Source organism: Meleagris gallopavo, chromosome 1, assembly GCF_905368555.1.
Source record: "Meleagris gallopavo chromosome 1, MGAL_WU_HG_1.1, whole genome shotgun sequence".
NCBI lineage: Eukaryota > Metazoa > Chordata > Aves > Galliformes > Phasianidae > Meleagris > Meleagris gallopavo.
The window spans coordinates 109,217,941-109,362,119 of record NC_139404.1 but is presented as its reverse complement, the minus strand read 5'-3'; the positions used below and the strand labels follow the sequence as shown (position 1 = coordinate 109,362,119).

The window sequence follows — 144,179 nt, the reverse complement described above, 5'->3', positions numbered from 1 at the left end:
CTCTTTTTTCCCATGATCTGCACCCTCTTTCTTGTGCTGTGCTCATCCAAACAGGAAAACACCACTGGAGATGGGACCAGACGAGTTGACCCAAGCATCTCCTTGCAGCACCAAGGCAGCAAGGCCCACACAGGCTGGAACTGGTGTGAAGGTCACAGTGAAATAAACCTTCTAGTGGCTTCCCTCTGCAACACTCAGCCATACAGGGCCCAGCACAAGCTCAAGTATGAGAGCAAGAGTCCATTTTAGAACAGATTTTTAATTTTTTTTTTTTTTAAGCCAATCAACAAACCATAAATTTACTCTCAAAAAGTGAGTGACTAGCACTGTCCTTGTGGTAGACACTGCAAACCATAACCTCTGCCCCTTCATCAGAACTCAGTCACCACAGCAATACTTGCCCACTGTGCCCATGCAGCTGGAGTGACCACAGTTTTCATACCTGTGTTCCTTGCTTTCCTACAGGCCTCCTTGCTTTAGCTTGCAGGCTTCTCAGCTCTGATGGTTTCCTCCTGATTTATCTTCTTTCTGTATTCAGTCAGCAGCATTGTTCCTTTTCTTCATTGAGAAAAACAAAAACCAGATCCAGTCAACATATATTTTGTTGCCACTTGGAAATCTTCAAGCAACTGTTTGCAGTGAATGCACTGAGGTAAAAACAGTGGTGAGACCTCTCCCAGGGAGTCATTATTGCTCCCAGAATATGAGCAAAAATTATCAGCCTTTTGTCATTGAACACTTTACCGTTATATAATATTTTCACAGTTTCGAGAGACCACAGCGTACTCAGCCTATACGAATCTCCACTGTTTTGAGAACCCCAAGAACCAAGCTCTGCCCTGCCCTGGTGCTCAGAGGCCACGGGAAAAGCATACAATGCTTTGGCCCCCGCAATGTAGCAAGTTCTTACAACCAGCTCCCACCAGCAAATGAAACAAATGAATTTGTTATTTAAAAATATCAGCCCCTCTATGTCAGGTAAGAAATTAATAAATGATTCAGAAAGGGAGCTTTTCCTCTTCTGCCTCTGTAGAGGAGCTGTCTTCCTCCAACGCTGCATTGTTCCAGCACAAAGAAGGCTCCCTTTAATTTAGCTGTTTGAGATAACAAACTCAAATTTCTTAGTCATCCAAAGGCAGAACTATAGCTCTTTGCTGGTGTTATAACTTCATTTTCACTGTAATCTGTGCATGTGGGTCAACAAAACACAGTATCTTTTCCTATATTCAACTTTTTTTGTTTGTTTGTTTGTTTTTGAAATGAGAATCCCTCCAGTATGAAACAGTGAGCGGTGAGAAATAATCAGCTCAAAGATGTTTTAGAAGGGCAAGATGTGAAATTTGACCATTATCGGTATCAATTCTGTGCAGTGCTCACACAACTGTTCACAAAAGGATGCAATTATTACGATAGATAACAAAAAATCTTTATGTCAAGGAGTTCTAGGTTTTGTATGGTTGCTCAAAGGCTTCGTTATGAATACCAAGGGTCTGAAACACCATGCATGTTCGTGTTTCCTCAAAGGAGTTACACAAGTCTCCAGTGCAAGGGCGTGCCTGAAGGTTAGTACCACAGCCAGGAGACAGTTTTCCCAGCAGTGCCCCAAGAGTCAATCCAGAGGGAAATGTGTTTTCAATGTAGTTTTAAATAGTATAAAGTGAACCATTGATGGCATGTTATTCACATCTTTAGTTTTTTATTTTTTAATCTACAATGCACGGCAAATCTTGCCTTCAGAAGCATCAGATAATTGTAAGCTACTGTTAGTATTTCTGACTGAAATAAAAGTCAAAAGAAAAACACTAGCTGAAAGATGCATCTATGTAAAATGCCTACGCTTGAAGCTGGACACCGCTGGCTCTTTACAAGGGCTTCTTTCCAGTTTTTAGTTTTGAGCACAATCAAATGTTTGAGGCATGTAGACAAGTTATCTTGGTAGCAGGGTTTATTTCACACACCTCCCTTAACTGTATCTTTTTAGAGACAATGACAATAACAAGGAAACTAAGCAAAAGAACTTGCCAAAATTAAAACTTCTACTAGAAACAGGGAGTCCCAACATGCTCTAAAAGCCAATAGGGACATATATGTTGTGCATTAGATATTCAGGTGAGTGTACCTTCCTCTATGCCACACTATAGACACAGCTGAATAATAGATATAGTTACCAGAATTCTCTTTCTTTAGGTTGCACTTCCTTAGGCTCAAATAGTAGAAGCATGCTAAATGGCTAAGGAAGCAAACAAAACATCATAAATTTCTATTATTCACTATGACGTGCTCCAGAACAAAAGAGTAAGTGTTTTTCAAATGTTATCCAGAAAGTATTGTTGATTAATGAATGTATTCAAAATAATGAGGTCTTTTGGAAACGCATTAAAAAAAAAAATAGTGATGAAATTAATCAGATTGATTTTTGCTGACAAATTACTAGCCCAGCGTTGTCAGGTAGCAGTCTAGCTAAAAAGTAATGTGTAATCTGCATTCCTTTAATTGTCCTGTTATTATTTCTTGTTTTCCCACCTATGTGGAGCACTTTTTCACTTAATGCAAAGTTCCAAGAATCTTTTTCTATCAAAAAAATTTGGCTTTGAGTTGATTAGTCTGAAGGTGACTAATTTCCACCTACCTCAATTTCTTGATCACAGTGGTCAGTCAAAATTTGGGATCCGGTAGACTGTTTCAAATTAAAAGGATAATAAACCCCATTTATTGATTGATTATATTGTGTTTTGTCAAACTGGTGTAGGGCAGTGTGGGAGGTAGAGCATAAAGACCTGTTTTGTTGAAGTCAACACCAGGAAAGGAGATCCTTGCAGGTGTCCTTCAAAACATTTCTGGCCAGCTGCTGTTCCCAAAACTCTTGATAAGAGCTTCACTACCTTTCCATCCTCATTATCTCCTCTATCATGATCTCCTAAGTGACTCCCAAAATAGTCCATCTATGCATAAATTTCACATTCTTGACAGAGTGTCATAATTGATATATTCATTTCATCCTGAAGAGGTGATACCATACAAAATGTGTCTTGCCATTTCACCAAGAAGTTGGCAGGAGTGGCTTTATGGAGATCTATGAAGTTATTTGTCTGAGATATCAAGAAATATAATGGTGTGGTTAGATGTCAGCTTGAGTAGATTGAATTTGCTCAGATGTACTTTGCCCGAATACACATGCACCAAATTGTGTGTGTACATATACTTATATGCAAACCCATACACAAATGCACAGAACCAATATGTATACATATTTGTATGAGCACATATTTTCCTACAGATGTATTCATATACAGCAAACAGATGAGTTTATTATGTTTTTCTTCACTATTGTACAACCAGACAGAAGTCTTTGGATATTCAAAAATCATCTAACACCATACAAGAAGAAACTAATGGGTGCTGAGCATCAATCTCATAGTTTTCAAGAAAGATGAAGGTCTGTGGGGACGCTGCTGCCATTCATTGTGTTTGCAGAACAAAGAGAGCATACACAGATGTTCCCTATCACAGAGGGATTAACAAAAAACTGAAAGAGAAAATTCTTCTTCCATCTGAATAAGACAACTTCTCATCAATAAATTTTTAACCAAAACTGTCCTCAAGGGAAAGTTCTTCCATTTCTGAGTTTGAGGTCTCCTATTATATCTACAGGATTTTATGACCAGCTAATATGGTCCAGGATGGTAAATGTCTATGTTCCTCACTTTACCACCATTTAATTTCTCTGTCCTAAGGAATCAGATCATGGACAAATCCTATTGATGTAAATGCCGTGGGGTAGAAAGAATGTTTGCCACCAGACCATGCTCTGGAATGACAAGTATGCAAGAATTAGCATCTATAACTCTCTATAAACATTAGGGTTAATCTCCAGGGTTTACAAGACTCTTTAAATGTGTTTTAATAGGACAAAATGCTTTGCTCAGTACTCATCCAACACTTCACATATCAGCAAAGCTTACAAGAAGGTAAACTGAGCTGGAATAATAGTTCAGATTTGCAGCCAGGTCTCTAATGAAAATGCCAAAGTCAAAGTCAAAGTAATAAATGGATTTGCAAATATAATGTCTTCCCAAATGGCCAAAGAACACTCCAGTCTGGCAGAACAGTTGTAAGGGAAGAGCTGCAAGAATTGTATTGTTCTCTCTGAAATCAGAAATCTAAATACATGGATCAAATTATTGCACAGAGAAAATGTAAGAATTTGCATTCTGCCAGTTTCACAGAGTATGGGTAGGACTTCATTCCTGGGGCAGTCTTGTTGAGTGAAACACTGCTGCCCGCTGAGTTTGATGCTGATGAGAATGAGTAAGTGCAGTTTATAAAAGATGAAGATTGTAGAGGCTCAAAGTAGCTCAATGGTGTTTAGATAGTCCTTTATTTAACCAGCTACCCACCAGCATCTTCCAACATTCACTGTCAGTCTTCTGGCAAAATAAACTGGCACTATTAAGAGACTGTGGGAAAAGTATCACCCAGACCCATTTGTCATCCCAAGCTCTGGTCTCACAGTTACAAGTCAAGACAGACTATGCAATAATTGGATTTCCAGTGCTGTGGCACTGTTGTCCACTTAGCATTTTCTACATGCAGATGTTTCTCCAATGGGAGACTTAGGTTTCATTAAGCGATGCCCAAGTCCCTTTTTGGAGTCTCTTGTGTCCTCCTCGCCTTCTGTTGATCTGCTTATAATATCCTCTTGCTTATACAAGCCCTTCATTAAGCTAATAGTGGCTAAAGGATATAGGGATTATGTGAAAATTCTTACCCCAAATGAGAATTCAAATACAATTAAAAAAATAATACAGTAGTATCCTGGCTATCAATGGGATAATATTAGCACATCATGCATAAATCAGACACAGGCTGTTCTATTGTCCTGGTATGGCAGTGAAAAACTCAGACTGGGATGAATTTCTTCCATCCTTTGTGAGATGTCCCAGTCCGAGCTGGTCATCTCAACTCTCTTTATAGCCAAGAAAAGAAAGATGATGCTAGCAAGGCACAGACAGTCTGGATTATCTAAATACATAATTTAGGAAGTTAAGACAAGGGCCTGAAAAAACCTGCTGTTCTCCACTGATAAAAGTAGTCTGCATACATATCAGTTTTGCAGACTTGCATCCTAGCTAGTTTAAGACAGGTGAGACTAACAATGCCCTGGGTTTATGAGAGCCTTTGGTGACCATTTGCTTCAGGTAGTCCTCAACTTGAGCAAGCCACAAGACCCAAATATCTCTTGTTTTTTCTTTGGAGAACTATTTTTTAAGGCGGATGGCCTCAGCCTCACAATTACCCAATAAACACATACAAAAGTCCAAATCAGCCTCTGTTATTAGATGATCATTTTGTTTCTAGTTAACTTGTTCTTCCTATGCTTTTTCAACCAAAACCAACTATCAAAAGAAAATAAAGATGGAAGGCTGAAGAAGTGACATATTTCCATTAAATCAATATGAAAATCAGCCAGACTATCCTAACAAAAGTAATGAATCAATTAGGCATTCAAAAGAAGAATGAGCTCATGTTTCACTACTTTATCCTCATCCTAATAATCACAGAACATTTGCCCAGCCTAGACTCTCCTTCCATGCCTCTATAAAGACCTGAGGGGACTTTTTGGAAGGAGTCCGTCAATATCTTAGCTTCATTGCTATTGTCTGTGTTTATCACTTGGCACAAACTCATCAGGGTATGGGTAGATTGGCAGGAAAAGGAGGATTGCTTCATTATAATAATTCAATCTGCACTGAGACAGACTGTCTCCTGTGCTACGTGAGAAATAGCTAGAAATTTTATTTCATAAGCAAAATTACAACTGGCCATTTACAATGCCAAGAGCAGCTATCATTAGACTGTGGTTCAGCTGGCTCTGCTCTCCAACCCTTCTGACATGCTGGAGCAAAGGGGTGACAAGCAAGAGAAGGTCTGACATCTTTAGCATAGAATCAGAAAGTTCAGGAAAAGTGTGCTTATATACCTAGAGAAGAAATTATGTAATTTCTTGTGTATTGAATTGGGAACAATTTTTTGCTTTAGAAACAAACTTGCCTTGATCATTGCCACTGAAATCTGCTGGGAAGACTCCCATGGCTGGAATGTTTAAATCAATCATGACTCTGTATTTCAGGAGGATCGACTGAGCAAAACACTAAGGACTTGCACTGGTTGTGAAAATTGTTTTGTGTGGCTTCAAAGTTATTAGTAACTCAGGAGTGAATGTTCTCATACTGTCATGAGTTAGCATCCTCTGAAATGATGTCTGAGATTAGCACAATCAGTATCAACACTAAAAGCAGCAGGAAGACTGAATGTACTTCACTGGATTATGAGGTCTAGGGACAAAAAATTGCATGTCATGGGTGCTGTGCAGCATGTGCAGTGCATCTACCTCCCAGTGCATCTACCTCCCAGTGCATCTACCAAAACATTTATGGATTATCTAGACACACAGAAGACATAGCATAGCTTCAATGAATGCAATGTGTAACATGCAGTGCATAACATCTGGTGTGTAATGTAATATCTACTAGATATTTTTATCTACAAGTTACCAGCTGGTTAGACAGTGCAAAGCAGTAGCTGTGTAGATATTAGCCATCACAGATGGATAATGTTTGTTGGGATCATCATCATGTATCCCCAGACAGGACTGGGTGTTTGAAAGGTCTGGCTTCAGAAAGCTGAAAATATCAGAAGGAGGAATTCAAACACGCAAATGCGAATGACTGACAATTTCTTATGACAAAAGATCGGTGATAAGCAGAATTAATGAATTCTGACTTCTGAAGAATGTTTTTCACCACCAAGTGACCCTTTATGTCAAATAAGTTCTGATTTTGGTCAGACTTTAGGACACTGAAGGCTCTCTCTGGGGTCAATCCTGTAATGTATAAAGTGATCCCATACTAAACACTTTCATCCAGATAAGTCATTACTTGAAAAAAAGGAAATTGTTGTTAATGAGAAAGAACTGCAGGCTGGGAATTGTAGTTGTATGGTAAGGAAGTAAAAATCTATAGTCAGCAGGAGTTTTAAAAGTATGGTATCATCATAAAGATACCACATAGATAGTAAATGGACACGATAAGACTGTCAATAATAATCTAAAAGAAGTAGAAAATCCAAGTAAATATTTTGCACTTATATTTAGGAAAAATCCAGATGATGCATGGCATCTTAGGAAAGAAAAAACAACCCTTTCTTTATAATCTCTGCGTGTCACCTCTGTGCTGAGAAAGATCATGGAGCAGATCCTCCTGGAAGCTGTACTTAGGCACACTGAAGAGACAGTATAGGATAACCAGCATGGCATCACCAAGGACAGGTCTTGCCTGACCCACTTTGTCACTTTTTATGATGGTGTAACAGTGTCAGTGAAGAGTCACCGGTGTCATCTATCTGGACTTTCATAAGGCCTTTGACATGGCCCCCCATGATATTCTTCTCTCCAAATTGGAAATACACAGATTTAATTAGTAGACTTTTTGATGGATGAGGAAATGGTTGTGAGATTGTGGACCACCAGAGAGTGGTGGTCAATATCTCAAAGTTCCAGATGGAGATTGGTGGCAAGTGGTGCCCCCCAAGGGGTCAATACTGGGACCAGTGCTCTTTAACATCTTCATCAATGACATTAACAATAGGATCGAGTGCACTCTCAGCAAGTTTTGCAGACGATGCCAAGCTGAGTGGTGCAGCTGCCATATCCAAGTGACAAGATATCATCCAGAAAAAACTTAGACAGGCTCCAGCAATGGGCTCAGGTGAACTTCATCGGATTCAATATATCCAAGTGCAGGGTCTTGCACCTGTGTCGAGGCAACCCTCTCTACCAATACAAGCTGGGGGATGAAAGGATGGGGCACAGCCCCAACAAAAACAGCTTGGGGATAAGGGTGGATGGAAAGCTGAACATGAGCCAGCAATGTGCACTTGCAGCGCAGAAAGCAAACCATATGCTGGGCTGCATCCAAAGAGATGTGGCCAGCAGGGTGAGGGAGGTGATGCTGCCCCTCTGCTCTGCACTGGTGAGATCTCACCTGGAGTACTGCGTCCAGATGGGGAGTCCTCAGTACAGGAGGGACATCGACTGTTCTGTGTCCAGAGGAGGGCCACAAATATGATCCAAGGGATGGAACACCACCCATGTGAAATCAGGTTGAGAGAGCTGCGGCTGTTCATCCTGGCAAAGAGAAGGCTCTGGGAGTCCTGAAAGCAACCTTTGAACTTCTAAAGAGGGTCTGTAAGAAAGAAGGGGACAGATGCTTTAGTAGGATTTGCTCTGGTAGGACAGGGGGAAATGCTTTTAAACTAAAAGACAGGATATTTAGACTGAATATAAGGAAGAAGTTTTTTATACTAAGACTGGTAAGGCACTGGCACATGTTGCACCCAGAGAGGTGATGGATACCCCATCCCTGGAGACATACAAGGTCAGGCTGGATGGGGTTCTGAGCAACTTGATCTTACTGTAGGTGTCCCTGTTCATTGCAGGGGAGTTGGAATATTTGACCTTTTAAAGTTCCTGCTAACTCGAAATATTCTATGATTCTATAACAAGAATTTCTGAAGTTAGAAGATTTAAATTGGAATTTCCTGAATAACTTGTGTCCAACAGGCAAAATTGTTCATTGGACCCCTGCTGCTGATTTTGAATAAGTCTTGGAACACCAGCGATGCTAGAGATGTGAAGGAAAGATACTGTTGTGCCAGCAGAGAGTAACTAGGATGACATGAATTAATATAGCCTGTCAGCCTGACATTAATAGGAACAAAATGATAGAGTTATTATTTGGGGACACTGTTAAGAATTAGTGGGAAACAACAAAATTAAACTGAAATTGAACTTATTTAAATAGACCCTGTCCAAATAATTTTACAGAGTTGGAGCATGTACAAGTTTAGTTGGTAAAGCTAATAATGCTGGTGTAGAGAATACTTCTGATCTAAAGCTTGTGAATTTGAGTCATTTCAAATCCATTTTTAAAAAGTCAGTTATTCAGAACTGAAATAGTCTGTTTTACCAACAGAAATGTCCTCAAATAAGAATGACTTTGGGGAATCTGTCAATCTGATGACTAGTGTTCTTGGCACTTCCGTCTTTAACAACCATTCACTGTGGACGGGTCTGGTGAATGGTGAAGATCTAACAGCTAATCTGAGAGACCAGTCTAGTTTGTTCGGTAACTGTAAGACAACACAAATAAGGGACAGAAAAGGAGGTGAGATATAACAAGTAAGAAGATGAGTGATTTCAAAGAGATTTCCAACTCCTTACAGAAAGTCACTCAAAACTAAGCTCTTTATACTTTTCAGTGACTGAACAGGAAGGAAATAAGAAAGGGAGGAAGGGAGGAAGGGAGGGAGGAAAAATCTGTGAAACACTGAAAGAAGGAAATTTTACTCAGGAAGAAATCCAGGTAGTCCCATTTGCAGTTTTACTGTGAAGACCTGTCAAGAAGACTCTCAGCTATATTCTAACCTTAAAAATCTGAGAAAATTGATAGACAGTGATATCATATACTTTGAGTGAGTCTTTTATCCAGGACACCATCTTATCACTGAGACACCTGGGAAAACCTCTACATAGTAGAGTGTTCAAACATTCCCAAAGTTACTATTTGTTTTTACTAGCTACGTGTTCTTACAAAAAAAAAAAAAAAAAGACATCTTGGCTTGTCCAGTCACCATTTTCAGTCACTCTAAAGCTTTTCTGTTGGTCTTTTAACTGTGTCCTGATAGTATAGGACATTTATAGATCTTCAGATCATTTAATATTAAGGAAACCATAGGCTCAAAATTGTTTATCCCTTTTCTTCATACACTTCTGTTCCTTTTGTTGCATTGTAGAATTTCCTGCAAACTGATTTTACGAAGAAGCTGAGTACATCTCTTACTCTTTATCAGCTGATAAGCTGATCTGATGTACTTCTGTCTGCACCTTTGGTATGCTCAGTGGGAAAGTTTCTATTTGTGGAATCTGTTCCTTTAGTTCACGTGGCCTTGCAGCCATGAGTTTGACCACTTCCAAAGTTTTAAATCAAAATTTAAGCAAAATCACCATGGTTTACTCCCGTTTCCCATCAAAAATGTGTGAAACTACCAATCTTTCCATGGTTCTTGCCAAAAACCACAACTCACTGCAAACTCATTCAAAAGCAATTACAAACTTAACCTAAATTCATAACATTTCCAATTAATATGGCCAAGTTTTTCAGTTCAACAGATTAAAAATTGTCACATTTCATGTCTCTTCGTGAACATTTTGTTCCACTCAAATCACAATCCAGCAACATATTATTTCCGCCAAGTTAAAGTCATAAAAAAATCTACCTTTGCATTTTGAAAACTCTACATTTTGTTGGAGTTCAGATATGCAGCTTAATTTTGTCCTGATGTCCAAAGAGGGGAGGAATCTGCTTCTAGATCCAGAACAGTTTCCAAGTCATAGCCATACGCAGATCGGGATAGTTGGACCCATATGCTTTTGTTTGGATCCATTGCTAATTTTACTTAGAAGGAAGGGTGTGCTCAGATCATCTGCAAATGTTTTAGGCCAATGTTTTTTATGTTACCACTCTTTAGCTGAAAATTATTGCCCCTTGACTGATATGTAATATCTAGCCACAGCAACCCACTGCTTCACTGTGAAACAGGTCCTCTGGCCCACCTTCATGAGGAGAAGCAGATGAGTAGGATGGACACCTAAGAAGGTGCTGGATCAATTGTTTGTCATCACATTAACTACCACCTATGCATTCCAGAGATTATTTTTTTCCCTGCATTCTGCATTCTTTCCCATAGGTAAGATATCTGGAGATAGAAACATGGGCTGATGATGACTGAAACCACAATCCCTTGAACAGGATGGCCCCTTTACTTTCCAGACCAAAGCAATCTCAGGGACCATGCTGAAAAGAAAAAAAAAAAAAGATTTATAGGTTTTAATCTCCCCATGAGGTATGACAGTAAAGTACACTAATATATAGGACAGGAATTAATACTGAATTTATTTAGTATGTTTTTCTTATTTCATCTGTCAGAGGATTACTATTTCAATTATTTATTAAGAAAATTATGTTTTTCAAGGTAAATGCATTACTTTTGTTATCTGCTTTCAATTAGCTGGGAATTCACTATGTTCAGCCAAATGTCCATTCATCAACAAATTCCAGATTCCTGGCAGTCTAAACAAATTCCCAATTTTCTTCTTTTATGGCTAAAATAAGTGAAAATATTCGTGCCTCATGCTAAATCATGGCTGGGCTTAGCCTAGCTGGAGGGAAAAGAAAACAAGTATGGAAGGTCTTCTTGAAATATATTACTAGATGTTTTGATAGCAGTAGAGCTAAAATATTTAATGATCATTTTTTCTCTAAATGCTTTGTTATACTATCTAGGTGCCCTCCTTCACAAGCCATTACTAAACTAAGCACGGCAATCTCCAAAATGTGTGCAACAGGTTGATAGGGGTGTGTCTTAGCTGAGAGCTCTGTCCTCTGCATAGAAGTTCAGGAATAAAAGGGAAGCAGAATACAATTTGCACTGGTGCAAATCTTCCTGCCATGTTCTACCCTTCCACTCAATGAATTCATATGTTTAGGTGCACTGCTATGCAAAGGAGCTTCAGTGGTGTCATATGCCACTTGCTGCGAGATCAAAGTCCTACGCTCCAGTGGGGGAACTGGGCTTCTTGCAGAGAGGCTTTTATCCCAAAAAAGAGTGTAAGTATTAAAGTGGATCATATTCAAAGGCACTTCTGATACCTGTTTGCAATTGACACTTCAGTTGGTACTGAACCAAAGACTTTTACAAGGAATCGCCTGGGTGAGGCAGAGAGAGGCTCAAACCCTGACAGCTGTAAGGATGGAGGACAGCCAGGAATGCCTCTGCAGCCTCTGTGCATGCTCCTACAGCTTGGAACTTGGTTAATCTATAGATACTGTTTTGAATGGTACTTCTTGCGTGCACCGACTGGCTCCAAGCTCCAGGGAGAGCAGAGGAGTCGGGATGAAGAAATCCCACTGTCCTAGATGGCTTTATCAGCCTCCTTCATCTCCACAGGACAGCAGGGTGGGCATCCCAGGAAGTGAGATTCACATTCTAGGCAAACAATGGATCCCAATTGGCCAAGTGGCTACATTTCCATCCCAGAGGGTAAGGAGGTCCCTACAAGAAGTTAGGACCTTGGTGGTATGTTCTGTTGGACCCAGGGGATTTGCTGTGAAACAGACAGAGGCTTAAAATATTAGCAGCATTTAAAGCTTGACTTTTTCCTTCTAAAGTATGGAGGTTTTCAGTAATTTTAGTCATCTGTGCTCTCTCCTCCTTCTTTTGTTATGAAACTACTGTGTCCCCAGGCTGCCTCCAGAGATATTCTCAAAATTCCTTTGTTCTGATTGTCTCCTCTGGATTACACTAAGTCATTTTCTCTTAATGTTGCTCTTCTTTTTCCCAACTAACACATCAAAGGCTCTGATTATATTTGTTTGGTCATCTCTACCTTCCTCCTTGCTTCACACAGCAGCTTGTCTTTTTGTTTTCTCTTTCTTGTGATTTTTGGTTAGTAATGTTTTCATTTTGTGGAAGAAAGAAGAAAGATACTTAATCCTTTCCCATCATAATCGGGTGTTCATGGGTCTCTCCCTCTCCATGCATGCTCTGAGACGAAGATCTCCGGTGTACCATAATTTTTATAGTGTGAGTAAAGAAACAGAGTCATGATTCTGTCTGTCATGTCCAGGCTGTTCAGAAAGCTAAAAACCCTTAGATGGGACTTTTTCAACCAGACCCAGCAGAGGCATGAAGATAAGAATTCTTCCTTATATCATTTGCATACATCTCAGCCATACACCACTCTGGTAAGGTGATCAGGTTGCGATTTTTGGGTAAGCCCAATGTAGTCTTCATTTCTTGGTAACACGGAGCTCTGAGAGCCACCCAGCTCAGTACAATGGGTGCTTCCAACAGATAAAACAATCGCAATCTCCTCAACATCTGTCTAACGTCCTATAGCATAGGCAACTGTGAACTCGTGTGTTTATTTTAGTAGTAGAATACACCTGCAACTTAAATATTGTATGATAAGCAGATGTTCACTTCTATAAATTGAGCAGCACACAAAGATTTACGGACCCCAGAGACTGGGATTTAGCGAGTGAGAGCCAAGGTCACAACTGGACCTTCAGATTCAATAAATCCTGACATTACTGGAGCACTGGGGGAGGGGATGAAGGTGTCATCATAGACATATAACAATTTTTAAAGTATGCCAGCAATGATCTGCAAAGCAGATGTAAGTCAAGATGGTTTTGATACGTCCAGCTGACCCTACCAGGCAAGAGATTAAATAACTCAGTATTTTGTCTGGAGTCACAGATATAACATAGGGGTGGAAATGATGGTAATAAGCAAATTCACATGGTTTTTTTTCTAAAATCAGACCGTAATCAGATGAACTGAAGGAAAAAATATATATATTGAAAGAAATTTTGAGTATAAAACTGCTAATATTGAAGTTTATGCGGTATTGATAACAAATATGATGACATTGAGGAAATTGTTTCTTTGGTGCCATAAGAAGACAACAAAATCTCTTGATTTGTATGAAGCAGTAAAAATTACATTAAAGCAATTTTCTTTAACCTTTGTCAATGTATCTGTTATAGCTACTGATGGTGCTCAGTGATGTTTGGTTAAAAACAAAAAAGAGACTTATAAAATTAATAGATGATTTAACTGCAGCCACAATTCACATTTGATGAAACATCATTGAATTTTACATGAAGAAAATTTACACATGAAAGCTTTAAAAATTAATAAAGTTGTGCAAAAATGTTATCAAAGCTGTGAATTTCATGAAGTTCAAAGGATTGAATCATCACCAGTTCCAGGAGTTCCTTAAAAGTATGGATGCTAATTATGAGGTCATCATTTATTTTTCTTAAGTGAGGTGGCTAAGTTGGGGTAAAATGCTAGAAAGATTTTATGACTCCTGAAATGAAATCAAGTCATTTATGGAATCAAAAGGAAAATTTGTGCCAGAACTTGGAGATAAAAAATGGCTTACAGATTTAGTATTTTTGGTAGATTTGACCACTAAACTTGATTGAGTTAAGCATGTATTTTCAAGGTGAAAATCAACTGATCTCTGTTACGTTTCAAACCATAACAGCATTCAAAATGAAATTTGAATTATGGCAAGTTAAGTTACAGCAAATAATTTGATGCATTTTGATACATCGACTTTCAACAAGGCCAAATGCCACGTCCTGCATTTTGGCCACAACAACTCCAGGCAGCTCTACAGGCTTGGGGCGGAGTGGCTGGAAGACTGTCTAGAGGAAATGGACCTGGGGGTATTGATTGATGCTTGGCTGAACATGAGCCAGCACTGTGCCCAGGTGGCCAAGAAGGCCAATGGCATCCTGACTTGTATCAGAAACGGTGTTGCCAGCAGGAACAGGGAAGTGATTGTTCCCCTGTATTCAGCTCTGGTGAGGCCGCACTTCCAGTACTGTGTCCAGTTTTGGGCCGCTCGCTGCAAGAAAGACATTGAGGTCCTGGAACGTGTTCAAAGAAGGGCAACAAAGCTGGTGAGGGGTCTGGAGCACAGGCCTTATGAGGAGAGGCTGAAGGAGCTGGGATTGTTCAGCCTGGAGAAGAGGAGGCTCAGGGGAGACCTCATTGCTCTCTATAACTTCCTGAAGGGAGGTTGTAGTGAGCTGGGGGTCGGCCTCTTCTCTCGTGTAACCAGTGATAGGACTAGAGGGAATGGCTTCAAGCTGTGCCAGGGGAGATTTAGGCTGGACGTTAGCAAAGACTACTTTTCTGAAAGAGTCAGGCACTGGAATGGGCTGCCCATGGAGGTGGTGGAGTCACTGGTCCTGGAGGTGTTCAAGGAATGTTTGGATTTTGTGTTGAGGGACATGGTTTAGTGAGAACTATTGGTGATAGGTGGATGGTTGGACTGGATGATCTTGTAGATCGTTTCCAACCTTAGTGTTTCTGTGATTACTGTGATTTCCGTGATTTTTGTGATTTTTGTGTTTTCTGTGTCTAATGTAATTTCCATGGAAACAAATGGAAGGCATTACTTTTGGAGTGACCTTTGTATTTTACCTGTGAATTTTCAAATGAAATGTATCGAGTTGCATTCAGACATTCAACTCAAAGAAACCTTCGATCATGCTTCTTTACTAGACCTTCATGAGCCCTCTCTTATCAGAGAGGAATACTCACTTCACAGTCACACCTTCTTCATGTCACTGTTTTTGGCAGTACACACATCTGTGAAGAACTGTTTTCAAGGATGAAGCACAGGAAGGGTGAAATTTCATCAAAGATCTCTGACAAACACCTTGAGAGCTCACTGAGAATTGCAGCTGTTGTCACTGAATCAATTATTTCATCTCTTTCCTTTTGTTTCAATAAAAAATATTAAAAAATAAGTTTTGCTACTTAAACATAATAACTACATTATATATTTTATACACAGCCCTAGAGTTACTTATACACATTAGCTACATTATATACTTCATATGTATTCCAAGACATTTTCACTTCTTTCAGTGTGGCCCAGGCAAGCCAAAAGCTGGACACCCATGCCTTAGACTTTGATCTCTTTCTAGCCCCAGAGCAGGAGCAGAACCCATGCACTCGCAGCTCCATGCCATGCCCATTGGCTCCTACATCAGCATGGTGCCAGCACTAGGCAGGCCTACGTGAACACCCCATCCTTTTGGGCACCAGGCCCTCTCCACACCTGCAGTTTTGCAACTGTCTATGCTGTTTTAAAACAAACAGCTGAAATGGCCCATTGAGCAATTGTCAGTTGCAACAAAAACCCACATGAAGGTTGTGAAGGTTTCCAGCAAGCAATTACATGTTACACTGGTGTTTCAGCCTCTCTGTTTAGACTAACTTGCAGCGGTTTATGGGAATTATCTTCCCAGCAATTTGTAGGGACTTCCAAAACATGTAGTTCAGCCAAAAGCAAAACAGAAATAACCACAACCAGTGAGGAATTCCCCTCTTCCTGAATTATAACAAATAAATACGAATACCCATTATGCGAGAAAATGGAGGCAGATGCAAGCAAGAGAAAAAAACGTGAAAATATCATGCTGATTTTTTTCCCGCTGAGCTAAATACCCACATGAACATCTCCCTCAAACTTGTGCCTGAAAGCACAGCTGCCTGAAACAGGAGCAGTCAGGAAGATGCAGCTTTTGGTGGCTTCTGTGGCATCTGAAATGAGAATCTGGAGCCAAAGTGAAGTTGCTGCTCAATGATGAATACAATCTATGCAAATGGCTGTGCTCCCAAGTAAGACTGTGAGATAGGCACTGGCTGCCAGCTGAATACAGACAAATAATCATATCATTCAAAAAGCACAGCAAGCTACAGCACCAGTTCAAGATTTCCAAGGCATTTGTGCAAGGATGTTCTAGATGTCTGTTCATAGGTATCTGCATTGGCAGGCCAGCCCACCTGCATGGAAGTCCCACAGGCATGAAGCAGGCAGGGCCTGAGCACCATCCTCCCTTGTTCTCATTCCAGCTCCAAGTTTTCACCTCATTGTAACTGTACCAGTCATGAATGGAGCATGAAGGCACTTGTTACTTCAGAGGATGTAGTGAAGTTCATCGTAAGTACTGTAAGATCTGAAAAGGCTGCAGTAACAATTCAATCTGCAGGCAGAAATTTTTCTGCCACCTGCTCTAAGAGCAGCCCCTGCCCTCACCCTGATCACCACATCCCAGTGCTTAGAGATCTTCCTCCACAGCCACAAGCTCTGGGATCACTACAGAAAAGTATTTCCCAGTGGTTTCTCCATGTATAGTGAAAGTCCTACACAATCAAGTGAACTGAGAAAGTGTATATGCTACGTGGCCTTTATTCCAATACCCTTAAACACTGTCTCCAATATATTTCCTATTTCCATACCAGCCAAGCACATTGTAGCTTCTTTACAGATGAGGCACCAATAGAGAATTTCCCTGCCTTGGAAATCAGAAAAGACAGTCCTGATATCATCTGTATGTTTGAAGGGAGCCCCTGGTGTCCTTAAAAAATTTATCATTTAAGGGAAATCGATATTCTGCCTCACTGCCATCGCATGTCAGATCGGGCTACAGGTGAATGTGAGTTTAGTGGTTGCTATTTATTGCCTAGTTGACCACTAATCCCATTTCCCACAGCTGAAATAAGGCGTTAAGAATCAACACACTTTCCCATTGAAAAGAAGACATTCCAAACAGCTGTATCCTTCAAAGGCTTAGGCCTTTTCTTTCCCCTCACTATCTCCCTAGGTAGCCCTCTGAGACACACTGTTATGTGGGATGCCAACTGCTCACTATTCATCATGGTCCCATTCTCTGGGGGGCCACTGATTTTGAATAATTTATCACTCAGTGTTTTGTGTGTTGCTGCAGAAATAAATCAGAACTGGGAGCACCAGATGCTCCCGCATCCCAATGCACTGTGTTAATTTATTAAAGAGGGGTTTTCTCGGCACAGCCTCGGGGTGCAGAAATCTCCTCCACAAGAGTGCTGGAGATGGGTGGGTTTGCTCTGAGCCAAGTGTGAAGAGCGTTGAAAGAGAGAAAGAGAGTTAGAGAGAGACTCCAATGTGGAAGTACACGAGCCTGGAAACTCTCAAAGGGTGAGCAGGCGGTCAGCTTTCCAGGCAGAGCTAGTGGTCACAGAGCTCCAAGAAAAATATATTTAGTCCTTAAGCGCGTAGCTTTTGTTCTGGGCTCACAGTCTCTTTGTTCCTTGGACTAGGTCTCGCACCCGGATATGGCAAGTAAATATCAAGCCATAAATCACAGATGTGAAGCTTGCTTTTCTTTCTTCAAGGTTGTATAATATAATGAAAATGATCAAGCAAATGCAAAGCTATTTTGCACTGCATATGCACGGAGTGCAAAAGCCTTGAGTCTCTTCCAATGAACCCACAAGAATGATGGGCCTCCTGTTAACATGAAGATCTATTTTTCTGAGGCATCCTACAAATCCTCTCATGGATTGAAGGATTTCTCTTGTTGTTTTTCTTTAATGCTCTTGCCATACAGTTAATTGAACGTATAATGACCCTTCATTCAAACCTTCTGCACATGTATATTTCGGTAGTTTCATCACGAGCCTCTGGCAGAACAGGAAACTCAAATTTCCTATGTTCTTTCCCTGAGACTTGAATGTGTGTCAACAGCTTTTTGGTACTTACCACTCATAGTCATTTCTCACTCCCCTATCAGAGATCATGAACCACTGCTGCTAAGACACAATCTTGTATCTGAGGCCACCGCTGGAGCACCAGACTGACTCTCCTGGAGGACAGGAAGCCTCTGGGATGTCTTGTCCTTGAAGTCCAGACCTGCCAAAGCTATGCCTTCTGTTCCAGCATCTCCTAAGTTGGCAGTGCCTGGAGTCCTGCTGCTGGTGTTATTCTGAAAACAGTTCCTCATAGAATATTGAAATGATACAATCATTAAGTGTGGAAAAGACCAACAAGATCATCTAGTCCAACCACCAGCCCATCACACCATGCCCACTGCCCACGTCCCTCAGTGCCATATCCACACAGTTCTTGAACACCTCCAGGGATGGTGACTCCACCATCTCCCTGGGCAGCCTGTGCCACTGCCTCACTGCTCTTTCTGAGAAGAAATGGTTCCTGATATCCAATATGAACCTTCCCTGACACAACTTGAGGCTATTACCTCTCACGCAAGGGGAAGAAAATGCTAGACTGTGTGATTCTTCTACGCCCTCCAGAACAAAGTAACACCTTGTCTAGGGCTATGCCTACACCACAGAATAGGATGTCCAGTACTGCTGGCACTTTAGCAGCCTCTGCTAATCTCTGAGCATGTAAAAATTGGACTTAAGAGCATCGTATATATTAACTGCTGTGGTGACAGCAATAAAAAGCACTTCCTGGACTTTCCTTTCCTTTGCAATGTTTCAAAGCTCCGCCACACCTCCAAAAGGACTTAGCAACCTTCAGCAGAGTTAGCTGGTAGGTGAGTTCAAGTCCCCATTTCTGTCTCCACTGTCTTCTTATCTTCACATTTCCACTTGCATTGATGTTTTCCCAAATTTGTAAGCTAGAGGGAGATACCCTATAAGCACAATTCTAGCCCAAACAGCTGCAGTTTGCCAATGTTATGAGAAAGCATAAGCAACAGCTTCTAATGGGAAGTGTTGGGCAATCCCATCTTTGCTGAAGGTAAATTTTCCCTCTGCCACCACCAAGATTAATTCCAGATTTCCCTGGGTTTATGGTACGCAGAGAGCCCATGCAAGGAGATTCTAAGCATGGCCAAGTCTAATGTGCTCTTGCAAATCTCTCAGCCTCAATATCAAGGGCCTTACTTTAGATTTTTTTTCCTAAAATCTTTGGGAGACAACACTGGGAAATCCTGATTACTCAGTAAGACTTTTGATTATTCTCCTGGTGGAACACAGCTTCCGCTAAATCAGAACTATTCTCTCCTTAAAGATAAGCAAATGCTAGCAAAATTACTGTAAATCATGAGATTACTGGCTAAGGTTGCAGCAAAACATAGTTTGCATCTTTACTGTGCTTTCTCTCATTTACTGCCTTATTCAAATGTCTTCTTTGGCACTGATAACATTTGTCTCAACCTAAAAGTGAACTCTGAAGCTGCGGAGAGTCTGAGCAAAACCCCTACAGCTGTTTAGGAATTATCCAGGAGGAAAAAAATGCACGTTTCCCAGTATAAACACTATCTTAGTTTTATTTTTATTTTTTTTTCTGTTGGTTTTTTTTTTTTTTTTTTTTCCAGTTCAAGGAGAACATTCAGTTTATTTGAAGTTAGATTATTTTATTTTATTTTATTTAGATGTCAGCACAGCACATCTGTAGCTCTCAGTGAGACAGAGGAACACAAGAACAGCTCTCCTAGGTCAGCCCAGAGGTCCATCCAACCCTATATCCTGCCTCTGACAGCGGCCGGTAGCAGATGCTCAGAGAGGGACCAGTGCCAAGAGGCCTCTTCCACTGTGCCAAAAACCCCAAGCTCTGTGGTTCAAGGACTTCCTGAGCTGGAGCTGCAGCTGGACCACAGTGTTTAACAGCCACCAATGGCCCTATCCTCTCTGAATTCATCTAATCCCCTTCAGCGCCTCTCTATCCTTTTGGCCTTCACAGCTCCCGGTGGCAAGGACCTTCACAAGGCAGCTATGCTGTGTGTGAAAGCAATACTTCCTTGGGCTTGGTTTAAAATTGGTAATATTCCTGGCAGGCCCTTATTTTTTGTACTGTGAGGAACACTGAACAGGTTTTCCTTGGTCCCAGACCACTGATAGCATTTGTGCCTTTTTACATGCTCGGTTTCATCACTCCTCTTGCACAAGCCTGGTCGTAGCTCTCATCATTCTTTTCTAATCTCTGTACCTCTGGCTCTCCTGGATCCATATTAGGAGGGGGGAAGCATGGCAGATCATGGATTTATGATTTACGATGACTTCCGTTCCCAGTAGTATTCGCCCAGAGAGGTGGATGCCCCACCCCCAGAGACACTCAAGGTCAGGCTGGATGGGGTTCTGAGCAGCCTCATGTAGCTGTAAGTGTTCCTGTTCACTGTGGGGAAGTTGAACCATATGGTCTTGAAGGGTCTCTTCCAACTCAAACCATTCTATGATTCCATGATCTGCCTTTTTTTTTTTTTTTTCTTTTTTTTCTCCATTACTGAGTACCAGGGACAGTATTTTAAGAGAATTTTCTACTGCTATTCCAAATTTCTTCCTAAAACACAGTACCTTGCCAAGAGCCAGTTGTTGGGTAAGCACTGATAGATTTGCTACTTTGTCTTTGTTTTATCACTTTGGTCTTACTGGTACTGAATTTCTCCTGATGTTTTTTCTCCCAACCACTCAGTTGCACGAGATGCTCCTGTGACTGTTTGATATCAGCTCTTTTGAATAATTCCGTATCATCTGCGGATCATCATTCAGCTAACTCACTCTTTACTCCCTCTTCCAGATCTTTGGTGAATGCACTGGATTATACAAATTACATTTTTACAATTTTCTAGACTAGAGGAGCTCTGCAAAAGGAATTGGGCCTTTTTCTCTGCACATCTTGTCTTTCCAGTGAGTGAAGTACCATTTTTGGAAAGCTGGATCCACTTAATGGGTGACGCCTTGGTTAGTCATGCACTTAATGACTTCTGCAAAGGCTGCCAAAAGATTTGCAAAGCAAGACTCCCCTACAGAAGCAACATTTCTCTCCTACTATCTTATGCTTATGGGATCGATCCATATCTGTCAATTCCAGTTCGTGAAATAATACTCAGTACTTTGCCTGGTATGGAAGACCAGCACACTAGTTTGTAGTTCTTGGATTCATTCTTTAATTATTTCTACCTATAGTTCATATGTCTGGAATAAAATGTTCATATATGAGGTTTAACTACTAATTAGAGGGACAAAAAATATCTCCGAAAGACAAGTTTAGCTACCCATCTGGTTATCATGTTAAAAACATTAACTAATTCAAAAAGTCCAAAGTATGCCCACAACTAAAACATTTTGAATGTGATTTTCCAGGTTGCTCTGGTTCCTTTAATAAAGTTCTGATTCAGTTTTTACATGGCAAAACGCATTGGCAGAATCTTTCCCCATGAACTCTTTTTTTTTTTTTTTTTTTTCAAAATTTTGTTTCTATAGTCTCCTGTGGGTCAAAGATAATACAGTGCATCAACTAAAGATCCAGAAGTCATCATATAGTTGGCATGTGAAATGCTGCAATCTGTGTTCACAATTAATTAAAGCTTTTCTACAGTGAGAAATGCATTGGTATGATTTTGCCTTATGAATTTCAGTCCTAATGTTACATCTTTATCTCTGCAGACTATTTCTTGGAATAATTGCACATCTTTGTTCTTATTTTAGCTTTTATTCCTTCAGAATGATTACCTCCAGTTTTGCGAAGCAGAAACATGCATACCAATCCCTTTTAAAATGTCATTAAATGTATAGCATAAAGCCGTGTCATTCAATATTTGGCTTACCTATCTTCTACATCTGTGTGTATGTGCATAGCACTATATGCATTAGAGAAGGTAAATGCATGAACCAAGGTATGTGTATGGGAACTGTATTTTAGTTCCAAGCTAAATTAGAACCCAAAAGAGATAGAAGTTACCTATAGCAATGAAAGTAACCCATCACATATTTGATCATGAACATAATGGCAAGCATAAAAAGGACTGTCTATGAAATCAATGCAACCTATCAGGTGCTTTGTAAATACGTTTGCACTTGAATATTTTGCCCACTCATGGTTTCTCTGTGCATCATCATGGTACCACCTAGGTAAATCAATGCAGATTGATGGATGGAGGGTGGGTGCTTTCACCTCCCTCCCACAAAATTAGCAGCATCACTGCCACATGCCTTCCCACATGGCAATACATCAGGACTGTGCAGCCGTGCCTCCACCCTCAAGTCAGACCAGGGCTGCGTTTGCCTCTGGGTAATGTTAAATTTAGGGTTTTCATTTCAGGGCTACTCATCTTCACCTTGCAGACCTCTCAGCTGCAGTACATCATTCGCAGGCCAACACCCTCAGCACACATGGGGGTATCCCTCATGGCACACACTACTTTATAAATGAGACTGATAACTGAATGCGTCGCATTTCAGTGAAGGAAAACAAACCTTATGGACTCTTTAAAGGCTGTGATAAATTAGAATGTGCACGGTACAAATATTTATCTTGCACCCTTATTACAAGTATTTCCTTTTCACTGGTTAATTTAATTAAGAGGTGTCCCACTGGAGTAAAACTTTGTAAGATGGATATATTTCTCTCCAAAACATAATTCATTTTGAGTGAAAGGGGAAAACTCATAGCTCCTGAACTTATTAATAACGATCTGAATTAAAATACATTCCTGGCTTACTTGAACACTTACGTATGTTAAGGGATAGCTGGGAGGGGAGACAACAGGGATTATTTTTGTTTTCATGAGAAGGACCTGATCCCAGAAACACTGTCAAACACATATGATGAGGAGTTAGTCACAATGATTTCTTTGGCAAGGCAAAAAGAAGCAGGAACAAAAACAACATAACCCAGCTTTCTGTCAGGGGTGGGGGGCCATCAAGGGAGCCAGTATGGGATCATTCTTCTTCTGTCTTGAGACCCAGGATCCCACCTCACTCCAAGAAAAGCCTCACCACACTTGGCAAGCTCTGCCTCTAAAGGAGACCAAGGACACAAGCAGGAGAAGTGGTGAAGCATGCCTGGGACATCCTACAGCTCAGAGGTGGTCACTCTCATGCATAGCCCCAAGCTCTCCGTATGATCCCCAAGCAGGACCTTCCTCGTCTCCGTATGATCCAAGGCAGGGCACCGGGCAACACACTGACCTTCCACAAAGGCAAACCCTGCAGAGGACACCATCCTTGTCCAAGCTCACACTTTCTGGGCAAAGACAGCCCACTCTCCAAAGAAGTTACATGTGCTGCAGACCCAAAAATTATAATGAGAAAAGGAAAAGATAAAGCCAACTGGAAAAGGTGCTATTTGGTGTTTAGGAAAGGCAGGATTTTGCTTTGACTCTGCTGTACTAGTTTCAGATATGTCACTCCATTTCACTTCCCAATTTTTATCTGATCTATTTCAAGGGCAATATCTGTGGGTCATGAATGGTCTGTTATGTTTCTGCAACAAGACCACAAAGCTTCTCTCAAAACCTTGCTAAAATACAAGCACTACATAGGGACAATGACAAAATAGCAACTGTCTTTCCAAAATATCTGCTTTGCTTCTGCTCACAGAATAATTATTAGAATTTCCATTAGAAAGTTTGTCCTCAGTTCAGTCCCCAGAGAGAGGTGAGTGATTTTGTGCCTGATTGCTTCTTCAGGGGAGCAGTTAGGCATACAAATACGTGAGAGATGCACCTATTCCAAGATGCCTCTTCTTCCACACAGGTTAATATCTACAACATCTCTTCTTGCCTGTTTGGCATGCTAACAGGGATGATTTCAATGACTCTCAAGGCTGAAAAACACCCAAACATTTATCATTTCCTTTTTAGAGGAGTTTGTTCTGTTTTTTCTTTAATCAGTTTTGAGTATTGTGTCAATACTTCTATCATTTTGTTTCATTATAGAGACTACCAATGTACTACTAGCAGATACATTAAAAACAAACAAACAAAGAAGGGGTACCTCTGCCAGCAGAAAAGAGCATTAAATCATTGCTAGAAGTTTAAGCAAAGAGGTTTCTTTGAACATCATTTCAATCCATATTGATGCTGTTTCAATTTTGCAGCACCAGCACCTGCAGAAACCTCTCTGCTACTTTAAAACCATTGGTAAGATTTGAGTCAGAGTGTTTGGTCAGTGCCAGTTCTTACATCAGTGACTGGCATCCCTTCATGGTTCACACATCCCACTTTTAAGAGAACAATTACAGCTGTGCTGTGACTTGAATGACAAAGCTCAAAGGAAAATGAACTTGAAGATGTCTCTGTAGCAACTACAGGCAAGTTTTACCGTCAGTTCAACTTACAGCAACAGGCTTTGAATCAAAAGTTTAAAAACACACACTGTAATCTTTACAGTTGAATGGTGAGTGCTTCCTGGCAGAAGCACAACTAGCTCCTTGCTAACAACATGAGCATTCACCTTGTGTGGATGACCACTGATGTCACTCTGGGTAAGGAACAGCAATGGCTGCCCTTACTGAGAGAGTATCAACATCAAGAGATAGCCCCCAAAATAAAATCCAAATAAGTTTAATTTCATGATTGTTAAAAGAAAATCAGTGCTGACCATCCATTTGTCCCCATCTTTCTGGTCTTGCTCAGTACAGAGCTGGTACAATTTTAGCATTTGCTGTTCAATGAGTTTCCTTCAGCCATCTGACATGCACAGTCTGTCTTGAAACAGAAGCTGTGAGCTCTCAGTGGGTAAATGCAGGTTTACTCGCTGAAGTAAGTGTAATGATCTCAATGTAGTGAGTCTTTCCTAGTCGTTCTTATCCTTCCTAAAACAGCCCCACTCTCAGAAGCACTGTGCCCTGGTGCAGCCCACATTCGCTCTTGGCAGGACTCCAAGGCAGACTTTTCTCTTTTACGTACTACAGTAAGCAGTTACAGTGAGTGATGTTAACAGGATGGAGAAGAAGTGACAGTCCCATTACTAACTTAATAAATCCGTTTACCACCATTGTTTTAACCAGCGTATTCCAGTCTACTGCACAAAGCCAACAATTTTTCCTGAAACCTGCATTGTTATCTGCCAGAAGGGCAGTAACAATTTCCCTCAAAGATGCATCTCACACTCTGATTTACAGTTTACCTCCTGCAATATGAGAGGCCTTTGGCACACTGAGGCAGAGATACCTCAAATGCCAAAAGGGATATTTTTATGAAAAGAATGCGGAGGAGGGAAGCATCCCTCAGCAGTCACACATTGGCAGTGTAGCTCTTGCTCCACTGGTTGGGTGCTAATACTCATTCCTTCAATAGCTCTCCAGGTGCCACCAATAATAAAAGTTCAGGCAGGGCTTTGCAGAGCAGGGCTGAGAGGATGCCATTTGCAATACATGCAAAACCTCCTCTATTCCAGGATGGAACAGGCATCACAATCAAGATCATTCCTTCCAGACTGTATGGGGCTTTCCTTCAGCCTCTTCCCTTGCTGAGAGCCAGGGCACTGCTCCTCCTGGCAGGAGCTGATCCAGTTTAAGGGCTCGGCTGCTGCAGCTGTGGCACATGGAGAACTGAGGATTTTGATGCAACGGTAGAAAAGCAGACAAACAATTTCCCTTTCCCTTAAAGTATAACTAAACCCTGCTCCCACAGAAGCGAGTGGTAAAGCTGCTGCAACCACAGCAATGCTGGTTCAGTTGCTTTGTGGTCATTTGCCTCTTAAAAGGAGTTTTCTTCATTAAGATGTCAAGCTTTTCATTTCCTTCAGGTGTTGAGTTGTCTTCAGAATGTGGTTGCTATTAGGCACTAAAAGGGGCATCCCCAAACCTATGGGGAGGCCATGGAACTCTGCTAAGCATTACATGTGAGCACAGAACGAATGCACAGGCATGTTCTTGAGGAATGCACTCCTCTGCGACACTGCTGATATTGAAACTCCAAACTACAGGGTGAAGTGGGAAGGCTTGTGAAATGCAATCAGCCTGAAGCTCAGCGTTGACCATTGCTCATACTGATCACAGTTTTGCAGAAAAACAAAGAAAAGAGATTTCCTGGGATCCCAAATGCCAAGTCCTTTGTAGGCATGAGGGTTATGGAGCCAACCACCAAGAGAGGAAAGGCATGAATCTCAACAGCCACCTGAGTTGTTTCCTCTGGAAATAGGCTCCCATACAAGTGGCAAAACAGAAGAAATAATGCAACAGTGAAGCAAATGCAAACGTTTTTCATCCTCATGGTAGAATTACAGAACTGCTCAGGTTGGAAAAGACCTTCAAGATCGTCAAGTCCAACCACAACCTAACCATACTACCCTATCTCTAACAACCCTCCATTAAATCATGTCCCTGAGCACCACACCCAAACGGTTTTTAAACACATCCAGGGATGGTGACTCAACCACCTCCCTGGGGAGCCTATTCCAGTGCTTAACAACCCTTTCTGTAAAGAAGTTCTTCCTCATATGCAACCTAAGTCTCCCCTGGAGCAACTTGAGGCCATTTCCCCTCGTCCTGTCACCTGTCACCAGTGAGAAGAGACCAACCTCACTCTAGCTGTAATCACCTTTCAGGTATTTGAAGAGAGCAATAATGTCTCCCAATGATGCATTATTGAATGCAAGGCCGGTTGGTGTACTGCATAGCTCTGGCATTTCATGTCCACTAGAACATGCTTGAGAGGGCAAAAGCTTTATTTTGATGCATTCAGACAATATGATTTCAATAACACAGGAAGAAATGTCCTCCAGCAGGAAAATTAGTGAACAGATAAAGGTGGTTCATTGTGTAACTGTTTGCCAAGCAGAACGGCACCTTACCACGCTGCAAAATAAAGCTCTTTTAGACAAAGGGAATTATTGTTTTTTGTTGCAAATGGCTTAATTAATTATTTTCCTCAGCTAAAGAAGAAAAGAGCCTTGAGCTACAATAGCTCTGCTTGTACTAACCTCCAGGCACAAAGCCGTCCTCTCCCAGAATTCATTTAGCTGTCAAAATGGGGGAAAATAATGCCAGAAGAGAAGTTCAAAAATGCTGAGTCCAGACACTTTAACAGTGCTTTTCCTTTAAAAACAAAATAATAATGCCAATATAAAAGTACAGTGAAAGCTAACTCCACAGAAGATATCTCCAAAAGGGAGAGACAGGGTGAGGATATCACCAGTGCTTTTATGCACAATCCTTTCATGTAAATTATTTCCAATGGGAGCTCTTTCTCTTGCCTGCAGACAAATGCAGAATGCATCACTCTTGCCAGACCACCTGGGACATGGAGAGGATAGGAAATTTCCAGATGGGTTTTAAGACAATTCAGTTATATTTATACAGCCAGAATAAATGTTTTTTTTCTGAGATAGCACTTCCCTTTGCTCTATCTAGACCACCAAGAGAAGAGGGAGGCACAGAAATTCTACTGCATTAATAGTCTTGGTGTTTACAGTTTTGATTTTTATTAACTTGTGGGAGCTGTTTATTGAGTCATAAACTCTACTAATGGGGATATTATCTCTAAATTATATAAGTACTATAGCATTTAGGTTAGTTAAAAGAAAGGTTTAAAACAGTTACGTACTTACAGTTTATCTCAATCACCAACATGATCCCATAATGGGAATTTAATTGCTAATTGCTAGCTTATATTGCAAAAGAACTACAATAACAACAGACAATATATAGCCTGCATAAACATGTCCAGACAATTCTATATTGCCTCCTTTCACTGCTACCTTCTCATCTGGTGGAGATTTTTTTATTACAGTGATTTAATTCCTAACTGCCTCAAATGAGGAAACTCTCTTTGTCAGTAAGCATTCCCACCAGTGCTTCATTTGACTGATTTTAGCAAGCCTTCTGCACACACTTCAATAGCTTTATACAAAAGGGACAGACTTACACATACACTTAGATACTTTGCTAAAGTAGATTCTCAGAGAGCTCTAATAGGAGAAATTGAGGTTCCATTTACATACAACCAAGGTTTTATGCTTGCATAGCTGGAATTTGCCAAAACCCACCATTCCAAGCCTGAGCCAAGTTGTAGGCAGCCAGATCAAGTGAGGCATGGCCATCAGTCTAAAATCCAGAACAGCCCAAGGGATGGATCACATGCATATTAAGGATATGGGTTCATGGCCTGCCCAGCTCATGCCCTGGACCATCCTCAGCCCTCCCACACATACCACCATCACTGCATTGCGGCCATGTAGTGTCACCATGCTGCATGGCAGCATTCCTCTAACAGTGTTGATGTACCCAAGAAAGGAATTAATCTCACCCAACAGCAATGCAACCATTTGCACCTAGCTGTCAGTGCAGGAAGAAGGGGCTGTTTAGATAAAATGCTTCCAGTGGACACCCCTGTGGGCAAGTCACTCCCAGAAATGCCTCCTACCCTTCCACTGGCAAGTAAGGAATCAAGGGAGCTAGAAAACACCTTGGCACTGGAGACATCAGAAGAGAAAGAAGGTAAGCTCCACACTAATACAGAAGAGGCTGCATCCCATCCGCTGTAGCCACTCTGCAAAAGGTCTTTCTTTTGACTTTCAGGACCATGACTTTCTTCCAACCGATTCATCTTTGAAAGTGGGAGCTCTCTCAAGCACTATTAAGCTATGAAATTAATTTATACTGTTACAAATCATCCTCCCATGCTGCCTGTCTGGGATCAGCATCAGATAAGTTGAATCAACTCCTTCACTTCTCTTTGACTGTAGGTCTTAATATGAAACTAGTCTGTTGGAGGAAGAGAGCAAAGAGGATAGATGGCCTGTCAGAAGGGCAGACCAGGACAGCTAGCTTATTTATGCACAATACATGCCAGGAAAAACTTCCAGATGATTCAGAAATACTCAAATGTGCAGAGAAAGAGTTTATATAAAAAATTTGTATCTTTAATATACTGTGCCTGTATTAACTTCCTCTTCTTGATTATACTCCCTCACTGGATTTAAACTTTACATTGGAAATTGGTAGGGACAGGTATGTGCCTCCACAGCCCTTTCTAGGTTGTCTGGTCATTGACTAGAAAAAGAGTGCTGCTTCCACCTGGGTCTTAGTAACCAACTGATACAAAAAAAAACATTAAGAAAATAATTCAGAGAAAATGGCAATTTAAGGAAGTGTTCGATTTTTTTTTTTTTTCCAAGATAGTTCTCTCTAAAATATTATCTATTCTGACCTCCAAAACCTAAAAATGATTTTTAAAATCAAACTGAGCTCAAAGTGTAGTATTTGCTTCCTCCTGGTAATTGTAACTTCTTTTTAAACATGTTATTGCTTTTTCTTTCTCATTGCACTTGGGCTTTCTATACTTGTGCCTGAGCCAGAAGAGAAGAGAAGAGCTAAGCCGCCTCAAGAGGAAGAAATGTGTATACAATGGATAGACTACTGTGGAGGGTACAGGACATTATTGCTTAAAGAACTAATGCATCTCTCCACATCACTGAATAACCTATGTCTTGTATAAGAGTATAAGATGTTGAAACACAGGTCATTTTTTTCTAATTGTTAATTGCTGGTCTCAAACCATGGGGACATGCAGAAGGGTCCAGCAAGAAAGAGGCAACAAATTATTATTAGCAGTATACAGATTTCTGTTCTCTGAATGCTGCCAAATGACTGAAAGCTTCTGTTATTTATTTTCTTTTTTTTTTGTGGAATTAAGATCCCTGCAGTTTGCCCATGGAAAACGAGCACAGTATCTTGTGCTAAGGCATAGAGAGTGGACTTGGGATTCAACAGAGCCTAATATTTTTTCTGTGAAGAGCTTTCCTACTGTGAAGTAGGATTAATTCCCATCAACAAGAAACAAATGCAGAAGGAAGCTTTCAACATCTTCTCATTATGTAAATGAAAAAGACCTGATCTGTCTGACACTGGTACAAATGGCTCTACCTAGGAAAATACAGCAAAGGCAGGATGTAGAAAAATATCTCAGCAGTAAGTTCAATTGTCTGTGACTGCCTGGGCCTACCATGTCTGTGGGAATCCACCTGCAGGTGAGCAGAGCAGGTACTTAACTGGACACAAGAAAAAATGGATCAAAGTTGCAAGCTAAGCGGTGCACCATCCTCACACAAGGACAGGTCCTCACTGCTGTTCTTGCTGCAGCAGCTATTGCAGACAACTTTAAGCCTTTTATTCTCAAATACCAAGTTCAGGAAATGAAAATTAACACTGAATGCACAGCAGACCCCAGTAGGGAGATGGGGAGGCAGTCCCGTAATGTGAATCTCTTCGATCCTGCCATGGAAGGCGCTGATACTTGTGGAAAGAAGATATCTTTGGCTCCCCTACAGAGATAGAGAGCTGAGATTAATGGCAACTGTGAGGGCTGCTTTCTCTTTATGCAGTGCATGCTTTAGAGCTGTGGCCTCCTACCATCTTGAAACACTATCTTGTGGTATTGTCTTCATTCAGGCCCCCTATCAGCAATGTGAAAAGAGAGAAGCTGGTAGCAGGATTAGAGGAGAGATTGAAATATCCTGGGCAGCATATGCTGCAAGTCACAGTATACAAAGAGTATTCTTGGACTGCTCATTGGCTGGAGCTTTTCCTTCTGGAAGCGCTGCTGCGTGTAAAAAAGAAAACCTTTTGAAATGTGTTTACCACACATCAGACCACAGCATATGACACACTGTGAGCACAGTGACAAGCACTGAAAATATTTTTCAGTCCCTGTCTGCTCTGCTACTAGGAGATCCTTTTTGTGCTCAATGGAGTTATGAAAAATACATAGGAAAAAAGGAGAAAAAGAAGTGGGAAGGAAAATTCAGAATGGTGTGAACAAAATATGCAGAGTATCAATAGGAAATACTGAAACATCAGAAATCAGATAATTCCATATTACTTTTAAAAGAAAAAAAATCCTCATTCCATGGGCTCTGCAGAGGGGGAATCATTCAGTACCAGATATGGTCCTCAGTATCACAGGTAATATATCCTAAAATTACATTTATCGGATGATCCATCTTTAGTGTTAAAATTAACTATACTCTTTATTCTTGAAAGCCTGTTAGGGACCCTCATTCATTCAGAAGGTTGGAAACCCTCTTTTACTCTCCAGTTTAAATTTATGGCTAACCATACCTACTTCTTCTTAGACTACCTATGTTCTGAACTAAAAGATTATTTCCCTTGCTTGTATTACATACCCATAACAAATTCACTAATGGCAGCCAGATTCTCCTTGAGCCTTCATTTTGTTTCCTTAAATAAGCCACACTTCTTTTGTCTTCTTTATTTCTGTTCTCTTGGCCACTTTTCTAGTTCTTCTCTGCACAGGATCCAGTTTGCAGTCACCATTCTCAACCATGACCAGATCAGATCATGATTGATCAGACCTATACAAATGGGATTCTACACAAAATGGTATGACAATTTGTTATGCCTTTTTTTTTTTTTTTTTTTTTTTTAACCTTTGTCCTATTCACATGAAGTTTCCTGTCTCTAAAAGCTACTTGGAAAGTTTTAAGTGTTCAGATTCAATCTTCGGAAACTCTCTTCCTTCAAAACTGTCATCTGTACAAGATCTCAACAGCTAAAAGATATCTTGATGAAGTCTGGGCACATTAAAAAGTTATGAGGGCAACTGTATTCATTTAAAGCATCAAAACCAGTTTTGCTGCCATGTTTAAAAAGTCTTCAGCTTTCATCAAACAAGTTCCAAATGCAAGCTGTTATTGTTTTGGCTCCTGACACTATCCCCACAATCAGATAATTTTCTTGTCATGTAAGAAACTATTTTCCTCTTTTGGAATAAAACGTAGTACATAGTCTTGTCTACAATTTGGAGTACTTCAATAAGTTTCAAAAAACTCAAATTATTCTTTGAACTACTGCTTTTCTCTCAGTCTGGGGATTTAAAAATGCTTAATTCTCATCCTTTTACATCAAGCTTTCACATCAAATTGCAATTTTGGATTACAGAATGCATGGGGTTCTCAGTCTACTGACTGTGTGAGCTTCTCAGCAGCAGGCTCACACCAAATCCCTTCACCATGGAGTCACTATGGACGAGCAGCTCCTCCCTTCACCACAGCTCTTGCATCCTTTAAATAGAAGTAATTCCTTTTCTCACAAGCTCATACAGTAAATTGAGATCTAATTTGAGCTGACACAAGCTTAAAAAATACAAAAATGCTAACAGGAACTCCACTTAGTTATCATCATTTTGAGCAAAGAGAAAGGTATCAATTTTCAAAGGACAAGTTCAGTGCCACAATAAGAAAGAAGTTCACTAAGATGGAACTAGAATACCTTTTCTTCATTCATGGCTCACCTGAGTAAAACTGAGCAGTTACCAATCTGAGTTGCATCTAAAACAAAAACCAACAGTTGATAGCTTTTGTACATGGACTGCAGGAAATTTACTTCTATGTTACTAGGTTATAATTATCTCTGATACCAGAACAACCTGACATTGTTTTAAAATCTTGCAACTACTTCCTCTGTAAAATAACAAACTTAGACATACGTAGCACTTAAGTATTACTGTATGGGTATAGCAAAAAATAGAAGATAAAAAGCAACAGAGGAAGTGTGAAGAGAATTATCTTACTGTGCCAATTCTATCTGACTTAATATTACAAGAGGTTATCCAACAACCTCCTCTGTTAGCAGAACAAAGTGAGATCAGTCAGATTTTGTTGTATTTGACTCAAGTAATTGCTGCTGCTTGTACATTCTCCATCTGACCATCTGATTATAGTTTTAATTGTGCTTGCATAAGCATTAAAGAGTACTGTTGATTTAGGAGTTAAAAAAACACAAAGTACATATATATGCTTAAGTAAGAAATGTAATAAAACTTGCATCTGTCTTGTTTTTGTTTAACCTGAAATGTCTTCAATATCAAAGTAAGTGTTGGAGCAGAAACACTAATCCAAAAACAGTGACTTTCACAGTTTGGATCATTCTTCTTTGCCAAACAGGTCATCCAGGAGAGGCAAGTATTTGATTCTTTTCACAGGAAGGAATGGTGGCTGTCTGTTCCAGTCATCTTCATTCTGAAATTAGTAACACAGAGTATCTTAGAATATAATTTTGGAAACAGCAATAACTAAAAGCTGGCCAACTAAGATTGTATGTGCTGGTTCACTTCCTCATACAAATGTTCTGTGAACGTGTGGATCTTTACATAGCACACCCTCTTAAAACATTATTACATGAACATCGTTAACAATCTTGCAGAATATTTTATTAAATGTATGTTTTCTGTCATTCAGCCTTTTGCAGATATTTCAAATTAAGTAATGCTGTATGTTCTTCATTAAGACACTTATACTTGAAAACCTTACAAGTCATTTATGATTCAATACTAAAAACCACACCAAAGAAAAATGATGAAAAAGACCATAATTATTCTGTGAAAACAAAATATACCCACTGAATACAACCTACTCCATAGGAGGCACAGGATTGCTATATAAAACATGTGGAAGGACTTTGATTTTATCTCTACAAGAAAGAAAAATACTTCCCAACCAGAAAGTGAAAAATAGACTACTATGGAAAGCAGAGTAAAGCAGCATCACAAGGCCCTGGTTAAACAACAAAGAGTTTGAGATGCTATAGAAAAAAGAGCTTGTAAGCCAAGGAAGAGAGAGAAGTCAAGTTAATAGCATAGTACTTGAGGAACACTGATTTAAAATATGTCACTGTTGAACTGAAATTTAAGGGAATGCTGTGTTACTAAGTGGTCTGAATAAAATCAAACACATTCTGTACAAGAGTAGCAACACATGGGCTAGGCCAGAATAGAAAAACTACGTCTTGGCAGAAGGGCTTCATATTTATCTGTTACAAGATTATTTTTTTTTTAAATAAGTATAATTACCTTATGTACCATCTATTTTAAAATGTTCCATTCAGCACAAGATGGCAAGATCAGATTAATTTCTGCAGTTTGTTGATGCCATATTTTTATTTACCCTAAGTAGCAGGCTGGTGGAGATATATAAGTTGATTCTTCAATACTGATTCTGCCTATGCCTACCAGCGATGTGCTGTTGTATACAAGTTTCCATGGAGTTATAAAAAAAAAAATATATAGCTATTTTCTGTGGTGACAGTGGAGTTTAAAGAATTTCCTGGCTATCCCAGAAAGCAAACAGAGCATTTGACATGTGGCAAGAATACTTGTGGGTGGGAGTGGTATTCACATCCATTGTTCGAGGACAAATACACTTGTTTCCCTCCCCCTCCCCCCCATTTTTTTTTCTTCCAGAAAAATGTCACAGAGATGTGGGCAAGATGTGTTACAGGCTTTGTCTTTCCTGTGTAACTCCTTTTGGTTAAATCTAAACCTCCTGGAAAGAAAAATATATTATATGAAGGCACAAAAATGAAAACAGGCCCAAATGTGAAGAGTTGAAAATTGTTGTAGTCTTTGTTGGATGAGGTACTTATGTTACACTTGCCCAAATTATACAAGTGTCTCATGTGCTAAGTTTTAACTTTTCTTTTGCTCAAATATAGTGGTTTTACCTGAGGAGTAAGCTTTATTGTCTGGAAAGCAGGGATTTGATTCTCTCTCCAATTCACTGCATCCACAAACTTTTTATATTCCACTTGCTTAAGGTCATCTTCAAACCTAAGTAGGATAACCATAAGATGCCTCATGATTAAATGAAAATTTTAACAAGCATATAATGTTATCTACATCATACTAATGCACTACTTTCTGGATAATTGCTTTTCAGTCCTTTACAACCAAACACTAGTAAGAGTACAGAAAAATGCTGCATAACTGCTATATCACACATTACATTCCATATACTTAGTGCACATCAATGTCTCTCATACAATTTTTTTAAGGTTCATTAGATTCCAAGTAATTTCATTTTACTTTTTAACCATTGCTCAACTTCTTCCAACACAATTGGTGATAAATAGATTTGGGATGGTCAGTGTATAATTTTTTTGTAGAGAAAAGAAACAGCTAGAAAGATACATTGGAAAACATGTCCAATAGGAGTGGATATTGGAAAATACAGACTGGGTGAAGAATGGTTTGAAAGCAGCCCTGAAGAGAAGGATTTGGGGGTGTCTGTTGATAAAGACTCAAGATGAGTTGGCACTGTGTGCTTGCAGTCCAGAAGGCCAACTGTAACCTGGGTTGCATCAAGAGAAGTATGATCAGCAGGCCAAGGGAGGTGATTCTGCCGCTCTGCTCTGTTCCTGTGAGACCCCAGCTTTAAACTGGAAGAGGGCAGACTTAGACTAGATATTAGGAAGAAATTTACTGTGAGGATGGTGAGACACTTGCACAGGTTGCCCAGTGAGGCTGTAGATGCCCACTCCCTGGAAGCACTCAAGCCCAGGCTGGATGGGGCTCTGAGCAACCTGATCTAATGGGAGGTGTCCCTGCCTATAGCAGGGGGTTGGAACTGGATGATTTTAAAGGTCCCTTCCAACCCAAAACATTCTATTACTCTTTGACACAAGAGAGTTGTGCTATAACACAATTGACCTGATTTATACAGTTTCTCAGTCATTTCCTGAAAACAAGCAATCCCTTAAAAATGCTTTTTGCATAAACCTTGGAATCAATTTCCAGCTAACAAACATGCAACTCTCCAGCCTACCATTTAATAAACAGATTTTAAAATTTCAACTCATTTAATTTGGTAGATAATTTATTTCCATGAAGTAAATATTTGTAATATTTAGCATCTGTTACATGGAGATATAAACCCTACCAGTTAAGTTCTACAGTTACTACTGCATGTTAACATAAACTCACTAGGAGCAGATCTGTAAGCCATGCCGTTAATTTGTATGAAGTGGCTTCAGAAAAAAAGAAAAAAAAAGTACTCGATTTGGCAAAACACTTAGGTACTTAAGGCATAGAGAAATCCAATTGTTTCAGTGGGTTCAGTCAAATGTTTGAAAGGTAGTGCAGGCTGAAGCTTATTGCAGAATTGATGCTACAAATGCAGATTGCTTTTGAAATCATAGAATGGACTGGGTTGAAAAGGACCAAAATGATCAAGTTTCAACCCTCCTGCTATGTGCAGGGTCGCCAACCACCAGACCAGGCTGCCCAGAGCCACATCCAGCCTGGCCTTGAATGCCTACAGGGATGAGGCAGAAATGAAGTTAACTGCTCTACTATACATACTATACATACTACATTAGGATGTGAATAGCATCTGTCTTATCTAGCACTACTTCTATGTAAAAGGGATCTGGTTTAGGCAGACTAAGCACATCCTGAAAGCATCTGTGCTTTGCTAGTGTCCATGGAGAAATACATATGACTAGTTAGACTCAATAAGCTACTTTTGGTGGGAAACATCAGGTTAAACAATTCTACCATGTACCATGGTGAGACAAATATTATTGCATGTGCAGGAGCAAGATGACACACTGTCATCTCCAGGAAACAATTTCTTTAGACAACCATTTTATTTTGTTCTTAAAGAAATAGCATTGCACAAAACGTGGGCCTCAAAACCCTTTAATTCTCCAAATCACTGAAAGGGCCCTGGTAAAAATCAAGAATGAAGTTACTTGAGGGATGACTTTACAACATAAGCTGGGAAAACAATACTGGAGGAGAAATAAATCTAATGACAAAAATAAACTGCAACTCATCCTCTTCCTCTCCTCCCCCTATGTCTTTCATTTAACAGTCAGCAGATAATACAAAATATACTGAAAGCCATGAATAGAGATTCTAGTGATAAACAGAAATGTTAAGTACAGTATGTTACACTGAAGATGAAAGCAAAGTCAGAGAAGAATGCTACTGTTATTGACATTAAAGATGAACCTGAAACATTGCCAGGAGAAACCCTCCCATTATAGCTTTGGTTTGGTTTAGGTTGGGTTTTTTTTTTGCAGGTGGTAACTGGGGAAAAAAAAAAAGAGTTTTGTATTGGGAGTAACAAGACAAAAGAGCTCTTGGAAATTAAACTGTGGCAAACAGATTCTGAATCTCAGAACAACCATTACTTTTTTTTTTTTTTTTTTTTTTTTTTTACTATCATATGTACTAGCATATGTGTATTAAGCTTTTTCTATTTCTGAAAATTCAAAATATAAGGTTACTATCAAGATGCAGAGCTGCATAAGCAGGAGTTTTAAGTGAAGATTAAGAGAGGGGGTGTCATTTCTTCAGCATCAATTTTATGTTGATGCAATGAAATTAAGGAAAAACATTGGTTCTGCTTTCAGCAAGCATTACAAAGGAGAAAACTCCTTTGAACTGACAGCATGAGCAAGCTGAGGCAGAACCACATACATGAAGTTAACTACAGTTTTAAGGTGAGCATGAGAAATGGGACTCAGTCCCATGTTTTAAAAGCTGCAGAAAGCAGCTTCAAATATCACTCTAGACTAATCCAGAGGAAATAATCTACTTCTTACATCTTTTTACTACTGTGACTTATTGCACCAATCTACTAAATGCACATACTTGTAATTCAGTACAGAACATCCAGATGGAATGAAGAGATGTTATCAAGTTCTGCATTATTAGGACAGAGATGCCATACATTTCAGAGCCTGGAATTAATGACTGAAACTGACAGTGCTCTTCAGTGAGGAAATTAGATTTGTCTTATCAAGAAGATACAACAAAGATCTCTTGAATCTGTTTGTCTCTGGTTTTTCCCTATGACTTAAACAATCCATGTGATTTTAGATTGTGTAAGTCACTTCCCCAACCCCAACAGTGTCGGCAGAGTTTTTTTTTTCCCTAGAAAACAATCATAGAACAGAATCGTAGAATCATTATGGTTGGAAAAGACCTTTAAGATCATCTAGTCCAACAGTCCATCTATGACCAGCACTGACCACTAAACTATGTCTCTCAGGGCCATATCAACGTGGTACTTGAACACCTCCCTAATCAGCCTGTTCCAATGCCTCATTACTTCTTTGGAAAAGTTTTTTCAAATATGCAACCTGAGCCTCCCCTCGCACAACATGAGGCCATTCCTTCTTGTCCTACTGCTAGCTACTGTCTTTCACATCACAGAAATAATCACGTATTTCTGCTTATAAAAGTATATTTATAATGAAAAACTCCAGCTATGTTAAAAATCTAGTTAAATTATATGATGGTTACTTCTAAAGGTGCTTTTGTGAGTAAAGGTTATTAATGAATATATTTTCCTTCCCATCAAGAAATCTGCAATCAAAAATTCATAATAAATGCTAATGTACATGTAAAGATTTTGTATGCTTTTATTTCTAATAGCATTTATTAAGTAGTTTTATCTGATATTAGCAGAGAAGAGGCATTATGCTCTTTTAAGCTTTAAAAAAAAAAAAAAAAGCTGGGATTCTTCAGCTGCTTGACAATCCCTGTGTAACACAATATACACCTAAATTTTCAAAAATAGCTTATACAAAAAGATTTAAGGTAGTAAGCACAGATGCAGCTGATCAGTATTAGCTAAACTAATTGTAGTCTTGAACTACAATAAATTGAACCATCAGTTCTTCATGATAATAAATAACAGAAATAATTTCTCTTAAGAGATCCATATATTCATGCTGGAGTCTTTTCGTAATAAACAGCCAACTGAGTTTTAGGCATTAAAGGTAACAAGCAGAAACAGAGTGCAGGAGAATGATTTCATGACCATTTTCAATCATGCTGCTGCCACCAGGACACTTCTCACAGCAAGAAAAGAGAGTTGGTTAGCTTTCTGAGAGAAACAGGTCAAGTGTAAACAAACTATGAGAGGTAGGTGATTATGTTAAAGAAAAAGATACTGTACAAACCAGGGAAATGTCAGGCAGACAGAAGAGGCCTGGCCTATTAGTGACATGAGAATGGGATGATGATAATCTAGGAGGCCCATTGTAAGTAGCATCAAGTAGCACTGCTACCTGAGGCACTAAAGATTAATTTACCTATTGAAAAAAAAAAAAAAGAAAAAAAAAAAAAACATTGTTTCACTTCTGTCCCACTGCTTGTGCTTCCACAGCTTAAAATCCACAAATGTTCCTCCAGAGTCCAATAGACTCAGTCTAGTACTGTGGAGAGAAGAACTATGCAGCCAATTTTAAGCAAAATTAAAAGATATTTTAAAAATAGGGACATACGCTTAACTAAACTAATACAAGATCATTGACAAGTAAATGTGTCCATTTCTTTTTCCCGCCATTTTTTCTTTTGTTATCTGGCACCCATTTATATACCTTCTGGGGAAGAACTGCATCATTCTAAGTCCTTGTTAGCTTACATTTAACATTGCAGCAAAATAAAATATTAGGGAAAACAATCTGAATTCATTCCTTCAGCGCAACAGCAACATTTATTCATTAAACAAATGATAATTGTTAATTATGCTTGCACAAACCTAAAGAAGTGCTTATAATAAACAAAGGGTTTACTGGCAGAAACAAAAGTATAGCTTCTGCATTGCTTAATGAATTGTGATTAAAAAAATTGTATAGTCATGTAATTGAAGACCTAAATGAAACAAGGCTGATGGAGAAAGGAAATATTTAATAAGCTACAAGTTGCTGAGAGGCTGTGGAGTCTCCTTCTATGGAGATATTCAAGATCTGGTCGTCTGCCTGTACAACCTATCGTAGGTTTAGCAGGGAGTTGAACTAGATCTCTTGAGGTCCTTTCCAACCTCTGAAACTCTGTGATTTTGTGAATTAGAGAAATTAGCTGGGTACCCAAACCCTACTATTTCACCATCCCACAGCAATTGAAAATATAAATTTACTTCAGACAGACAATTTAAAAGTGTCTTTTGAATCCTCATAGTTTTTGTGCTAATTCTCTCTGCCCTTTGTGGAAACTGAATGTTCTTCAGGTACAGTATACAAAGTTTTGGGTTGTCTGGAGATGATAATAAAATTAGACGACAATTTCTAGTTCCATCTCTTGATTTTAATAAGTGATAGATCATTGTGGTGTAATTGACAAATGTAAAGAGTAATTTTTTTTAGGGTATTACCTTTTAAAATGAAAAAAAAAAAAATGGAACCATTAAGTCCTACAGGAAGTCTTTTCCACCCAATCTCAGAGAGAAAAGCTGAATAAACATACAGCTTCAGTCTTCGACAATTATCTGATCACACTGTCTAGGTTCATTTAATAGCTGAATAGGGTCCAGATAGTGCATTAGCTATATATACTGATTTTATGGGAATCAGTCCAACGAGTTTTATTGTACCATTTTCTTCTTTCATAAATTCGGATATACACATTAGGGACACTACTGCTTCAGTATCAAAGAGAACTAGAAAAAGCAAGGTAAAAAGAAAACATTAAATCTTATTCAGCTGACTCTACTTTTCAATTTCCAAGTAACTGAAAATTAAATTCTATGCAATACAGTTCACAAAATCTTTCCCTGACTCTGCACTCTCCTGAAACAATACAGAAACAAAACACTTATCAGGCAGTGTCAACTGCACACAATATTAAGAATCCAACATTCTTCCTTATCAGCAGTGTAGTTACCACAAAAATTGACATTTTTCAGAATTGCTACTATTGTAATTTAGAATCAGCACTGTTCATTGCAATGTCATATGGAATACTACTTCGATAGTTTTCTGAGGCCCAGCTTCACACTATGTAACTTTCTCATACAGAAATCTGGCGTACTAGCTGGCCATGGCCCCTTTCATGGGAAAATGGGTGGTAGTTTAGAAATCCAGCTCTAACACAGGCTGAAATGACTCCTTCTCCTATATCCCCTACAGAAAGAACCTACAGTGGCTGAGACCCAGTTCAGCTGTCACGAATACCTGCCTAGACTTGGGTGAAATCCAGGCTTTCTCCTTGTCTTTTAAGCTTATCTCTTATTTTTATTGTAATGTACTGGGCTTTTTCTTCTTATCTGCCTACATTAAGACTCTTTAAGAGAAGAGATGCATCTCACAAAAGCTTTTCCTAGTATAAATTCACAAACAATAAACACGTCTCTGGAGCCTGTGACGTAGTAGTCTGTCTGTTTTTCATCAGTGTTGAATTAGTACATAAAGGAAAATCTCCAGTCCCTTGTTTCCATATCTATTCAATTGCAGCCTTTATAAAGTGAATCTATGAGAACTCATTCTTTAGCAGAGGATGCCAACTGTCCTCCAACACCTTTTGTGTTGGGAAGCTTAGTGGGAATTCCAAAACAGAGTTTTAGATTAGTGCTAAAATTCAGGCATGCTTCTGATGTCTAAGGCTTGTAATTCAATTGTCAGAAGTGATGAACAGCCAATCAAAGATGTTTACCTGGCTATTGAAGGGAACTATTCTAAAATTTTTTGGTCTAGGGGGAAAAGGGCTTTATAGAAAATAACCCCTTAGTCTTCTTAAAGAAAACTTGTTGGTACTGATTGAAGTGGGAAGTCTTGGTTGCAGTGAGTAAATGTAATAAAATGGATTCCAACTTTCTGCTTGACAAGAGTGTATTCATTATTTCATAAGTCTAGATGTTAGGTTTGAAATTACTCCTGAAATCAAGAAACACATCTACCTGAAAACATCTAAATGTAAGAAGACCTGTTTCTGCATTTTACATACTGTGAAGGCACAGACAAAATATTCAGCGGTTTCCCATGAGGGAATGAAAAGACCAGTGAGCATATATTTTACCTGTTTCCAGTAAAGCTGCAAAAATCAATGGAAACCAAACTCACCATGACATAAGCATTCAGAACACCACGGGTTACTCTGAACTCTAGCCTTTAAACAACTGCAATGAACACTAGTTCTTTTCATTTCTATTCCCATGAATACAGATACTCAAGCAATTTGTTTCAAAATAGTTAAATATGCTATGGAAAAATACCCAAATCCAACAATACTCCTTTTTAACAATTACACTAAAATAAATTTTTCAGATGAGATTAAAAAGAGAAACACAAAGAACTTTTATTTACTACTGCTGATGACTACTTGATTCATTGACACAGAATCAGTGAAAATCAACATCCTTGATTCAAGGACATTGTATTCATTTCTATTCATTTAGTTTCCTTGTATTTTTCTTAAAACTCACATAATGTACTTATATGAGATTATTGTTTTTACCTGACATATATGAAAAAGGCACAAATGCAAAATAAAGTCTTATTGATAATGGTAAGTACCAGTAGTTGACTAACAGAATACTAATTTCACAGAATTCTGGCAGAATCCAGATGATCTACCATGCCAGATAAAAACAAGATGTTTTTAGATGGTTACATTGTAGTTCATTATAAGCATTCTGCAAATACGAAAGTCTACACATATATGGAGCGGGGGAAAAAGAATCAGCATAATGTAATGATTAAGATTACTGAAATGACAATCTCATAAGAAAGTATTAAGTAGATATTTGAGATTTATTTGTACCCATGGAGATCATACTATCTGCTTTTAACTTACATTGTCAGTATAGTTTGTAGAAGATCATCAGACAGTGGCAACTTGAAGGATTTGCAAATAGTCCTGCAGGTCTCATAGGGTAACACTCCGCATCTATACAAACAGAAATAGATAGGGAGAGTTGTGCTAGGTTTATTTCAAGTTAATGTCAATGTGAACAGAGAAATGTGTAGGAATATGGAGACAGAGACAATAAAAATGTCTCTGTCTAACAAATAAAATTTTTTTATGAAATTTCACTGTTACACAGCTGATAAACTTGAAATGCTGTAGTAGCTTATATTCCCTCCCTGAGGTTCTCAGTGATTCTCTGTTATTCTTTATCTGTGATATGACAGAACAAAAAGAGCAAGTGATCCACATAAGGGATTGACTACGTCTTTTTTTGTTGTTGTTGTTAAATCCCTATTTTCTTCTTTGATTTAATACACTGCTTTGCCTGTGAACAGGCATCTGATTAGGTCACTTAATACTCAGCGTAGCAGATATAGCAAAAAGTCAATGAACAAAATAAAAAGCAAACAAAAAAGGCTATCCTTTCCTTGTTTGCTGTCAAGTGTTGAAAAAGGCTTTACATTAGAAAAAGTATTCTTCAACTGCAACCTATCATTTGCTTAGCAACAAACAGAAAGTAGGTAGGTTTTCAAGCAGAGGTTTCCAAATAACAGCCAAGGATATTAGAGGAAACTTACTTTTCATGGTCATTGTACCCAAGTACTATAGACAGTTGTTCAAAATTCTCAAAGCTATTTTTCTTTAGTTGTTCTTGAGCCTTTGCAAGGAGGAAGTAGTGGTCCATTTCATATTCTTCTTTCTCTCTGTAATGGCGTCCAAGGGTCATAATCTCATGCTCTGAAAATGCTCCATCTGTGATACTGATTATCAAATTTCTGTTTACAAAAACAGCAGCCTACATTAGTTTAAGTATAGTAGTTAAAAAGTTAATAATCACTAAATTCCCATGGAAACAACTATTATAGGGCACTCATTATAAAATGCTGTATTTATTTAAAATCTTTAAATTTGAAATCCAGGCCTGTTCAAGACAGCTTAATGGGAAGTACTTGACACTTAACTTGGAAGATGTCTGTGCTTCCTTTGTTGTTGGCCACACGTGAAAAAACACTTTATAAACCTGACTGAAGCCTTTTACCTGACAATGCTGTACTAGCATAGAACATTAGCAGAGATTATCTTTGTCACTGCATTTATTCAAAAATGTAGTAAATTATGCAAGGTACTATTTTGTTTCTAATTGTATTCTGCATACTGCAGTATATGATCAATTATCTGTAAATTATCTGTAAGCATGTATAATGAGAGTTGCACAAAACAGAATTAATAACAGCAGAAAAAAAGTGAGGGAGAAGGCACCAACAAAGAACAGAACGTTATTCAAGTGTTAAGTCACTTCCTACAAAGCACTGATGAAAGTTGATCCCATTGGGTAGCGTTCATGGGAAAGCTAAGGGAACGGGAAATGAAACTGGCCATGGAGAAAAAGTAGAAGATTACAGCCAATTTGTAATCACAATCTCCTGGTAAGAAAGGAACACAAGAGGCAGTAGCAAGACCAGCTGATGATCAGACACTGCCAGAGCCCATAGGGATAATTTGAAGTGTCCTCTCACAGGGATGCTTGTGCTGCTCAGAAAAATCAGCCCAATCCAAGGAAGAAGTGTTTCTGAGATCCATCTGATAGGTCAGTGCTGGCACTGAATGACTGGCACAGTAATTCCTGTTGATACCATAGATTTGTTGCTGATAATAGCATGGGAGTGATATGGGGGTAAAGCACTTATCAGCAAATGAGCACAAAATTTGGGACTAAGTTTAGTTATACATAGAAGTTCTATACACATTGGAATATATTTTTGTAGATATAGATTTATCTATAAAGCCTTCTAGTTTATGTTGTTGGGGGAGGGGTGGAGAAGGACTGCTTTTGATGATGATGAAAGCCTTGCAGCTGGGACTGTGCTGCCTTCAGTGATTATAGAGTTTTTCATATGTCCTACATGTTGACTCATCTTGAAGGAAGAAAAACACCAGTAGCAAGAAAATCCAGGGGACTTCTCATTTTCCAGAGAAAACTGGACTGCAGTTTACCTCTGTAGTTAAAAGGCTTCTTGTCCCACAAACCTGGATTTGTGTACCTATCCGTTGGTAGTACAATTCCAAATGTCTGTCTCTAGTGAACTCACATTCAGTCGGATTTTCTTAAGAGCAAGCAGCAAGAAAGACTTATGTATTTCAGTCAGAATTAATTACCTATTAATGTTGTTTCTGCAAAAAACTGCACTGGGACTAAACTTTATCATAATGGCTGACGCAACTAGAACTGTATCTTGTGGCACTCCTGTGGGAATTGAATCACTGTGATTATATACCAGTCATTGAAATGGAAGAAATTACTAGAGATGGACAAAGATCTGACATGAGATTCAAACTACTGGCTGAGGAACAGTTAAATTCCTTGCTGATTCTGATAATGATTCTCTTAACATCTGTATCTGAACTGAAAGCACAGAAATTCAGTACTCTTCAAAACTACAAAATTTTGTTAATAAATGTAATTTTTCAGGCTTTTGCAGTACTGTTCAAATGATGATACCTCTTCATAGAACATGCACAGTTGTTCAAAAAAGGATGCTAATCACCATATAGCATCTATGTCAACTGCTGCTTTTTCATACTTTAATCAGTAACTTTTTTTATTTGCAATGGGAGGAGATAAATATAAGGAAAAGACAAATCTCATTTGGGAATTAAGGAATTTTCTTGTGATTGCTAATGCATGAGACCCAATATTCACAAACAGAATTACATCTAAACTCTTCCTCTCAAAAAGAAAGAACCTGCAAGAATTGTTCCCACAGCTTCATTGTTTTTTCTTTCACTACTTTTTGTTCTAGAAGAGTAGGAAAGATTGCAAAACTAAATTTGGTAGAGAAAGAAGGGAGCTTAAGGGAGCTGTTTCTCAAGCTGAATTAAAGATAGACATCTTTGTTAAACTCACACATGGATCTCTGTTGCTGACAATAAGCTGTCTTGCCAGTAGCTTCTGAGAAAAAGCAGTCTGTTTAGGACAGTGTGGTACACAGGCTTCCAAGTTTTAGTTATTTTCTGTTCCTCTCACTCTAATAGAGCTTTTTATATTTCTAACATCAACTTAGGCAATAGCTTCAGTATGTGACGTATTTATCTCCTTGTGTGCCATAGGTTTGGTTACTGAGAATAAAGTAAATTGTATAATTACAATTCTGCTTCATTACATCACCGTTTTAAATGTGTAGTTTTAAATGGAGCTTGCATAAACTCATATAGGTAGAAATCTGAACAATAAAATGTCATGCACAGCAATGCTTTAGCTGTATTTAAAATAAGGGGATTATTATGCTGGTTGAAGTTGTCATCCAAATAATTGCTTGTATTAAAAATAATCATTTGTAGTTAGTTTTTGTCCTGAAATGCCATGATAGATTTAAAATAACCAGTGATGCAAACAAGAAAACAGAAAATTGAAAGAGAAATGCATATTCTTTTCACAGAAAAATATCTATAACTTGTCATAGATGCAAAAAAAAAAAGCTCTCTCTTGCCTTTGTCATTAAAAAAGGTTTCTTTCCTAAAACAGATTTAAAATAAAAACTACTACATAATAGGATATCTATATCCATATATATACACTATACATTACTATAAGGCACATAAGTCAAATGCTCTTTAGAGGCAAATCCTTCCTCTGGCAGTGTGATCTGCCAGATCTGCCATCTGTCTGGGATCCTTAGCACCGTAGCAGGAGGAATGCAGACCATTGGCAGGTGCTCAGACTCCCCTGTATGAGCAGTGAGGTTAAAGGAACACTATATGGATTCCCATTTTTTCCTCTTGCTCATGGTGAAGGATATTGCACTTCTATTGCTGAAACCAAGTGCCTCAGTACAATGTAATTTGACTTGCTCAGAACAGCACCAACTTAAATACAACATCTGGGCTGTAATTATATTTACTTATCTGCTTGATAAAATAAAAGTAATTCCCTGCTGTTTAAAAGCAAAATCATCCCTTCCAAATCTGTTCTCCACCAATCTTGTCACGAAAATGTTCTGAAAGTTTGACCTGTTCATAGCGCATGTAAGACAGTTTTGCAAATAATTATTTCATAATTTGAATTACAACAAATTTTTATTTAAAAGTTACTGACTATATAAATTAAAATCTTTTTTCATGTGCCATAAAGTTCATCCAGATGCACATTAACTTTCAATTTTCTCTCTTTCTTACTAGTAATAACATTTTCGTTCTAAATCCAGTTAGCAATTTAAAATCTTGCCTCTGTTGAGTAAAATATCTTGGAGTCTAGAAATATTTTGACAAAAAACTACCTATAGCTCTGGATTCCCCTAGTTTGAATCCTGCTTTTAATCACTCAGTTTTGGATTTCCAAATATCAGTTTGTTAACATTTGTCATTGCTTTCACTTCAAATTACTGGAAGAAACTTCTCCATCTCTAAATGTTTTCTGACTTATTTCACAAGAAATTTTCAGCCTCAGTTACCATTTCTATAGTGATGCACGTGCAATATTCTCACAGTTTAGTTATTATGATCATTCCTAAATATATATCATCACTGTGAAAACCAAAATGCTTCTAGGTAAGATCTCCTTCTTTGTTCCACACCGCTAACTTTACCAGTATGCAACACAGTTCATGAGCTCAAGTGTTATAAGGGATGAACTGAAATCAGCTTGCTTTTGAACATTATTTCCCCTTCAAAGTAACTATATGCTTGTTCATTGCTGCATCCTGATCATTACCAGAGTCCAAATTTCCACTCACTCTGATACTGCAGAAATTACTATGCAAGCGTTAAGCATTGCTCTCACAACTGCTTTCCAGTGTTTGAAAGATGCTTTTCAGTGATTCAGTAACTTTAGAACACTTTGGTTCTGTGTAGACTATCCTCTTTATCAATAATTTAAAACCTTAATAACACCATTTTCAGAAGACATAAATTACTGAATTTATGAACTACTAATTCATTTGTTTGACTATTTCAGGTTGGATTTATCTTTCAGTAAATATTCTATTTTATAATAATTACTGCTTTCTTGCTCTTCATCATAATAGCCAGATCCATAAAAAGCAGACAGAATTTAGTGGTGTTTTTCAGCTTACTTGAAGCTATCTCATTTCTCTTTTTCCAAGGCATGGATTCACTATCTTTTTTCCCCACAAACTCCTGAAGTAAATGTGAAGAAACATACACCATTTATCAGCTAACATGTGCAGAAAGCGTTAAGAAATAGTAATGCCCTATATACGTGGGGGGAATTCATTAAATATTAAAAATCAAAACCCATTGTCTCACCTGAAAGGGTCATACTCTATCACCTTGGTATGCTGAGGGTCAGCAGCTGCAAACACCTGCCTGATTTCTCGGGAACGAGGTTCAGCTATGTCTTTCAGTTTCTTGAAGATGAAAGCAGTATCAGCCACAGCGAACTTAACAAAGGAAAGCAAGACATACATTAGAGAGAAAGGCACTATGCAACTCATGTACCTGCAAGAGCTGTGAAGATGCAGAACAATTGTGAGCTGCTACTTTCTTCATTGCTTCATTTCAAATGTGTAAATCTGCAAAGCTTATTCCAGATGAAAGGACATCCACTTTTGCTTCAAGCATTAGGTTGTTAAAATAGAAGCAGAAACATTCGAAGTACAGCTCTAATCTCTTTGTCCTCATTTTCTGCTGGTGCATTTCACTTAATTTTCTATTAATGAACTTCACCAATCCAAAGCTAAGTCATTGGCTACGATGTACTGTTCCAACAGATATTCTCATTCATATTAGACTGACTATGCTTTACATACTCAGAATTACCAGACTGGAAATTGATTAGGAAACAGTTTTTCCTGTCACGTAACAAGAATGCTTATTTCTTCCTAAATAAGTGATTAAAATAAAACTGAATTCAGATAAACAGCACTGGAGCATTTAGGATTCTACCCTATATTCAGACTGCTGTGTTAGAGCTCTACCAAAGATTTATTTGCTATGCTCATTTTTACTATTGATGTCTATGTATTTAGTCACTAATCCGGGGCAGAGCCAATTGAATTAATCAGTAGAGTATTTAAAGATGGGTAAAGTTTCCTGTCTGCTTAAAAAGTGCCATATCTACAGAGAAAGCAGTTGTTTTTACAACTTCTTCCTAAATATATATTGCAAACACCTATGTATAAACATCTAGCATGTGAGCAGCCTGGTACTCTTTACCCACTATCCCAACTTCTCATGCAATTGCTGACCTTCTGATGTCACAACATCATTTTGTTTCGTTGTCTTGCTAATGCCCAAGTCAGAGTTTATTATGTTGAATTCAATGGAAGCAAAATCAATCTTCATGTCTGTGCTACCGAAGACTATGAAATTAAAACAATTGAGACTGTTCAGAGTAGATGAATAAATTTCTAAGACAAAACAGCAATGTCTTGCCTGAAAGAATCCTCTTCAAATGTGGATAATACCAGTCAATGATTGAGCAATACACAAATACTTAATTCTCTAAATACATCTTTCTTTCTCAAATTGGAAAACAACTAGATGTATTAAAATATTTTGAAAATTAGATTCTTCAAGTTACTATCATTACTGGCTACTATCACAATGAAAAGATTCATTGATTTTTTTTCACCCTTTCCTTTAAATACAATAGATTTTGAAACAGAAAATCAGTGGCATTTTTCAGAAGACAAACATTCCATTTATTTTCACTAATTTTCAGAAAAGATTCCAAAGTGTTGTGCTGAAAAGAAACTTCTCTCTATAAAGAAGGAAAAAGGTTTTCTAATTTTAGAAACAATTGAGAAATATTAATCTTAAAAATGTTCCCCCTACTTCTAATCATCTTCTATCTCCTCTTTAACAACTGTTCAAAGCCTTGTGGTTTGAATATATAGTTCCTTCATCAACTGAGGTAAGTGTATCCTTACTTCTGGATCTCTTGCCAAAGGAGCTGAATAAAACATCTATCCTTGGAGAATAAACCTTTCTTTTTTCCTATCAGTAAGAAATCTTCACCTTGCAAAGAACATTTTAAAATTCACTTCAAAGTCGTACTTTTCATACTGTTTCTTCCCATTTAGTAGATTTTATTTTGATGATATAAAATCATTCAGTCTGGAAAACTAAGATTGCATTTATTTGTTTCAAGATAATTGATGCAAACAGCAGTTCCAAAGAACATTTACAACCTAATGATGCATGATGCATTGTGGAGAATAGCTTTGATTTTTATTCTACTAAGAGAACAAACAGTCCAGCAGTAAGAAAACACAATGTATATAGCTTTGTATTTTATTGCTTAAAGCATTTAGTAGTCATAACATTTTATATCAACAAGCATTTGCAGACATTCCTCATTACTCTAGGGAAGGCAGGTGGTGCTAATTCCGCATTGCGAAGAAACCACACCGTTCTGCCATTTTCAATCAAGAAGAACAGCACACGTGGCCCAAAGGCAGTACAGGGTCAGATTGCATCTATCTCTACCTCAACAGCAGAAGGATATCAGGGCTGAAATTCTCAGTCCCCAAGACTAGGCTAGGGCTATTGACAGCTTGAGAGCCTTGCAGGTTCACTCAACTGTGGTGAGCCGGCAGACAGGGAACAACTGAACTCTGCACTGAGAGCCCTCTCCCACTCCCGCTCAGAAAAGGTCTGGACTAAAAGGCAGAGAATGGTGGTGTCTCGTAGCTTGATAAGCACCCCTGGATATTCTCCCCAGTCATGCTCTCAACAAGACTAAGCAACGGGTAGTTCTGGAAGCTTGCTGTAGGCACTGTTCACACTGTGACCCCACCATCACTCATGAAGCATAGACACACCCCCAAGGCCTCACAACATATTGTCCAAAGGGCAATACTCAAGATTACATAGTGATCCATAGTGATGGAAAAACGGAGTTGAGGATGCAGAAATGTCTTGCCTTCTGAACTCATGCATTGTTAAGATTGTCTGGTTTAGAACTGCTCACAATAGGAATTCCCAAGTAAATCATAGTTGTCTTTTTTTTCCCCTAAGTATTTTAGCACAAAGTTCATCATTATTTATTTTTTTTCAACCAGATGAAAATAAAACTCCACAAAACTCACTGTGGCTCTTCTTTCTTGCGGTTTTCCACCCCTGTATCCTTTCATTTTTTTTACCTTAGAGACAATTGCTAGAGGACAGTCCATTTTTCTTCCTACTGGATACATTTTTGGCTTTTCTTTACCAGTCATTTGTGTAACCAGTCATATGTGGTAGCATAAAATATACATAAACAGAAGCACTCCAGTTCACTACTTATTACTGCTGTCCCCTCAGAAGGCAACATCAAAAGGTTGTGACATTCAGTACAAACTGTAAGCCCCAAATCCTTACTAATTTTAAAAGCGATGTATTTTGTGAGATAAATATGTATGAACACAAATAAATCCAATCAGGCAATAAAATAGCCTCACCAGTCAGATTCTAAACTGGATATGGCTGCATCTTGAGTGCTGTGTACAGTTCCACTCTCTACATCTCACAGTTGCCTGGCAAGGGCACACTAAAAGCAATGGAAACCTTATTTGGATGAGACTCTTATTCGGACAGAAATAGGTTTAGTAGAAAGAAAGTCTTAGATTTACAACAACATGAGGTGGTACATAAGGGGAAGGGAATCTTCACCAAACCCCAAAACACTAGAACTTGTATTGAATGTAGTAGTGGGTTAGTTTATAACAAATAAAAGATGCTTATTCCTTTTAACAGGCATTTATTTACACAAAAGTCAATGAACCTTTTAACTTACTGCCACACAAAGCTGTGGAAGCAAATAATATCTGTAGATTCAAAAGGAGCTACACCAACTCAAAGGCAATAGGTTGATAAATAGTATCTAGAATAAATATACAGGGATACTGTATTAAGGGTGGTTTTAAAGTGTAAGCATGGGTGGTGAAAACGTAGAAGGGGAATGGACAGTAGATAGTATCCAGGTTTGCATGCTGCCCCTAGCTAACATCTCCTAAATTCAATGGTAGAAACAGAGCACTGAGCTCTGAACTTTAGGTGAAGAAATTAGGCATAACTTGTTCTGAAAAATATAATGTAGATAAGATACAGCCAACAGAGAATAACAAGAGCCTGCTTCACCTCATTTGCATGCTTCTCCATATAGTTGATAGTGTACTCATCAGCATCCACCAAAAGAAAATTGTGGCCATGGAAACAAACTCTGGCTCCAATAAACAGATCCTGAGCCTTGAAGTATTCAGATGGTTCACTCTTAAAGAGCTCCTGCCCAGGCTTTTTAATGCGACTTCTTTCCAAGAACTTCCCACCAAGTATCCCTATGGAAATAAAATTGTAAATAATTAATTGTGACTTTGATTTGGAGGAAAAAAATAAACATGATTACAAAAACCAAAAACACAAAAAGGAACTGAAAAACCTCTCCAAGTCAGACACTTTGTATTTAAATATTAGTTTTCATCCCCGAGTTTCTTGTCTCAAATTATGCTCTCCCTCCTCCCTCTCATTTCTAAAGGAAAGATCTCTGCTGGTGTCCACAGCAACAGTTACATTGTTCATACTCTGTGATATGTCCCATCTGAATGCCTGCTTTTTCCTTTTTCCTAAATTGAGAGAGAAATTTGCCTCTTCAGATGGTTCCCATAACCCTGTTGCCAGCCTTGGGACTGACCGTGAGAAATGTCAGATGCGAAATGTAAGATGCAGGCCATTATCCTTGAATTGTTAAAGTGAAAAAGAAAAAAATTAAAAAAAGAAAAATCCATGACTTGGGATAAAGCAGTCCTACTGAGATCACAGAGTTTGTTCCATTGCAATTCTAACTTTTTTTTCTGAGTTTGAAAAAAAGCAGAAATGAAGTGATAATCTTCCACATACTGTCCTGACAATGCAACTTAACTCCTTTCTGAGCTGGGTATGTCACATTATTTCTTTTCACATTAGAATGATTTTATTCTCGCCAGTGGGCACTGCCTATGTTGCCCAAGGGTATGTAAGGTATTGAAAGGAATATTTTTCTTTCTATTAATACCCTCAAGTGCACTACAAGATTACATCACATTTACCAATCTTTCTAGAAAACAGTCTGTCACATTTAGTTTCATCAGGATTTGTGCCCTACAACCATCCTGCAGTGGCTCAGGTTTGCTTCCTGTTTATATCTCAGCTTTTAAGCCAAAAGACAAAAAGCATACTTCAGTAACATTTAATGATGCTTTATATATTAGGTAGTGATGCAAGTTCAATAAAAGGCTGATGAACAGTGTAATAAAATGCCATTCACAGTCAAAATTATAAATGAATGTGAAATTCAAACTACTTACTAAATCAGAGTTCAGATCAGATGTCTTACTTAATTTCTTAACTCGTACCATTAAAGCAAAAGACAAAAAAATGCACTAAGGTAATGTTCAGATCTAGTTTAAATTAAAAACAAAAAAACAGATTCAAATTACTAATGTAACTCTAATCTTAACACGTTTCTTTTCATCTAGCTATTAAAACAAATATGAAATGTTATGTTATATAATCCTGGCAACCATTGATAATATTCAAACAAAACTGATGACTGTAAGAATGAAATTTTACTCTTGCCTTTGTATTTCTACCTAATTGTGCATCTAGACTGGACACTTACCTCAATACCTCTGTCTGTTTTTTAAATGTTATGGGTTAGTACATTTCAAATGATGTAAAGAAAAATAACTAAAAATAGTTAATTAGGCTAGAGATTTTACACTGAAGCTTGATGAGAAAATTTGATGGAACTCTACAAGAATCAGGTTCAGAGCACAAAATAAACACCACAACCAAAGATCCTCTTCCATTAAGATCAGATCAGGCTTTATAGGTGTTTGTACAGCTGCTAGCTTGGTCTAGAGCAAAAAAAGGGGTTACGATCTCCTGCACGGGGAGCCAAAGTTTTTATGTTTTGACCCCCATCTCAAAAAGTGCTTCAAGATGTCCAGCCCTGTGTATTTCAAATACAGATTCACAGTGTTACTAAACAGCATAAAGTACTTCTCTGCAACCTTCAGATCACTGAACTTAGAAAAGTAACTTTAATACTTCGGTCTTAGGATTGAGGTTTGAAACATTTTTGTTTGCCAATTTATACTAATCCATGCAAATAAAACAGGAAAATATGCCCTTTGAACCTATGCACAGGGGACGTGGTTAAGCTGTTATTCTGGGAACCATTTACCATCTTAACTCCTCCTCTCTCTAAGATGTGCTCAGCCTTACTCTACTCACACCCCATTCACTTCAACAACACTATTCCTCCTCACACAAGAATGTTCATCTCGCTCCTTATTTGCATGCCTTACCCTTTTTCCTTGCATCTCTTAACTGACCTCTGCAAAGCCTTCTCATTCTTAACCTCAAGGAAACCTGGTCTCTTTTCCTTCAGATATGACTAAAATGAGGGAGGGACAGAGGGAGAGACAGAGGGAGAGAAGAGAAAGGTAGAAAGAATAAAGGAAGAAAGTGGGAACAAAGAAAATTCTGCAGTCCCAGCCTTCTTTTCAACTTCTGCTGTCGCCTTAATCTTCTTATCTCTTTCTCACCAAACTCTCCAGTGGTCAGATCTTGGCCACATCCTCCCACTTCATCTTTCTACTGTCTCTTTAAAAAGCCTATTTGATTGATACTGATACTTGTCTTCTATAGGTACCTTAAAGGATTTGTTTCTGTTGGTATGAAAATTTGTTCATTTATTTCACACTCCATTTGACTAGTAATATTTAATGGCTGTAAACCTACCATATCTGAAGGAGTGTGGGGCTGTGTTGCGGCCCCAACAAAGCAGTATCTTACAGCATAAAATCATTTGTAGGGCAGAAAGCCTAAGAAGGTTTTTGGAGTATGTAAAACCTCCTGGAAAAGTGTTAGATGACTGTTAAGGAAAGAGAAACCATACCTGACTCAGCCTTGTTCTTAATGCCTTCAAGGAGGATTTTCTGGGGTTAAGCATCCTCCAGAAGGGGCCCTGAGCTCTCTGGGGACACATCTAGTTAGAATAGTTCAAAGGAGAACCAGGCAATACAGATGATTGGGATCAAAGATTCAATCTCTTTCCCAGACTTCTTTAGTTTAATGTGCAGCTATAAACTTATCATTCTTTGTGTCTCCAGACATAAGCAAGCCAATCAGACTCCAGTCATTCTCCAGTACAGAACTGAGCTGCTCAAGCTTCACAGCAGCATTACATAACAAATGCACATATGTGTGTATACTCAGCTGTATAAAAGAAGCTGCATACATTACAAGCCACTGGATGGCAGAAAACTAGTAAAGTAATACTGACAAGACACTGCTGCCATAAAGATCTTTATACTGCACTTATGCAGGTCTACCTGAGAAAGATCATTGAAGACAAGGCAGGTGCTCTCCATATTTTCAAAACATTCCTCAGAAAAAAAATGCTTGCATTCAAGTGGAGGATGGAGCCTCTATGTTTATGCATTCGTAATACAGTTTGATATAGGCACAGGTGCCATTAGAAGTTCTTTACATTGACGTCTTCCCTAAGTCATGTGGAGTGCCCTACTCAGATGAAAGGCACTCTAAATGACTTAGTAGCACCACTGCCACAGAAAGAATTCTCTAGGAATATAGAATGATTTAGATATTCACATCTTCATTTTTCATGGATGTGATGTTCATCACAATTCTGTTATGAATTAATATAAAAAATAATTTTCTCTGAAGGCTTACAAGGTTGCAAGAATGAGCAGTCCTCCCTGGGAAAGCCTTTGCTGTAGACAGGTAGCTTTACCACTCACGGTACCAAGTAGGTCAGTACTGAGTGAGATGGTCATCACTGCAGAGTGTACCTGGGATACTGTATTAAGGCTCTTTGTGTCAAAAAGCTTGTATAGGACAATCAAACAGTATCAAAAGAGGTAGGGTTCTATAAGAGCCTTACAAGATAACTAAGAAAAACTTCTGTAACTATTTTACTCTCTTCTTTGAGACAACGTGACCTTCTGACTTTTTTTCTCCCAAATGTTTTCATTAGAGGCTGACAGCAGGTTTTTTAGAATAAGTCCTTCAACCGCACATCTTGAGAGGTGCCAGGGTACTCCAGGATATTAACAAACATGCACACATGTGCTAGTAGCACAGGAAAACCTTCACTCTTTGGATGTTCAACATGACATGATTAATAATAATGTATATTAAAAGTTGTCACAAGTTCTTCTGCCTTCATTAGCTGTTTTTGATACAAAGGATATTATGTAGGTATAACAACACTGTAACTCCTTGCAAAATGAAGAATTTACTCTTTCATTCTCAGTGTCTTAATTTTTCTGCACCCTTTTGCCAGCAATTACAGTTCAATTCCTGTATGTTATTTACAACAAAAGCATACGCTTAAAGGCCAAATTTGCAAATTAAAATGTAATAAAAGTTCAAATGCATTAAACTTCCCCAGTTTCCAGAGGATATTGTGAAGTGCTGCCATACAATGAACAGCATTATTCTGAATGATGAAAATTATAAATTATTATGACATACAACTATGTAACATAATACAGTAGATCTGCTGATGTAATTCCCACTGTACTTAAAATGCCCCATCCCTGCTTCTGCTAGTGCTGAGTCTGGCCACAACGTTTACTGTAACCTGAAATCAAATGAGCAGAGTGACTGGGACTGATTGCAAAACATTGCTATATCTTACCTGTGTTCCGCTGTGTATGTTCAAAAACAGAAATTGTATCATCACTCAGGAAGTAACAAATGATGAATTTCCGATCCTTGTCAATAGGACTGTCAGTAACAAGTTTTGCAAGAAAGCGCAATGTGTTACTTTCAAGACCACATCTAAAAAAGTTAAAGAAGATGCAAAAAATTAAAAACAGAGTGAGAGAAAAGTCTTAATCACTTAGAGATGCATTCTCCAATGTTTCGTAAAATACATTAATTGTGTTTTTCCTGGATCAAGAAGGGAAAGGTCATAAAGTTCCCTACTTCTCTAAAAATCATTTTCAGCTTAAATTAACTCAACCGACCAGACTCAGTCAGATAGAAAAGAATTATTTTCAAGGAAAATTACTTCTCCGCCAAAGCTATGAAATGAATTTGTATTCAAATTTAGTTGCAAATGAATTGCTTGCTTCCTTTCCAGATGCAAATGAAACTTTCTTTCCAGAGCATTTATAGACAGAAAATGTATTTAATGTATTTTCAAATCAAATTCGGAATGGTAAGACACACTAACATCATTTCCATGAAATCAGGCCTACCAAATAATCTTTCTAGTCTGATATTTGTTAAGTCATTATGTTTTACATGATTTACAGTACCATTATTATGCACTACCAAGTCTTTTCTAATAGTTTTCTTCTTTTGTGTAGGTTTTACAGGTAGCTACTGGTTCTCTAGCATGCCACCTTGCTTTTCACTAAGGTCTCACCATCCATTGTCTGACAAGGTATTTCATAATGGAAAGTAAAGGATTTATGCTTTAATATTGCAGTAGCAAGCTGTGTGAAAATCAGCAGGCAAAAAAGAAAATGTCCGAAAGTCAAACATAAAAATAAATCAGTGTTGAACTGCTGAAGCATTCAGAATTCTGACTAGTTCCTGATCTATGACTTCCATCACACTGACACTGAACACAGCAGAAGGGAATGAGGGAGAATGAGGGAGGGGCAGAAATTTTGCTGAGTTCAGAGAAAACTGAAGTTCCATGTCAGTAAACCATTTCTCTAAAAGTTGGATAAACTGCATATTTTGCCAAAAAATTACATTCCCATTTACCATCCATTGCCTTCACAAGAGAAATAATAACAAAAAAAGGTTGTAATATTTTCCACCAAAATACCTGTCTTTTTCCATGAATTTCTTGAAATCTTTCTGGGGAGGTTTGAGAAGCAAACTCATGCAGGAGCACAGAGAATCCTCTTCAGAACCAAATCCAGTATATGGTGGAATAGGTTTTTCTGCTTTTGGAGGTGGTGGAGCTTTATATGGAACTGGGGTGAAATCCTCTATAATAAAGACAGCAATATTTATTTGTTCTTGTTCTGATGAAGCCACTCTACTAAGGATTTAAAATTTCAATATGAATACTAATTCGCCTATTTCTGTAACAGAACAGTAATCAAAGTGAAATAGGATCCCTCCTATAGTAGAAGAGTAAAAAAAAGACACCATTGAAGCCAATAGTGAAATTAGGTTTCATCAAGAATGACAGAATTTTGTCTGAGATCCCAAAATGTTTTACAAAAGTCATTAAGATACACAGGCAACAGAAATGACAAATATAGTTTCGAAGTGGAATAGAAAAATAAATATAAAATTGTAAGTCAAAATTTCAGTTTTATCCCGTGAGACCACATTAATACTTGCATACCCACTGTTTATCCCAAGGAGAAAATAAATAAAGAATGAATAAAATTTGTACACATTTTTATATATCATACATAAGAAGAATTTTAAAAGTTTATGTCCATTTTGGTACATTGAAACCAATAGCTTTAGTCTGTATCTCAACTTCATCCGCAGTTTCGGAAAGTTTTTCTCCTTTGCCCCACTTTCAGGGCTGTGTCCAGCTGGGACATGAAACATCTCAGGATGGAGCCTGTGCAACCTGCCTTGCACTCTGCTGACCTCAGGAGGGAAAGTTTTCCCAGTATTCACTCTGATATTCACTTTGACCACTCTGGTTTCCATTTATCCCCACTTGTGCCCTCCTGACACATACTTGTATAGCAGGCTGCTTGGTCTCAGCAGTGGATAGGTGCAACTGTCTGTCTGTGCCCAGCAGCCGTGTGTTCCCTAGCCTGAGCAATCTTGATCCCCTGGCTCATTCTCCATATGCTGACCATTGCCTTGGCCAAACCTTGTCTTTCCTGTACTGGCCAACCCACATGAGAACACACTACCTCAACATGGCCCGAAGCATGCTGAGCGGAGGGAAGACAGTCATTCCCCCTGATGTTCAGGTAGCTGTTTTCATGCCACCCAGTCTGTCATTGGCCACCAGAGCTGTGGCCTCATGCCCAGCTTGCTGCCCAAAGCAACTCAAAGGGCTCTTCCTCTCCCAGCATTAGCAAAATGGGAAAGCTGAAGAGCTTGCTGCAGCCCAGCCAGCTCAGCACAACCCAAGTGGAGTCGTGCCACCTCCACACCTTGGATGGCCAGAGTCACGTCCCAGGGAATCTAGAGCTGGCCAGGCTACCAAGTGTTGGACAAACACGAGGCAGACTGGACAGGAAGATGGATCACAATCCACAGCCAATTTACAGGAAGTGAAGAGTTATGTAAGTGACCAGTGTGTAAGACTTCACCAAACCAAATACAGTCTGTCTCTCCAAAACTTAACTTCTCTACCCAGAACTGAAGAGAGATGAATAATGTACACTTGTAGCTTAGTTTTCAGGACAAATAGAGGGCAACAATAAAACTGGTGTCACCTGAAACATTTTCTGAAGTGGTTTGTTATTAAAATGTTTTAAACAGCAATCCATCAGAAGATCAAAGCAACTTCCCCTCTTAAAGTCTAACTTGCCTAACAACAGCATGGAGTTGAAAAAGACAGAAAGAATTCAGATGCCAGAGTTCTTCTTTACCTTGAAAATATAACACTATTTCCTTTGGCCTTTATCTCTTACAAGAATATGGTCTAACTGAAAGCACCAGTACCTTTCTCTTCTCTCAAAAAGAGAGTTGCAAAACCACGCCAACATTTTTTTTTTCCCATAAAAACTGTGTGTGCCCTTTCCATAGTTCAGAAATACAGAGGCCAAGGCTACATGCAAAAGGAAGTCCACTCAGAAGTTTTGAAAGCTACCTTAAAAGGCAAAGAATAAGTGTATGTGTCAACATGCCTCCAAAATATTATTTTCTAAGTATTACTCGGAATAGAACTGCTTCTCAAGACATTTTCAATGTGCCATGTTATATAGTATAATATCTGCAGCTCCTGTTGCAATAAACACTATGTAGGTAAATTGACATATATTGACACAAAAAGAAAACCCCCATACCCAGAGGTATTGATTCTGTATTCTGAGCTGGTGCATGTTGAGTTACTACGTGTCTACCCCTTTAGTTGCCAACAGAGGAAGAACTGTTGCTTTGCTAATACAGGTTTTCTTCTGCTTTGTGGAGCGGGTACGAAATCCCGAATCCTCGATTGAGATCGTTCCTGCACTCCAACAGTGCCACCTAGTGCGTGTGAGGCAGATGGGACAGAGAGAGCCATGCAATGTCACTCCCTTCTCTGATCGTACGGCATCAAGGCAGCAGCCGCTGCTGAAACTACTGCTGCTAGGCACCACGGCAATTTTAATAAGTTATAATGCAAACAAAAGCCAATGGCTTTCACCTGTGTGTTGAAGAGGAGCTGATCCTTTATCACATCCTATGTCTCATCACACAGTTGCTGCAGGTGGTACAACTTGCTCTCCTGCACAGTCTGTTAGCTAGATTCTTCCAACCAGGGTCATAATATTACTTAGAAATCTTCACAATAATTTTGGTATGCACTGTGCTCAGCTTCGGTACTATTTTCCTCATCAAAGGGAAGATGTTTTTAACAATGCATTTTAGCAGAAAAAAAAAAAAAAAAAAAAGTAAAGGCTTCCTCACTGCACAGCTTTATATAACATCCTTCCTGCCAAAACAGTTTGGAAAGCCAGGACATACAGTTGAAATTGTAAGCTCAAAATACAAACTAATGCATTTACATGCAGGTCATATTATACGTGCATTAACACTGCATAAGGTATCCATCAAGAAATGCTAAGGCATTTCCACTTACATGTATTTTAGCACATACTGGTGAAAGTTTGATTTATAAACTGAAAGGAAAATACACTTAGGAGGAATTAGCATTAGTTTCAGAGAGTATATTAAATATCTCAGGCTCTAGGCAGCCTGTTCTGGTGGTTGGCGACCCTGCACATAGCAGGGGGATTGAAACTAGGTGATCACTGTGGTCCTTTTCAACTCAGGCCATTCTATGATTCTGTGATTTCACAACTCAAGCTTGGGGTTAACTAAGTCCAAAGAGAAATTTGGTGCTTTGTTTCTCATCCTCTCCCCAACGTAAAACGCCTTCCCTTCATTCAGATTCACTAAAGAAAACGCCAACAACCAACCTTCTGGCACCTATAGTTTGCATGATTTTAAAGGATTATGCATTCAGATTCTCTCCTCCCAACAAGGAAATTCATAAAGAATTTTACATAGAGAAACGCCAATTTGCAAGCTAGCTAAAAACTTCTGTCTTCAACCTTTGAGCAGCCTAGTAAGTGCACTGAGCTAACAGCTATGCCTGAGTTCCAAATTGTTTTCATCTTTGCTCTACCATGCACCATTAGGGTAGCAACAGACAATTTGCACTTACATACAGAACACATCCCTATCAAAGTCATCACTTTCTAAAGAAAAATACTTATGCTCATTCTAGAAAAGGAATCAATGTTTTTCTCTTCTACTCAAGTGAATTTACAGTAGGTAGTGAGTAAGCTGAAAGTCATGGGCTACAAATTTCTAGATCCAGAATAAGTAGTAGAAGTATTTTCTTCATGGACAGTCTCACCTCTTTGTAGTACATCAGTTGATACTCAGCAGGAGATGGGCTGCCACTGTGGTGTTTATTTCATCTGGCACATCAAACATTTGCAAAGTACTAGAAAAGTTTTCTCATTACATCAAAACTTAAGAGAGATTGGAACAAGCACTGGGAACAGCAAGAACTAAAAACAAATCCAGCCACTTCTTTAGCATACAAACAATTTGAAGATGACAGAGCCTTCTGAGTCAGAGAAAATAAATTCCTCAAAAGCGATTTGTTGCCAAAGGCAGCATTAAGCTTGCTTGAATGAGAATTTGCCCGCTTTCAGTTTCAAAAGACACAGTGAGACCATGATACACATTCTAAGTCTACCTTCAGCACTCAGCTGATGAAGTGAAGGAAAACTCTCACACATTAAAGATAAAAAGATATTTCAAAGAAAAGTCAAGTGATTTAAACTCTGCATTAGAGCAATAAGCATGTTGAATATCAGTAATTAGCAGGCAGGCAAGAAATTCTACCTTCAGAGGAACAGGACACGCGCCTTTGACCGTAACAGCCCAGAATAAGAGAGAGAAATCCCAATAGCCTTGGACAATGGAGGAGTTGGAGTTAACCTGGAAGGATAATGTTGCCAACATGATGTTCCTTCTATATGAGTTCTACCTTACATATAGCTGAGACTTGGCTGTTGTGAGAGTATTTCACAACTTAAGTGAAAGGTACAATAAGAAAGCAATACCATCATCTTCCTAACTTATATGTGCAGCAATTAAAGCAAATCCAGTCTTCCCAACATCAGCTGTGCAGCTAAAACTCAGCACTGTTTTGATTCCAATAAAATCTGCTTTCAGAGAGTCCTACTTCATGATCATTACAGCTACCTGAGGAAAAAAAAAGGAATCTGCAAATGCATGTAGTCCTTTCTGTGCCTATTTTGTTCCCGCTGCTCAGCCTCAACCACATTTAAAGGAGAGGTTAAAAGCCAGAGAGATTTTGATCTCCAATGAATTCAGTGAAAATTGGCAGTAGGCTTTAATGCCCCCACTGAGGGAGAAGCAAGAAGTCAGCTGTTATCCAACAGCAGCTGCGTGGCCAAAAGCACGCATGTACTGGCCAGCCAACCACACTGCACACTGCTCTGCCCAGGCAGCAGGTCAGAGAGGGAGCCTGAGAAATGAGGGGGTGGGAGGGCGAGGAGAGCCGAGACATGAGAGGGATCACGAAGTGCTGCAAAAGGCATAACAGACAGGCTTGGGAGGTGCTGGGACATTGAATAAAAATCAGGAGGAAACCAGATTTTACTGGTTTAGATCCTTCAGGAACAATCTGTTATTTAAGAAAGGACAATTTATACTGAAATCCACCCTTTATACTCAACTCCGTGCTGAGATACTCTATTTAATTAGAAGAACAAGTATCATCTTCCTACCACTGCACATCAGTATCTTTCACATTTCAGCCCCCTAAATGTTGCTGTAACACATGGTGCAGAATATTTCTGTCCTACTCTGCAGCTTCACGAGCAAACAGAGACAGATAATATCACACTAAGGTTTTTTTCTTGAATTCTCAGCATTGTTACATGGCAGTGATGTCATCAGCTTCCTACTGAAGAGCATTAGCTATTGTTTACCCATGGAAAAGCTCTCCTTCACTTTTCACAAATGGTATGAAGAGCAAAACAGACAGAAGCAACATTGGAAATATATCAGATCTCATAATCACACACTTCTAAGCAAATCTAAACTACCCTTAATTCACCTAAAGGGCAAATTCCATTGGAAAAAACAACTGATGTTGAAACTGCACATTCAAAAACAAATGTCGGCCTCTTTCATGGCTTTAGCAGAAGAGTATAAATACAAGGGGAGTAATGTAAAAACACAATAACAAGCAGCTGGATTGATGCCGTGAGGTGCTGAGAACTGTGCCTTGAAGAAAGAACTCATTTTTCCACTTGTTTACTCTCATTCAGCTAAATGGTCTCCCTGGGTTCAAACTATAATTAAACACATTACAGTGTTTAAATGGATTGGGGCAGAATGCTGGGCATTTTGTGAGACAAAGTCCTTTGAGATTACCTTGTATGTTCACAAAAACAAAATCGATAACACAAAGAATAAAAGATGAGACCTTTCTCCCTCAAAACATAACTGTTTCTAAGCCAAAAAGCTACCCCGAGTCTAATCTTAGCCTCTTATAGCTAAAAAAAAAAATCATACATACACTTTTTCTAACCTTAGAATCACAGAATAACCAAGGTTGGAAAATACATCCAATCTAACCATCCACCTAACAACATTTCACACTAAATTGTGTTCCTCAGTACAACATCTTAACATTTCTTGAACACCTCCAGAGTTCCAAGACCTCAACCAGCCTGTTCCAGTGCCTGACTGCTCTCTTGGAGAAGTATTTCTTAACATCCAAACTGAACCTCCCTTGACTCAACTTGAGGCCATTCCCACCCATCCTATCTCTAGTTACATGGGAGAAGAGGCCAACCCCCATCTAACCACAACCACCCTTCAGGTTCTTGTAGAGAGCGATAAGGTCACCCCTGACCAGGACAGGTCCCAGTACCAATCTCTGGGGAACACCACTTATGATTGGTCGCCAGCTGGATTTAACTCCATTCACCACCCCTCTCTGGCCCCAGCTATCCAACCAGCTCTTTACCCAGCAAAGAGTGTATATATCCAAGCCATAGGCTGGCAACTAATTCAAGAGAATACTGTGGTTGACAGTGTCAAAGGCTTGCTGAAGTCAAGGTAGACTACGTCAACAGTCTTTCCCTCATCAACCAGGTGGGTCAATCATAGAAGGAGATCAGGTTGGTCAAGCAGGACCTGCTTTTAATGAAACACCTGCTGGCTGGGCCTGATCCCTTGGTTGTCCTGCACATACAGTGGGATCTGCTCCTGGCACTGGGATCAGGCTGACAGGCCTGTAGTTCCCCAGATCCTCCTTACGATCCTTTTCATAGAATGGAGCCACAATGGCAAGCCTCCAATCCTCTGGGATCGGTCCAGTTGACCAGGAACACCGGTCATAGATGGTGGAAAGCAGCTTGGCTATCATCTCTGCCAGTTGCCCCAATACCCTTGGGTGGATCCTATCCCACAGCATGGATTCGTGGCAGTCCAGGTGGAACAGTAGGTCTCTAACTGTTTCCACCTGAATTGTTGGAGGTTTCTTCTGCTCCCCATCCAAGAATTCCAGGTCAAGGGGTAGAGTACCTTGAGGATAACTGGTCTGACTTTTAAAGACAGACATAAAGAAGGCATTGGGAAACTCAGTCTTTCCCCTTATCCTCAGTGGTCATGCTCTGCACTGCATCCAGTAAAAGATGGAGATTCTCCTTAGCCCTCCTCTTACTGTTAATATATTTCTAAAAAAGTTTTTTGATCTTTTTTACTCCAGCAGCCAAGTTCAAGCTGGGCTTTTGCCTTTCCAATTTTCTCCCTGCACATCATAACAACTCCTTCGTACTCTCCTTGAGTTGCTCATACTTTCTTCCACAGGAGGAAGACTCCCTTTTTCCCCTGGAGCCTCAGGAAAAGCTCCCTGTTCATCCACATCAGTCTTCTTCCCCAGTGGTTTATCTAGAGGCACAGGGGGACAGCCTGCTCCTGTGCCTTTCAGACTTCCTTCATGAGTAACAATCAGCCTTCCTGGACCCCTTCATCCTTCAGGACTGAATCCCAAGGGACTCTCCCTACCAGCATGCTGAACAGTTCAAAGTCTGCCCTCCAGAAGTCCAAGGTAGCAGGTTTGCTTGGCCCCATGCTGACATCATCAAGGATTGAGAACAAAGGTAAGGCAAAAAAGTTACTCTCAGTTTACACAAACCAGTTTCAGAGAAGCTATTAAACAATATTTCTAACTACGCCTTTACAACAAGATATCTTAAGAGGCAGGTAAATTTCTTCTGAAGGATGTTAGTGAAAGTCTATACAGGCATCAGGCAGTGACAGTCCATGTATACGCACTCAGAACAAAGGGAATGGACTAGATCACCCACAGTTTCAATTTTCTGCAACTTTTCATCTCATCAACTTCTAACTTTATTTAACTTCTAAAGTAAATAACATCCAGAAACATAACCAGCATTATAGGAAGAGACTTTGCTTTTCATAACACTTGGTAGCACTGCTTCGTTGCTTCAGAATGGACAGCTGCATTTCATTCATCTCTCATCTGCGAATAAGAAATCCTCATTCACTGTTCCAAGATATCTTGCTCAGACAGAGAGGACACTGCTGCCAAACAGAGGCAGCAATCTTGGCTGAAAAAATTATGAGGGAAATACCCCGTTTTCCATCTCTGGAGCTAGACTCATTGTTATCATAAATAACAGTGTGGTTATTGAATATGGCTTCCTTACGCACTGGCCAGTATAAGAAAAGATTTATTTTGGCACAGATATTCCAAACTATTATTTTAAAAGCTCTAATGAGGCATGTTTTGCCAACTAAGAAATTTAGCATTGTAGTGGCAGCAGTATATGATTTAATTCCCTCAATGCAGCATACAGGTTTTGATCCAAACACTGCATTCTGATTACAAGTCAAGGTAAAAAAAATAGTCTGCCCAACTATTTTTTTTCTTCATGTGAGAAAGGCCATACTAGGATTCTTTCAATCATATCTGAACAGTCAAGACACTCAGCTGTATTTCTTGAATGAATAAACTGCCAGAAATCAACTAAGTTATTTTTGCTGGATGATAGCTATAATAGAACCACTAGCAAGTCAGACTGAGAGAATTCAGACAGATAAATGAAACACTCTGTTATTATATATGTCCAAAATGCTTTTCCATAATGAGCATAGTTGATAAATGTTTCCAGAATTCAGTAATGAAATCTCACAGGATAAATACTCTAACGATTCACAATACAGAAAACTACACTGAAAAAAACAGTAACGTGATACACTACTGTTGTGTCAGAAAATCTTATTAAATGAGGATTCTGACATCCATAAAAAGTGAAACATAGTGTAGCGAAGAATAATTGAGCCTACTCTACATACTGCATGCCCTTTATTACCTTCTGACTGCAAACATGGCTATTGGAATGGGAGGGAGCACTAGAAATGACAGTCTGTCCATATGACTATTTTGTCATTCTAGTTTAAAAATGAAGGCAGTTAGGCACTGATCATGGGCATTATGTGCTGATTTTCAGTGGAGTAACATACAAAAATGCCCTTGTGGGTCACCTGTAAAGTTACTGCTTTGCTGTTAACAGCAATTGATTGTTATTGCAAAAGGCTTTAATGAACATGTTTTGTCAGTAATAAAATTTGAAGACAGCTCTGTCAAACTGAGAGGTGTAAAAACGCTTGTAAGGAAATGATAATTATCACTACTTACCGATTCCGTATTTTGTCCTGTAATAATCTTTAGTGAATTCATCACAATCACACAGCATTATCTGCCTTCCCCAAACATTAATTACTGCTCCTATTTTCAGGTCGCTGTCTCTGTAAAATTCCTGATGCACTGCTCCTGTCTAATAAAATAGGGAACATTTATATAGTAGCTCTATAAATCTCAGCGTCATACAATCTTTCTTACAAAGTAGGTCATTAAGTATGCTTGACTTAAGACACAATCTTCATACTTCATTTGCAAGTAGTTTTCAGTCCATGTTATGCTACCTCACTTTCACAAACATGGCACAGTAAATTTCAGTATTTTTGATATGAGCTATTCTCCAGCTACAATACAATTTTAGAAATAACTTCTCTCACAGTAGAATATAATCAGAGAAATTACAAAAACTACTATAAGGACATTCAACAGCTGGGGAGTATTCAGTAATATCTGACCTTACGATTGTCCAGCATGTAACGGCCTCTATTTCCTACTAAATTTCCAAATACATTGAGAACAGTGCGACTGGTGATTGTGCCTGGCTGATACAAACCAGTTGGAGCATACTGCAAGAAAAGAGACAGGCTGTTAAGAAATACAGTTAACAAAGAAGAAAGACAACTATTACATTAGAAGTAAAAGCATATTTATTTATTTTTACAGACTGACTGTTATTACAGTGTTGTCTTGGGAGAATTTTTAGTGAATTCTAAGGTAATTTTATGCCACTGAACTGAAAACCCAATGTCTACATCAGAAGAAGCATTCAGAATCTTACTATGCATCCAAGAGTGAAATCTCTTTTTTGTAGAAGCACAGGGAAAGAAAAGATTAGCAGCATATCCTCGTCAACATCTGCTCTAAAAATTATTATTTTGAGTAGTAATAATAAAAAAAAGCATGCAAAAGAACCACTCAGGGCTGGTCCTACTGAGTTGAGCACTGCGCAGAAAGAGGGGATTCAAGTCAGTATGGTTCTATTGAGAGAAATGTTACTTTTGTTTGTACCATAAAATCATAGAATCATTTGAGCTGGAAGGGACCTTTAAAGGTAATCTAGTCTAATTTCTCTGCAATGGAGAGTATTATTGTAAGTTTCAAAGTCATAATAGTAATTAATGCAATTAATATCCCAATAATATCAAACTTAATATGCAAATCAGCAAAATGCTGATGCAGGGTAACTAAAGTACAATATTTTGTCATAGCACCTTCCCTGATATTCCAACTTTTGGCTGCTATTCTTCTCCAAATTGTCACTTAAATTAGAGAAAGAAGCCAGCCTTTAACATTGACACACACTTCAGTAGTAGAAGGGGTCTGCCAGCATAGACTCATTGCTAAATCAGCTCAAATGCAGGATGCTCTAGGTAAGAACAGCAAGTATTTTGCTGTTAGGATTTTACCACAAAAATATCTTGTAAACCTATAGTGCAACAGATAAATTAAAAGTATTAGGACAGGAGGGAAGAGACGCCTCAATGTCTTACTTCATCCGTAGCTTGATTTAGTTCTACCACCAGGATCTGTGACACAGAGGTGTAGCCAGATTGTTAACTTTATCATCATAGTAGGTTACGCAGGACTCAAATCCTTGAAGGTTTATCTGAGATGAATTTCCTCTAATAAACACCTGATTAATGCCTACGTGTTTTCATGGATTCTGATTGATTTTAACTAGCTTTTTATAAGATCTCAAATCTATGAATTCGAACTTAAGAAATCACTCTAGATATGCTATAGAGATATAATATTACTGAGTACCAGAAATGGTACCTTTTTCAAAGGTTCCAAATATAATCCATACGAATCAAATGTGAATTCACCTAAGTGTTAGTTTATCTAGAAATATAAATTAATTTTCTGAATTTTCTTTACTGCACGGATTTATTTATGAATTTATGTTAACACAATAATTTGGGAGAAAGAAAACCATGGGATATCTTTCTACTTAAGTTCTCTCTCCTTTAAACTTAGGTGTGACAAGCTGAAACTTAATTTTCCAATCTCCTGAAGTTGTATGAATCAGTATTCAAAAAACCTAAATACCTAATAATTCTGATTTAGGCTCTGATAATATGTTCTAAATATCATTACAATTGATGCTGTGAAAATCTTGCCTTGCAAAGTCATAGAGGTTAGAAGGGACCTTGAGATTATCTAGTCCACCTTCCCCTCCCCCCCCCAAGCAGATTCCCTGAAGTAGGCTACAAAACAATGCATGTAATATTTCTTTATTAGCAAAAGAATTTCAAATAGAATGAATTTTCCATTCCTCACCTTTGGAAGCTTATCTCTTCTGAGAAAAAGTGGAACTACATCCCGGCCTGAGTTTACTGGTATAACTTCTTTTATATCAATAGTATCATCAGACAAATAATAGTGCAGAACAAGCTCCCGTGGGTCATGAAACAGGGATTCTGGATCATCCCACACACAATAAAAGCGTAAAACATGCCCATCGTGCTCCAGGAATTGTTTCAAAGTGTCAATGCGCTCATAAGGGCGCAGTGGGTTCATGCTATCTAGGATCTGCAAGTGAAGGAGAAATAAAGTGTCTTTTTAATGACTTGCTTTTAAGATAGAATACCAAACTTCATGGTACCACCTAACGTTAGAATATGCTTCTTGGACTTTCAAGTGACACTACACAACTTAAATAAATGAAACACTATTTACAAAAGAAAAGTATTAAGGAAGGAGTGCCTTCAGAAAAAAAAAAAAAAAAAAAGAGCAATTTCAAATTGCTTTTGACCTTTGTTTCTCTTTCAGAAAGGTCCTTGAGATGAAGAAAGCAATAAATTATTTATAGTGCAGAGTATTTGTTGCCTTCAGAGCACTAGGGTGGATTTACCACAGCATGCTACCTATTGTGGGCCAACAGTCCTAAAAAGTCAGGAGAGAAAAATCTGTGCCATCTGTGAAAGACACTGTCATTATTTCCTAATGGAAACAACACTCCCATTACTCTGCCCAGAAAAAAGACCTTAAGACCTGCAAAGAGGAATCCATATAACATTTAAGAGCTAAAAACCTGAAATTTTTGGAGGATGCTACACACACTCTGGAGGGGAAGGGAAAAAAAAAAAAAAAAAAAAAAAGCTTTCAAATAGAAGCTCACAAGTGGTAAAGCTGCAGAGAGGTGGATTCTATGTGGCAGAAGAATTTGCTTTACACATTCAAAAAAAGATCACATCTGAAGAGACCAGTAAAGTGAGTCTGCAGGAAGCCAAAGATGTGCTTGAATTGCAATTCCAACTACATCTTCCTTTAAACACTTTTAAAGTGTTGTCGTTCAGTCAACTCAAGAAAAAATTAAGTATAACATGTAATAGTTTTGTTGTTTGTTTTTTTTTAAAGTTTAATACTGTTTGTACTTCCAGCAGCTGACACTGACAAATGCAGTCAAAAAGGAGCAAACATCTGCTCATTTAAGTTAAATTAGCATCCTAATTTATCCCTTTAGTTCAGGGATAACTGTGCTCGTACCTCCCTGATTTCAAGTGGCTAGAGAGTCCCATTCCCACCCTACACCTTTTAATTATGTAACAAGCTCTCCTGAGGAGTTTGTCCAAAAGAGATCACAGAGTCTGATGTGCTTACAGAAATGACAATTATATGCACAAAAAACATACTACTGCAATTTTTATATTCAATAGACATTGTGAGAATAAGTACTATTACTCCAGTTTAAAGAACAATTCTGTGATGCTTTTTCTTCAATACATAGCATTTATTTTCACCAACCCACCAACCAACATTTACAGAGAAAAATCATTTATCTATACTAGACATCAAGTACGACATGAAAATCCATGACAGTGCTATTCCTAATCAATAATGCTGGTTAAAGTTTGAGGCCATATGAAAAACCAGACAGCAGCATTGATTATGATAAACCCGATTCATGTACATAAGGCTGAAAATATGTTACGTAGATGATAAATTTAACATTGTTTAGCTACTTTGCCCACAAGGAGAATTTTCATTCGACATATTTGGGTGCTTTTCTTTTGCCATGAGAGATAAGTAAAACTACATCAGTTTTATCAAGATAATGCCCACACACACAAAAGGCAAAGATTTTATCATATTTCTTCTTCAAAAGGTATATGAACACATCAGGAGAAATATATGTTAGTACAATGAGCCATATAGTCAAATTTGAAAAAGCAAGTTCTCTCGTGATTCATTATACTGAAATAGGAACATTTTTTGCTCAGAGAAATATTTTATATCATACATATTACTAACAGAAATTGCACTTTGATTAAAATCACGTATTCACTTTTACTGCCTCATCTGACCTTTTGCCGCTCTTTGGTATATGGGTCATCTGGACAATTTCCTGGAGGATTTAATTTAAATCCCATCTTCCTCAGGAAATTTTTTGTGAATTGGTCACAATCTATAATCTTGTATCTTCGAGAATAAAAGATTACTTCAGTGTTGATATTGAAATGATCTATAGTATAGAACTGATCTTCATTAGGAGATGGAAGTGGAATCCGATGACGTCGAACAATAGTTCCTGTAAAAGAATTAAAATAAATTCAAAGAGTGAACATCCTTTGCTTTGGGGATCATTTCAAAGACATGCTAATTTCCTATACCGATACAACCAAAGCAGATGGAACTATATGGGGGGAAAAAAAAAAAAAAAAAAAAATTATCCTTCACTCAGCAAAGGAGCTATCAGATAAGAGGATCTTATTTTAATAACACCACCGCTTCACAATGACCAGCTTCTAGCACTTCAAGTTCAAGCACAAAACTTAGGCTAATACAGAAAGCTACCACCTTTGTAAATAGAAAGGAATTCCCATTCACTCCTCAAATGTAACTGGTCACTACTTTAGCAAAAAGAACAGCAAAACCTTTCAATAAAAGAACCTTCAGTGAAAAGTAGTCTCCTGTACTTATTACAATAACTAGTTTTTCTTCTAAAAAAACACAATCGAGTTGGACCAGATTGTCTTCAGAGATTCCTTCCAGCTTCAACCATTCTGGGATTCTGAAATACCACAAGTATTTAAAAAAATACTTGTAAACAACAGCCTCAGCAGGCTAAGCAAATAAGAAAGACGTACATTAAAGGAAAGTTATGCAGCTGCATGCATGTCAAACTATGATTTATCGTGAGTAAACTTTGAGTTCCAAAAGAACTTCAGATTGGCAAAGCTGGCACTAAACTCTTGTTTTCAACATTACAAGAGAACAAAAAGAATAGCAGTGAAAGTTTTGCCACATCAATACAAAGGTGTCACTGTGTGAAGATAACACGTAGAGAATATAAAGAGGGTCCAGTCCTCAATCTCAGCATCTGTGGTGTGCTTGCCAACCCAGATGTCTCTGTAACAGCTTTATAATGCAGATACCCGCTGCCTAACACCAGATAGAAGCCACCACGCCATATGATTACAACAATTCCTTGCCACCATACCTTCCCAACAACGGTATGACTACAATAATAAAAGGTGTAACTTGAAAACAACAACAGTAAACACACAAAAATTCCAAAGCTAAAGATAGTTCAAGTACTAACTTACTACTACAACAATAGTAGACAATTAGACACAGTTATCTAAAAAGTATCTCATTATCTCTCATTACAGAACTTTTTCCAGGGCCCTTCAGCTGTGCATCTGGTAGTGTTTCCCTTTAAGTTCCTTCTGATGGTTTTCCAGCATTGTTTTTTCAGTCTGGGAGTAGGAGGGAGTGGAGGGAAGATGAAGAGAGACAAAGGAGGTGGGAGAAATATATTGCTGTGTATTTATGTTTAGTGTTTTACTGGCCTTATTTCTGAATTACTCCATGGAAATTCTTCACTGTTTGGTTTATTTCACTAGGGACTAATCTGTATGAAATACCTTCCACGACTACATTATCAAAGTTGTTTGTTAAATTCTAACTCCTATAATGAGTAAATTCTTACAATATAACTCATAATTAGTTCAACTCCCATAAATTTTCAGGGGAATAAAGCAAAAAAGCAACTCTACTTTATATCCACATTAAATAAATTATTTTAGAGCTTTTCAGCATCGTAACATTTCACATGTACCAAATCTGATTGGTTACTAACCTTTGACTATGAAATAAATTTGAAGTCCTATCTGCTTAAACATACATATATTTAGGAGGTATCTTCACAGAAATGTTAGTTAGAAAATATGATAATTAACACATTTTAACATGACGCAAGACCCCATAGCACTACCATTAATAAAAACACATACTTCAAAAACGTTACCTAATTTTGCTTAATCCTTGGGTTGCTCCAACAAAATAATGTGCTAACCAGAACAGACTCCCACATTAATGCAAAAGTTTATTATAATTTTAGTTAAAATATAATTGTTTACAATTTTCTGAAGTTATATTCACCTCAGAACCAGTAAATAAACACGCAGCTATTTTTTCCATGTCTCTTTTCAAAATACAGTACATATACCCATTTTGTTCTGAGGGGATAAGAACCTCTTTCCTAATGGAAAATGTCTCGTACAGATAATATCAAGTCTAGCAAACTTCCATTTTTATTAGATATCACTGTGCCTGATCTACACACGTGGAGAAAATATTTTATATTGTTGAACTTGAAATTTAATAAAATGTGGTGAGCTCGTGTTAGGATAATTTAAAAAATGCTGGGACCTTTCTTCTGGAAAATAATTCTATTTTTACTTCTAGAAACACGTCGGACATTAGATATCATCATAGAAGAATCTGTGCGCATGCAACAATCTCATTGCCAAGTATGGATATCTTCTATCAGTTTATTGAGTAGGCTATCCAACTGCAGGATGCTAAATATTTGCATCTGGTCAGCCTACAGCTCTTCTATACTGTGTTCTTGTAAAGGAAGTTGGTGTGTTGCTTCTCTCAGCCAATAGTGGTGCCATCAAGTTCCCATGTCACAATTTGTAGCAGATTTTTTCTTCTCTCGGGGTTTCTGACTATTTGGCAGCTACCGCAGCAGCTTAAGGAGACCTTAATAGCAGTGAAGGATTTCTGCCTATAAGGCAGCACATGCAGTTGGGCAACACACGATTTGGTCCCTGCTGCTACACTGTTCTGCGGAAAGACAAAAATGGTATCAAGAATTTCCTCAGCACAGCTTACTCCCTCTGCACTACTCAGGAATGTACTAGAGAGGAGTGGAATGGGTAACACTTGGATTTTGCACACTCTGACTGCTTACACAGAAAGAAGCAAGTACCACTATACCTGCAACACAAGGAGTTCATCCCAAGAAACAAGAGAGCTTCATACATTCACTTAGTCACCCATCTCTGAAGATAGCCAGGTCCTGCTTTGGCCACCATTAAAAAGCAAGATCACAATTATTTCAAGGGTTCCAAGGAGTTCTTAAACTTTTAGATAATCAGTTATACTGGAGGAGTTGCCTACAACTTCAGTTTCCTCTTCAGTCAGTCGGCCTTGGGAACCTTGCCAGCAGGCAGCTTCACTTTCTTCTTCAGCTGGCTGACCTTGGGGAAAACCAGCCAGCCCCTCTACTGCGCTCTGGCTCTCGAGGCCTGGATTGCTCTGGAAGCTACACTTAACCCCAGGGGACATAAATAACCTTTTGATAAGATGGTATCAGCCAGCCACAGTCCTTTAAACTGGAAATTAGAACTACAAAATGCTAGCATCATCCCATCTAGACTGGCTCTCTAAGGAAAGAGCATACTTTTATATAGGGAGAGTAATTAGCTTCCTGGCTCTGGAATAACATTGTGGAGTTTGTTATGAGGTAAAATTTACTGTTCTTTGCTTCATTCCTTATCTTTGATCAGTTCTTGAGCATTGTGATTGCCCTGGTATTTTTTGCTTTGATTCTGGTTTCTCAAGTTCAGGTTGGCCTCTGCATTCTTTTGTGTTTTGCACTTTTATAGATCCTGTCTATAGATTTCATCCAGTGTTTCTAAGAATTTCCAAAATATTTTTCAATCTGTAGCAAGGCAGTTTCCAAAATTAAATGTACTTCAGATTTCAGCCATTGAGTAGTAACCTTAATTGTCTAAATTCATGTCCAAGTATAGAAGCCAATTCCACAAAGCACTTTTTAAAGTCACTAGAATGCATTTCCCACAGATTACTTACTCTGTCACTCTGAGATTTTGATCACTGGTAAAAGTACATTCTCTGGCTTTTTTAAAGCCAGTTTGTTTTAATTTTGTAAAATCATAATTAAGTCCAGGAATTCTAACTTATTTACCAAGTGTTCCTTCACAAAATCTTTCTGTAGTCTATATGCCTCTCCAAATTTTTTCCCCCGCAATGCAACAAATACTAACCACAGAAGGGGGAGCACAGAGGGAAATGACTACATTTCCTTAATCCCTCCATGCCCAGATAGACTCATTCAGACCATCAAGCTCTCATTTGTGGGGTATGGCACAAGCACTGGTAATCTAGTGGCCTCACTAACCAGACAAGCAAAGATCTACCTTTGATCTATCCAACCATCAATCTTTGATCTATACCATCACTGCAATAGCTACTCTTCAAGAGGACTCCTAAGAAGAGCTGTCTCTGTTACATCTCTTCCACCTGGGTACGCATGCAAATCAGGATCTCCACTACCTTCTGCATTCTAAAGATGAATTCAAAAGTTCAGCTATTCAGCATCTTTTCCATCAAAGCTTACTTCTTTTCCTCCTTTACACAACCTCTTCCCTGCAATTGCAACTCTGTAACTGTCCACACAGACTAAGCCTATGCTGTTCTTCAAATTCCCCATACGTTTTTCATCATCCACATCCCCACATCTGTGTTCTTTTGTTCAGTACAATTTGCCCTTATTTCAACAAGCCAAGTTCTCCCACAGTTGAACTCTCCCCTACAGAGCCCAGCCGTTCTAATTAACCGAAATATTCGATTTTAGTGTAGGTACAGAGGACAGCATTATGGTCAAGACCCTGAACTTCAGCTCAGTTCAGCTTCTCTTCCTGTTACAACTTTCCTTATATGATCGCGGGCAAGAATTTCATTCTTTGTGCTTCAACCTAACAGCTTCACAATGCAGACAGTTATGCTTCTGTTCCTTTCAGTCTTCTTTTCAATCAGAACAGGGAATAAGAGATAAAAGAGGCAATGGGTTGATTTTTAATTGAAAACTGAGCAAAAGTAATGGTTTAAGCAGATTATAAATATATAATTTATACAAGCACTTTATGGTTAATGCATTTTGTATGCATATTCTTATAAAAATAAACATTTTAAGACTGCTTTTACATGTATTCAGGAACAAACTTATTGTCCCTAAGGTAATAACAGTTTTGTAGCTTTTATTCATCTATAGAGCATCAAGTCAGTGTCCAAGCGCATAGGAGCAAGAATTCTCTGACAAGCATTTCCATCTTTCTTTGTTTTCCCCCCCTCTTCTACATAAGATTAATCTCAAGCTTAAGAAAAATCTTTATGTAAACAGTTATGATAAAGTATACGCCCAAAGTCATCTCATTAGCTGCAAAGCCTAAACGTACACCAACTGCTTTGGGAATCTTTCAATCTACTGCATTTCTCCCTTTCTTGACACAGTCAATAAACTGAGATTCTATACCAGCTCAGGTACCAGCAACAAGTAAATGAAGCGCTCTTTTAAGATACTGGAACATTTCTTTTTAATCCACCTAATTAGCATTTTCTACATACTGATCTCATATAGAGAAGTGCTCTTACAAAGCTGTAGAGGCCTTCAAAACACCCTTGCATAGAAGACTGAGGAAATCCTTGTTCCTGCACAGTAAATTTTAGATCTTGTACCAAAGATAACTTCAACAACCATTAACACAAGATCCAACCAAGGAAATAGGAGGAAAATGTAGTCTTCCTATCAGTTCCAGATCATCATAGGAACATCAGGCCTGAAGAAGCAGACTACATATCTCAAACTGCAGTGGCAACATAAAAGATTCATTCTTACAGCTAGATACAAAGCAATCAGCCTTGAATTTGCTTTCTATAATGATGTATATGATGCTATTATATATATATATATATATATATATATATATATATATATATAATGATGCTATAATATGATGGAAAGTACAGCAGTAACAGCAGAGTGGCACAAATTCTAGGTTACAGCAAATGAGAACAAGTCCCAATGCAGCAGCCATGAACACACAAACACCTGCTTACCTTTAGAAGGCCTCAGGTAGGCAGGGATCTCCAGTGAGATACCCTTGCCTCCACTGCCAACCCTTAAATGAGGTCTGGGAAAGGGTGGATCGTGGCTCCACACCTTCCAGTCACTCACTTGCATTGCACCTGAGCTCCTTTGGGTCAGCCCTGCTTTCCCACCAGGTGCTCAATCACTGTTTTAGGCCATGACTTAGCATTTCTACTACACTTTCTGCTTTAATGAACCTGGTTTCTAGCTTCCCTCTCAGGGACATCACCTCTGCTTCTTAGTTTAACTGTATTTCCTTTGTTGATAGTCATTTGTTCCAAGCCACATAATCTAGAAACATTTGCTCCCACTGCCATGACACACATGTCAAGGAAAACCTTCACCTGAGAATGTTTCCAGCCTCACAGAGATAGCTGGAGAGAGAGTGTCTTATAAATTCCCAGGTGAAAAGATCCAATATGCTTTTCTGCATATGTCATGAAAAATCAATTGCTCTGATAGGAGTAGGATGAGGTCCCTCTGAATTCAAAATCAGTTCCTGCTGAACAGCCAGCAAGATTTCTGGCAAGAACTTTTCAACACAGGGAAAGCAGGGTTCACAGTACCCTATGATAAGATTCTCAGGCAATTTTATCCCAGCTATAACAGAAATGAAACGCTTAACACTTTTAAATGTTATCCTATTCTGTAGACAAATAAATTGATAGCATCTGATCATCTTGGAAAAGAATATCACAGTTAAAGAGTTAATTTAAAAAAAAAAATACTAAATTGCTGTGCAAAGATCCACCAGAACGTATAAACTATCTTCTGGGACTGGGAGGTGCAGTCATCCCAAAATACTCAACCCAAGACATCCTGCTTATCTGGACAACATCTCTTGCAATTTCTTTTTTTTTAATTTTGGCAGTGACCTATAAACATCAAGAAGCAGCAGCTGCACTCCCCTTCTGCAATAGGATGTTGACTGCCAGATCACATTTTCTTAATGTAAACCAAGTTCATTAATACTCCAGTAAATCAGCTTACTAAATCTTTCTCCACAAGTCCTCAGGCTGGCCCAAGTATAGTGATATGACTCTGAGGAAAGGCAGCTTAGAAGTGTCACGGAAAAACTACTCAGCCAAGGGTATTTTAATAATAACCAACAGCCAGAGGCACAAAAGGTGCTCTCCTTCAGTAAATGCAAAGGTATCTACAGCTTCTAATAAACAATAAGAAAGCTTCAGCTAGAGAATTTATTATCATAGGAAGGAACCAAGACCAGGAATGGAAATCCAGAATGCAAATTGCTTTTCCAGAAGTGATACAAAACCAGAAAAAGACCAAGAATCATATTAAAGAAAAAATGTATGTGTGTATGAATGAATTCTGCCTTACTAAATCTACATCTTCAAAAAGTAAGGCAATAGAAAAGTTCACATTGTGATCCATAATAAGAAGATTACAGCTATTCACTCACTGTCCATTTAAGTATTAAGAATTCATGTCATGTATTTCTTAAAATGGACCAAGACTTCGCTGAAAGTATTTACACTTTCAGCAAAAAATAAAAAGCTATTAAAAATACATACCTTGAATTATGCCACTATTTTTCACTTGGGGTTCAATCACTTGAATTGTATCATCTTCAGGGTAGAAATATATTTTACAATGTCTTATTCTATATAGTTCTTGATTTTTATCAGGCACTTCTTCCTCAAAATAGGCATCAAAAGACAATACCTATTAAAAACAATAAATACATATAAAGCAGCAAAGTCTTCAATGCTTTTGCATAATGCATCAATAAAATAGACTTGTGCACATTATAAGCTAATTAAATGTATGGATTTCGGGAGATAGATTTACTTCTCAGAAAGCAAGAATGGAAATCCACATTAAATCACATAAATTTAATATTCTTTGGTTGACATTTTTATTATCATAACATCTAAGCAGAGATGGAACTCCACAGTAAAGAAATAAATCAAGTATAAAACTATCAGCAGGCTGCTTGAAAATTGTTCCAAACAAAGCATTTTTGATGGCACAATGAGCTACCCAAATCATGAAGAAACTTTTAGACTTCTATTAATTGAACTCCTGGAAAATAATGACAGTAATGGCTTTACCATTGAGGTAAGTAAAAAGCAGAGTCCTTTTCAAGCAGGTCTTGCAAGCTCTCTAATGAGTGGTATGGAAGATTATGAGAAAAATTATATTTTTTCACGAGTCACTTAGAGCTGTGCAATACTGTAATTTCAAAACTTACCTGATTCTGCAATTCAGCAAGAAGAGAAATCTCAGAGAGCACACCTATTGGCCTCTCTGTGGTTTCTTGGGAGAGAAATAATGCAAGAAAAAAACCTTCACAGGTGAAGTATTCAGTGGTTTACTCAGTGGTGTTAATGTCAGGAGATCCCAGATCGAACTTTGCAAACCATTTTTATACTTCTTGGTATCATGCATGTTCTTTAAGCACCAAGACCATGTTTAAGGGAATGTTCAAGAAATATCTATTTTGTAGTGTAATATGTACCAGGATGCTTGCTGTGGTAAGAGTGTGCAAGATAGAATTACTAAAAAATAGGTTTCCACCACCAGCACCTCCAACCAAATATGTGGGTCACATCAGTGCTAATTCATAATTCATTTTTGTAATGATTAATAAATTCAACAACTTTCATTCTTGGTTCATTAGACAAAATGACACAGTGGAAAAACAGGAACTTAGTTGTTCCATTTCAGTGAGCATCTGGCAGACCTGGGCTTAAAAATGTTTGAAACCCATATATCTGAGAATCCTGAGGGCTCAGCCAACACAGAGCTGAACTTCACCCCTTGCCCAATTGGTGATAAGCCATGCAACGGCAGGATGCATGGATTCTCTTCTCCCTATTCTGCTAGTCTCACTAGAGTAAGAATGTCTGACAAGCATATTGTTCAATTGTGCTATTTGATTATTAACTGTTTTTAATTCTGTCAGCAGACATTTCTGAGAACAGCCTTCTCACGAGACACCAGCCAGAGGAAAGGGTCTATTTGCATAGATTTTCAAACAGAGTTGAGTATTAAATAGACTGTAACTATTCCTTTCACTAAGCATGTCCTGGTCTACTTCACCAGATGACTTTGTGGAAACTCTTCTGCAACTTTATTCTCTTTATACCTTTCTTTATGAGCATGCTAGTGTACAATCGACACATGCTCAGCAGCCAACTGCAGTTTTGCAGATTGAAACATAATTCAGAAAGGGTGAAGTGGGGAAGGAACATAAAAGAAGATGACTTATGTTACATTTTAAAATAAGCTTACTTTTAGAAATAGTCAAAGTTCAACATTTCGTAACTTATGTGTCATCTGTAGTACACTGCTGTGTGCAGTAGCCCTTTTTTTTAGAAATTAGAAGGTGGGCATGAAAATTGAAAGTAACAAATATTGAACAAACTCTGTGGCATATTGCAAAGTTGGCTGCACCTGTGGTAGTCAAATTATAAACACCTTTTCAAGCCCAGGAAGCCTTGTGTATGTATTTAATCACAGAAGAAATTAAATTTACATCTGCTTCCTATTAGGTATATGAAGTTACAAATACTATTTCTTAACCTACTTAATATGAAGTATTACGCCTGTCCTTTCCCCAACAAACTGGTAGTGCTGAAAGCTGGAAAGAAAAATGGGTAAGAAAGCAGAGTACGTTTAAAAACATAAACACCTCTTCATTTTTCATGGAGTCCACTTGGCTGCATTACAAACTGCAGCACTGGCAGGCATAATGCCATTTCAGGCTCTTACCTGGGGAAGTTAAATTAGTTGGGTAGTACTCTTCAACTGTCTATAATTAAAAAAAAAAAAGACATGAGCCTTCCAGAGTCTAATTCCAAACCCGTGAACTCCTGTCCTGCATTGATTGCCCTCTGTAGGAATACACTGATGAGACAAAGAGACTGGCCAGCTAGGTCATTTCACCAGCAGGTCCCCTTGCCTTCTACTTAACTCATTTGTTTCATAAACTTGGGTCCAAATCCTGCTAACAGGTATGTATGTCCCCAAGAAACCAATGCATACTTTCGTATCAAAAAAGGGGTGCAGACAGAGCACATGCAGGACTGGCCAAGGCCTTAACTCTTAGGCACATTATACCAATTCACATTTGAGCACATTAGTGAAAAGCAAGTGAGCAATACTAGGGACTTCAGAGGCAATGTGTATCTATCTATTCAAGCTTCACATTTTCTTGCAGTAGTTGCACATTTGTCTGCCAAGGAGACAAATGGGCAATTATACTGAAATTATCTCTGTGACTTTTACTTTAAAACAAAAATTATGTCATTCTTCTCAGTGTTTAAATATCCTAATAATTTTGTCATGCAACATTTCTGCAATTTGCTGAATGATTTCTTTTTCTGGATCATTTTCCTTCTCTGATTATAGGCTTATTGCTTTAGAAATAAACCATCACCAAGTAGCATTTAATGTACATTTTAAAAAGGAAAGTAATGACAGTGTGCTTGAAAATACATATCATCCTAGATAACAGTTATTTGATAACTCTCTAGCTTTAAAGGTGTCATTACACTCCTACAAAATAAATAAGTATATATATATATTAATTTTAAATTCCAGCATCTGTAACAGACACTATCTATTTCCCTACATCTGAACAAAGTCAACAGGACTTTGAGCAAACAAACAAGACTAGATAAGGGAATTCTAGTCCTACAGAACTGCACTGTGGTTAGCGGTCATGCAGATTTTCTCCTGGACTGAGGCCTTCCTTACATTCCTTTAACTACACAATTCCTTGTTTGATCATTTGAAAAACAAAGAAATGTAAAAGAAGTACATTGTTGCAAATCAGTTATTTGCTATCACTATTTTAAATAGATATATATTAACTACTCCCTTATTTTTATGATGTCCTCTAGGAGACGTATCCCAGTACAGAAGTATTTATGTATATTGCTGTAAGACATACATTTACCTTCATTATACAACATATCAGTATTATGGAAGAACAGAAATTACCACCCTTTTTGTTTATCTAGGAACTTTTCTCCACACAAAAACTAATCTTCTTAAGTATTTGACTGAATTTCACATCTGTCATATTGTATCTGTTCCTAAAAAAACATATAGATACTGATTTCCACATACCTGTTTGTCAAATGCTATCCAGGCAGGAGCACCACATCCGAGCTCTGCTGGAAACACACTGGTTTTAGGTTTCAGTTTCTGCCCAGGTAATGGTTCACCTCCTATTCCAGGTTTATCTTCTGCAAGCAGCATAGCAACATTATTGCAGTAGCCCCAGTGCTGCGATTTGTGGAACTTTTCTTTCCCTAACTGTCAAAAGTTTGGAAGAAAAGAGAGAAAATGACATTTTAATGTATGGTTTTAAGTTCATAAGAGTTACCTAGCTAGGCAAGGGTGATAAATCACATAGAAGTTTTTCTGTAAGTACCTTTAATACTATCTGAAAACCTCTAACAACTTGAATGCTGCCTGTGAAGTGACATTATTTCAGTAGTCAATTTTCTGTCTTATGGATCAAAATGGAAAGGCATTCTGGTAACATAGCTGAGAAACATAGCTGAGAAATAGGATGATACCAGCTGTTGTCCCCCCATATTCTTCCCTGCAATAAGGACTACGGAATACGGAAGCAAGTCACCCATGAGAACAATGCAAAAGGTAGAGGGGGAAAAGCTTCCTCTATAGAACCCCACAGGTCAAATGGAAACACCTCAGGAGTACCCAGAAAACAGTCTGCTGTCATAACTTATATTGAAGACCTTATTTGCATTTGCATTGCAGAGTGCAAAGTACATAATCCTGAATACATTTCAATTTTGGGAATCTAGAGCTGAATCAAAAGACAGAAAATTTATTCCATCCAGGCTTATTTCAAAAGACAACCTTTGTAGCAATTTTTTTATGTTATTATTGTTTTTCAGGCAGTTACAGATCGAGTCCTTAAAAAACAACCAACTGCAAAGAAAGCCATCCTGCCTGCTCACATTTTTTGACTAGTACTGGAGTCTGCCTTGAAGTGATGCAGAAAAGTCTCCAGCGAGCATCAGTCCTGCCTGTGGGAATGCTCCTTCCTGTGGGCAACCTGCTCTACTCACCTGCTCCCTCACGCACAGGCAGCCACCCCACACAGATCAGACAAACAGGAAGAGCAAACACAGGAGACAGCACCACAAACCCTTCCTCCCATGAGCGGCAGTATTGACTCATTAGCTCCTCTTACTCTGCTCTCTTCCTCGTTCCTTCAAATCCTTGAAATGCTTTGGAACAGCTGAGTTGTGCCCCCAACCCTCAGCCTGGGGCTGAGGGATTATGAGGAAAGCTGAGGCTGAAAGGGGAGGAACTGATGCTGGGGAAGAGCACAGGAATGATCCAAGCAATGGAAAGGCTGGACAGCATAATTCTCCAAGCTCCACTGGAGCAGATATATCAGTAACGCAGCAGAGGGACAAAATTGCCTCTCCCACTGCATTTGGAAGGTTTGGGTTGGATATTAGGAATAATTTTTTCTCAGAAAGAGTGGTGAGGCAGTGGCACGGGCTGCACAGGGAGGTGGTGGAGTCACTGTCCTTGGAGGTGTTCAAGAACCGTGTGGATGTGGCACTGAGGGACACGGGCAGTGGGCATGGTGTGATGAGCTGCTGGTTGGACTGGTGGTCTTAGTGGTCTTTTCCAATCTTAATGATTCCTGGAAGAGTGAGCAACAGTAATTAGAGCACACACATTTAAACCAGTACTCCCCAAAAAGGTGTAGACACCAATGCATTACCATCATGAGTAAAAATTAGCCAAAAGAAATGTTGTTCATCATGGCAACGTTTGAGTGCTCCAGAATAATATAATACACATTCAATATTCTGGGAAGAGTGAAAGCAGTGGAGCAGCAAAATCTGAAAGGGACTGACTAGTTATTTTATTCTGCCAATATGAAATTGAGTGAGGAATCTGAAAGACTGCTAACCTTTGGCTCATAACATTCACTGCTCATATATACAAACTAGTGCACACTGAAGGTGAAAATCTCAACGGTGCTCTAAGCTCAATGACACAGGAAGGAGAGCTGCCCCTCAGCTCAACGAACAGCTCAATCCCTACCTTAGTTTAGATTTTGCTTACAATGCAAGGGCAGTGGCATGCAAAAAAAAACCACATTACTTATTATTTTTACAACTGATTATTTTTAATGCCATAAAAATCAATGGCCGTACCCTGCTTAGGTTAACAAAGGCTGGGCTAAGCAGCACCCTTCAAAGCAGATGCTGCAAGGTGAGACGGGGCTCCCATATCGATAGCAGGAATGAATGAGAGTATGGATATGTTTCCCCAAAGGAAGTACCTGAAAGGCAGGCAGTCTTTTGAATAAAGGTGAGTGGAAAGGGCACATGGCATGTAGCATATGATAAAGGACACACAAGGAGGACAAAAAGTTCTTCAAGAACAAGGGTTCTTGAATTATTTAAGGAATAAAAGAGAAAATCGATAAAAGGAAATATTTATTGTGCAACAAAGTTAGCCTATGGGCCTCCCTGCCATGCAACATTGCTCAAGCCAAGAATTTAACAAGATTAAAAGAAGAGCTGCATATTTGCAGGAAAGATGCCCAAAACAAAATATTTAATATCAGCACCTTTTTTTTATGTATTTTTTTTTTGAGCTGTGATATTAAATGTCATGCTTCTGCGCACAGTGCAAGCACTGACATATAGGCATTAAGAGAAGACCTTCCCTTGGTCATCTCACCCTTCCCTGAAGCCCACAGCACTGTCTCTGCAGGTGAGGATGATGGCCAGGGAGCACTGGCTAGGTTTGCCACTTGCTCCCCAGCAGATTTACAATAGGGATGGTTTTCTCCCTCTTTTTTTTGAAACTAGCAAGCTGCCCTTTCTTGTTCTGTTCCCTTTTTTATTATTACTTTTGTTCCCTGGTAAGCTGATAGAAAGCTGGAGAGAAGACAGAATGGGAGGGAGATTTCTGCGTTTATTAGGTCTAACGTGGAATAGCTTTTTAAAAAGGAAAAGTTTTAAGAAGGAAATTTGCGGGCAAAAATATCTGATTTACACTAAAAGCTCCATATACCAGCAGATCCATTTTGACATAGCAAGTACTTCTTCTCTGCCTATTACCAAAGCATGAGTAAGGGAGAAAAGCAAAGTTATTAAAGCACAGTAAGGGTGGCAGCTATCCTGAGCAAAGGAAAGTCCCTTAATGTTCTCAAAGCTTCTTCAAAAAGCATTTTCTATCCTTCCTTTGCTGGGCTTTGGTGAGTTACAGCTTGAGAAATTGTTTGTCAAAGAAATCCACGTTTTCTCCTGGTGGAAATTTTCTTAGGGCTGAAATCACAACAGAGTTCAAGATTCAATTTGAAAAGTAAGTGGCCCAACAGCTGTAATTCTATTAAGAATCACCGAAGTCTCCTCTAGAAACATGAGCAGATTTAAGCAAAAGGCTATTCTTTTTAAGCAAAAGAGTAATTATAAAAGATTGCAAAAGAGAAAAATGACATTTGAGAAACTTCAGCTAACGAACCCAGACAGCATCCAGCTGAAAATAGTGACAGAACATCACATTACATCCACAGCAGTATTAAGTGACTTCTAAAAGAAATCTGTGACATTGCAGGAAAAGAGCTTTACTGTGTTGGCTGTGCTAATGCTGGCTGTAGATCTGCTGAACAAAGCTGGCCATTTTCTGTGTGGTGAGCCTGAAATAAATATTGGGGATACATTCAATAATGACAAATGTGAAGATTGGGATGCTCTGAAGCTTTGTGGACTCACCCACTGCGGTCCACTGCCCTGTGCTCTCAGCATCTTGCTCTTTAATACTCTGGTACAGTCACGGCAGGAAGCTGCACTTTTCAGCTGAACCAAACACAAGTAGAAATTTGTCACCTCAGCCACTGTCCCAGGGGCCATGTCTTGTTAAGCAAATGCCACGGGGAGTTAGGGCAAAAGCCACTGGCAGCACTGTGTTAGTCCTCCCCGTGTTCATTTTTAATTGCAGCTGCACTGTGGAGTCCTGGCTCAAATCCTGTATCAGGATGAATAGTGACATTTCTGAACTACTTTGGACTGCTGATATGGTGTCCTAGTTGTCTCAGCTAAAGAATGGAAATACAAGTAAATGCTGCATGCTATGCCACTGAAATCCATGCAGCCTCCTGCCCTCTTGAAAGCACAGGTCGCCAGTGAACAGAAATGAGACAAGTAGCACCAGTTCTCACAAAGCAAGCACTCATTTCATAGAATCATAGAATGGCCTGGGTTGAAAAGAACCTCAAAGATCATCTAGTTTCAACCCCCCTGCTATGTGCAGGGTTGCCAACCACCAGACCAGGCTGCCCAGAGCCACATCCAGCCTGGCCTTGAATGCCTCCAGGGATTGGGCATCCACAGCCTCCTTGGGCAACCTGTTCCAGTGCGTCACCACCCTCTGTGTGAAAAACTTCCTCCTAATATCTAATCTAAACCTCCTCTGTCTCAGTTTAAAACCATTTCCTACTGAAAAGCCATATTTCAGCCACAGGTATTATCCCCATTCACCTTCAGAGATTTCAGTATGCTTAGGGATGAGTGGTGTTGTAAAAGGAGGACTGCCCTAAGACTTTGTTCCCAGCTGCAGTGGTGCCCCTCTTGCTCTTACTGCCAGAGCTGGGACAGCCTGAGAGGAGACAACAGTCCAGTATAAAGGAAGTAATCAAAAATGCAGCCCTGACGGAAAGCTAAGAAAGACTTGGGCTGGGGGCTGTGAGCAGACAGACCCAGGGAGTGAGGCTGAGTGGCAGCAAACAGTGGAAGGAGTTTAGGATAAAAGGCCAGAGCCCGGAGCAGGGGAAGGCACAGCATAAAGAGCTTGGAAAGCACTCTGACAAGGAAAGCGAATGTCCCATTTTGACACCAGTGATTACAGAGAAGCAGAAAATAGTTAAACCAGGAAAAATCCAGAGACAGCAACGGTAGCACAACTGAGGGCAATTCCAGGCTAGTGCAGTAAACAAGGAAGAGAGGGAATTTGCTCTATGCCAATAGAGTTTGCAGCAGAAATGGATACTCTCAAGTATGTACTTTTATCCTCCAAGATCTATAAAGTCATTGTCTGAGTTTCCAAGAAATTGGAATTGGAAAGAATTCTCTCTCTGAGGATTCCAAACCTCAGGCACAGAAATGCACTGGTCAGAGAGAACTCACTTAATCCAACCTGCAGGAATAGTCCTTTCCATCAGCTGCTGATACAAGGCAAGAACAGCAGCCTGCTATCAGAAGGTGCCTTTCACAGCAGGAGGTGGATCAGTAACACAGCATGACTGCACCGTCACCAGAAACATTCCTGCCACAGCCCAGACTCCAAGCACACTCACACTCTTGCAGTAACAGAGCAAATCTGTTACACACAATGTTTCTGCCACGTGCAGCATTAAACATGGGTATTGAGGCATGTGACTTTTTTTGTGTTGGCACACACATTACTTGTACTGGCAAAGCACAATTTTCATACCAGTCAGGATTTGCAGGTAGAAGATACAGTAGTGTTTGGTCTTTCTTTGGCTATTATATGTTGGCTTTGGTGACAGGAACAAAGCTAGTATGTATTTACAAAAATAAATGACCATGTTCCTTAACTCAACAGGGTGGTGCACCACAGGTGATCCCCATGCCCCGCCAGGCAGGGTAAGGCCATTCCCCAGTGCTGTCAGGGCAGGGAAAACCAGCCCTCATATCCATGGCACCTTCAGCCCTGCTCTTCTCTTAGAGCTGCGGAAACGCTGTGTTATGTTACTATAGGAACCACTCCAGCTATTTTGAAAGTGTCTATCACCTTGGTGTATTACCCTCTACTCTAATTAGCTGCAATGCCCCAGCAGTTAGGTTTTGTCTCAGTTAAACAGAACCACAGCGGCAGCATTGCTCTGGGGCATGAATTGGAAAGAGGTACCAGTTAGTTGCAGTTAAGGGGAAAAACAATAAAATAGACATCACACAGGGGCTGCTGCCTTTTTGCAGCACCAGGCCTCACAGTCTGTGGCCTTCAGCAGAAAAGAGAAGATGCAGGCAGCTTGAGATGAAGCTTTTCTGCTCACAGGCTGGAGAGGAGGCAAGCATTCTTGGTAAAGCTGTCAGAGAGTAATAATAATCATAGAAGAGCTGTACTGCTAGAGCCAGTGACCCTTAGACACAAAGATGCAAGCGCTGTGTAAAGATTTCTTAATTCCCCTTTGCCAGCGGCAATCCCTGCTGCCCTGGAGTTATCAGCGTTGTAACCACCTTAAAGCCCTGGTTTTCTGTGGGAGCTCAGCCTCCTCATTAAATACATCCAAATGGATATGTATACCTCTTCCACCTTTTGAGGGCCTCTATATGCAGCAGGTAGCATTGAGGGCAGAGAACAGAGGATTGCAGCAGTAGCTTGAACAGTGATAAGAACAAGAGTGGAATTAATACCCATAATTATAAACCAAGGACTGACAGCAGCAGCAGTTCCCCATCCCCTGCTCATCCCTCTTCAGGAAATGCTTTCCTGCTACTGTTTCTGTGTGATAAGAAACACTGATGGCAGTGGTCACAGTACTAGCAGGAAAATGTTTCCTTATCAATGTATCTATGGCAGTCATATTTTTTTTTTCCTCCATTAAATAAAAGGCCTTCTTGGCCTTTCATTTGTGGAAGTGTACAAAATGAAATTAAATTGAATAGCCAACAGCTATGAAGAGATCAAATGCTTTTCAAGCAGGGCCCGTTATCATTATTACTTCCACTAAACTAAGGACTGTACAAAAAGTGCAATTAGGAGTTCTCACAACAGTGTAACTGTGGCATCACAACACCGTCTTGTGGTGATTTTAACTTGGTTTCTCATCTGTAGTTCTCATTACACATATATGCACTGTATGCACTCAGCATGACATGTTCACTATTTTCTGTATGTTAACTCTCCTCAACTATGTGTAGTCAAACACTGGGTCTTATCTCTGTTACAAAGCTTCTCCAAAGCCAGCTGCAGTAGGGCTCTGAAGAAAGCTCTATCACACCCCAAAGACAATAATCTCCATCAACTGATTTAAAATGAAAACTACAGAACAATTAGTTCCTGCATAACAATTTGTTATTCTATCTTCAACTAGCAGATAGCACCTATTTCACTGCTTCTGATGTGCCCACTTAGCAGCTATCTGAGATGGTACATACACAACCAACTCTTTACAGTGCAAATTTGAATTCAGGAAACAGTGTTCACCACCAACTCTTTTCTCCTTTCCCTTCTAAAACAATGGTACCAGCCTGCTGATCGTGGGGAACAAGTCACATGGAATATCCTTGATGCTTGTAAGATGGCCTGCAAGAGGTGATGTGTTGGCAGGTACCCACACAGTGCTCGCACACCAATGAGGCTGGGGAGCCCACATATTTCTGCACAGTTTTATTCTCCTTATGTGACTACCTAGGTAGCTACACTTGCTTCTACCTGTCCTTACTCTTTAGAGAAAGATTTTCCACTGTGCTGCACTTCGTGCAGGCTGATTTATTGCTCATAGAGTGAGCTCCCAGATATGCTAACATTAAAGAGCAATCTCTTCTTAAGAGGTGCTGAGGCTCGTGGTATTGTTGGCATTAATGTATGCACTGTAACAAACGATTTGGAAACTCTCCCTCTCTACACCTTCTCTACTACCCCTCACAGGAGGAACTAGGCTCGGGAGCCAGCCAAATGCCCAGCAGTTGGGCTGCAGAAACCAGGGTTTTGCTGGTCATTTCTCAGAATCCTTAGAGTTGGAAAGGACCTTTAAAGGCCACCTAGCCCAACTCCTCTGCAGTGAACAGGAACACTACTACGTCAGGTTGCCCAGGGCCTGATCCAGCCTTGAAAGTCTGCAGAGATGGAGCACCCACCACATCTCTGGGCAACCTGTTCCAGTGTGTCATTACCCTCACTCTAAAAAACTTTTTCTTTACATCCAACCTAAATCTACCCTGTTTGAGCTTGAAATCATTTCCCTTGTTCCATCACCACAGACCCTGCTAAAGGGTCTGTCCCCTCTCCTTTAGTTCACAGCATGAAAACCAGATTCCCCTCCAGATATTTCACACTTATTAAGAAAGCCCGTACTGCTGTGCCTGCTTCTTAAAGGCAACACCTCCAGTGTCATTCCCAAATCCTTCCTTCCTTCCCACATCACTTCACAGCACAGTTCTCAGCAAATTATCCCTGCAGGCAGTGATGCGCTCAGCTCCGCAACGACCTCTCCTCGCCCCCTGCTGCCAGCCCTGCCGACAGCCTCAAGCTCATCTTTTCCTCCCTCTGGCTCACGGGCAACGAGGCTAGAGGGAAAGGAAGGGACGTCCCGTCTGTACCACTCACGTTCCGGCCGACGGAGAAGCCGGGCAGCAGTGGCAGAGCCATGACCGGACCGCCAAAGCCAGCCCGGCCCGCTGCGCTGCAGGGTCGTTGCCTGGAGACCGGCGAGTGACGTCACAGAGAGGGCGGGGCGAAGAACAGCTGGGCCGAGAAGAGCCGAGTGGGACCGAGTGAGGCCGAGCGGAGCAGAGCGCGGCGCCCCCTAGGCGGGGTAGGAAACCTCCGAGGAATTACCTTTTAACACTTTTCATTTTGCCACGTTTCTATACAGCGCATTTTACTTTGCTCCTCTGGATGGCATGTGAGGAAGGAGCGAGGAGAAAAGATTTTTTTTTTTTTTTTTTTTTTTTTTTTTTGCGTTTCGATCCACCGTGAGGGTGGAACTGGGTCAGTGGGTTTGCACGTTCCCGTTTCCCAGCGCCGCATTATGTGCCCGCTTTTGCATGTGGTGCGGGAAAGTAACGCTTCCCGTGTATTTTAATTGAAAATAAAAGGAGCCGTCGTTTTAATCACATTCGTTTCATATGGTGGGCGGCATTAGGCTCAGATTTAAATTTCAAACAGAAGATAGATAGAGTGAGTTTCTCACGGGTGGCTCTGGGAGGAGGGGTTGTGCCTTTCTGTGATGGAACTCACACTTTCCTTGTTAATGTGGGAAGATGCCCTCCAGATCACTTCCACGGCCCATTACAGAGAGCAGCAGCCATGCTATGTTGTGTTCCTCCATTTTACATAGGGATCTTGACCTGGACAGGCCGGAGAGTTGGGCAGTAAGAAACCAGATGAAGTTTAACAAAAGCAGGTGTAGAGTCTTGCATCTAGGGAGGAATAATTGCGTGCACTGGTACAGGTTGGGGGATGAGCTGCTGGAGAGGAGCTCTGCAGAGAGGGACCTGGGCGTCCTGGTGGACGACAGGTTGGCCATGAGCCAGCAGTGTGCCCTCGTGGCCAAAAAGGCCAATGGCATTCTGGGGTGCATTAAGAAGAGCGTGGCCAGCAGGTCGAGGGAGGTGATCCTCCCCCTCTACTCTGCCCTGGTAAGGCCTCATCTGGAGTACTGTGTCCAGTTCTGGGCTCCCCAGTACAAAAAGACAGGGATCTCTTGGAAAGAGTCCAGCGGAGGGCCACAAAGATGGTGAAGGGCCTGGAGCATCTCCCCTGTGAAGAAAGGCTAAGTGGACTGAGTCTGTTTAGCCTTGAGAAAAGACGACTGAGAGGGGACCTGACCCAGGTTTATAAATATCTGAGGTGTGGTGGCCATAGCGGTGAGGCCAGTCTCTTTTCAGTGGTACGTGGAGACAGGACGAGGGGAAACGGACATAAGCTGCAGCATAGGAAGTTCTGCACAAATGTGCGTAAGAACTTCTTTCTGGTGAGGGTGACGGAGCACTGGAACAGGCTGCCCGGGGAGGTTGTGGAGTCTCCTTCTCTGGAGATATTCAAGTCTCGCCTGGACGCCTACCTGTGCGACCTGGTGTAGGGAACCTGCTTTGGCAGGGGGGTTGGTCTCAATGATCTCTAGAGGTCTCTTCCAACCTCTACGATTCTGTGTTTCTATGATTCTGTGATCTTCATCAGTGTTTTGCTTTTATTAGGACTTCTCTTACAGTGGAAAGAAGAAAAAAAAAAAAAAAAAAGCTTATGGGTAAAATATCTGGAACCCCAATATTTAAATTCTGTTACGCGTTCCGCTGTCTAAATGGAGCTGCACTTGAATGGCCTCATGTCTTTATTCTCATAGATAGAGCGGATCTCCCCTGCCGTATTTCATACGTTGCGATGCATCAGACCACAAAATTCCCATCACACATCATCTCTCCTCCCCAAAACAGAATCTCATTGAATGGCAATGGATCTAGTCTAAATGAGACAAGGAAGCACTCCCCGTATAGCTCCCATAGAGCTTCTGTGGCATTCAGTGTCAGAACTGTTATTATCGTGGAATTATAGAACCATAGAATCATTAAGGTTGGAAAAGACCACTACGATCATCTACTCCAACCCCCAACCCATTACCACTGTGCCAACTAAACCACATCCCTCAGCATTATTTCATCAAAATGTTCTCATTTCAAAAACTCACAACATCGTGAAAAATGCTCCATTTTTAATTGCTTCCAGAAGTTTGAAAAGGCTAAGAAGAAGGAAGAGGAAGTTCTGCAAATTTGAAAGGGTTATTGCCAGGCATGCAAAACTTTGCTGAATGTCAGCTCTACAGCACTGCCTGTTGTTCTTTGTGTGTGCAAGTGATCCCCTATTCTCCCTGTAATAAGCCTTTATGTCTCTGACAAACACTGCGCAGGAGACAGCTGGTGTACTCATAAAGCATACCTTTCAGTTTTCACAGCTTTCATTAGAGAGGATCTACAGAAAGGGCATCCAAGGCATTTTAGAACGCTTATGTGTCAATATGTCCTTCTGAAATGATTGCACCAGCATAGCTGCTGCTGCTTTGTATCAAATTCCCATAAGTCCAGTGCAACTCGTGGCACAATTTCTCTTCTGGAATGGTAACCAGTGAAGAATTAGTTTCTCTTTCATTTCAGTTTTTTTCCCTGGAAAATTTCATTTTCTTCTTCAGTTCTTGTGGCCCAATACAAAATGGGGCAATTGATATGTAGCAGTGCAGTACTTTCAGTATCAGTAATGTGTCACTTCAAGTTCTCAGGTAATACAGATAGAGACTACATGTGAAAAACGTGCAAGGGAAACAGCAGCACATAGGAGGGTTAGTGAAATGTATGGCATCAGCAAAGAGTACAATCCATTTCCTACAGAAAATCCAGTGAAGCCTTTCTGACCTTTGGGTCAAATCTGCCTGCACAGGATTACCTTCAGCCTCATCCCATAAAGAAGCTGCAGGGAGCGGTGGGGAAAGGAAGCAAGCATCCTCCCAGTACACTGAAAGCACAATTGCAGTGTGATGTTTTCTGCCAGTCTTCAATCTGTCAGTCTTTTTGCTTTCAAATCTGGAAAAAAAAAAAAAAAAGAAAGAAAGGGAAAAAAAAAAAGAGTGTATTATACCTAGAACAGAGTTGTTTTTTCCTACATTACCTTCTCTTTGGGGTTTCTCTCACATGCTTATCTTTTTTTGCTCCTTGCTGTATTCACTCAAGAATACAAACTGAGTGAAAACAAATTAATTTTAATGCCTTTTCTGGGAAAAATAAAAGTACAACAGGAAAACCATTTTTGAAAAATGCTTTTTATTAAATGAAGATTGTTAATGACAACAAAGGCAAGCAGCAGGCAGTAAATTAACTATGTTCTGACTATACTCTAAGGATAATAGTGGTGTATGCACATAAGACAGCATTAGTTGTACTGTTTAAGGGAGAAAGAAAGCAGGACGGAAGCAAAAGCTGGGGAAAACATGGGAACTATACTGGTGATAAAAAGACAGAGATTCTGATTTTATTGGGACTGAGTTTTATTAGTAACCCTGGAATTAGTAAACATATTGTAATATGAGCAAACCAAAATTTTCCAGAAAAGGCCTCGTTTTTTAATATTGCTTTAAATCTGACAAAATAGCATTGACTCCAGAGTCCTTCTGGGTAGAAGGCTACACCCAACCCATGCATTTCATGCCTCCCTCTGTCTCTTTTGCAAAGCTTTCAGAGAACTGGAACCTCTGTTCCAGTCATGTATTGAATGGAGCTGTGTTCAGTACTTTGTTTTCCAGCCTAGGATCATATAATATTTCAGAATCTGACTCCTTGTTTGTTCTGTCTTCTGTCTGTGCTCACAAGAGGAAGCAGACAGACATCATTCAGGAGTGTGAGAGGGACGCCTTGCTTTTACTGAACTTGTGTCAATTCAGAATTCACCAGGAATGTATGACTTAAATCGGCATAACTTGATGTCACTTCACTGCAAAGATATGTCTGTGTTTCAGTCATACACACTATTTCATCCTGCTTCTGGGATGTAAGGCTGGGATGTACAAAATTAGATTGCTCCCAGACTGCCTGGTTTAAAGTGAATTATGGCTCTAGGTGGATCATCATACAAGTACACTAAAAATCATCACATACACTTAATCAACAAAAACGAAAAATGAAGAATTATTGCTTATGTGTACTGACTTCCCTAGAACTGTCTTAAAATAATATCAAAAACTGTTTACAGACACCACAGAAATCATGTAAAGGAATAGAAGATTTAAGCACACATATACAGAGAACAACAGTCTTCCCTGCATGTAGACAATCGAGGGGAAAAAAAGGGCAATTCTGAATGGGTTGTGCACTGTAGTGCAGCATGGGCTAATTGGTACCATCCTGGTACACAACTGAAACACAGCACCATCACAGTCAATAGCAGATCCTTACAAAGGATCATTTCTTTACATCTTTCATGACCTCGTTCATTTTGCTTTCCCCAGTCAGTGAATTTGTACTACTTGAAAATAGCTCTACATTGGTCAGGAAAAATTGCTCTGACCGTAACTTTTGGCTGCAGCTGTGGAGTGCTCCAGGCAACCCACACAGGAAAAATCTGTCATTTCTATGGCCACAGGACTGTGCTGGCCATGCACCACAGGGTCACTTGGTGTATTACTGCTGCAGCTGCCTACAGACCAACAAAGGCAAAGAATTAAGCATGAATTTCCGCAGTTCATGGCCCGTAACTTCTTCCTCCTGGCCATGCCACAGAGAATAGAAGAATAGAAAAGAGTTCATCCAGTGGTCTCACTGGAAGCTCTTGTTATCTGGAATGGACTATCCATGGCTAATTGCTCCGGTTGTACACTTTGTAGTAAGGCACATTTACACAATTCACCTTGTTCAGACATGTGAGGGGAAGAGAGGTATAGGGCACAGAAGGGTGGGAACTGTACTCTTGGTATACCTGTCCACCGTAACATCCCTGCTAAGGGCAGTTCTTCCTCCCTTTCTCTCCTCACCCCATCACACTATCTCGCAAATACTTTCTCCTCTGAAAACTTGATGGAAATAGTTTGCTGTCTCACAGAATAAGTTTGGTTGGCATGTTTCTCTTGGCCATGCCTGTCGAAAGCATTTTGAAGTTCTTAGTCATCTGATATCCAGCTCTTTTACCTAAGGTGTGAGCTGCCCTGGGTTGTCTCCTATCAGCCTGACTTCCTTGTTGCTGGAGTCAGGGAGAATTTCTTCAGTCCCCCACACTTCTGAAGCCAAAAGTGGATGAGAGAGACTCGGAAATAACTCTGAGCCTTGGAATTACATGTTGTATCTGCCCCTGCTGCATACATTCAGTGAGATTTGCCATAGATTTCAGCTCTTCCATTTCTCTACACCCTCATTGCGTGGGGTGATTTGAGATGCAGCCATGCTAGTAAAATGAATCTGGCAGAAAAGCCTCTAATTACATTCAGCAGTGCAATGCAGATTTTTGCAATTATACTGCAGATACACGTTTAGTGCAGCACGCAGCCACTGCCAGGACGGGTAAGAAAGCCCAGCACTATGTCAGAGGCCTGCCAGACTGGCAGGGGATGTAGGAGTGTGGCACTTGGCAGCAACATGATCCTTTGTCACAGTGTCACCTGCACAAAAAGCCAAGCATGCTTTCTTCCCTCTAGGTAACAGATATCTCAGTGAGGACAAATCACCTGGAAATCCAAAATGCCAGAGGGGACCTGTGGCTCTAACAAAAGTAGCCTGAAGAGGCAGCCATCCCCTACAAGAGGCCGGGAAATGCAGCACCCAGAAATATGATGACAGGATCAGACATCAGAAGAACTGAGAGCCACACTCAAGCCACAATAAAGAAGAAAAGCAGCTGTTTCTCTCCGGATGTTCTTTGGTTTTCCTTCCTTTAATTTCTGACCAGCTTGTGATGTGAATGAGACAGGAGATGTTCGCATTCTGACCACTTCCTAGCTTTTCTCTTTCTGCTGACAAAAATGAGGGGTTTGTCTCAGTAGGAGTTCCATTGCGTATCTCTCATAGAATCACAGAATCACTAAGATTGGAAAAGACCACTAAGAGCATCTATTCCATTCACCAACCCATTCCCACCATGCTCACTAAACCATATCCCTCAGTGCCACATCCACACAGCTCTTGAACAGCTCCAGGGACAGTGACTCCACCACCTTCCTGGGCAGCCTGTGCCTCACCACTCTTTATAAGAGTAAGTTTTTCCTAATATCCAGTCTTTCATCATTGTACCAGAGGTATCACTAGCTTGCATATAAGTGTCTATTGCAAAAGGTCTTACACTGAGCCAAGGAGGCACTGCAAGACACTCTCAAGCTGCAGTACTGTCTCTGCTCAGCAAGATTTGCCAGTCTGCTTCCTTCTGCTTAGGAAAATCATGTCAGCACGTCTCCAAGTCTTGCAGTTTGCCTTGTGGATATGCCATCAGCTGAGGCTGCATGCCTGATCAATTCCTCCATCTCCTCCCATTCTCCATTTTCCAGCTCAATTGATGAATCCATCAATTCAGCTGATGGATAAAATCAATCAAACAAACAAACATCAAATCTCATCATTTTAAAAGTTTCCGTAGCAATAAATAGATAGATTACAGTCAACTACAAAAAAACTGCTATTGATCTGGGTTGTTTCAGAAGCATACTTGCTTTGTGCAGTCAAGCTTACAATACAATTTGTCCTACATTCAGCATCCATTCCAATTAAAAAGAGCAGAAGAAATGCAACTTATTTTAAATAAAAGGCTTTCAAGTTATTCTAGCAGGCTGCTTTGAGGATCTAGTACAGATCAAAGCTGCTTTGAGAACTCATCCATTCTGCTTCAAATATGATAGCACATTGTCCATAGAAAAATGAAGGCCCTGTAAGATATCAAAGCCAGAAGTACATTTTGGGTTTCCAAGCAGCAGTGTCAAAGCTAGTGAAGTCTGTCAGGATAACAACAGACCAGGGGCAACAGTGATCCCCTCAGACACAGTGCCCAGTGCACTGGAAGTTGCAGGAACCATACCAGAAATTGCTGCTTAAACTAATCAAGCTCTGTCTTAATGATAGCGAGGTCATCTGTATGGGTCAAAAGTCTTGGTCAATACCAGCTTCTCAAAACTGATTAACATTTTTCAATTAGGAGTAAGTTAGGAATTGAGCTTTACCCCAACCTTAATTCCTTTGCTGATTAAGACTTAAGAAGTTAGAATACTTCCATGAACACTGTCCTTTAAATACAGCCTCTTTTTTTTTTTTTTGTTTTTCCCATTCAATGCCTGCTCCTTGTGTAATTATAGACAGCAATCACATTTCCTTTCAGCTTTTTGCTAACTTTAGCAAACCAGACTTTTTGGCACTCCATTCGCATGATAGTTCATCTTTCTCCTGCACAACCTGGTATGCTTTTCTCTCTTCCAGTTCCAGTCTGAGTGCGTCTGTCTTGAATAAAGTTGACTATTCACAGTAATCTAAAAGAAGTTCTTACCAAGGTGACATACAGTTCTATTCACTCATATTCTGCTCTATCTTTGTTCTATCTTCTCTGTACGTCTTTCTACTGTCTCTCTGTTTTCTTAGTTTTGCACGTCCTCCTACCACTTCTCATTTCCACTTGTACTGCTTTTGGTTCTGCTTCTTTTCTTCACTGCTGCTTTTCTCATCGAAGACCAAAATAAGTGAGAAATGTGTCAGGCTTCCCTTTCCAAACTTGTTGATTGAACGTGCTGAAGAATAAGTGGTCTGCAGGGAGCAGGATTTATTGGTCTGTTAGCTTGAATGGAGCCGTGTGCTTCAGTCTTTTGAGCCCCTGAGCATAATTTCTGTGCAGTTCCATTGCTGCAGTTCCTTTCTCTGAACGTGTGCTGAAGGACTTTTTTTTATCACTGTGCTTTGAGTATGGGGAAGACCTGATTTAGGGGATGGAGAAGAAGATTTCACTACCTATTAGAAGTGGTTTTGTGCCTTTAACATATTTTTTTTTGTTTTATTTTCCAAGGTGACCGACCCTGATGCCACATGGCTAATTTCTTTTCCACGTCTTGAAATTAAAGGTGCTGTCCCAGGGAGACATCTGTCCTGGGGCTTCATCTGTTTGTTTGGATGTAACCTATGCTGGCAGAGAGTCCTTTCTTAATTTGAAGTTACAATGTGTTACAATGTGTACAATTCTGATTACCCTCAGTTCTTTTAATGAAGGAATGCTGTGTGTTTTCTCTGGTTCCACCATGAAGAGATCTTGTCAATGAAAAGAATAAAGAATGTTCAAATGAAAGATGAAAGCTTTTGGTCATCTTCAGGCATGAAATTATCTGGTTGCGGGTGTGTTCCACACCAAAGGAAGACCACAGTTATTTCTGTGAGCCAAGTATTGTAACAAGGATGGTTTCTAGAAAATAAATGGGTTGAGGTTGGATCCTAAAGGGAATTGCATGTGGAACAAAGACTAATGTAGAAGTTGAGACTTTAACAGCTCTGACAGTGTCCCTTTAAATTACAGTTATTAAATACTGTGGAGCAGAAGTGTTCTGTGGTTATGCATATATTTGTAACAAATCGTTGCACAAATATTTGGCTTGTAACGATGAACTAAATGGTCTGACATTTGCCTGGGAAAATTAATTACTTTAACATGTGTTGTATAAAATATGAGATAATCATGTAATATATGTGTATCCTGTAGTGTTGCCGAGTGACTAAGTTATTACCAAAGGAAATTTATGAGAAATAAACAAGAAATACTCATAGATGCTGTAAATGTCATGTTATGCTCAAGGGCTCTTTGCAGCTGAACAGTTTTTATGTCGACGAGGAGGACAGGATCACGCAATGAAAAGTCAAGTTAGAATGAGTTAATCTTTGTATTTGCACGGCATTTTATTGATATTTAATGTAGCTATGTTGTTTCTGTTTCAGATTCTCCAATTCATAATGAAGATGGCAAAATCAAATCATCAGACTAAACTTAGTGACCCAGCATGGTCTTGGTACCACATTTGAAGCTGTCTGCATGAAGAAGAAGAGCTGCCTATTAAAGACACAAGGAATAAAGTAGCCTTGTTAGTCAAATTATGGCTGCTTGGTTGGGCAAAATCTTACTGCCTGATTTATGTAGTTTGACTTTTCTGGAAGGGTGAAGGGAGCTCCCTTCAGGGTGCATGTGGAAAGGTGCTTCTCTTGGGGATTCTCACATCTCACAGCATTGAAGGTGGAATGCCTCCCAAGCACTACTCTCCCTCCTATTAGGATGCTCTGCACAAGAAAAAGAAATGGGAAGCAGTGAACTGGAGAAATATGAAGTGACGAGGGAAAAACAGATACATGCATTCTCACAGAATGCCAATCCCTAAATAGCAGCAGGAAATAATACAGTAAAAATTACATCCATTACACTCATCTCCTCTCTCCTAAGAAAGAAACTCAGATAGATGATGCTCTTTTGTGAGCAGCTCGCAGAATGATTTTAAACAATGTGGCTTACTGGTTTTGAGATCTTTAACTACTCCAACAGTTTTGAAGAAAATGATAAACCAAGGCACAGCCTGCTCTGTGCATGTGCCACTGGCATTTTGTCATGCAGCATTTCCAGAGTTGGCTCCAAACAAGAGAGGGGAACCTCTGCTGAGTGTAGAGGGAAGGACAGAGTCCATGAAAGACGTAAGGATTCCTATGCTTCAATGAGTGAAGGAAGGAAAGCACACAGCTGGAGGTAGAGGACTTGAAGGCAGCAGACTTCAATGAACTCAGAGGATATTGGCAGGTAAATCCACTGGGAATCAAACCTATGGGAGAAAAGAGGTACAGAAAGAGCTGATTCCTTTAAAAATGAAAAAAATAAAAAAGTCTCAAGGAGCAGAATTACAAAATATACATTAAAAAAGTGTATAGAAAGGGTAGAAAATGCAGTAAGAAATTTCTGTGAAATCACAAGCTCTTCAATGATCTCGAGTGCAAGGGAGGAGTGCATGGAACACAGAAATTAGGTCAAATATCTAAAAATGAATGTTAAAAAAAACTTCAGCCTTAGCATACAGGGAATAAATCAGAAAGTCTGAGGCACAAAATAAAATACTTTGCCTATTCTTTGCTTATGCTGATAAGTAATTTTAAGGGCATTCGTGATAATAACAATAAAGGAAAGTGAGGAGAGAATTTCTGCATGGGTAGGAAAATGGGCATATGATGCTGAGAAGCTCAGAGTGAGAGTCCAATACCTTTTGTGAAGAAGACTAGAAGAACACAAATACAGTGCTTCCACTAAAAGTAGGGGCAGGGAACTGTGGAGACAGGGAATTAGTCATGGGTGCTGGGAAGACTCACCCTAAATGCATCAGGAGGCAAAATGTGAGATCCCTTCTGGCTCCTGCTACTACAAACCTGCCTAGACTCACGATTGCATGCTCTGTAAGAGCTGTAACAAGTTGGGAACACCAGAACTGAAGGGAGCCAGGAGAAACAGAAGTGAATGGTGGGTACACTCTGCAGCTGAGAGCAGCTGTGGCACATTTTAAAGAGAAGGTGCACAGCAAGGAGAGGAGGATGCAAGGAGCACTTGTTGGCTGGTGGGGTCATTTGTTGTGTGGCTTTGAGCATCTTCACCTTCTGAGCTGAATGACAAGAAAAGATCTAAAAGCCTTGCAAATAAAAGGAAGTCAAACCTTCCCAGGGCTGATAGCACCTGTCTATGTTTGTGCACCTGGGTGCTTGTGGCAGTGCCTGAAGGAGAGCACCAAATGGGGGGGAAAGTGCTGCATGTAAGAAATCCCAATGTTCCCTTTCTGGAGCTGTGATTCCTTATGTTTATGGCCGTGGTGGATGAGACAATACAAGAGGTAATCCAGTTACCTTAGAAAAATGCTCTAGTAATGAGGACAGTGAAAAAGTGTGTTACACACCTCTCATATTCGTAGCAACAGGTTAAACAGACTTATGCTAGGTATGGCTTAGGTATACCTGACCCACTCCCAGATTGGAGGGATGTTGTGAATGCATTTGAATAGCCTCTTTCAGCACTGGTTTTCACCCAGGGTGCTATGATGCTTATCTGCAAGGATCCTGAGGCAATGAAGCTTCACCCCCGCGCTGGGTGGAGCAGCCTTCCTCTCTCAACCTCTGGCTTTCAATGCCATTGATGGGCTTTGCCATCATACTAAGACAATGCCAGAAGTCCTAGGCCTACCTGCTCTTGACTCCCTTAATGCGTATACTGTTCCCTATGTAAATCAAACAGCTTCCTCAAATGTAATTTGTTTTGTTGTCATTGCTGTTGTTTTTTTTACCAGTTTCCCTAACAATTTTCATTCACCGTGCTTTATGCTTCTATGTGTCTTTACAGAGATAGGGCTAATATTGGCCTCTGATTTATGGAGAAAAACAGATTATTTGACAGATGGTTGAGATGCGTAGCTGTCAATTAGATGCCTGAAATGCCTTCTAAAGAGCCGCAAGCTCGCTCTTTTCTGTGGAGGTATTCTAGAGACCTTAAGCTCCTTAAACAAAATTAGCTCTTCTGAATAGATCTCTACAATGTCACACTGACCAGAAACAAATGCAACATCACCGGTGAATCACCACTACATTATAGTAGCACTGTAATATCATAATTTGGGGTATATATCTTATGTACCTCAGTATCTTGGTTGTGGTTGGACTGTTGCTGTACACTGAGCTTCTGGGTGAGTGTTCCATTCTTATCATAGAATCATAGAATCATTTGAGTTGAAAGGGATCCTTAAAGGCCATTTAGTTCAACCTTCTGGCCATGAACAAGGACACCTACAGCTATACCAGGCGCTCAGAGCCCTGTCCAACCTGACCTTGGATGTCTCCAAGGATGGGGCATCCACCACCTCTCTGGACAACCTGTGCCAGTGCCTCACCACCCTTATTGTAAAAACCTTTTTCCTTATATCCAGTCTAAATCTCCCCTCTTTCAGTTTGAAACTGTTGGGAAAATTTCTGCTCTGATAGGCTTGCCCAGTTATCTTTATTCCAAAAAGAGACAAAAGCTTTCTTTATTCAAATAAAGGGAGAGTCAACAAGGGGCATATCCCTGGAGGATCTCTCAAAGTATGGAGGGACAGAGCCCCTCTTTTATCCCTGTACCCCAATGCTAGTAAGCCCTTCCTACTTTCCCCATTGTCTAAGGTACTCAGGGTTCACATTCTTCTCGGTTTGCTGCACTCATCCCCAGTAAGTACACTCCTTCATTTCCTTTGTTTATACATACTTTGTAATCTGGATTCAGTTTGCTGTTTTGTAACCTGTAAAGTCTATCACTCTTTGTTCTGTTCAGCAAACAAGATTTACACGCAGGTGCTAAGCTAGCATCTTCTGCCATATACCTGCAAGACAAGTTTGTTTAACTAGTTCTTCTTCTCTGATCTTATTTTTCAAGGACATCTCCTTTCTTCTTTCATCTCAAAACAATTTCTCCTTGTGCTATCAGAACAGACCTTGGTAAAGAGTCTTTCCCCTTCCTTCTTATAGCCCCCTTTAGGTACAAACAGGCCTCTCTCAGGTCTCCCCACAGCCTTCTCTTCTCCAGGCTGAACAGCCCCAGCTCTCTCAGTCTGTCCTCGTAGGGAAGGTGTTCCATCCTTTGGATGAACTTGTCCTGACTTTACTTCTTATCTTAACTTTGTTGGTGGCTGCTCAGGACCAAGCACTGTACAGAGAGACTCATCCACTGGATGTGATTTTGCATTTGTGAGCAACAGCTTTACAATCTGTCCATGCACTGGGCTGGAGAGAATGCTTGGGAATTATTAACTCCTTGTTGTCTCTGCTTAATCTAAATAACTTTGTGTCACCTTCAAATCTACCTTCCCCAACTATTTTGTCTGGTTTCTTATTAAAGGATTATTTTTCAATCATCTTCTGTTCAAGGAAAATGAGGTTTGAAAACATACTCAGTTTGAGGTGAATGTTATGTAATCCTAAATGGCATCAAGACTTCCACTGTTACTCTGAAGTAAATTAATAATATCACTAATCAAAAGCATTTTGCTTTGCTAACTGACTCTGCTGTTTTTGCAAAAGTGATGGCAGTATATACTGGGCAGTGTGACTTCAGTGACATGAGGGAATTACCTCCTATGGAATGTGCACCATAACATGGTGTATAACACACAAGAAGATCCAGATAGCGTATTTCTCTAATAAGGGGGACTTCAGCGTTGAACTGGTAAGGCTCAGATTTAACCTGTTGTAGGTTTTCCCCCTTTCGTATCTTGTGGGAGATCCACTGCCAACAGCAAGTGTTGAAGTAACAGGATAGCTCAGTTTGGAGAAGGCCTTGGAAGGTCTGTAGAAATTAAGTAACAGCCAGCTGGGTATATGAACAGGTAGAAACTCAGGTTTGCTAGCAAGGGGTTTATTTGTGTAGAGTCCTGAGGATTCCAGGTACTGACATGCCCACCTCTGTCAATTGGTCTTCTCTCAACTATTGTGGGCAGCCTATATGTCTCCAGAGTTGAACACCTCAACAGAGATCCCTTCTCTCAGTACTTATCCTTCTTTCTTGAGTTCCCTTCTTACCAGGGTTCTAATAAAATTCTGTTTTCAGGGTACTGCCATCTAATGCCTTTACCCTGTGCTGGTTAGTCTTCTCTTAAGAAGCAAGTAAGCAACTGGGGAAGAAGCATCTTGGGCACCGTCCAGCTTGGATGATGGGCTGACATCTCTACCTAGGTGATATTAACCACAGTTCCCTTTTAACTCCACTCTTTCCCCACATGGTTTCTTCACTCTGGCACAACCTCAAAACTAGCTAAAAGAGAGGAGGATTTCTCTGTAATTTTTACAATCACGAAAGTAAGAACTCCCACTTTCTTCTTCCCTGGTTAACGTCCTAAATTCTCTTCTACATGTGTAAACAACTAGGAAAGGCTGACTTTGAAATTATGCCCCTCCTGCCTTTTTTTGGATCCAGCAGTTTAACAGATTTCATGGATTTTGGACTTAATGATCTTTGTAGGCCCCTTCCAATTGAAGCTATTCAATTCTATTCTTATTTTGCTTTTAGGACAAAATTAGATTCACTGAAATGATTAGCAGTTTTATTAAGTGTTAAACATGCAGCTGTACTAAATAAGTTAAATTAATTTAACTGTAAATAAGAGCCAAAATTCAGTATAATCAAATTAGTACAATGAACTGTAATAACAGCTATTGAAACAAAATGATGCAATGTCAAATGCAATTACAATTTATGCTGATCTGGAAAAAAAAACCAAACAAACAAAAATGTACCTGGGAAGACTGTCATCAGGGTATTACTGGGAGTTTTTTCTGTTGCATAATTTTTTAAGAACCAGACCTATTTACTTGTCAATCGAAAATTAAACCAGTGAGACTCAATTAATGCATGACTCTATTCCCTTTGAGGATGAACATGACTCACAACCAGCTCGTAAAGAAGATGAGCTCTCATTTACTTTAGCTACATGACCTGCTTAGTTCTCAAAGGAGCCCATCAAACCAAAATTAGGCAGTTAAAAAAATCATTCACAATAAATTCAGTAACTAGCAGATCGTGGTATCCCTCTGCTTAACTGATATAGCTATACAATCACATTTTGTAATTGTTGTCATGATTCTCTCCTAAGTAAAAGCATGAAGGTGAGGAGAGGTGGTTTTTATATAACTTCAATGACAACTTTTCAGCCTGTGTATCAAGTGCACGTCGCATTCTGTCCTATGCTATCACTGACCATGTTTTTCTATGTTTTCTGCATTTTCATAGTGAAAATTGCTACGGTGGCATAGGTAATTTAAAGCAAGAAGATTTCTGTAGGGTCAAGCTGCCAGCATAAGCTGGGCACAGAAAGCTCTGCCCTTCAGATCAGATCGAATCAATTCAAGGTCCTGGGAAGGGGAAGTGGCATCGTTTCATTTGGAGCGCATTGGTTCTGGCCATGATTTCTCTGTTTTTGCTATTTTGCTGCTTGTTGAATTTTTACGGGAGGTTTGAGTAACTATAATGATATTTGGAAAAACAACCCAACCCACTTTTTAAAAATCATATCCAGCTCAGAAGCTTTGCATCCGGGGAAGAAGATAGTTTGGGTGTTTGTAGAATGCTTTCAAAAGGAGCTGTGCAGAGGTGAGGGTGAGACTCCCAGCTTATAGAGGCAAGCTGGATCTCCCAGGGCTGTCATTCAGTTGTACAAAGAGAGGTGCCTAAGCCCAAGTGAAAAACTCTACAGTATCTGAACCACCCATATAGAAGACTGGTAGAGATGACACAAAATTATACTGATAGTTCACATAGCCGGAGATATGCCAAGGGTGGTAGCCCCCTATTCAGGCACCTGAGTCCGTTTCCTCTGTTGCCCCACCAGAGATTAGATGACACCCAGATCTACAATATCCTGTACAAATAATTACATACATGCAAGGAAGGCACTTTTTACAAAAGAGGCCTAACAAGTGTAAACTTAGGAGGCTTAACAGGGCAAAATCCTTGAAGTACTTTGCTACTCTTCAGTGAATCCTTCAGCAGCAATAGGCTATCTACAAAACCTGTATTAGATTATGATATGCTTTCCCAGCCTGTACTGCCTCTTGCATTGAGACAGAGCTGAGCATTTCAAAACCATCACTACTAGATGTTTGCCTAATCTTCTTGAAAAGTAGGAAACAACTTCCTTATGTTATGTCTCCAAGTGTTGTATGGTTCCTGTCATTAATTAAGATGTTTTCTCTATTGCCTAGCCTAAATCTTCTTCAGTTTAAGCTGATTTCTTCTTGTCCTTCCTCTGGTGGACATGATGAGCGGTTGATCATAATCCTCTTTATTACAACCTCATACGTACTGGAAGTCTAGCAGACAGCTTTTCTGTGAACTTGTTTTTGAACTCAAAAATAACTCTTCCAAATAATTTTGCTTTTGTTCCACTTGGCCACAAAATGAGTGGTTTTCATAAAAGAGAGAGACAAGCAAGATCATTTGATAACCATCACTGTCCCTCTGCAAACACAGGTTTTAGCCTTCCGAGAAGTGACCTGTCAGACATTAAACTGATATTCCATTTATTGGTGCCACGTGCAATCTGTAAATCCTTCTAGCGAGACAAACATTTACAATTTTGTTCCAACAAAAATGTTTGGAGAACTTAACTGACTGGTGCCTCTGATCCCTCAGTGAACTTGCGGTGGCCTATGCGACTGGTTGCTGAGCCAAGGGAAGCTATATTAGGTAATCTGGATATTAACACAACAGACTTCCCACTTCTTACAGAGCTGGAGATTAGGAAAGACAGTGTAGGTGATCAACACAATCCAAGTATGTCAATTTGACAAGTCTCTGTGGAGTATCTTCTCACCAATACTGCCACTTCAGCTCTGCCTGTTCAGCCAATTTTAACCCCCAGATCCATTGGACCTGAGGGTAATGTCCATCAGTTCTGTGACCTGAGGAATGTATTAAAAAGACTGTGGCCAGCAGGCCAAGAGAGGTGAGGCCTGGTGAGGCCACATCTGGAGTACGCTGTCCAGATCTGGGCTCCTCAGTTCAAGAGAGCGGGAACTTACAGAGAGAGTCCAGTGGAGGCTGACAGAGCACTGGAACAGGCTGCTCAGAGATAAGCTGCAGTCTTCTCTGGAGACATTCAAGACCTGCCCAGACGCATTCCTGTGCAACATTTAGTCCCAGGAACTAAATGCAGTGCAGGGTTTGGGTTTACACAAGTCCCAAAGCAGGATGCTGTTGTGTCCCCAAACTCTTCCCTTGTTTTCCCAGTGGTGTGGGTTACATTGACACCATGCCTCGCTCCCACAGCTCTTGCCTCACTGGTTTTGCTCGGCCTGCCCAGACAGAGCTGGTGCTGGGCACTGTGGAAAACCACGCCACATGAAGCTTTGGAAAAATGCAGCTGCTCTATAGGTAGTTCTTAAATTACTTAATGCCATAGTGGTTTAAATTACATCGATCTTCCTAACAAATGGTGCAGACTTGACTACGCAGGGAACACTACTCCAGCATATCCTGGAGTATTTTTTCTGTATGAGAAGAGAAATACCACATGCTGCCATAGTATTTCTTTGTGTTAATGTCAACTGTAACCACATGGGGATTGGTATCAGTCAAACTATTTCATTAAGGAGTTACATTCCTGCCTAAAATAAATCAAATAATACAAAGGTCCAGAGATCAGACCAGGAAGTTGTGTGGAGATATAACATCCTGAGAATTTGTCTTCTTGTCTGTTCTTATTAAACCTGCAGATGATAAACTGTGCATAGTTCACATATTTACAGAGCTCTGTGAAAGATTAACAGTTACCTTCTGTATAATATATTAACATAGGGAAAAAAAAGCATTTGAAACTGTAGAGACATCTGAAACTCTTTGGAAAGGTAAACCATAAGCATAACATTGCCATGAACTCTTCTCGTATTGACAAGAAAGGATTCACACTGATAAATCCTATTAATGGAGATTATTTACATAAATCTTTTGTGCAACATATTCCAAACCATTTATATTAGCTACAATTCTCCTGTGGCATGTGTGTTAATATAACGTATTTTTAATAATATGTTCATGTAGACACTTATAGATGCACACAGTCAGGACTCACCAGTGTTTGGTTTCTCCTGCAGAAGAGAAGCTGAGCTCACAAACCTATAGATGCAAACTTCGCAGAGCACTTATGTGCCCTCAGTAATCCCACCCATGGTAGATGACCACAACCACTCCTAAAAGCTTTCTGACAGTCTCCTGCTCCCATCCCAGGATGTGATTTATCATTGCAGTGTGGGTGTTCTGACGACTTTTAAGAGTACTAATTGCCTTATTATCCACTCCAGTGCAAGAGTAAAACCTTTTGACATTTTACTTCCTTCCCTGAGGAAAACAAATCCCAGTTCCTGGGACATTACCTTCTGCTGCCTCTGTGATTACTGGGGCGAAGAATTCCTTTAGGTTGTCTGCCTTATCAGCCTCATCTGTCACCAGCTTCCCATTCCTAGCTCTCAGCGCTCCCTCATTGCTTTGCACCATTCATTATTTCCCTTTTTTTTTTTTTTTCCCATTTTTTATATGTTAGGTCGGTGTTCATCACATATTCCATTCCTTATTTTCTATCAATGTGCTTTATCACATCAGGCTCTGTGATACCTTGCTTCAGTTAAGTATTTTTATATTGCTGCAGGAGTGCCTATTAACAGAAGGAAAAAAATGTGATGCACTTTTCTGGTTGTTCCACATTTAAACCCTAAGCCAAGTCCCATTGATGGGACTACTGGAGCCTTCTGCTTGCACCAAGATGGTCACCACCATTAGGCCAGGTCATATGTAGCCTTGCTCAGCCATCCCCTGCCTGCTACCATTGCCAGCTGTATCTTGGCACGGTGTTATCAATCCTAGTGTTTGTTCTACCTTTGATTTCATTCATATACAACCTAGACAGGCAGTCAAACATATGCATGGCTTTACTTGCACTCTTAAGCAAGTCTTAAAACAAAGCTCCTACAGGAGTCAGCATGCAGTTTATCTATCTGGCACAAGAAGCTTTAAAGTTTGGAAAACAAGTATCATAAAATCATAGAATCATAAAATCAGAATCATGGAATCACAGAATGGTTTGGGTTGGAAGGGACCTCAAAGCCCACCCACCCCAACCCCTGCCATGGGCAGGGCTGCCCCCCACCAGCTCAGGCTGCCCAGGGCCCCATCCAACCTGGCCTTGAGCCTCTAGGGATGGGGCACCACAGTTTCTCTGGGCAGCTGTGCCAGCGCCTCACCGCCCTCTGGGGAAGAATTTCTGCCTAACACCTAACCTAAACCACATCTCTTTTAGTTTAAAGCCATTCCCCCCTGTCCAATCACTATCTACCCATGTAAAAAGTCATTCGCCCTCCTGTTAATAAGATCACCTTAGGTACTGGAAAACCACAGTGAGGTCTCCCCACAGCCTTTTCTTCTCCACGCTGAACAAGCCCAGCTCCCTTGGCCCTTCTTCACAGGAGAGGTTGACATGCGGAAATCAAACTCTATAGCCTGTAAGGATATAGAGCAGGTATGTTTTATTAGTGATGAGCATACGCCCTAGTGCAAGGGGGATAGTTCCACCCAACTTGCACACCGTGAGGAAAATGTGTGCTACAGATATAGGCTGAACTAATACATAATTGATTGTTTCCAGGAATTCGGATACATATTCATTAGATTTCCGAGAACCCATTAGCATGCAGACCCTCCCCCTTGCGCGTGCGTAGTGAGTCGTGGGGGTTTCCTCCTGGCAGTCGTGGGATGAAGAATCATCGTCTTCCTCACAAAGGCTTGTAGTCTTTGCTGTAAACTTCCGATCCTGTGGGAGAGGCAGCCCCCGACCCAGTTAATCTGCCCTGAGGACATCTTACCACCTCCCTGCGGGATGTCCTCAGGCTGTTCTCAAACTCTTATCTTTATGTTCTCTACCCCCCTCATTGTCTCAGTCCCAGTGTCTGCAATCCCCATTCTTTTAGCAGCCATTGCACATTTGCTTCTGTAAACTATCTTTTACCCTTTGTTTCTGTGAACCACCTTTTACTCTTCAAGGTGCTCAAGATTTCTGAGGGTCTTTGCATCCTCCTCTGGATCCACCCCAACAGTTCCACGTCTTTCCCGTGATAAGGGCTCCAGTACTCCTGATGGGGCCTCACAAGGGCAGAGCAGAGGGGAACAATCCTTGTTATACCCTGCTGGCTGCCCCTCTTTCACTGCAGTCCAGCATAGAGTTGGCCTTCAGGCCTGCAAGTGCACACTGCTGGCTCACGTTGAGCTTTTCATCCACCAGGACCCTTAGGTCCTTCTTGACAGGGCTGCTGAGTGAGTTCTGCTCTCAGTCTGTACACATTATCTGCAACTGCACTGACCCAAGTACAACACTGCACTTGGCCATGCTGAATCTCACTAGGGCCATTTCTCAAGCATACATGGTATTATATAGAGAAAAAAATATTAGTAATGTTTTAGAAATAAATTCTCTCAGTATTTTTCAATCTTAACAATCATAAACTCTTAAAGAACATTAAGAATACGGACTTATTCCTGCTAAGATTCAGTTCTCTTTTTTTTTTTCCCAAGTTGTTTCTGAAACAATCCTATCACTTGGCTTTCGTACATTCCTTTCATGTCTCTGTGAGTCTTTCTTACATTAACAGTTTTGTTCAGGTGAATTCTGGCTTTTATTCCTGTCTAAGCAGCATCTAGCTATCGTGGCATTTTGACTGGTTCACTGGAGAGGGTTTGAAGTCTGTAAATAAAAATGTGGACTGAGCTGCAGTGTGAGTTTGTTGATCATCAAATACATGAGAAAATAGCCTAAACTTTACTTCAGGGAAGTAAGCCACTCCACTAAAAGTCATACTAGATATATATAGTTCTTAATTCTCTGTATACCATGAGGGCAAGCATACGTAGATAACCTCTTGTGGAGATGAAAGTCCGAAGTGTTTATGTTAAACAGGAATTGTATGGCTCAATGATCATTAATGTCCTTTGTGGATACTGACATATTTTATGGAGAATTTTTATAATATGCAGAGCATATATGCAGAAGGGTTTTCCTTTATTTATAGCTTAAGGCTGAGTGAGTCTTTCTTTTCTTTCCTTCCTTTTTTTCTTTTCCTTCCTTCCTTCCTTCCTTCCATCTGGAGCATTTCCACAAGTAGCACGTTTAACTTCTTAGCAACAATTTAAGGCAAACTTTGAGGTGAGAACTCGGTGTCTGCCCACGCTATTACAAAAGCTGAGGAACATCCGCAGGACAGAATCACAGAATCATTAAGGTTGGAAAAGACCTCTAAAATCACCCAGTCCAACCAGCAGCCCATTCCCACCATGCCCACTGCCCACGTCCCTCAGTGCCACATCCACATGGTTCTTGAACACCTCCAGGGATGGTGACTCCACCACCTCCCCAGGCACCCTGTTCCAGTGCCTCACTGCTCTTTCTAAGAAGAAATGGTTCCTAATATCCAACCCTAACCTCCCCTGAACGCACCAACGGAGGAGACCAGGACTTTGCGCCAGAGCACCTGGTTTGGTGGGCTGGGCACTGCTCAAAGGAGTGGGAGAAGTTTCTCGGGAAGGAGGAACTTTCCTTGAACTCTAACTCAGAGCTGTCAGCTGGCAGTCCAGGAGCTCTGTGTCAGTTGCAGGGTTTATTCCTCAGCTGGCGCTTTTTCACAGACTACATGCTAGGTATGTTATGAAGCATGCACAGGCACCAATTTTAAATTACAGAATTGACTTCTGCAGCTTGTTCTGTATACATCCCCCTTTTTAAGACCTCATGACAAATGAACATAGAATGCAGCTGCCTCAGTCTGGCTGATAAAACAAAAACAGCCTTCAAAGACTTAGCCAAATTCTGTCCACTTAAAGCTCAGTAATAAAATCACAATTATTTTTGACCAAGCAGTCATCTTACTTTAAATTAAAACCTGATGTTGCTTTAACTAAAATAATTTTTAAAATTAGATTATGTCATTAAGATAATGCAAAATGAATAGATGATTTATAATCGAGCTCTTCCAAAACTCATTATTCAGTAAACTTTCAACAGATGTTCACTGCATCGCAGAGGGATATGTGGCATGCCTTGGTGAATCATTAGCTCTGTGTTCAATTCTGAAGTGACTGATAACAACTGCTTGAGGCAAAAAGATATACAAACTGCAAAAGCGAAGGCAGAAAAACCACTAGAATGATTTTATCTTGAACTTCACCAAGCAGTATTAGCTATGGCCAGAGAAACAAGATTTTGCTTTTTCCTCTTTAAATGTAACTGAGCACTCCTGTGATGTATGTGAGCATTGCTCCATCTTTCTTTGAATGGAGCCTGCTTCTTCATTTTAGCAGCACGCAGTGCAAACATGTTCCATTCCTTTGTGAACACATCTCTCTCTGGTGGGTTCACGTTTATCCCCCTGAGTTTTCCTACAGTTCTCCAATTGCACAACCAGAAGCACAAAAATGCTGGTCTACCCCTTCATTAATCTGTTTTTCTTAAAACAATCCTTCCTGATTGTCTGTTTCTTAAAATGAATTATCTCTTTTTCCCCTAAAATGGTCTTATAAATTATTTTTTCCTCAGTCTTCATTTCACTCTCTTCTGAATCTTCTTCACCTCCACAAGGCTTTGTCAGAGAGGATAATAGCAACTCTGAAATCATTCCAAAGAGGATCGTACCACCAGAACATCAAACTGCTGTTATGTTCCACTCCATTTTTGACAGTGACACCTTTTTTTTTGGCTGTAACATTACAGAGAATTCAGCTGTGTACAGGGACACACAAGTCCTCAGTCTGAGCTGATACACAATAAACACTTCTTTTGTGTCTTATTTCTTCATGTTTATTGCCACTCCATCACCTGCTCTATTGGCATTTGTGGTACTCCCCATCGCCAATCCAAACCCAAGGAACAGCAAAGAACTTTGCAAATACTGCAGTGCCAGCAGCCATTATTTTCCTTAAGCCATTAATGCATTACGTAAGGGCAATTCTTATACAAACCACCAGCCTTCACATTTGCAATTACACCATTTCTCCATTATTTTGTCTTTCAGCCAATTTCACATCTACCACAGTATAATGCTTCTTATTCCAAAGGCTTTGAAAAAATAAGAAAAAAATATACAAATCTAGTTCAATCATGTAGTTTTTTATTCACTGAGAACCTCAGATAACAGCAATAGGATAGCAAAACATTCCTCAGCAGAAATTGGGCTTACAGACTGCTATGAAAGTTATTTTAAATTCTGCTTTTAACTATGAAGCACATTCCTTGGTCACAGCAGCCTTTTTAGAAAGGACTCTACAATACACTACCTTGAAACCCTTCTGTGGAATAGAATGCTTTTTAAATGCTCGTCTATGGGTCTTTGTATTGGGCTGGTCACTTCATTTTCAGATCCCTTCAAAACATCCAAGCTCCCCCCAACCAGTCTGTGTGATGTGCACCAGCTCCTGAGATGCCAAAATCTATTAACTGCATCAGCAGAAAACAATACAGTGATCACCTTCCCAACATTGCTTGCATTGAATACTAAGGAAAAGAAACTTCCATACTGTACTATTTTCGTCATTCTTTAATCCCAGATGAGCCGGCCTTCTCTGGGCTTCTCCCTTTCAATAAATGGCAACAATTTTTACATTGCTGTAGAAATTCACCTTCTAAAAACTAAAAACCTTCAGATGTTAACATTATTTGTGGTTGTGTTCGTTAGTGTTTCTTTTTTTTTTTTTTTCTTTTCTTGTGGGGTTTATTTGTTTTCTTTGTGTTTTAACATCCACAAAGTCTTCAAGAGGTTTTAGCTTAACTAAATCCTTAAGCATGGCAGGCATGCATGACGTGCTTCAGAACTTACCCTGGCCAGATGCATGCACATGAAGTTAACCTACAGTACAGGCCTCTGAAGTCCATAGTTGCCCTAATCTAAATATGTTAGCTTACAACAGCAAAGGCCTTTCCTGTACAGTCCACCTGATGGGCGTTCATCACATGTCCTACATGTCAGAAATTCACATTCAGCCATCAGATGCTAATGCATCACTACCACAGTTCAAATGTTTAAATGAGAACCCAGCACAACCTGCATGAGGCAGGCTCAGTTTCACATTAACTTGTTGGTGGAATATTTAAGCAGAAAAAACAGGGCCCTGGGTAAAAGGTTCACAAGCCTGAAATGCAGAAACATGTACAAAGTATGTGTTTGGATTCCCAACTTCTTGAAGATAATCTTGCAACAAATTACCTAAACCACTTTAAAACCCTGCTTCAGAATTAATTTTCCAGCCTTTCTACAGCTATGCTTCCAATCTCCTTTAGAGTCTGCCTCCCGCTTTGATCTGTCAATGATGGAGAACAACCACATCCAGCAGTTCCATTTGCTTTGCCAGACTTCAGAAGAAATAGGCACTCTTCCAATAAGCTGACTGAACCCAATCTGTACCCTAGCTTTTCCACAGCTGACAATCTAGGAATTGGAAGTCAGATTTAAAAAGAAGTCTACGTTGGGCAGAACATAGTGGCAATAGAGGTGAATATGAAAGTGAGCATCACCTCTGATTTCAGTTCCAGCTAAAAGGGGCTGCAGGAGAAGCCTTGGGCTCATTCAAGGTACATCATGATGACATGATACCAAGCCCTGTGAAGTACTAACCCTTGCAAAATGCTCATACCAGAAGCTTCAGCACTTCATTTCACTGTTTACTCACGTCTGAAATGACCTCCACAGTTTACTGTGTATGAAACAATTAAGCATCAGATCATTGTGGAGTCTGCATTTGCAACAATTATCTGTGCACTACAATTTTATCAGTGAGTTTATCCATGTCTACACATCTGTGAAAAACAGTGTAGACATGCACTTAAAACAGGAATCACAGGTAACTTGCAAATATTCGTACCAGATGCCCACAGGCTATGAAATGAGACATTCTCTATGCATACAATGGCCAGAGTCAAAGTTAATTTTCACCTTTAATGAGCTCATGATTCTTTGTTATTTAATACTCCATAGAAAGAGTATTACAGATTTAAAGATTATTGCAGTGACTTTGAAGAACACAACCAGCCGTGAGGCTGGAACTACAGTATCATATACATTATGCAGTCATTGATACTATCTACTATAGCATGAAGAAAAATACTTTCAAAATAAACAGTATTTACTTGCAAACATAGAAATGGAGCTTTCTTTCTTACAATATGGTTACATTCCTATATTCCAAGAATAACATTTTAAAAATGCTAGATCTTGAAAGGTCATAGATAAAAAGTCATGATGACGATGAACCAGTTTTGCCCAGAAATGCTTTTAATGAGCACGCTGCAGTTTTTCAGCAAATCCTAGTTTTGCCAAGCTTCAAGAGGCAGAAGCCTAAAATGTAAAAGCTTCCAAGTTGTCTACCTAGTCCTCTCATCTTGCTCTGGAGGGCCCAGTGATCCACACTGCTTTCTGACAGTGTGTCACCACAACTGTTCTTTGACGCGAATGCCATCACGAAGAGATGATTCAGATCCTTACGATGCAAGGCCCAACAAAAAGCCTCCAACGAATCCACTGGAGACCACGATGTTCTGTTTGATAAATTCTGTTGACTGAGAAGAAAAACAGTATGCGTGAAGAACTGAGCCCACTGTGTCTGACTGTAGCATTTAATACTTTCATCACAACTGCCTGAAACAAGCATAGTGAAACTGAGAGGGTGGTTAGTAACAGGTTTGAAAACACATACAGTTAGGTGGCAACCTCTGGCAACAATGGAGTGAAAACTGGCTCTAGACTGACTTTAACAATACGTTTACAGTACAGGTAGTATTTGGGGAGTTAAGCTACTAAGCAATTCTCATAGTAATTCCATGTCAATGCCACTCTTTTTATTAAAACCAGAGAGTAGTTTTACAAACCTGGCAAAAAAACCCAAAAAAACATGTATGAGTACTGTCATCATTTCAATTTAAATCACACACACACACACACACACAAAAAAAAGTTAGTATAAAAATACTGTTCTTTTGGAAAACGGAGGCATTGGAAAACAATATACTTCACTCCATGTGAGCTAATTTCTTAGTAATTAATCCTACAAAAACCACATGTTTTTGTACAAGATTTCATGAATTAATCACTGAATACAGCATATATCGAACAGATGCCATTTCATAAACCCTTCACTTTGAACACTTCAAATTAGCAGCTAGTACACAATTAGAAAAAAAAAAAAGTAATGTAATTTGGAAAAGGGAAACAAAAGCCACCATGTCCCACCCAATTCTGCTGTGAAATGGAGAACAGGCTAAGCTATCTGGGGTACAGAAGAAGCCAGAAAATCATCTCTCTTGAATTTCCACTCCAAACCCACATTAAAATGTACGATAGTTTTTAGCAACCTAACTATAGTGCCATCAGATTAAGTATAAGACATAAAAGCTCCTTAATTACAAAACTCAGCGTGGCTGCTGTTTCATGGTTATCTGCAGCACATTCCACGTCAGGAATCACAGTTGCAGAGAAAAAAACTTGCAGTACCTATATGGCATTTGAAAAAGTATTAGAACATGCCAAACATTTTTGGTTTTTCTTTTTTTTTGGTGAAAGACAAAATGACATAAAGGCTCTTCAAAGGACAAAAGAAAATGGCCTCAGTAATACTGATCAGAAAGAATTCACCTCTTTTCAACACAGCATGTAACAGATTTTGAAGACAGATACTCTTCATGTATAAAAATGAGATTGAGAAAAAAAATATGACTCATTACAAAACACTTATTGCTCGTCTCCAGGAAGAGAGGTCAGTTTTGTCTAAACAAAGAATTTGTGATCAGTGGATTAAGCCTAAGCCTTTTTTTTTTTTTTAATTATTTTTTGGTATTTGAAGCTACTGTGTTTTAACCATACGCCCTCAACTTTCCACAGTATCTTGAGCCAAGAACGTGCACAGACTAATTGGCAAAGCCAACAGGAGTCCCTACACCACACCTAAGTTAATACTTAATACTAAGTTAATTTATTATACACATCATTGTGTACAATCCTATAAAAGTGAACAAAATACCTAACTAAATAAAAAAGATAACACACAAAAAACTTTTAATAAGGTATACACCCTGGTACCTTCCCATGATAGTCAGAACTAAGTGGTGCAAAACCAAGGAACTATTTTCAACTGAGCACCACATGCAGGGGAAGGTGCAAAAAAAAAAAAAACTGGCTGGCAAGAAAGTGCATCACCTTAGACTTACCTCTTCAATTAGAGTATTGATTTCAGGTGCTGCCTTATTTGCACGCTTTTTTAACTGTTTTTTTGCCTTGTTTACATCTTTCTCAACTCTCTTCCAGTCAACTTGTACATATCCACTATGACTAGCGATCTAGGAAAATAAATTGTAGTTAGTACTGTTCTAGTTAACATTTTCTGAATCAGAATATGGTATCTTTGTGCTTACAAAATTTGCTTGCATTGTTTAAATATTGTTTTCTGGTTGTTTTTTTTTTTTAATTATAGATAAAGGAAAAGACATTCCTCAAATTACAACAGGCACTCCAAACACTAACATCTTGCAGTAAGAGCCACTGAAAATGTGCAAGTAATTGCAAAGTTCAGTAGACTGTTAATTTTACCAATTTTCTATTGTTTGCTTATAAAAACCTTCATTTTTTTCCTTCAGCACTTAGTGAAACTTTAATTGCAAGAATAGGAAAGAAAAGTAAATTTATAGGACAAAAATAATTTTAAAAGGAAGTTCCATTTTAGTTTCTTTCAAAATTGTGGAATTCTAACTTGTGACAGCATATTTGTGGCTAGTAAGAATCATACTTAGAAATAATGAGAACTATTATCTTACATCATTTAAACTGTCCAACAAATAAGTATTCGAAAACGGAATTCTACAAAACAGAGACGGTAAGCAGAAAAAATGAAACACAAACACTGCGAATGCTGTAACATGAGTTAGCTGGGAGATTCCATAGTACATTCAATCGTCATCCCAAACTTTCCCTTATTCAGATTTAGTCCTGAAAAAGGGAAAATGTTCTGCTACTCAGCTGTCAGTCCTCTCAAATTTTCTCAAAACAATTCAGAAAATACATATTTAAATGCTTATAATGACATAGCCTAAAAACCAGGCAATTACTGCATATTCCAGGTACAGTTAAAATAAAAAAAAAACCAACTCATCAGCTGGAAAAAGAGGAAAATCAAAACTAAGGATTACTCTCAGAGGATTCTCCTGGAGGAGCAGGCCACCTGTGGCTTGGACAGATACACTCTTTGCTGGGTAAAGAACTTGCTGGGTAAAGGACTTTGCTGAGTAAAGAATGGCTGGATGGCTGGGCTGAGTGGTCCAGCTGGTGACCGGTCATGAGCGATGTTCCCCAGGGGTCAGCACTGGGCCTGTCCTGTTCAGTATCTTTACTGATGACTTGCACAAGGGGACTGAGTGCACACCCAGTGAGTTTGCAGATGGCACGAAGTTGGGAGGAAGCGTCAACCTGCCTGGAGGAAGGAATGTCCTACAGAAGGATCTGGATAGGATGGATTGCAGGGCTGAAGCCAATGGGATGAGGTTCAACAAGACCCAGTGCCACATCCTGCACTTTGGCCACAACAACAACAGGCAGTGCTACAGGCTTGGGGCAGAGTGGCTGGAAGACTGTGTGAAAGAAATGGATCAGGGAGTATTGGTTGAAAGCCAAACAATGAGCCAGCAGCGTGCCCAGGTGGCCAGAAAGGCCAGCAGCATCCTGGCTTGTAACAGAAATAGTGTTGCCAAAAGGAGCAGGGAAGTGATCATCCCCCTGTACATAGGTCAGGTGAGGCTGCACCTTGAGTGCTGTGTTCAGTTTTGAACCCCTCACTACAAGAAAGACATTGAAGACCTCGAGCGAGTCCAGAGAAGGGCAACAAAGCTGTGAGGGGTCTGGAGCAAAGTCTGATAGGGAGCAGCTGAAGGAACTGGGATTGTTCAGTCCGTAGGAGGTTCAGGGGAGACCTTACTGCTCTCTACAATCACCTGAACACAGGTTGTGATGAGGTGGGGGCTGGCCTCTCCTCCCATGTAACAGTGATAAGAGGGAATGGCCTCATGTTGTGCCAGGGGAAAGAGACAGAAAGAGCAGAAAGGCAATGGCACAAGCTGCCCAGGGAGGTGTGGATTCACCACCCTCGGAGGCATCCTCAAAATGTTTAGATGTTGTACTGAGGCACATGGTTTAGTGGCAAAATATTAGTGGTAGGTGGACAGATGGACTGAATGATCTTGGAGGTCTTTTCCAACCTTGGTGATTCTATGATTCCATGATTTTGACTGCTGAGACAAATAAACACAGACCACTACCTTTAAAGATAAATGACTTACATAGAAACCAGTTCACAGAGAGTGAGATTTCTCAGATTCTTCCCAAGGCCATGTTTGTCAAATTCATATAATTTATGTAAAAATATTCTATCCAAATGGTACAATTCACATATAATGAAATTATGTAGGACAGGTATTTAAGTATACAATATATTAAGCTTGGGATATCTTAGAATATAAAAAATCCATTAGCCTTGCCTGTCTAATGGAAAACCAATTTATGTATACAGGTGCTGGTGTTGCATAGCTAATTAAGGACTACTTATTTAGCATGAAGACGAGAAAGAGGTTTTAAACTGTGCTGTGTTGCACGTTCAGTCACTGGAAGACAAACTAGGGAAAAAAAATAAATAACAACAACAACAAAATGCCGAGGTAGAGGCTAGGTTTTTGTGGTTTTTTTAAATGAATTCAAAATTACCGTAGGAATTTGAAGGAGTCCTGATTGTTGAAATGGAGTCTTCTAACTCATAAATTCAAAAACTAAACATGGACTTATGTAAAGTTCAACACCATGCAAGAAATGCAAGCAAATATATTAGAAGCAGAATATGAACAAAAGGCTTTAAAGGAAACAACCTATCATTAGGTCTAGTCTAATTAGCTCGGCTATCCATAGATACAGGCATGAGGCAGAAGTTTTTAATTAAGCTCAGTTTAGCTCCCTAATAATTAGAGCTAACGTTTTTGTCAGAACTCCAGTTTACACAACAATAGTTATATTAAATATATATATTTCTCCCTGAACTCAGAAGCAGAGATCCAAAGTTCTGCTTTTGAATCTTTGTATGTATCTACGTGGCCAATAGCTCTACGTCCTGGTGGAGGTCAGTAATGAATGGAGTCCTCCAGGGGTTCATCTTGGGATTGGTACGCTAACATCTTTATCTATAACATAGATGATAGGACTGAATGCACCCTCAGTAAGTTTGTTGATGACACCAAGCTGAGTGACACGGTTGGCAGAGCAGAAGGAAGAGGTGCCATTCTGAGGAACCTTGATAAACTTGAAAGGTGGACCCTGTGAACCTAATGAAGTTCAACAAAGCAAAGTATGAGGTTTTGCACTTGGGTTGAGGTAATCCCAGTTATGCACACAGACTAGGAGAAGAACTGCTTGAGAGTAGCCCTGTGGAGAAGGACTTAAGGATCCCTGCTGATGAAAAACTTTAAATGAGCAAGTGTGTGCTTACAGTCTGTAAAGCCAATGGCATCCTGGGTTCCATCGTAAGAGGAGTGGCCAGCAGGATGAGGAAGTGATTGTCCCTCTCTACTCTGCTCTTGTGAGGCCCCATCTGGAGTACTGTGTCCAGGTCTGGGGCTCACAAAACAGGAAAGATGTGGAGCTGTTGGAGTGGGTGCAGGGGAGGGCCACTAAGATGATCCAAATAAAGACAGGCTGAAGGAATTGAACTTGTTAAGCTTGAAGAGAAGGCTGCAGGGAAATCATAGCCTACCAACATTTAAAGGGAGTTTATAAACATGAGGGAAATCAACTTTTTAAACTGGCAGATAGTAATAGGGAAAGGGGAGATGGTTTTAAAAATAAAAGAAGGGAGATTTAGATTAGATGTCAAGGGGAAGTTTTTTACTGAGAGAGCGGTGAGGTGCTGACACAGGCTGGCCAGAGAGACTATGAATGCCCCATCTCTAGAGGTGATTAGGGCCATGGTAGGTGAGGCCCTGGGCAACCCAATCCAGTGCTTGACCTAGCAGCTGTCAACCCTGCCCATGCCAAGGGGGTTGGAACTTGATGATCCTTGAGGTCTCCTCTAACCCAAGCTCTTCTATGACTCTATGAAATAAGTAATAGAAGAATGTTTTAAATATAAAATGTATAGATGTGAGGAAAAAGCTCTGTACTTCATTGCAGTGATAGTTAGAGCCTGTGTCACATCTGCTTTGGCTGCAATCCTGCTAAATCCCTAAATTTGTATATAAATGCCTGTATTTGTATATAGACTCAGAAAGAAGCTCAATAAAGCCAAGCGTTGGTGAAACTGACTTTTATTTTTAAATCCTAATTCACCATAGAAGAAAATACTACCTTACAGGCAAGGTTCCTACAATACATATATAAATACAAATTCTTAAAGTTCACTACTATTTTCAAAGCCAGTCCCTAAGATAATGGAGAGTACTAATGTTCTATTATCATCTCCACACTTACGTACCTATATGACTAAGAATATATGTACATGCATATGTAACTCATACTAATAGACTATTTTTTTTTTAAAAGATCTTCCAGAAACTACTGGGAAAAAAAGTATTTTCTAAAAAGATGATTAAAAAATACATCAATGCAAGATTATTAAAACTACCCATATCTCTGAACTAATTGAAGGGAGCAGAGAATCTAAAGGGAAGATCTCATTTTGGGGGTGATACTGGATACGTATGCAAGTAATTTGTTACCACAAACCATCATTAAGAGTAATGAGAAAATAATGTGCAAGAGCAAAAAAACGTGTATAGTAAGATGGGACAGCAGGATGGGAAGTTTTGATTTCCCTCATACTAGAGAAGCCTAGCCAAGCCCAGAAGCTCCCTGCAAGCTGCATGTTCTCAGCTTCCTGCTGTAATTATACAGGTAAGCAACCCTCTCTGCTCTTGGCAAGTTTCCAGAATAGATCTGATGAACCTCTAGCTTTGATATACAAAGATAAGGAGGGACTGAGAAATGATACTCCAGATGCTGTATTTTCAGCCACCATCCAACTGGCACAACAAATGCAAAACTGAATGCAGCTCTGTTATCAAGTCTCCAACCCAAAAGCATACTGCCCTTTCTCACTTCACTGCAGCCCCACAGCATCATCAGAGCATGGCATCAACATCTCTCTGCGCAATGTATAGCCAAGGGTAGCTTATGGTTTGTTTTGTTTTGTTGTGTTATTATTTTGTTTCTTATTTTTCCTAAGTTAAAAAAAAATATTTAACAAATATTTGAAGTCAATTTATCATACTAATGGAATGACACAAAATACATCACTGAAAACACACACAAATACATCATTTTACGATTAAGTCAGTCGACACAAAATGGAAAAGGTGGCAGTGCGTTGAGTGCAGAGCAAAAAGCATTACTAAGGATACAGGAATTTAAAAACATAGATCAGGCACTTGTTAAGAACTATTGTTCTAAGTAATTTATTATAGCAGAACGACATGGAGTTCATACTTCTCTGCTCTGTAGGATCTGACTGAACTGTGTACTACATAATCAAAAGTTGGAGAAGGCAAGTCCCTTAGGTTAGTATTTGAGTTGAGAAATTATGTTTTCCTTAGTATAGTGCACAGATGTTGATTTATAACCAGCATATATGAAGAATCACATCTCTTAAAAAAAAAGTTAAATGATCAAATTAAGCTGTTAAAAGAATCAGCAAAAAGATGTAATAAAAGGTCGTAATTACAAAAACAAGGCAAATTCCTTAATCTCTTTTTTTATTCTCCACAAATCACTTTTAAATCTTAATTAGGACTGAAAAAAATGTACGGATCATATACAAAAATCTGAGAAACCTTTTTGCTTCTTGTATAAACTGACACTTCGAAGTGCACTGCTTTCAGTTCCATAGTAGATTTTTTCAGATAACATCACATGCTGGAGAAAAAAAAAACTACACTTTTTAAATTTCAGGACTGAAATGTTTTACTGAATGGGCTTTACCCAAGAATATTGCCTTATGTAGTTCTTGTTTGAGCAGGTAATTACAATGTCAATATTGCAATCAGGAGCTTAAATGAAATCTGCAGCTTCAGAAAAGCGCAGAGATAAAAAGGAAGTTTCTAGTCACATGCTGAAGTGTTCCTCTGCCCACATAGGGGAAGTGCTGAACATATATTCAAAAGGGAATTAACATCACAATGTGTGATCTTCAAATGAAAAAATTAAAGACTACAGAAATGTAATTATACTATAGAATTTATGACTCAGCTTTAAAAATGCAAAATGCTTTGAATTGAAATGAAAAAGCAAGGCATTTATTTCAAATCCTTCCAAGAAAATCTGATCTTCCTTAATTAAAGAAATAGACTAGATTCAAAACATGCAGCTTATTTTTTCCTCTTGGCTAATATTCCTTTTCAGATACACCGTAAATGAGATCAACTACAAAATCAGACACTCAAACAAATGGCAAACCAATTTAGTGTATAGACAGCTCCCTAAGCTTCGCAGCTCAACAAGCAAAACACTGCATAAGTAATAAGTTTCAAGCAATTTCTATTCTTTTCCATCTACAGGTTTTAACTTTCCAGCTTCCTGTAGCAAGAAGCATTAACGCAGGGACTTGCAGGCAATGTTCTGCCTACTGCTCCTGGATTCCAGGCCTCTCAGTTCAGCAGACTCTACAGTCTTATTTAGATAAAACTGACATTTAATGAGTTCCGACCAACAGCACGCTATATGGGAAGAGAGACTCTGATATTTAACTCGATGGAAAAGAACGATAAGTACTTTCAAGATTCACTGACTATATATAAATTATATAAAATTTAAATGTTCTCTCATGATGCAGAAGTACACATTGTGGGTTAAAGAACTGAGGGGTCTTCAGATTGGTTCATTTGCTGACATTGCATGTTTTGCCAATAGATGTACACCTGTGTGCTCCTAAACCCCTTCTGATTTAATACAATTGTTAAATTCATTCCCTGTGTTTAGGTACAAGTCCAATAACCAATGCTTTCCAGGATATTTAAACAGCTCATCCATGCACCATGGTGAAAGAGAGCAAATAATACCATGAAGCTTCATATCAGAAGTGTTTCTCTTTGGCTCCTTACGTTGTTGTTGATGCTTGCCTCTGAGTAATACAAAGTCAAGTAAATTGAAGATAACTGAAAGTAATTGAGTAATTGAAAACTATGTATGTTCTATACTTACTGAAAACAAGCTAAACCAAATAGTTCAAAAAGCATACATTCTCATACGGAATGGGATTGCAGTGTTTATGTTTAACAGGGGGGGAAAAAAAAAAAAGGATGGCCATGAAAGAAGGAAGAGTACGTCATGCAACTGTGACATCTTGCTGCATTATACAGTAGGAATGACAGGTCCTACACAAACTGTCCTTATCAATAGCTGGATCTAACAGCCATTGCCACCAAGGGAGCAAATAAAAGTGGGATGGATTTTCAGAAACCCTTCAGGGCTGTGCTGGCAAGAATAAAAAGAAACTATTTTTAATACTCTGTCTCAAAAAAAAAAAAAAAAAGGTATATTATTTGAATGAACCCAAGTAGGCACCAGTCTATTTCCTCATTTAAAGAAAAAAGACAAGCCCACAGACACAAAAGATGTGAGAAATGCTAGTAAAGGAATTAAAAGTTACTTGTCATCTCATAGAAGGACATGTGAAATTCTCCTTCACTTAAAGCCTTTTCATTTATTTGAAGGTTTTTGGGCAATATATATCAGGGCAATCCTCCCCTAAAACAATAGCTGATGAAAAATGTAAATGGTCACACCAGATGACACCATAAGATTTTTAGACTTGAAATTCAGTTGAACAGAGGAATGCAGTGAAGCTATCAGACCTTTAGAGGTTTAGTGGGTAAAGCTAGTGAAGAAATCTTGGGAAGAAAAAGGAAAAGTATCGCTTCATAACTGGACCAGAGTACATCTTCCAAGTGACTGCCAATGCAGCCCAGTTTTCTCAAAGCACTGATAGAATTTAAAGATCTATTTTAAATAAACACTGCTTATATACCCTATCTCTCTAAGCATAGGTTTAAAGGCAGTTCCTCTGATCTGAAAATGTCAAATCACACAATCACACACAGCATCAATTTCTCTACAAAGGTTTCTTCTGGCTTAACACAAACTATGGTACAGGATGGAGTAAATTCTGGTTTAGCACTTTTTTTTTTTTTTTTTTTTTGCTTCTTTTGCACACAATTTTCCATCTGAAATCAAGTTGTGGATTGGTAACATGAAAAAGATAGAAAGGTAGATAAGAAGCCTTCCTAATTAAATTTTACCCAGCAGCTGAGTTTTTTTTTTCCTACTGTTTAAGTAAATAACATTTGCCAACTTATAAAGCATGAAATTCTACATACTTGAAGCAGAAGAAAGCCACCACCTACTGCAGTTGCTGCAAGCTTTCCGACTTTCTGGAACAAAAATCCCGCACACCTTAGGAGAACAAAACAAAAAGCCAGTCCAGTGAAGTTGTCTGCTGAACAATGCTGCAGTCCAAAATTCCTGACGGTGACAATTACTATTACGTTCTTCATTTACCAAAGCAAGTGTATCATTTCACACTTATAAACTGCAGATCAGAATATTTAATACAAACAATGTTTAATGACTAGTGCCCAAGGCAAAACAACATGAGCAGTGGTTGCTAGTTTATGGCTGCCCAATGGCCCCTTTAAGGTAAGCCTGAGATCTCCAGGCTTTGTCTATACATCAAAGCTGCATGCTGCTACTGAACACAACACTTTAATAAAGCACAATATAGTAATATAAATATGCCATTATAACTATTCCCAAGTGTTAGGTTAACATATTTTACTGTCGTTTATTCAGCTACACAATCCATAACTTACATCCCAGCTAAAAAGAAGTTACTAACCTACAACAAGAGCTAAAAGCTGGTGGAAAAAATAGGAGGATGAGACAGGGAAAGGTGCTCTCTTGAGACATGGCATTGGTCTATTTTTAATGGATCAACTAGCAATTTAGAAATTCATTCTAAACACACCCCCATCAAATGGGGACCAGCAGAGATACCAGTATAAGAGAACAGTTTTGGCAGAAAGGTGCCTGTGGAGGTTATCCCCTCCAGTTCCCAAACTGGGCCAACTGCAAAGCCAAACCCAAGCTCCAAGCCGAATGAGGTTGCTTGGGGTCCCACTCCAGCAGGTGTAGGATATTTCCAAGGCTGACAGTCCCATGATCTCACCAGGCACATCCTTGGGGTATGTTCGCCCCCCCTAATCTCACACACTGGATGATTTTTTTTTTTTTTTTTTTTTTAACTCTGCATATGAACTATTTACATACGTAACACACACATACATACACATACACAGATACTGAAATACAGTTTCCACATCTTTCAATTAGCCATTTTTTATGGATGCCAGATCCCATTAACTAGAAATTTCCTAGAAATTCCACAGTTTGTGTATATACACATCTGTAGAAGTTATTTTAGAGGTCAATCAAACACTAGATTGTGTCAGTCTACATTCCCTACACAGTACTAAACATATACATAATCATTTCATTTTTAACCTATTTCACCTTCCAAAGCTTGCTGTCTGTGCAACCATGTTGTTGTTTTCCACTGAACTTAACAATACTGCAGTAAACAAATATTAGACAAGTATCTTTGAAGTCAAGATATTTGTTATTTGTCAAGACTGTGGACCCATTTTCCAATTTCTATTCTCATATAGACTGCCTGTCTGTCACCATAAACTATTTTAGCATAGTTATGTTGTAATAGCTGCTCTCATGTTAAGAGAAGAGACACCATTAAGCTGTTCAAAATGGCTCCAGTTTAATTTAGGGCAACAAATTTTATTAAAATTTATTTAATAATAAAATTAAAATGAGGCCCTTAAAGATATATTCTGACACACATTCCTGTCACCAATAAAATACACCTTAGCCACAGTATCATAACTAATCCTCTAAATCTACACTAGTAAGTAAATCTGCTTTTCCACAGAAGTAAAAATTACATGCAGTAAATTTCCATTTACTCCTAAAACTTCTAGAGTTCTGCCTTTCTTCAAATCCTTTTCACAATAGCTGGTATGAGTTCCCTTAAGTAACTGGCGTGTTTGACTACAAAAAGACCTTAGAGTGAGGAATCAGTGATAACGGGAAGTCTGTTAGACAAAATATATGTATATGGTTCAAACAAAGAGGCCTAGTGCAGTTATGAAAGTAATGTTCCCTCACCAGCCAGTCACTCCACCCATCACGATCTGTGTAGCTACGGAGTATTTTTCTACAATTGGTCCTGAATTCCGGCCGAACAAACGATTCCACCAATGGTGACGCCTTGCATATTCCGTTAGATCCAACACTTCATAGGAATCATCATCACTTTCGTGTTCTAAAAAAGAATAAAGAAGAAAAGAAGTAAGTTATTTTCTTAATTACCCAGTGCACTAACATTCTATCAAAACAAACAAACAAAAAAACTAACCCACCAACAAAGAAGCAAACATTAACAGAACTATATTTGGTATTAGTTGCCTAATACAATAACTTAAAATTCCATATAAGGGCTACCTAAGGTCCAGAGGCTAACACAGCAAATTATTTTCAGATTTTATGTCATAAGCTTCAATACAAGACAACAGCAAAGATAATAATCCATAAAATCCATGCCTGGCACAGAAGAACAGGAATCCCTCTCTGTTCAAGTGGAGGAACTGAGAGGCATCAGATGAAGCTAGCAGGCAGCTGGTTGAACTCAAAAAAAGAGGGTGTCCTCCCCATTCCTCCTTGAGGTCTGGTTGACCTGCAGAACACCTTGCTACAGGATGCTGCAGGTACCAGAAGCTGATTGTGGACTTCAAGTAACAACAAAATAAATTAAAGGTTTAAGAAAAAAGTCATGAAGGGCTATCAAACAAAGGCAACAACCAAAGCTGATCAGGTCCTGAGTAGAAGATCAAAAGAAACACTTTGAGAAACTATCTCGACAAGCCTACCCTGTTATTCTGTCTTACTGCATTTTGGAGCTAATGGCTTTCATGCGCGTGGCTTTTATCTGACACAGCATAATTGCTGTCATGATCTTAAGCCATTTGCAACACATCTAACTTAAGAGAAAGCACAGGCTTCTCTTTTCCATAGTCCAAAGTTCTGAAAGACTGAGAATTCCCAGTCTTGTGGGAATTCACAGCAGCTCGACTAATTAGCCAAGAACAGGCACTTGAGTTCCTGTTCTGTAACAGATGAAATAAATGAAGCTAGGAATTCAATTAAGTTCTGCAATTTCTGTATAATTCTGTCAACATTTCCAAAATAGGCCTCCTACAACTTCAAATTAAGCATCATAAACACCACTTCCATTCAAACATCAAAGGGAATAGATGGTCTACTTTCACAAAGGGAAGTTTTAAAAGCATATCACAGTTCTCTATGGATACATACAGGAATTAAAATCTGTTTCTGTTATGAATACGAAAGGTGAAACTCAACTCGGCGACAATGCTGAGACATCAGTAAGAGAAGTCACATTACTACCTGGAATCTTAATAACTGGGGATGTAAACATTCTGCCAGGGATGCCAGCAGTCTTTTTTTAACACTACTACTTGTGACTGAAGTGCTAAAGAATGCAGACAATATACACGCAGGTACGAATTCTTTCCCTCCCTGCTCCCAATTACCGAAACACAAATAATTAGACCCATAATGTTAAAAGTTGCTACGGAAGGTTCTTCCCAGCTTTCAAGTGCTGACGGTTCATGAGAAGGTAACATGATATTAATAACGTAGGGGCAGCATTAAGCCACAGCTCACACGAATAACGGGTTCTATGGCCAACAGCGCTGTCTGATGATGCCCCGCTGCTACACGACCTTCTCTGGACGTGACACTAAGCTCACCCTTCGCAGCCATACAACTGTCAGCAGTTCAAACCCACGCACTTCAGCACCGGCACACGAACACACCAGGTGACGAGGATGCTGAGGACGCCGCTCCCGTTCCCACAGCGCACGGGACAACTCCGTGCGGACCCCACGGCCCGCGCATCGAGGAACTCCCCCGATATCACGCTTTCGGGCCGCCCTTCGCCCCGCCCACAGGGCCGGCGGTAACCCGCGGACGGGGAGAACGTGTGCGGGCCAGGGCACCAGCGATTCCCCACCGGCTCCCGGCACAGAGGGGTGAAGGCCGCTCTCGGCCCCCAACGCAAGGCCGGCTGCCGCGCCTCCGTCCCTTCCCCGCGAGGGGCCGAGTCCCCGGGAGCGGACTGACCTGGGGCGGTGCGGGGCCTCCGCGCCGCCATGTTGGCTGCTGTTGACGGCGGAGCCGGGCCCGAAGCCGCGCCGCTCCACCCCCCGCGGCCGCTCCGCGCTGTTGGCGACCGTCCCCTCTGCGGCCGCGCGGTGGTAGCGCGCATGCGCCCGCCGTCCTTTCTACCCGAGCGGGCAGCGGGGCGTGAGATGACGTCACAGGCAGCGAGGGTCCCCGCGGCCCGAGGGATTGTGGGAGATGTAGTTCTGCCAGGAGCGCGGCCATTTGGGCCTAGGGGTCCCTCGGCGTGGGGTTCTCAGGTACCGGTACGCTCCCTCTCCTCTCCAGTCAGGAGTTAAAGTGAGGGGGTCTAGTACAGGAACCATCCGATGGCACATTGCAGGTGGAGGCCTGTGTCCCTTGGCAGGACCCTTTGGCATTGTGTGGTCAAAATGGTTCCACCCCCATAGCAGTCCCTCTTCCTCGCTGCTTTGTACCAGGTCTGCTGCTTGGGCAAGGCCTCTGTGGTGGTCTTTTCCAACCTTCATGATTTTATGATTCTGTGGTAAGTAGTCATAGAATAACAGAATGACAAAGTTGGAAACGACATGCAAGATCATCTAGTCCAAACACCCTCCCATTACCATTGCTACCACAAACTAAACCACGTCTCATAGGTCCTCATCCAGACGCCTCTTCAACACTGCCAGGGACGGCAACTGCACCACCTCCCTGAAAGAAATCTCAGAAGAGTTCTCATTGTGAAGCAGTGGCAATAGTCATTGCAGCTGGCACAAGAAGCAGCTCTGGCTTTCTGTACACAATACAGACTTTCCAAAATACCTATCTTATTGTCGTAGGTATTAGGCATCCCATAAAAATTAACAACTGGAAAAGAACACAAAATACAGTCTCCTTAAATAAGAAAGATTAAATGTGAGCTGAGAAAGAAGTGAAATTGAGAATCATTTGAACTTCAGTTTACTCCCCCCTTCAATGCAACGTTGGGTGCTAATGATGTTTGCTGAGTGAGAAGCCACACAATGTTATTTTACTGCTTTTTCTTATTTTTTATTCTGTGCAATCTTTATACTAATAACATAGAAGTAGATGGCCTGATAAGTATGGCTTCAAGAACTTTGTGGTAATATGAACATCTAGAAAGTAAAGGAGTTCAAGTGTTATAAATAATAAAATTGGAAACTTCCTATTTAAAAATGCTTATAGGCTCTCATTTGGGCTCTTGTGCTTCCAATACACAAGACATTTTCTTCAAAATGGCCAATTATAATTAAAAAAACCTACCTTTTCCCTTGTTGTAAAGTTTTTTTTTTTTAATGGAGACAAATCTCTTAACATGTGAACTAAGCACTTAAGATTCTAATTAACTTCTTGATTATACCAGCCTTGATTATACCAGCCTAACAGACAAAAGAATAGAAAAACAGGTTCTACATGAAGGTACTTCTTAAACCATCACTGGGACTGCAGATAGCATATAAAGTAGTGGCTTGCATATTAACTGATTTTTATTACAAATGTTTGCCAGCGTGATGATCAGGTGATGGCGTGCCAGAGTAGAGCTGGGTATTATACAATTTTCCTGGAATTCGTAAGAGCGAATACACAGAAGTAAAAAAGGAACTGTCACTTTTCCCTGAATTAAAAAGTTTCTGATGCAGCTGCTCAGTACTCAGAACAAAACCCCACGGAATATTATTTGGTAGATGGTGGAAACAAACATTCCACTTAAGATTTTCAATGAATCTATTTCTGTGTAGAACACAAATATGTCTGACAATTTGTTTTGACAGACAACTAACATCTTTGTATTGTTCAGGTTTAAGCACACACTTTTTTTGTTGTTGATGATGTTATTTGATTGAATTCCTGATCAATAATGAAAAGCTTTTTGGCTTTTATTCCTGAATGAATTAAACTTTTTTTTTTCCCTAGCATTAGCAGGCTGCTGAAAGAAGAGTTTGGAGTATGTTGTGCAGTCCTTACATAATTAGCAATGAAAAGCTGCATGCTAACAAAAGTAAAAAAAAAAAAACAAAACTACCTTCCAGTCTCCTTTCATGAAGCCAAGACTGGACATGGAAGAAGTGTTTTCTTTACCTATATATTTTGAGTCTTCCTCACTCTTGTTGGTCTGAGTTCATCCCCGAGTGTATGCATTCATGATGCTGATTCCCATAGCAGATGATCTGAACGAGAACAGAGAAGGCACTTGGATTAACACAGTTAGACTTATTGGCTGTTTTCACTTTCACAGGTGTTGATGCAGTTGCAACCCCCACAGCAGTTTGTATATCTGGCTTTCAGGGAGATCCCATAAGATTTTTATGAGTTTTTACTCTTCTACCTCAGTGCACCCTATGTAGCTCCTGCAACCTTCTGTCTCCCTTGTTCATTGTGTAAACAGGGCTGTAGAAGAGGTTTTCAGTATGGTCATCATAGCCAGCTTTAAACCTTTTGTGTCTCATCCCATACTTTGACATTTTTTATCCAGTGCCTGACAGACAATCTTAAGCCTGTGCAAGAATTACAAGTCAGATGCCTTTCTGGTAAGGGAGGAAAACAGAAGATTGATCTGGGATTGCATGAACCTGCTGGCTAAGATATTTTTCTAATTTCTGTTGTTCAAATTCTTAATATTTGTTTTCGCACTTTTTAAATAAACATGCAGGAGCAGTTCTCAAATAACTTATGTTTGTACAATTTTGCTATTTTCCATTCAAAGTTAAGAGGGTTATATGATCAATACTTTTTTAAAGATTAGTATTAGCAACTGCATTATATTCCACATTTTGTTTGCATGAGCTTGGAGACTGAAACTAGTCTAGAAGCACTGGTCTGCTTGTTGAGTGGAGTTTGTCTTATTAAACACATCAGTGTACCTTGACAAACCGCTGAATTTGGTGTGGAGCTTAGGTGTCATCTTGTTATGTATCTGTTATCTGTGTCTTCATCTCATGCTGCCTGCCCTGGGAGGTGATGGTACTGTATGCAGAACTGTTCAGGAAATGAGGAGATGTGGCACTGAGGGACATGGTTAGTGGACGTGGTGCTGGTGGGTTGACTATTGGACTAGATCATCTTCCAGGTCTTTTCCAGAATTAATGTTTCTATGATTTTAAGAAGCTAGCTGCCCAACTACAACATCAAACCTAATGCCACGAGGTCCCTCTGACCATGATGCTCACCCTGCTTGTTGGTAACAACGGCCACGTCTGCACGCTTCTCTTGGCCATGCCCCTTAGTGCTGTACTCTTAGGATACCCACACTTCATATCAGATGCATTCGTGCTGCCTGTTTCACAGGCCTTTGCAGCACTTTTTGCATGACCTTCCTTGTATTTGTTTTGTAACCCACTTGCATGTACCACACAAGCACACTAGGCAGCTTCACATCCTTTTGCCTATACTTGCTGTGTCATGGCCAGGTAACAAGATGAAAGGAAGGATTTGGGAAAGCAGCCAGAATAAGACTTTTCAGCGGGTTGGGTATTCTGGTACCTCTTTTCTGGGGACAGGATGCACCCAATTCCCATCACAGGAAATTGACAGGTGTCAACTGTGGAGGGTGCAAGAGGTCTCCTGCAGCCACGAGAAGGGTGCTTGGTTCTGCCAGGTCCTCAGACGGTGTAGGGTGGCTGCTGAGCCTGCCATATGGCTGCACAGGGTCTGCTGGCACTGCCTGTGGGATCAGCTTGATGCCAGTATGGACAATGCCATCAGGATTACTCTTGCCTCCTGCAAACGTCACAATCTGAGCAAAGACAGGCAAATCTCAAGGCTCCAGCAATTCAGTGTGCTTTGGAGGGCTTCTGGCCAGCACCAACGTGATGTTTCTGTAATTATCTTAGACCTTCCTGAGATCACATATTACTCATGCTCAGTAGCTGTATAATCCCCTTTCCCCATAAAATCCAGTCAAATTAAATGCTCATAGGTGCATTCTTCAAGCTATCTGCAGGGAACAATTTTTCAAAGAAAGTTAAGCAGTTTAAACCCTGGCCACATTTTGAGTTCACCTTTAAAGGCTCTTCAGAAGCAAAGAGTTTCCTTGGAGCGTAAGGAGGATCAAAAGAAAAAAAAAAATCCTTCTTTGCTCTATAATTCCTGGCTGCAAGTTAGGCCTATGTATTCATCATTTGACCAAGCACCTGTAACAGGTAACTTCACTGTTACAGCTTGCAAGAGAACATACATGAGATACTGAGCTTGCAAACAGTAAAAAAAACCCCACAACAAAACAACCAGCTGAAGGAGTAAAAGACAGTGGAGAGCCCCTAACTTTTGGACACCTCTGTGGCTCCATGCTTGGAGGAGGGGATAATGACTCTTCTGCAACCAGGTGGTTTTTGGAGCAGAAGTAAATGCTTCCATCAGGAGTTATCCCAGCTCTTGATGACTTGGCAGAGCAGTGCCATAATCCAATCTGTGATGCTTTAGGAAGATGTTAAAATGGCAATCCTCTTCTTTGTAGGTATTACACTAAGAAATACCCATCTTTTTGTCTAGTGCCATCTCCGTATGAGACTTAGGATGTTTTTTTGTGTGTTGAGTGCCTTCAACCTTCCTTTGTCAGTTTTCTTAACTTTGAAAAATGTTATTTACTTATGATTTTTTTTCTGTGTTAGGATCATGATATAAATTCTGCATTTCCATTTTGTATTCTCTAATTCTATAACAGTCTCTTTCGTTTTAATTTGTTATTCTAATGAAATTAGGGTTCCCACCACAAACCATGTTGGAGGAGACGAGGAAAGGGCGGAGAGAGGATGGCTGTTGTGCAGATTAAGTAGTAGTAGTTTAAATTGACTCATGCTGAAGGATGAAACAAAAACATATGGAAAGATAAAATCTCATAAAGAATGTGCAGTGAGAAGTTTTTAAACAGGTAAGAACCAAAGGCATCTCCAAAGCAACATGTGCTGGGTCCTCAGCACCTGCAATTTAATTATTAAACAAAGCCAATGCTAAGTGGCAAGTAGGTCTGCAGCGGGATACATTCCCATAACCCTAGCCCAGAAAAGGAAGGAAATAAAAATAGAAAGTTAAGGGAGAAGATTGATCTTTCCACTTTTGTTTTACTTACAACACTGTTAACAAGGCAAGCTGATTATCCATTAAGCTTTTGATCTCATCTCTGCTATCAGGCTTGTACTCTTAACACAGAGACCACGACTTCATTGCTATTGTGTAAATCCCATCCAAGTATTTGGACCATTTATCTGATATGCATGTGGCTAGAGGGGAGCTAGTTTATGCAGTGGAGAATGCATCTGGTGAAACTGAACTCATGCTGCCTTAGGGTATCTCTGCGAGGTAGCTAATACTGAAGTGTTGGGAGCAAGCTGCAGAAGTAGATGTCTGCTGTGACTCAAGAGGGGTTAATCTTATACAGTCAAAATGCTTCATAAAGATTGGAGTCCTGAGCTAATTTGAGGCTTCCTTTAATAACTAGCCTAATAAAGGGCGGGAAGGGGAATGGAGCCATCTCCAGTAAGTCTTAAAAGACACTGGAGTGTTGTCTTTTGCCTGACATGGGTCTCAATGAGCTGCAGCTGTTGTCATATTCCTTTTAAAAATTTTGTTGTTTACAAAAAAACTTCCCATGTAAGAGTTTTTTTTTTTTAAGGGTTACGCAAAATGTGTGTTCTTGATTTGTAGTTTTCTTATAAGTAAAAAATAAAAAGCTTTTAACTTTCTGGAGGTAACCTCTGGTTGGTTGCATTCCATATTATAAAACTGAAAGAAAGGATGCTGACTGTAGCATGGCATTACTTTGTAGAAATTATTTGAACAGCTCTCAGCCCTGTTCATGAATGCAGTGATACACTTTTATTTTGAAGTTTTCCTTCACAGACAAATACCTGACCATCTTGGTAGGTATTGAGGAGTTGCCTACCACCATTACTCAAGTAACTATGACCAATGAGTGGGGAGAGCAAGAACATGGGCTGAGGACCTTCCTGGCCATCTGTCTCACAAAGAAAATGTAAGGAGTTACTTTGTTAGAGCAGCTAAAATGATGAATCAATCACACATACCACTTACACCATTAACAGATGTTCCCATTAAGTTTCTGTAGCTTCAGTGCATATAAACATTTCAGAAAAAAAAAAAAAAAACCTCTTTTGAATAGCTTTTTACAAAGCTAACAGTAATAGAATAATAAGTGGTAAGGGCAGATGTAAAAACAATACACAATGAAAAAGTCGAGGACCCTCCAGAAATGCCATCTGAGTGGCAAAGAGCCCAAACAATGTCAGGCTCTTATGGTAATGAAATCCTGTACCAAGAAAAGGCTAAAAATCCTAAATTGAAGGGAAATGTGGTAACGATGTTTTTCATTTTCTTGCAAGAAATGAAAAACAATACAGAACTGTAACAAGTAAACACTAGACAATATACAGAGAGAAAAGATAATTAATGCAAGTCATTTCTGAAGGCAAGGAAAAGTCTCTGATCTGATACTGCTCTCCTAGGCCCAGGTTATACTGAAATGCCCAGCTCCACTCACCTCAAGCTTCTGAAGAGTCCTCCTAAAGCTTCTTCTGGGGTTCTTCTTTTTGGCTGAAGTAACATTAAGTGAATTTCCTCCTGATAACTGAAAAAATGTGTGTGGCCACACAGTCAAATGTGGGACTTCTGGAGCACAGGACCAGCTGTGGCCAAAGGAATAACTTGCTTTAGCAGCTCTACAATCCCCCTTGCTTTTCAAGGCTAATTTTCTTGCAAAAATCGAGGCCCTTGGCAAGTGGGGAGAGAGACTGACAAATGAAAGGTGCATTTCTTGTGGCACTCATGAAGAGCTATGGCACTTTATCATCAGGACTCTTCTTAACTTCACAATGACAACATTAACTTCACTAATTTCTTTATAATAAAGATTATTTCTCAAGAAATTCCCCACAGGATCAACTGCGATTTAGTTACCTTTCAAAGCTCAACAATAATTTAGTAGACTATATGACAGCACTGTTTCCATGAGCACTGTTAATTTTTCTCATTTTTCATTACTCAGATGTTGATATGGTGATGAAATGGTAACACAGATGGACAAAAATTGAAAGCAGCTATTGCTGCTGATAAAACTGTTCAAAGGCAGATAATGTTCCTCTTTTCCCTCTGATTTTCATTATTATTATTATTATTATTATTATTATGGAAGCATACTCTGTACCGCAACTCATCAGCACTGATCAACTTCAGCACTTACGGTGCTTTCAAGGGCTCAACAGTGGTTTCTGCAGAACATGAAGGTGAGAGCTATGAGACCAAGCACTACTGTGAAACGCATTCAGCAAAACAGCAAGGCAGAGACAGTGTTGCCTGCTGAAGAAAATTGGGATGTAATTCTGAACTAAATATTGGTAGCAGCAGAAATGCTGATCTTGACTGAATCTGAAAATGGCTTGGCTAAAGATTGGAAGAGGAAACCTAGTTCCTCTTCCTGCCATTAACTCAAGACACTGTGGCTCTATCTACATAAGTTTTATTACCACATATTTCCCAGTGCTGCTACTATCTAGGCAGTCCTACAGACTGCTGAAACAGTCAGGATGCAGTAGCAGGAGCTCCTGTTCAGCCTTCATTCTTCAGAGCTGTACTTTAGTCTTGTCTGCCAAAAGGGCAAACCTATACCTGGGGTGCACCGGGCCCAGCACTGCCACTGGGCGTCCCCTCTGCTCTGTGCTGTGCAGCATCACCTCCAGTATGGGTGCAGGTTTGGGTGCCAAAATCTAAGGACATAAAACTATTAGAGAATGTCCAAAGGAGGGCTACAAGGATGGGGAAGGGTGTAGAGGATAAGATGTATGAGAGTGGCTGAGAACCCTCGCTGTGCTCAGCGCAGAGCAGAGGAGCTGAGGGGAGGCCTGATGGCGGCTGCAGCTCCTCACAGGGAGCGGAGGGGCAGCGCTGAGCTCTGCTCTGTGTGACAGCGACAGGGCCCGAGGGAACGGCATGGAGCTGTGTCAGGGGAGGGGCAGCTGGGGGTCAGGGAAAGGGGCTGCACCACAGGGCGGTGGGCATGGAACGGGCTGCCCAGGGCTGTGGGCACGGCCACCAGTGCCGGAGTTCTGAGAGCGTCTGGACAGTGCTCTCAGACATAGAGCTTGATTTTGGGTGGTCCTGTGTGGAACTAGGGGATGGCCTCAATGATCCTTGTGGGTCTCTTCCAACTTGGGTTGCTCAGTGATTCTGCTTTGAGGGAATGACAAGTGTGAAAGATCTGCTTTGGCCCCTTTCCCAACTGGAAAATGAGTGCACAGAGTTTTCTCATCCATTCTTTTATTCACAAGATATAGATTCACTTGGAAGATAGCAAGCAAAAACAATAGAACTACATGTAGGCAAAAACACTTCTTAGAGGAATTTGCTCACGCTCATTTTTTGAATTGTTTCACAGTAAAGGCTCCCTCTGGGTGTCTGTCAGACTACAAACTCCATTTTGAACGTGGATCTTATTTGCTCTTTTTCCTCTGCACTGACATCATGCTGATGCTATCACAGGGAGCTGCAGGGGAACTGTGCTGGCCATTGCTGGTAGTCCAGTTTGTTTGCTGTGCTCAGCCCCAAGAAGATGCACACGAGCTTCAAGAATGCAGGTTCCTGCTGCTGCTCTTGGGGGTGAAGCAGTGCATGTAGTGAAGGCTCTGGTTTGGCTGGGACTTGCCCACAAGATCCTGGGTGGTGTCAAGTCCAGCAAAGATATTCCAGCTGGTCACTGGTGCAAACACACCTTCTCTTTCTTGCTTACTGATGATGCATCACCAAAGTTAAAAAGTAAACTAGAAAGCTAGGCATCCTCAGCTTGAAATACAGTTTTGCAGCTTGATATCTATAAATTTTGCCTTACAAAGTTTAATGGTATTTTTGGTTTTGGTTATTTGTGTGTTGCATATTTTATCTGTATTCAATATCCCATAGACAAATTTTGAATTCAGTTTAGTTCACTTTTTTTTTTTCCCCTCAATTGGTCATGACCTGTAAGTAATCTGTAGAAATTTTTTGTTCTGTTTGTTCCTGTCTTCTTCCTAAACGTGTTTGATGAGTGGGTGATTTGTTTGTGCTGTCATTACGAAAACCATATGTTAATGTGGTCTTACGGAGGAGTGTTTTTATTATTTTAAGAGTTCAACTAAGGATGTTTCCAAAGGAGTCATAATTGCTCTTCTAAGTACAAAGGCTTAACAATGACTGGCTTACAAATAATGCCAAAAATCTGTTCAGCTCAGTCTATAAAATCTGTTTCTCAGAACTGTCTTCTTTCCATAGTCTGAACTCCTTAACACACTAAGAAATTATGATTATTCAGGTTCTCTATGGATCTTTACTGCAACTGCCTGGGACTAGGGAAAGTATCTGCTTTTTCATGTATGTATCAATGTATGCAAAAACCTTAGGGTTGCCTCTCTGTGCAAAAGGCACAGTGTCAAAGCATAGCTTTAGACTGATCCTGCAAGGATGTTGGTGAGCTTCCTGGAGGAATAGCCTTAGAAGAGTGCCACTACCAGCCCAGTGTGTGCTGCATTAACCAGGTCAGTGCTGTGTTCTGTGCAGGATATTTGTGGCATTCATCAGGAAAGGAACCAACAACATTTGAAGCAGACTGGGGTCTTTACTGGTAGACCACTTGGCTCCTCCTCTATCATTATGGACATAGGTTCGATCTACCAGCCCACTGACATGTGCGCTTGACAACACTGAGTGAAGAGCATTGGTTACAAGTCAGCTTCTCATGTTTCTCCTGTGTTGTGATGAGCTGAGATCCCATGCAGGATAGCTTTGGAGTACACTGGGGGCTCTGGTTCTCCTTTCTGTGGCAGTGGCGAAACCTGGAGGGAGCTTTCACCCAGGGGACTGGCTGTTGTGCTGTTGCTGGCTGGTCAGTATTCATGGAGATACCTTCCTCATGAGGCTGTTTGGTGATGCAGGTGAGCATGAGACAGATGCTGAGAACTCTTGATACAGATTATAGCAATTTATGAGAGATCCATTGAGGTTTGGGAATGTAATGTAAAGAAAGCACCATGAGTGTAATGGTGGTAGAACTGGTCCCTATGTTTGGCTGATCTCAGAGACTGAATGTTGGACAGGCAGAAGAATCACTCACTGAAAGTGCCTTGGTGTTCAATAAAGCTGCTGAAAAGGGAAGTATGTGGTAGAGTCTGCAATGCATTATATATATAAAATTTTAGATAGGGACTATTATTCTGTGCTGCAGAGTTAAAGAAAATGGAAAGAGGAAAATAGCTGTGCACCTGGCCAAGACCTTGAAAAGGACAGACTTTTTAGAATAATTTTCAGAAAAACAATTCCAAACCTCCCTGTTGCAAAGCCTTATACACAACCTTTGCAAAGAACCTTTCAGAGAAGAACTTCAAAGAAGTTTAATAGCATGGCAACATTGTGAGAGCAGTATTGCAAATGAATGCTACACGTCTTAAGTGCAAGTCCGCCAAAATAAGTTGAAACTGCTTTCTTGTGCATTGTAATGAGAAATGAAGTGAGAAAAAAAGAAATATTAATTCTTCATTGAGAGACATGTCTTACAAGTGTCATACTAACACATTTTAAAAGCATATGTATATCTATAATTTGTATTTGCAGAAGCAGTGCATGTATTACATAAAAAGTCATTAGTTCATAAATATTACCTAAAAAACATAAACAAATTTCTATCTTTTGCACTTGTGTGCATATGCATATAATACAAATTCTATATTATTAGATTATTGGTGAAATAAACAGCTTATTTTTTGTCAATATCCAGAAAGATTATAGAAGAAGTCAGTCAGATGGTAAAAGCCCCAGCTGATTATTTGGGTTCAGGTCTTCTTTTGCCTCAGGATTCATATATCATCTTAGAGTCTGAGAGTCTCTGTGCTCCATCTGCAACACATCTCAGAAAGAGTTGATGAGATCTGTATCCAGCTGGTTCCCCAGTTTGTGTTGGTGCACAATCAACAGCGCACTGACAGTATTAGAGTTAAAAACTACCCTGCCCCAAAAAGAGGTGTGTTGCTGGAAGATGCACCAAGTGGAAGCACCAAGGTTTTCACGTGCATAGGTTACTAATGTTCCCTGGCAGCTGCAGCTGCATGATTACAGTTGGATCCCAGTCTTGCTGCCATCCAGAGGAATTTTGACATGGGCCACCGAGATCAGATCTATTTGTCTTACTGCTTTTCATGCAAGCTTCCTGCTATTTCCCAGTCAAAATTTTCTTCCTGCAAGTGAGGAGTGTTTCTTCTCTTTTTTTTTTTGCAGGGCAAATATTATGCCCCTTCCTTGCTTGACTTGGTATGCTGTACTTACTTGGTCAGCTTCAGCTGCCCACAGTGACTGTAATGTTGTCCATCTTTGTTAATCATCCCTTTGTTAACTGTGCCATAGGAAAAACAGACAAACAAACAAAAAGCAAAGTTAAACTTGTTATAGGATATTTTCTTCTGAATATTCTCAATGTTTTCTTTTTGGGTTGAACTAGCAATAGCAGCCAGTTAAAGACATGGCTCATGGCTGAATGTTGTGCCATGTGCCTGAAAGCACAGGATCACTCCTGTAAAAAAAGGAATAGTGTTTGCTGTAGACTACATTTTTAGCATGATCACTGGGAAAAGAGGCATTGTATGTAGGTTGCTCCAAAAGTAATACCTCCTGTTTATTTCCATGGAAACTACAGCAGATACAAACAGCATAATAACACTATTTGATAGAGCAAAATTCAGATACAAAACACTGTTTGTCAACACAGTCACCATCAAAGCTGTGCATTTCTGCCAGTGATGAAGAAGAGCTGCATGCCGTGCTTGTAACAGTCTGCACTGGTGTCCCATTGTTGCCGTCAACATAGCAGAAAAGTGCCACCCACCACCTAAGTGTGCTCACATCCAATGCTTGGTCTCCAGAAATATTCAGTAAATATTGATGAATGTCAGTGGGTGCCATTCCACCTGGAGGAATTCAGTGACACACCTTTGCTTCATACACACTTCCATGACAGTCACCATTGTGTCAGAGTGCCCCTCTTCTGCCATCTGTCACAAGGCACCAAAATGGAACAGCATATTAGTGGGAAGGTTCAACGTCTACAGTCATAGCACCAACATCTGCCTCTGGTGTTGTGGGCCAACATACAAAATAGGAGGCATTACTTTCAGAGCAGTCCTCATAACAATCTTAGTATAAAGCTTTCCTGCATCTGCTACGTGACACTACTGATGGAAACCAGTGTGATGGACTGGATGCTGGCCTCCCCAAAGCTGGATTGCAGCTAAACTCTAGGGAAATTCTCTGGTTTAGCTCCCAGACAGAAACCCACCCACTAGTTTTCTTTGGAAAGAACAAGAATTCAAATATTGGTTTGGCATGAAAATTGTTCTGACTACGCTAAAGGCAAAGGGAAGGTGATTCTGCAAAGCCACAAGAATAAAGTATTTTAATTCAGAGATCATTTCCCTGATTTAAAATGTTATTTTTTATCTAACATTTTCCTTATTCTAAAACCACATTGAGTTTCAGTTATACTTCCTTTGAAACCAGAAAGCAATTGTACTGAAATGCAATAAAGGGAACTAAAAATACACTTCAATATTTTTTTCCCTTTTGTGCCTTTTTCTGCTTCCCCAAATGTCTGAGGAGTAAAACTGGATGCAATAATTTGGGGGGGAGAAGCAAATGGTGGAAGTCACTGTCAAAGAATCAGTGTTTTTGACAGAGCATGGGCATTTCTGAAGAATTTCTTAGCCAGAGCTGCATGCAGATGGGTTGTGCCTCTGATGAAATAGCTGGTGGGTGATTCTGTATGTCATTGAGCTAACCAAACAAGGAACACATAAAGCCCTCTAAATGCGCTTAGTCTATGCATATGCTTTTCACCCAGCAGAATGAAAAACCCTGAAATGCACAGGATAAAAAGGGAAAAGAAAATATACGCCTATGGTCAGGCTACAGAGACTTTGTTGGTGCTCGTTTGGCTAAGGCATGACTGGAAACTGTTGAAAGATGAAATAATGGCTTCACAACCCATTTGTCAAGAAGGATAACTCTGAGATAATCCTTATCTGAGATTTTGTCTTCATGTCACTGGCAATAAGATAATATCCATCTGGCCCTGCAGGGTTTGTTTCAAGGGAGAGAAAAACAAGTTTCTCTTTAGCTCAGGAAAAGCAGAAATGCTTTAATATATCCTGAAGTATGCATACAAGACTTTCAAGATGTGCTAAGATTCTGATACTAAACATACTGACAGCTTGCAATGTCCCGTTCATATGTGGAAAGGAGGCAGGAAGTGCCACCAAAACATCATGCTAGTGTTGGCTCAGCCTTTGCAAAGTTGTGTGTGGCTGCAGACTGTGCAGAACAGAGAAGATATGAACTTGCTATTAGCAGGACCCATTCATTGCCCTGTAATGGATTTGTATTAGTTTATAATGAAATGTGAGGAATTAATCACAGTTCAATTACATTTACAAGTGCAGTGCTGTATTTTAACAAGCGTACACATGTTTGCCTGTTTTTAATTACTCAGTGACTGTGAAGTTAGGGTCCTGTTGTTGGAGAATCCAGCTTTGTCTGTCCATCAGCAAGGCAGCTGCCTTGCTGCACAAAGGCAGCTGAGACAATGAATGAAGGAGTTGGATGATCCTTGTGAGTCCATTCCAACTTGGGATATTCTGTGATTCTATGAAGCAGAACATAGTCGTGCTTCTCAGCTAGCAAGCTGAATACTGGAAAAACCAAGCAGCCCTCCTTATTTTTTTGCTCCCAGGTCTCTCTTCTCTCTCTTTCTTAACCACCGTGGTCCTTCTTTCACACTTTTTGCAGTGAGATTGGTGATGCTGGACTTCATTCTTACCAGCTAGGGAGTGCTGCTTTGAGTTCAGACACTTCTCTGTTTTCTCAGCTGTGCTTCAGATGACTCAGATTTATCTCAGGGTTCTCTTATTTTTTTCTTTTTATCTGGATCTGTAGTACTGGATATCCCAGTTTGCTTTTGGCCTTGCCTACCAAGAATGTCAAATAAGGATAAAATTAAACTGTGGGTAGTCAAAACATAAAGATGTTTCTACAGTAAAATATGATTCATATTAAAATCAACTCATTCATTAGCACTCACATTGTGAACTTATTAAATGCTCTTAGTTAACATAAATCTTTCAGGAGTTCCTAGCTTAATGTCTAGTGCTGCAGACAGCTGCTTTTTGTTTACAAAAAAAATGAGGTATGAATTTTTATTTATTTCCAACACAGCCCGTAAGAAATAATCTTTTGGCACTGTAGATATACACTATCAGTGCATTCTGCTCAGAGTAAATGTGTTTGCTGAAGGGCAGCCTTACACAAACACTGTCTTAATCTATAGTATCATGCTTTTTCAATTCTGCATATTAACTCATGCTGACTTCAAAAGAAGCTGAATAGCATTTTAAAAATCTCTTTCAATTCTTAACTCTTACTGAGATTTCTGAGCGATGCTGAGGCCAGTATGTAGCGCTGGACTTGAAAGTTGCTCAAGTAAAAACAATAATGAAATAAGGAATGAAAGCATGCCACTGAATTTCAGGGAGAAGCAAAGGGTCATCATTTCACACAGGGGATTATGTGGGCGTAGGTAGGACACAGCAGTGGTTTCTAAGCAGAGGTCTACTCAAAGCCATTGCTAGATTTAGTCACAGTTTGAACAGATTGTAGATTGTCTGTCAGCCATGTCAGCAAAGGCCTGTTGTGCAGAAATGTCACGGTATGAATATCTGATCTCAGAAGCTACTGCCAGGGGCCTCAGGCAGTCTGTAGGTCCCCCGCTCCTCCTTTGGCCATCTCCAGAGCACTCAGGGTACGGCACATACACACACAGGCACATAACTCTGAGGTCACAGAATCACAGAATCACAGAATTGTAGGGGTTGGAAAGGACCTCTAGAGATCATTGAGACCAACCCCCCTGTCAAAGCAGGTTCCCTACACCAAGTCACACAGGTAGGCGTCCAGGCGAGACTTGAATATCTCCAGAGAAGGAGACTCCACAACCCCCCTGGGCAGCCTGTTCCAGTCCTCCATCACCCTCACCGTGAAGAAGTTCTTACGCACATTTGTGCAGAACTTCCTGTGCTGCAGCTTATGTCCGTTTCCCCTCGTCCTGTCTCCACGTACCACTGAAAAGAGACTGGCCTCACCGCTATGGCCGCCACACCTCAGATATTTATAAACCTGGATCAGGTCCCCTCTCAGTCGTCTTTTCTCAAGGCTAAACAGACTCAGTCCACTTAGCCTTTCTTCATAGGGGAGATGCTCCAGGCCCTTCACCATCTTTGTGGCCCTCCGCTGGACCCTTTCCAAGAGATCCCTGTCTTTTTTGTACTGGGGAGCCCACTGGACACAGTACTCCAGATGAGGCC

The 144,179-nt window shown here is 39.8% G+C and overlaps 2 protein-coding genes across 8 annotated transcripts; both read right to left on the bottom strand.

Annotated features, from left to right (window-relative positions):
* Positions 1 to 26,871: 26,871 nt before the first annotated feature.
* On the bottom strand, positions 26,872 to 90,182 carry EFHC2 (EF-hand domain containing 2). 4 transcript variants are annotated; one of them, XM_085209529.1, is made up of 16 exons: positions 90,053 to 90,154; positions 82,923 to 83,387; positions 81,824 to 82,012; positions 78,259 to 78,409; positions 70,845 to 71,068; positions 68,818 to 69,069; positions 66,993 to 67,103; positions 66,535 to 66,673; positions 57,451 to 57,616; positions 56,305 to 56,447; positions 51,738 to 51,934; positions 47,922 to 48,055; positions 43,238 to 43,435; positions 42,546 to 42,638; positions 34,685 to 34,790; positions 32,538 to 33,204 (listed from the first exon to the last, which is right to left on the bottom strand). In XM_085209529.1, the coding sequence occupies exons 3-16, from the start codon at positions 81,953 to 81,955 to the stop codon at positions 33,109 to 33,111; spliced, it is 2,142 nt and encodes a 713-aa protein (XP_085065655.1). In that variant the 5' UTR covers positions 81,956 to 82,012; positions 82,923 to 83,387; positions 90,053 to 90,154; the 3' UTR covers positions 32,538 to 33,108. The 4 variants fall into 4 exon arrangements, with proteins under 4 accessions (XP_085065636.1, XP_085065655.1, XP_085065663.1 ...); XM_085209510.1 differs by lacking the exon at positions 82,923 to 83,387 and having other exon boundaries at positions 26,872 to 33,204; positions 90,053 to 90,182; XM_085209537.1 differs by lacking the exon at positions 82,923 to 83,387 and having other exon boundaries at positions 90,046 to 90,154.
* A 22,410-nt stretch (positions 90,183 to 112,592) lies between these two features.
* Positions 112,593 to 128,966, bottom strand: FUNDC1 (FUN14 domain containing 1). 4 transcript variants are annotated; one of them, XM_010724095.2, is made up of 5 exons: positions 128,782 to 128,958; positions 126,745 to 126,901; positions 124,887 to 124,962; positions 116,700 to 116,828; positions 112,593 to 115,055 (listed from the first exon to the last, which is right to left on the bottom strand). In XM_010724095.2, the coding sequence occupies exons 1-5, from the start codon at positions 128,924 to 128,926 to the stop codon at positions 114,978 to 114,980; spliced, it is 585 nt and encodes a 194-aa protein (XP_010722397.2). In that variant the 5' UTR covers positions 128,927 to 128,958; the 3' UTR covers positions 112,593 to 114,977. The 4 variants fall into 4 exon arrangements, with proteins under 4 accessions (XP_010722397.2, XP_010722392.1, XP_010722404.1 ...); XM_010724090.4 differs by lacking the exon at positions 128,782 to 128,958 and adding an exon at positions 128,475 to 128,707; XM_010724102.2 differs by lacking the exon at positions 128,782 to 128,958 and adding an exon at positions 128,409 to 128,539.
* Positions 128,967 to 144,179: the final 15,213 nt, after the last annotated feature.

Excerpts from the sequence above, each read along its gene's own strand:
- EFHC2 (XM_085209510.1), bottom strand. The coding sequence starts at position 90,094 with ATGGCTCTGCCACTGCTGCCCGGCTTCTCCGTCGGCCGGAAC. Across the intron at positions 42,639-43,237 it reads GGGTACAATGACCATGAAAA|ATGCGGAGTGTTACCCTATG; the intron begins GTAAGTTTCCTC and ends CTGTTTGTATAG. Across the intron at positions 34,791-42,545 it reads CTACAAACTATACTGACAAT|GTTTGAAGATGACCTTAAGC; the intron begins GTAAGTTAAAAG and ends TATCCTACTTAG.
- FUNDC1 (XM_010724095.2), bottom strand. The coding sequence starts at position 128,926 with ATGCGCGCTACCACCGCGCGGCCGCAGAGGGGACGGTCGCCAACAGCG. Across the intron at positions 126,902-128,781 it reads GAGGCCCCGCACCGCCCCAG|AACACGAAAGTGATGATGAT; the intron begins GTCAGTCCGCTC and ends ATTCTTTTTTAG. Across the intron at positions 116,829-124,886 it reads GTGGCTTTCTTCTGCTTCAA|ATCGCTAGTCATAGTGGATA; the intron begins GTATGTAGAATT and ends TTATTTTCCTAG.